This window comes from Oncorhynchus tshawytscha, linkage group LG02, assembly GCF_018296145.1.
Source record: "Oncorhynchus tshawytscha isolate Ot180627B linkage group LG02, Otsh_v2.0, whole genome shotgun sequence".
NCBI lineage: Eukaryota > Metazoa > Chordata > Actinopteri > Salmoniformes > Salmonidae > Oncorhynchus > Oncorhynchus tshawytscha.
The window spans coordinates 49,259,060-49,403,238 of NC_056430.1; the positions used below are offsets into that span (position 1 = coordinate 49,259,060).

General features: G+C 41.6%; 2 protein-coding genes across 3 annotated transcripts in view; both read left to right on the forward strand.

Moving 5' to 3' along the window:
* Positions 1-50,313: 50,313 nt before the first annotated feature.
* On the forward strand, positions 50,314-119,097 carry LOC112214229. Of its 2 annotated transcripts, XR_006079231.1 has the most exons (25): positions 50,314-50,621; positions 77,420-77,617; positions 78,402-80,010; positions 81,093-81,305; positions 81,452-81,575; positions 86,353-86,446; positions 86,984-87,070; positions 87,609-87,725; positions 87,903-88,001; positions 88,090-88,238; positions 88,741-88,879; positions 89,106-89,228; positions 90,106-90,303; positions 90,720-91,771; positions 94,169-94,418; positions 95,066-95,155; positions 97,386-97,610; positions 101,104-101,274; positions 101,846-102,023; positions 103,234-103,350; positions 103,531-103,803; positions 106,303-106,556; positions 106,946-106,996; positions 107,210-107,589; positions 118,947-119,097. XR_006079231.1 is itself a non-coding variant. In XM_024372830.2 (24 exons), the coding sequence occupies exons 1-23, from the start codon at positions 50,619-50,621 to the stop codon at positions 106,982-106,984; spliced, it is 5,802 nt and encodes a 1,933-aa protein (XP_024228598.1). In that variant the 5' UTR covers positions 50,314-50,618; the 3' UTR covers positions 106,985-106,996; positions 107,210-107,744. The 2 variants fall into 2 exon arrangements, 1 of the variants encoding a protein (XP_024228598.1); XM_024372830.2 differs by lacking the exon at positions 118,947-119,097 and having other exon boundaries at positions 107,210-107,744.
* Positions 119,098-128,748: 9,651 nt separating this feature from the next.
* The window catches only part of LOC112214220 (protein-glutamine gamma-glutamyltransferase 2), an 18,623-nt gene continuing 3,192 nt past the window's right edge, over positions 128,749-144,179 (forward strand). Inside the window, exons 1-9 of the mRNA XM_024372817.2 lie at positions 128,749-128,959; positions 135,193-135,372; positions 136,541-136,759; positions 137,803-137,921; positions 140,133-140,261; positions 140,423-140,600; positions 140,814-140,949; positions 143,103-143,206; positions 143,481-143,720. Coding sequence (XP_024228585.1) covers positions 128,950-128,959; positions 135,193-135,372; positions 136,541-136,759; positions 137,803-137,921; positions 140,133-140,261; positions 140,423-140,600; positions 140,814-140,949; positions 143,103-143,206; positions 143,481-143,720 — 1,315 coding nt within the window. The 5' untranslated portion in view covers positions 128,749-128,949. The remainder of the gene's footprint in view (positions 128,960-135,192; positions 135,373-136,540; positions 136,760-137,802; positions 137,922-140,132; positions 140,262-140,422; positions 140,601-140,813; positions 140,950-143,102; positions 143,207-143,480; positions 143,721-144,179) is intronic.

Sequence of the window (144,179 nt, forward strand, 5' to 3'; positions counted from 1 at the left end):
TGACTAAATACTTTTTTTGCCCCACTGTATATACACTCTTAGAAATAAAGGGTTCCAAAATGGTTCTTCGGCTGTCCCCATAGGAGAACCCTTTTTGGTTCAAGGTAGGACTATTTTGGGTTTCATGTAAAAACCTCTGTAGAAAGGGTTTTTACATGGAACCCAAAAGGGTTCTACTGTCGTGGAAATTCTACTCATGGGACACTGGAAGTCAATCTTAAATGAATCATTGTTTATTAACAGTTAACTGGAGAGTTTCTAACAAACTTGATGCAACATAGTACATGTCTGTCAGGAGCTCTACCGGGGAAGTCCCGTTAGTTCTTTTATATACTGCAGAAAGTCATATTTGCATGGTTTAACTTATTCATCATTGATAATTAATTCATCAGAAATGTTTGCTTCATTCATGTGACTGACCAGCTAATCCTATGGGGACAGATGTAGAACCGTTTTAGGTTCTAGATGGCACCTTTTTTCTAAGAGTGTAGAGACTGTTTAGTGCCAAAAATAAGGGGTTAAATACAGCTAGCTAGCATAGTTGGTAGGCCTAACAAAAACACCAGCTAACATTTTCTAGCAAGTCTAGGCTAGCTGGCAAACGCTAATTAGCTAACTAACTGCCTATGCTAAATCGTCCAGCAGAATTTCATGTATCCAAAAAGCTAAACAAATAATTGCAATGAAAATCTACTTTCTCTCTCCTATGTTGACATCTTTGTTTCTTTCGAGGCAATCTCTCATGTCTGGATTTTGCATACCCACCTTTTTCTTGACTCCGTTCTTTGCACACTGTCACATGACGTAAGTGTCAACACATGTGGGCACACTCAATGTCGTCATTATTTGAAGCGCGTTGCGCAGATGGGCTGATCTTGACATGATGCCTCCTGGGATAAATAAATAGTTTTATCAATGCATCCAAAAGTGAGAATGTTTCTCATAAGTAATACCTTTACATGATGGAATAATAGTTTGTCTTATGACCATTTAAGTGCATTTCTAAACCATTATTCAACCAAGCTTAATAGGCTTACATTTTGGCAAGCACGAATGATGATCTCACAATTTCAACCACAACCATTTATTAATGTGTCTAATATCTAAATGTTTAATTGCCAGTTAAAGTAATTGACCCATTGTCAAATGCACAGTTTAACATTTTTACAATTTAAAGTATTTTTTGATGTGAAATTTTGAACCTGTTTTTGCTACAGGTTGTACAGGCTGAAATGTGGTGCGTTGGGATGCTATCGGAGTCTTTAACATTTGTAACAAGCATAGTAACAAGCATTTGTTACCCCTCTGTAATTACAGACTGCAATTACTACCAGTTATACCGTATGTTGTTATTACGGTGTAACTATGAATTATTACACTTACAATACTTAGTGTTATAAGGAAACCTCAAAATGAGGTGTTACCTTATTGGTAATTATTTGAATGTACTACAATGTTGAGGGAGCTAGCACATGCATTTCGCTACACCTTTTATACCTGCTGTTAGTGGTGTATGTGACAAATACTTTTGTTCTTTTTTCGTTTTTTTCTTTCTTTTTTTTCTTTTAAGGGGTGGATCAGCTTAATATTGCGGAAAGATTGTTGCTTCCATCAGTGTAATTGTCTGCATCATTTCCAATCCCCCATTAATATGTTTTTGTAAATATAAATATTCATAAACATACACATATGCATACATATACACATATATACATACCTATGTAGACATACATACTTTTTTTTAGAATATACCTTTATTATTCCCCGCAAACCCTACCACCCTTCCCCCAATTGGAGTAAACTAATAAACAATAACACTTAGGTTATCTTGATATTAGTCCCACTCTTCATCTCCATTCAACCCTCCCATCTATCTCTCAACACCATCCATTTTGTGACAAATACATTTGATTTGTGTGTGTGTTCACATTAGTTTTTATTTCTATTCATTTTGGGATTTTTATTTGATATTCTGTTTAGTTTGTTGGATTTCAGATTTGATTTATTCGTTTTTATTTACTTTCAGTTTGATAAAAACATTTCTATTTCATTTGAATATTATTTAGTTTTAGTTTTAGTGTTAGGGATAGAAAGTAGCCTATGCTTAGGAGGTTAGGAGCCATTTATGTGTTGTAGGATTATAGTTTGTGTTTTTTTGGGATGTTACTTCATGCCACTGGGGGGGCAGTAATAAGGTGATGGACAAAGGTTAGGTTACGTTTAAATTATAAATCAATCTTGGGTCGTGTTCCAGAGCTCAGACGTTGCTGAAGCCTGACAGGACTACAAATGGGCTACGAATGGCCTACACGGTGGGAGTTATACAGTATGTGTGTGAGTCAGGAAGGGGGGCAACAAAATACTGTATTTAATGTAGAACCTATTACATTTTTAACACATAAGATAAGCATTTTAACCCTTCACAAGCCCATAATGCACACTGTTTGATTGTTGCCATCGATTGGGCAATGATGAAGACCCTAGCTTCTGAGGTGGTGGCCGGTAGGTGGTTATCATCAGTCAAGTGATAATGTGCATACTCCACATGAAACAATATCTAAGACTATCTAGAGGGGATGCAAACCGTGCACGTGTGGGTAAAATATGGAGAGCACTGGTTTTACCGACCGTGTTAAGCTACTTAGCATTTTTGCTATGGATGCTATTGCAATCACTCAGTGACTACAGCTACAAGAATAATAACAAAGAATTAAAGCCGCAAAAAGCATTTCTGGGTTTCAAGCTGTGGGTCCACTGTGCCGCCTTCAGGACACATCACCCTAGGATGAGCTACTTCTGTAGTCCTTACCACTCTTGGCAAATCAGAACTCAATGTCAACCAAGTCATGCAAAATGCTTTTAATTTATTTTCGACAAGTTTCAATGATATTGACCACTTTAGATGTCTGCTTACTTACAAGTCTACCTAAAACAACGTGGCTGCCACGAACCAATAAATAAGCTTGCGTTAACATTTTGTCTTGTCCAACACCGCCACCATGCGGCCAAACTCAACCATACTCTACAGGTTAGCTAGATTCACCACCCTGAGCGTGTGTGCCAAACTTCATCACTCTGAGTCAAACAGATAAAGAGACATAAACATGTGCCCGTTTTTGTGCCACCGCGTGATCGTGCTTATATATGTTGAGTCTGACAGTGTTCGGAACATGTGTACACATTTTAGTCACTATACAAAGATCCTTGTCTGATATGTATGCATTTATGTGAGAGACCACGCCCACATGAATGTTCATTGGTCAATAGTGGCCATGTTGTTGTTTTTTTTACCAGCGCTGATATACTGTAACAAGGATTGGACATGTGAAAGTAAGCCCAGTGCTTTCCACCATCCACCATGTTGCTTTCACCCATCCCATCTTCTCAAAACAGTGTGAATGAAGCAAACAAAGAAAGGAAGGAGACAAGGACAGGATTAAGAAAGTCCGTTTACACCTGACACATCACCTACTGTTACATAATACTGTGCGTCTATATGGTGTCATTAGAATAGTATGTAAAAACAGTGACATTTTACCATAACTATACAGTATGCAGGGGTGAAAGTAGATTTCATTTCTTACTGGTACGGGACACCCAAGTGAGCACAATAAAAAAATGTAATATTACAAAAAATGACACGGTAGCCTACTCTGCTGACACTGACAAACAGATCAATAAAAACAATGTTGTCTGATCCATATATTCGGCCTACGAAAAGGGGTGTCACAAACACAATATGATGTCCATTTATTAACCTGGAAGAGGAAACTATTGTCCAAAAACAAACAAAAGTGGCACTGACCCAATGATAAAGACAGTGAACATGCACACTCACCGGGTGACATTAGCCTTTTGATAACTAAAAGACAGAATGAAGTCTTTTCATTGTCATCTCTTTACAGCAATAGCCATTTGCTTTCAGACAGTTTTTCCACAATCGTATTTTTGAATATTGGGATATAACGATCTGGGTGTCTCTAGTTTTCACTGACAGTCACAACTCAACAGTCATCTATTTGGTATTTGCAGCATGCACTGTGCATATTGTGGGCCCACCTATTGCAATTTGGATTTCAGATTTCTTTATATAAATACAGTTCATTTGGAAAGTATTCAGTCCCCTTGACTTTTCAACAATTTCATTACGTTACAGACTTATTCTTGTGACAGGTAGCCTAGTGGTTAGAGCGTTGGACTAGTAACCAGAAGGTTGCAAGATCAAATCCTCGAGCCGACAAGGTAAAAATCTGTCTTTCTGCCCCTGAACAAGGCAGTTAACCCATTGTTCCTAGGCTGTCATTGAAAATAAGAATTTGTTCTTAACTGACTTGACTAGTTAAATAAAAGGTAAAATAAACATTCTAAAATGTATTAAAGTCAAACATTTCCTCATCAATAGCCCATAAACAGGTTTATAGAAATGTTTGCAAAATGGATTAAAAATGAAAACATTATTTAAATAAGTATTCAGACCCTTTACTATGAGTCTCAAAATTGAGCTTATCTGCACCCTGTTTCCATTGATCATCTGTGAGATGTTTCTACAATTTGATTGGAGTTCACCTGTGGTAAATTCAATTGATTGGTATGACAGTTGACAGTGCATGTCAGAGCAAAAACCAAGCCATGAGGTCGAAGGAATTTTCCATAGAGCTCCAAGACAGGATTGTGTCGAAACACATATCTGGGAAAGGGTACCAAAACATTTACGCAGCATTGAAGGTCCCCAAGAGAACAGTGGCCTCCATCATTCTTAAAAATAAGAAGCTTGGAACGAACAAGACTGTCCCTGGAGCTGGCCACTCGGCCGAACAGAGATATTGGCGGAGAATTGCCTCAAGGAGGTGACCAAGTGGACACTCGGACCGAGCTTCAGAGCTCCTCTCTAGAGATGAGAGAACCTTCCAGAAGGATAACCATCTCTGCAGCACTCCACCAATCAGGCCTTTATGGTAGAGTGGCCAGATGGAAGCCACTACTGAATGAAACCAGGATTGAACTCTTTGACCTGAATGCCAAGTGTCACATCTGGAGGAAACCTGGCACCATCCCTACGGTGAAGCATGGTGGTGACAGCATCATGCTGTGGGGATGTTTTTCAACGTCAGGGACTGAGTGACTAGTCAGGATCAATGGAAAGATGAATGGAGCAAAGTACAGAGAGATCCTTGATGAACACCCACTCCAGAGTGATCAGGACCTCAGACTGGGGTAACGTGTTATATTCTCCTACATTACTTTCACATTTCCACAAACTTCAAAGTGTTTCCTTTCAAATGGTTTCAAGAATATGCATATCCTTGCTTCAGGTCCTGAGCTACAGGCAGTTAGATTTAGATCTGTCATTTTAGGCTAAATTGAAAAAAAGGGTCCGATCCTTAATAAGAGGTTAACTCACCTGCGCATTCATTTTCATTGTTCTTTCTTTCTTGTTCCTTTTCCTTACAATCCATTATGTACAATTGCACTAAATATTATTGGAATCATGCAAGATTTTAAATCCCAGCAGTCTTTAAAATGAGCAAAAGTTTTCCAAAAGGTGGATTTTAAATATATATTTATTGGAATATAATAATGAAATGGAATATAATTAATAACATTAAATAACATTGGAATATAACATTTAATAACAATAAATCATAATTTAACTATGTAATTCAGTGTAACATTGATGTTGCATCTCTTGTGCTCTGATATTGCACAATTCTAATTTGTAAATAGGTCCAAAATGAAGTTATCCCCAGTCAGATTGGAGCACAACTCATGAGCCCACCTTCTGCAGTGCGCACACCTAATCCAGTCCCCACCTGTGACTGAAAACAGCTCCTCACAGAAAAGACACTCCGCATCCCCTTCTTTGGTGGCTGATGTGGCTTGATGTGTTGCAACAACCTTATTTGAGACAACTTTTTATAGAAGAACCTGCTTCGTTTTCTTACTCGCGCTCTTTTCTTCTTGTTGATGTTTTTGTCAAACCTTTATCTCCAGCAACCTTTTTTTTAAGGTGAGGCTGTTAGTACAGCCACAGACTCCGCCTTCCTCTTCCTAGGCCTCAACTCCTGGAGCCTCAGCCTGGGGGAAAACTCCAATAGAACTACTGAGGCTGTTGGTTGTTGGTTTAAGAAAAAACAAACAACAAGAACACATGAGTATTGGTACAATAAACACTTCTAATTACTATGTTCAAGTACACTAACGTTCAAAAGTTTGGGGTCACATAGAAATGTCCTTGTCCTTGAAAGAAAAGCACATTTTTTGTCCATTAAAATAACATCAAATTGATCAGAAATACAGTGCAGACTTTGTTAATTTCTATTGTAGCTGAATTTAAAAAATATATAATATCTACATAGTCGTGCAGAGGCCCATTATCAGAACAGCGCAAACAGCTGCCAGTTGAGGACTTGTGAGGCATCTGTTTCTCAAACTAGACACTCTAATTTACTTCTCCTCTTGCTCAGTTGTGCACCAGGGCCACCCACTACTCTTTCTATTCTGGTTAGAGCCAGTTTGCACTGTTCTGTGAAGGGAGTAGTACGCAGCCTTGTACGAGATCTTCAGTTTCCTGGCAATTTCTCGCATGGAATAGCCTTGATTTCTCAGAGCAAGAATAGACTGATGAGTTTCAAAAGAAAGACATTTTGAGCCTGTAATCGAACCCGCAAATGCTGATGCTCCAGATTACTCAACTAGTCTAAAGAAGGCCAGATTTATTTCTTATTTAATCAGGACAACAGTTTTCAGCTGTGCTAACATAATTGAAAAATAGTTTTAAAATGATAAAAAGTTGGAACACAGGAGTAATGGTTGCTGATGGGCATCAATACGCCTATGTAGATATTCCATTTAAAAAATCAGCAGTTTCCAGCTACAATAGTCATTTACAGCATTAGCAATGTCTACACTGTATTTCTGATCAATTTGATGTTATTTTACAAAAAAATAGCTTTTCCTTCAAAAACAAGGACATTTCTAAGTGACCCCAAACTTTTGAACGGTAGTGTATATATTCCCTAAAATGAATGCTGAATTTTATTTCTTACCAACATTTTGAGCAAGGGTAGGCTGCAGGTGGAGATTGTGGCAGAGGTAGATGTGATGGAGGTAGAGGTGGCGGCAGTAGAGCTGGGGGCCGTATCGGTGGAGGTGGTGGCGGCGGTGGTATAGCACTGTGGTTGAATGGATTCTTTGCATTGAAAATGACCGACAAAAACAATACATCAGTGTTAATACAACACTTTCTACCATGTACAGTACATGCTGCTTCTGCTACTTTTCGTTAATTTAGATTACTTACCAGTAATGGGCTCAGGCTCCACCAGTAATTGGCTCTCTTCTCCTTCAGACTTCTTCGTCTTTGGACTTTATATGGAGGTTGGCATTCAACTTTAAGGTGCATTAACACCATCAACTGCACTGGAGTGTGGACCTCACCCACGTATATGCTCCTAATAACCAATGAGGAGATGGGAGAGATGGGACTTGCAGCGCATAAAGTGTCACAAATCGATCCAATTTCTATTTTAGCGCCTGGCTACGCAGAGGCTTGTTAACGTGCGCGAGCAGTGTGGGTGCAATGATTGAATAAGATGTACAGTACCAGTCAGAAATTACTCATACATCTGCTCATTCCAGAGCTTTTCTTTATTTAATTATTTTCTACAATACCTCAAAACTATTAAATAATATATATGGAATCACGTAGTAACCAAAAAAGTGATAAACAAATCAAAATATATTTTATATTTGAGATTCTTCAAAGTAGCCACCCTTTGCCTTAATGACAGCTTTGCACACTCTTGGCATTCTCTCAACTAGCTTTATGAGGTAGTCGCCTGTAATGCATTTCGATTAACAGGTATGCCTTGTTAAAAGTTAATTTGTGGAATTTCTTTCCTTCTTAATGTGTGTGAGCCAATCAGTTGTGTTGTGACCAGTTAGTCCATCATTACTTTAAGACATAAAGGTCAGTCAATTGGAGTGCGAGGGAGAGGTTTGTATGCGTCTCTTTGTGTGGATTAAAGGTGGTCTAGTTTTTTCCTCTGGTTGCACATGCTGGTAGAAATTAGGTAAAACGGAGTTTGCCTGCATTAACGTCCCCGTCCATTAGGAGCGCCACATCTGGATAAGCATTTTCATGTTTGCTTATGGCCTTATGCAGCTCATTGAGTGTGGTCTTAGTGCCAGCATCGGTTTGTGGTGTTAAATAGAAGGCTCCGAATAATATAGATGAAAAGTCTCTTGGTAGATAGTGTGATCTACAGCTTATCATGAGGTACTCTACCTCAGGTGAGCAATACCTCAAGAGTTCTTTAATATTGGACATCGCGCACCTGCTGTTACTGACAAATAGACACACCCCCACCCCTCGTCTTACTAGACGTAGCTGCTTTGTCCTGGCGATTCACGGAAAACCCAGTCAGCTCTATATTATCGGTGTCGTCGTTCGTCGTAATGTCCCATTGTTAAGATAAACTGGATGATCTACGATCGAGACTATTATCCATTGATTGCTCTTTGGCCAATAGAACGGATGGTAAAGGTAGTTTACCCACTCACAAAGCACCCTGACCTCCACCCCCCGTATTTCCATCCTTTCTTCACGTAAATAACAGGATTTGGGCCTGGTCTCAGGGAAGCAGTATATCCTTCGCATCGGACTCATTAAAGAAAGAATCTTCATCCAGTTCGAGGTGAGTAATCGCTTTTCTGATCTCCAGAAACTCTTTTCGGTCATAAAAGACAGTAGCAGCAACATCATGTACAAAATAAGTTACAAACAATGTGAAAAAACAAACAAAATAGCACAGCTGGTTAGGATCCCGTGAAAAGGCAGCCATCACCTCCGGCGCCATGTTAAATCAATTGAGTTCTATTTTGCAACTAGGGTACTGTCAAAAACGTTTGCCTCAATGTGTTTTATGATGTATGACATGCACAATGATGTGCCCAATCTGTGATTTAGTGCATTATTATTGGGTAATCACAATAAGACTCCTCAATAACCTATTTCCAGCCATAGGTAAAAGTGGGGTAAACAAAAACAAAAAAAGATTTAAACATTTCCTACAATTCTACAGTGTTTATTTACAGGGGGGATCCATATTTATGAACAGAACACAACCATTTTTCTTTGGTTCTGACACAAATTATATTGAACTCGAGTCCTCAAATGAAAAAAATATGTATTTTTGGAACACAATGCCAGCAAACAATTTGTGCATTTATCTAGACCTATATACCAACAGTGTGCAACAATGCCTAATTTGTCATAACCATCCTAATGGCTAATTTGCCCCATATATATTCAGTCAATAAAAAAGTGCCATTTAAGATTGATTTATTGAAACCATAATATCAACTATATTGTGGAATACAATTTTCAAAAAGGCAGTAACCTCAGTAGTGGAGCTTGCTTGTAGGATCCTATGGCTGTGCAATGGCATAGCCTTACATTTCAAATGTTTACATTTGAGTCATTTAGCAGACATAGCTAGGTGAGACAATAACACATCACATTCTTATCATGTACATTTTCTCTCAACAAAGTATTTATCAGCAAAGTCAGTGCTAGTTGGTAAAGACAAGTCATTTTTTTTGGGGGGGGGTTGTAAGGTTTCAGACATTTTCGAAATGTAGGCAGGAACTCCTATCCTGACGTTAGAGGGAAGCTTGTTCCACCTCTGGGGTGCCAGGACAGAGAAGAGCTTTGACTGGGTTGGGCGGGTTGAGCGGGAGCTGCAGTCCCGTGGGGTTGGGAGGGCCAAGAGACGAGAGGTTGCAGAATGGAGTGCCTTGTTTTGTTAAATTAGCAGACAAGACACTCACAAAATAACACATATTTCTAAGCACATTCCACCAAATAATTGTTCAGTATTTGAAAAAAAATGTGATCTCTGGTTAAAGATCTAGTTTTGATGTTCATCGAAACTCATGCCAATCCCGTCATCTGACATGGACTTTTTTTTGTTTGAAGAGCTGTCTCAGCAGCATACACATTTGATGAAACGAGGATAGAAATTGATTATTTGGTCAATATTACTTACCAAGCAAAGCAGAGCTCTTTTATCGAGGTACAAACTTCCTGTTCTTTTTCATTTTACACATACTGTAGGCACATGCAGCTTGGCTACATTGTAATGCCCCGTTCACATAGTGACGTATTTCATTACACTGGTTGTCATCTTCATGGAGTCTTGCCCCGCTACTGAATGGACAAGTGTTTGTTACGCAAAATGGAGGAGAGCCTGTCTCTCATCAGAGAAGGCATTTATTTTAGGAGATTGCAAAATATGACCATTCGAGACAGGATAAATAAATTGTTTCAGGTGATAAGACAGGTTTTTGTTAAGTTAACTTTTCCTCAACTTGTTTCTCTAATGTTATTGCAAGTCAAGCTAGATTACACTGCAGCTAGCTAGCTAAAAGCTAGGTGAGGTTGAAGACACCATTGTAGCCTGCGAACTCCACTTAACAATTATCATCAAAAACAAACGTCGTTACCATCACTATCAACTTCAACAGGAGGCAAAAGTTATATTATATAATTGGCTTAACAGGCAATGTGTATTATTTAACATTACTATTAAAATAGTAATGGGTATAAGAATGGGTAATTGTTTACAAGTTGCTAGCTATCCCATGAAGCCATCACCAAATACCACATATTTGTTATCTTCTTCTGTTTTGTTAACTTCCTGTTCTTTGACAGACTGGCTGGACCGAAGAAGATACAACATTTCACAAAATGTTAAAGTATGCGGTATCTGTCTCGGAACCTTCAACAGCAAGGGGGCATTGTATTTTCACTCCGTTGTGAACGTCTCCATTGAAATGCATGACATCTGGCTCAACATAATTGGAGTGCTTAAAGGCTCTGCATGTTCAACCTGAAATCTGTAGTGGGCCGTATAGATTTACTGCAGAAGTCAGGGCATTTATACTTGTTGCACTTCGCTGTGCAGAGCAGAGCTGTTGTGAAGGAAGTTGTCAAGGAAGGGAGTTTGGGTTTATACTGGACCACACGTCCCCATCTACCATCAACCAATCATGTCCTCCGCATTGTTACAAAATTTGGGATGCGCACGGCGATGCAGTACGGAGCTCAATTTGGCCTCTGCATGCCTCCAGAGGCTCTGCAAGCTTAAACTGTTTTAAAAAAAATGTGAATGAGGCACTCGCATATGCATATGGTGCTCATCCAGGATTGTTTATTTTGTTACTGTATGAAAACATTTTAACAACGTGATTTAACTGATTAATGTTGTGAAACTAGATGGCAAAAACGCAGAATGGTGTTAAATGGCTGTAAACCGATTGGAGAGAAAAAGTAATTAACAGATTTAATCATGTAAATAGATTTATTTTGCAGATGCCTTTTTGATTTTAAACGCCAGTAGTGTAACTGGTAGTGATGGTATGTTTGATATCGGAATTCCGAGGCATGCGTCAAAATCGCAGTTAACTTGGAAGCAGTGTGCCGATGCTTGTATCACTTCATCAGAAGCGTGATCAATAACGTCCGAAGCTTTGTTTTGTCGATCAACCACCTGATTGGTTTGGTATTGGTTTGGTGGAAGACAAAAAGGCTACCCTGTGCACGTGCTATTCTTTTGACCAGCAGGTGCTACTAGTGTACAACGTGTTGATCAAAGCCTCAAGTAATTAACCTATTTTCGACACAATTGGCTGGAAATGCTCAATGCTTCAGGAAGCTTAGTTTCCCCATCACTGTCAACTAGTGCTTTCTAACTGCACTGAACCAAAACAGTGGCGGGAAGGGAAGGAAAGCCTTCCAGTGGGCAAAACTATTCATGTTGATGCCATGGGGGGGAGGGGATGTAAATAAGTTTATTATATAATATGTCAAATGGACATATCTATTTTAAGACAGACTTGCTCAAAACATGACTAATCATTGAAAATGACAAATTACTCAATGGGTCATGATACTTTTCTGGTAAAAAGCTGGGTGTGCAAAAGTATACGTTTGCACTCCTATTTCAAAAGCGGGGATGCGGCTGCTCCCTTTGCTCCATTGCTCATGTGCTTATGCGTGGTAATATATCTCTAGGAGCTGATCCGTCGTCAGTATTGTGTAATAATTATAATGTTACGGTAAGATTTGAACGGAGAAAGCTGATCTGAGAGCAGCGCTGGTTTTCTTTTGAACCTATCAATATCAACACGTGGTCTAATAACGCACTTAGAGAAAGTTCTCTCTACATGCTTGTTTGGGATACACAAAAGTTGGCTCATAACATCGCAACTGGGATACGAGACCCAGGTCTTTAGCCATAAAGGTGGATGTTGATGTTTTTGACATTGTTCATTATTCTGTTTCTTCGTCCTGTCCATAATGTTGTTTGGAAATGTCTGTCATGGAATCAATCTTACATGATTAAGAAAAAAAAGAGCAGAGAGGACAAAGTAGGACGTAAAAATATGCTTGAGTGGAGACCCACTTCCATTTCTCAGGGGAAATACCATATCCTACCTTCTTTCATTGTATAGTGTCTAGTTAAACTTAGCTTAGTGTGTACAGGTAGCCTAGCTCAGAGTGGCTTAGCATAGTGATTAGCAGGATTAGCATAGAAACTTGTTACGTGTTACTGTAGCTATGAAGCAAACTGGCCTCGGCCCAGCTGAGGCACTGACTGCGGTGAGGGGTTGCCATGTGTGGTTTGGCCCCTCTCTGAACGTCTGCCAGTAATGAACGCTTTAAACAACAGGGATTAGGACATGTTTAACTAGCCTACATCTCAGCATGATCAACACAACAGGGGATCTGTGACCACCACATGTGTGGCTAAGATGTGGAGACATTCTAAATAGGAGTAGGGTTATGTTGCCCCTAGATGCTGATCCAGTGTCAGTTTAGCATTTTCCCCACTAATTGTTAGGGTTAGGATTGGGGAAGGGGAAGCTGATTCTAGAACTGTATGTAGAGGAAATGTACCCAGGGGCGTCTACATAAAGTAGAGAACATATACTGAACACAAATTTAAAGGCAACATGTAAAGTGTTGGTCCCATGATTCATGAGCTGAAATACACATTTGCATTTTATTGATGTCAATTTGAATGCACAGGGATACCGTGATGAGATCCATTGATCCACCGCCATCACCTTATGTTTCAGTATGAAAATGCATTACCCATGTCGCCAATTGATAATGTTTGGGATGCTCTGGATCAATGTGTACGACAGCGTGTTTCAGTTCCCGCCAATATCCAGCAACTTTGCACAGTCATTGAAAAGGAATGGGACAACATTCCACAGGTCACAATCAACAGCCTGATCAACCCTATGCTAAGGAGATGTGCATGAGGCAAATACACAGCATGAGACAAATGGTGGTCACACCAGATACTGACTGGTTTTCTGATCCATGCCCAAACCTTTTTTTAAGGTATCTGCGACCAACATATGTATATCTGTATTCACAGTAATGAAAATCCATTGATTAGGGCTGAATGGCGCCGGACAAAATGGCTGCCGTTTTACGGGCACCTAACCAATAGTGCTATTTTGTGTGTTTTTTCGCGTTGTTTGTAACTTATTTTGTACATAATGTTTCTGCCACCGTCTCTTATGTTCGAAAAAGGCTTCTGGACATCAGAACAGTGATTGCTAACCTCGAACTGAAGAGTTTTTCTTTAACGAGACGGACGTGAAGGATTTACTTGAGATATATGACCAGGCCCAAATCCCCACCATTTGCATGAAGAGAAGACGCCGATACAGGGGACGCAGGTCGGGGTGCCTTGTGATAATTTGTCGGCGATCCACCCTATTGGCCAACGGGCAATCATTGGAGATTAAACTGGATGGGCACCGTTCAAGAATATCCTACCAATGGGATATTAAAACTGTGATATCTTATGTTTCACCAAGTCGTGGTTGAACGACATGGATAATATACAGTTGGCTGGTTTTTCTGTGCATTGGTAAGACAGAACAACTGCCTTCGGTAAGACAAGAGGTTGACGGTCTGTATCTATTTGTCAATAATAGCTGGTGCACAAAATCAAATATTAAGAGGTTTGTGGTGGCAGTCTGTGTCTATTTGTCAATAATAGCTGGTGCATAATGTCTCTTATCTCACCACCACTAATGAGATGGGAGTTCTTGATGCATGTCGCGTCGGAGCTTCTCGAAGTCAACAGTGCCCACCTCATCTCTGTTGTCACATCCAACCTGAGTCAATATTTGGTTTTAATGCAGACTAGAGCGCTGCTGAATACAGCTTCACACAAATATGAGCTGCTGAAGGGTACCATGAGTTTTAATGCTCTAATGGAGACGGCAGGGTATTCCCTTTGAGTCAGGAACCAAAACTCCTCCTCTTGACCTGTGAATGCGTTCACTGCAGCATTTGGTCACATGACATCTCAAAATGCCACACTTGAATCATTCCTACTCAAGCGCAGCGTTCAAGTGGGGCCTTTCCACACAATCTAAAGGCACTCTGGTTGGATTTAATCTTTTAGATTTCAGTAACTTTTATTTCGATTTTTTAGGCTAACCACATTACAACGATTTTGAGATACAAAGACAATATCTATATACAGTACCAGTCAAAAGTTTGGACACACTTACTCATTCAAGGGTTTTTCTTTATTTTTACTATTTTCTACATTGTAGAATAATAGTGAAGATGTCAAAACCATGAAATAACATACATGGAATCATGTAGTAACCAAAAAAGCACTTGATGGTTTTTCCCGACTTCACTTGAAGAAACGTTCACATTTTCCAGATTGACTGACCTTTATGTGTTAAAGTAAAGATGGACTGTCGTTTCTCTTTGCTTATTTGAGCTTGTCTTATACCAAATAGGGCTAAATTCTGTATACCACCCCTACCTCATCACAACAAAACCGATTGACTCAAACACATTTAATTGAAATGCATTCCAGGTGACTACCTCATGAAGCTGGTTGAGAGAATGCCAAGAGTGAGTAAAGCTGTCATCAAGGCAAAGGGTGGCTACTTTGAAGAATCTCAAATATAAAATATATTTTGATTTGTTTAACACTTTTTTGGTTACTACATGATTCCATATGTGACCCGATTCAGGAAACTGGGCGTATGTCGCAAGTCAAGATATTTTTTTAATCAAAATGTGTGTTTTGTTTTGGCAGAAATGCCTTCTCAAACATGTGAACTTTCATGTGCCTTCATATCAAACTAGTATGTCATCTGTAAATAAGAAAACAAATGTTAAATTATGAGCCTAGTTGGTTTAGCCACAGAGAAAGTCAGTAACCTTCCCGCTAGACATGATTGGCCGAGATAATAAGTGGGCTGGAAATGCCGAGAGATGAGTTTGGATTGGGCTGCGGTGTTGCATCTTGTGTCAATAAATTTAGCTGCTCGTAATGCCTAGATAATGCTTTCTCATGCATTTTTTAAAAGTTATAATATTAGCCATGGAGAACTGCAAATATGTTGCTACTGCTCTCAATAACATTGCTTCCCTGAATTTATCAGGCGCTATCGACAAAGGTCAGTGGGAAAAAGTTGTGATGGACTACTTTCTGGATGGCGAATGCTGACTCTCTCGAAATCAGTTCAACACAACGCAACGGGCCAAACAAGCTGTGAAAACTAAACTGAAACAACACAGGATGTCTTATAAAAGGGGTTGCAGTCTGCCGTGAAGCTTTCATCCATGTATACAGTTAAGAATCTGGCTACAGATTCAGATATTATACATTTCTAATTTTGTCAGAAAGTTGTTTTCATTACAAGCTAAAGCTTTCTTGTAGCTAGCCAGCTAGAGTTCGATGGCTGGCTTGCTAACTAACATTAAACCTAACGTTATTTGGTTAACTTTAGCTTGGTATGACAATCAGTTTGTTTTGCTAGTAACGTTACTCTATGGATTGGGATTATAGTTCATTTTTTAGCTAGCTAATGTTAACGTGACATGTCTAAACAAAAGATCCCAAGTTAAAGCTTGCTGTTCGCTAGCTAGCGTTAGCTGAGGTTAGGTGGCTGGCCTGCTCATTAGTGATGTTTTCTCAGAATGCCATTTCGCATTGCTTGTTACAGCCTAATGTTATCTAGCTAACTAGCTAACTTTTTGACAAGATCAGGGAGTTTTGCGACAAAGAGGCTATGGACATCACATGCCCTGCACCAAAGTCAAGGGCAGGACAGAAACAGACTCTCCAAATATAGATCCCTTGTTTATGCGTGGTTTGGACAGACCAGTCATCAGCACTATCTGCAGTGCCTCTATTCACCTGACTCTCTCCTAACACGCACGCCATACGTTGCTGCCATTATATTTTTTGTTTATCCCGCTGCTCAGCCACTTTACCCCTGATTGTATGCATATACCTCCCTTGTCTATCACTGATATCGTTATTGATATTGTTCTTGTACATACTGTATATTTTATTTATGTTGTTACTATCTATTTCTGAAATTGCTACTATGCAAGTAACCATTTGGCTGTGCCGTTTACACCTTCTGTAGTGACCATCCACTTATCCACTTAACTCACCCCGGTTTCAACTCAGGTCTTAACTTATGTATGGAATACTATGTGATAATTGCATGTATAACAGTGTATAAAGTATGCTAATGTACTGGTGTGAAGGCATTTGGGCAGTGGTGTAAAGTTTTTAAGTAAAAATACTTTAAAGTACTACTTACGTAGGTTTTTGTGGTATCTGTTCATTACTATTGATATTTTTGGCAACATTCACTACATTCGTAAAGAAAATAATGTACTTTTTACATTTTCCTTGACACCCAAAAGTACTCGTTACATTTTGACAGGAAAATGGTCCAATTCACACACTTATCAAGAGAACATCCCTGGTCATCTACTGCCTCTGATCTGGTAGACTCACTAAACACAAATGCTTTGTTTGTAAATTATGTCTGAGGTTTTGAGTGTGCCCCTGGCTCTCCGTCCAAAAAAAAAAAGACACAAAAAAAAGACAATTGTGCCATCTGGTTTGCTTAATATAAGGAGTTTGAAATGATTTCTATTTTTACTTTTGATACTTAACTACATTGTGCCCCTGGCTATACGTCAATAAATAAATAATACATAAAAAAAGACAATTGTGTCTGGTTTATGATAAGGAATTTGAAATAATTTATACTTTTACTCAAGTAAGACAATTTAGTACTTTTTCCACCACTGGATGTGGCTGGGGGTTAAAGCAGTTCTTTCACATGACCCATCAATTTAGACAACTGTGTCTGGGTAAGTGACATCTAACATTTATTCAATATTTTTATCTGGACACTTTGTTTCCCTGGAATTTTTCCTTATTGTAGACTACTACCACTTAGGCTTAACCTTTCCTGTGCTGTTTAGCACATGACCTCACATGAGAATCCTTAAAGAGATGGGTGGGGCTGGGTTAAGAGGGCGTGAACAATGCTGAATGGGTGTAGACAAAGAGGAGTTCTCCAGTAGGTACCAAAACATTCAAATGCCCTTTTCTCAAAAGTGAGTTTACAAGTGTATCAACGTTCAAAGCAGAAATACTTTCCCATTGTTCCTCAAAAATGCGGTGTATGATATTCCATTTTGTAGTTCTGAGTCTCTACTTTTATCCAATGTAAAAATAAAAAATAAATCAGATTTTGCTACATAAGACCGAATCCAGGTGGTGAGTCACATATGTGTTATTTCATAGTTTTCACTATTATTGTACAATGTATAAAATAGTAAAAATAAAGAAAAACCCTTGAATTTGTAGGCGTGTCCAAACTTTTGACTGGTACTGTATATATATTTTCATTGTTAAGACTATGTCCTCAAAACTAACATTTTCATCTAATAGCTCTGTCTATGAATTTGAGATTGGTTACATTTCTCCAACCCCATCAATGCGTCAGCTGTTTACCAAAACAGTTACTGTTTTGTTGTTTGAACTGCATATTGCCCCTTTAATATTTGTCCTGAATGTGTATTGGGCTACACATTCTTGAGACTTAAGAATTGATGTAGGACTTATGATCCCTAACCTCATACAGAGAACTTAGAAAGCAAAGGCTGCTGTGTAAACAGTGTTTGAGTTGTTCCATTAAAAAAAAATCAAATACAGTCACTTTATGTCAATGTAAATGTTACAGAGTGATCTATATTGCCATCTACTGTTGGTTTAGGGATGTATTCCCATCTACTGTTGGCTTAGGGAATTGCGTTTTCATGGGACTGCATTTTCTCAAAAGAGGCTCACTGGTAGAAATAAGGTAGGAAAAGCATTTGACAATGTGAACTACATTTGACAATGTGAACTACATTTGACAATGTGAACTACATTTGACAATGTGAACTACATTTGACAATGTGAACTACATTTGACAATGTGAACTACATTTGACAATGCGAACTACATTTGACAATGTGAACTACATTTGACAATGCGAACTACATTTGACAATGCGAACTACATTTGACAATGCGACTAATTGATTTTCGATGCATCTACGCTCTTATTGGGGCAGACAATTAATATGTTATTGTACCCATTGGTCAAAATGTGCATTTTCGATTGGACACCCGACACATTGTCAAAACATCATCCTCCTCCCTCAATAGCTTCATGAATAGACTAGGGGTCCGCCTAAGGAACTAAACTACCCAGTAGCCTCCTCCATGTAGCATAGTGTAACACACAACATACCAAAACATGTTGTTTTCTGAGCAGTTTATCATGTTCAATTTGTAATTAGTATGCTTTGTTTAATTGATTGAACAATCTGTTTTGTACATATACAGTCAGGTCCATAATTGTTTGGCAGCCTTGATAAAGATGAGCAAAAAAATATAAAAATACATAATACAAATACTGATCTATACTGTAAACTACTTTTTGGGGGATATTATTTTCTGCTCATACAATTGTTCTGAGACAGAGATTTTGTTTAATAACAAGTGTTTTTTTTAAAGAAATCTCAAAAGGATCAGGGCATCATGAACATTGCCCAGGACATCTTTGCCAAAAACCTGGTTTCCTCTGCCAGGAGGCTGAAACTTAGTCACAAGTGGATTTTCCAGCAAGACAATAACCTCAAGCACACAGTAGAATCCACTAGGAAATGGTTTATTAACCACAAAATAAATGTTTTGCAATGGCCATTTCAGTCTCCGGACTTGAACCGAATTGAAAAACTGTGGATTAAATGAAAAAGGGCAGTCCATAAGCGCAGATAAAGGATATCAAGGATCTGGAAAGATTCTGTATGAAATGGTCTACAGTAAGAGCCATTGCAATGTGTTCTCCAATCTCGTAAAACATTTTAGAGATGGACTCAGTCCCGTTATCCTCGCAAGGTGAGGTATTGAAAGGTATTTAAAAGATGGGTGCCAATAATTTTAAACCCTATCTTTTCTTGTTGTTCTAGGCCTAGGTTCTATAACAGTAGTCATTGCAGTCAAATACGTTCCTTTAACTCAGGACTTTTTGTTAAAAAAAAGACTGTTCTGAACAGAGTGCACATTCGGAGGTTCAGGAAAATGTTGGCCTTTTTATAAACGCATTTCATGCAAAACTACATTATTTTAGACTGGAGACAGAGCAAAATCTTTTTTTTAAGAGTGTAGACATTACCAGAATGACAGGTTACTGTGACAGTGACAAACTGAGATCAATAAGAACAACCTCGTCTTGAATGCACCAATAGCCTAGGCCTATAAAAAGAGGGGAGACAGACAGATTGTACAATATGACATCCGTCTTGTCTGGTTGAGGACGTTATAGTCCTAAAAAAATATTTCCAGAGGCATCTCACCCAATGGTAAAGACGTTGAAGGCTGGGATTCTGGGAATATGTGCACTCACCTGGGATGGATGTGCTCCGCTGGTCGCTCAATATTAGAAGTTAAGAAATGATTTATGTAGCCTAACTACAGACAGATTAGATTCTTCTCTTTTGAGCAGTAACCATTTGATTTCCAAACTGTGTTTTTCCGTGATTGTATTTTGAAATATGAGGTCAATTTTGGCTACTGTTCACTGAAAGCTCAACTCCACAATCAGCTGTTAGATATAACGCAGGCTGCCCAATTTGCAGGCTGTAGCCTATGCGCTGCACTTGTGATTAAAAACAATTCACAGGTATTTTAAATCCTCTTTGACAAAATTATCCTGCCTGGTGTAGTATTTTGAATAATTGTATTTATTTATGTACAAACAGGTTTATATATATATATATAATTGTGTCAATTTTACATTTACCAGGGGGTGCTGCAGCACATTCAGCACCCTTACATGTACTTACAGAGGTTATATAGGCATCTCGCTAGCGGGACAACTTCCGGTGAAACTGGAGGGCACGCAATTTTAATAAATAATCATACAAATTATGGATATTAAACATTTAGGTACATACAAGTGTCTTATATTGGTTGAAAGCTTCAATTCTTGTTAATCTGCGGTTGATCTGTTCTATGTACACTATCTCTATGCATTCCGTTCTTAAGTTTTATTTTTTCATCTTTTACTTTCGGTTTTGTACATCAGCTCCAAACAGCTGAAAATACAATATTTTAGTTATGGAAAAGATACAGTGCCTTGCGAAAGTATTCAGCCCCCTTGAACTTTGCGACCTTTTGCCACATTTCAGGCTTCAAACATAAAGATATAAAACTAGCAAACTCTCTCCAGAAGTTCAGTGAGGATCTCTGAATGATCCAATGTTGACCTAAATGACTAATGATGATAAATACAATCCACCTGTGTGTAATCAAGTCTCCGTATAAATGCACCTGCACTGTGATAGTCTCAGAGGTCCGTTAAAAGCGCAGAGAGCATCATGAAGAACAAGGAACACACCAGGCAGGTCCGAGATACTGTTGTGAAGAAGTTTAAAGCCGGATTTGGATACAAAAAGATTTCCCAAGCTTTAAACATCCCAAGGAGCACTGTGCAAGCGATAATATTGAAATGGAAGGAGTATCAGACCACTGCAAATCTACCAAGACCTGGCCGTCCCTCTAAACTTTCAGCTCATACAAGGAGAAGACTGATCAGAGATGCAGCCAAGAGGCCCATGATCACTCTGGATGAACTGCAGAGATCTACAGCTGAGGTGGGAGACTCTGTCCATAGGACAACAATCAGTCGTATATTGCACAAATCTGGCCTTTATGGAAGAGTGGCAAGAAGAAAGCCATTTCTTAAAGATATCCATAAAAAGTGTCGTTTAAAGTTTGCCACAAGCCACCTGGGAGACACACCAAACATGTGGAAGAAGGTGCTCTGGTGAGATGAAACCAAAATTGAACTTTTTGGCAACAATGCAAAACTTTATGTTTGGCGTAAAAGCAACACAGCTCATCACCCTGAACACACCATCCCCACTGTCAAACATGGTGGTGGCAGCATCATGGTTTGGGCCTGCTTTTCTTCAGCAAGGACAGGGAAGATGGTTAAAATTGATGGGAAGATGGATGGAGCCAAATACAGGACCATTCTGGAAGAAAACCTGATGGAGTCTGCAAAAGACCTGAGACTGGGACGGAGATTTGTCTTCCAACAAGACAATGATCCAAAACATAAAGCAAAATCTACAATGGAATGGTTCAAAAATAAACATATCCAGGTGTTAGAATGGCCAAGTCAAAGTCCAGACCTGAATCCAATCGAGAATCTGTGGAAAGAACTGAAAACTGCTGTTCACAAATGCTCTCCATCCAACCTCACTGAGCTCGAGCTGTTTTGCAAGGAGGAATGGGAAGAAAATTTTTTTCAGTCTCTCGATGTGCAAAACTGATAGAGACATACCCCAAGTGACTTACAGCTGTAATCGCAGCAAAAGGTGGCGCTACAAAGTATTCACTTAAGGGGGCTGAATAATTTTGCACGCCCAATTTTTCAGTTTTTGATTTGTTCAAAAAGTTTGAAATATCCAATAAATGTTGTTCCACTTCAAGATTGTGTCCCACTTGTTGTTGATTCTTCACAAAAAAATACAGTTTTATATCTTTATGTTTGAAGCCTGAAATGTGGCAAAAGGTCGCAAAGTTCAAGGGGGCCGAATACTTTCGCAAGGCACTGTATTTCACAGTGGTTTAGATGGTACAATGATTCTCTACAGAATGACTGCTTGTTTTGTCACATAAACAGAACTATTAGAATTTTAGCAACCAGGAAATGGCGGAGCAATTTCTGCATATTGCACCTTTAATTATGAGTTTTAGGTCACACTTTATTTGGATAGTCCAGATTTTCTTTTGATAAGCAACTGCTTGCTAAGGTTACTGTTAGGGTTAGGTTTAGAATAAGGGTTAGAGTAAGGATTAAGGTTAGGGCTAAGGTAAGGGTTTAGGGTTAGAATAAGGGTTACGGTTAAAGTTAGTAGATTACTTAGTTGAAATGTTACTGATAGCCTATAAAGAATCTACAGATAGACTATCGTAATAAAGTGTTACTGAGTTTTATCACTACCTGCAATGACTCAAGATCCCGCCCCTGTTGTTCTCTCGCTCTCTGAGCTGCACCTGTTACACACACAACGTATGTCGCTGCAGCTGTGCATACTGCCTCAAAACCAAAAAGGCATACGCAGTGTGTGGAAACCATTCTCATCATTTGGCATTTCGAACGCTTAAACTTTCAAGAGAGGAAAAACCAAGTGACAAGGTAAATAACTATATTCACTTTGTGTATCCTATTATTTTGTACAGAAAAGCTCAGTCTACATAAAAAGTTTACAGGACATTGAAGTTTAGGTAACTAATACTTTGGGAGGTTATAGTTATTAGGCCTATATCACATCTTTACCACAAAAATGTGTGTTTTCTTGTCCAAGAGCTTTAGCTACAGAACCTTTTACTGTTGGGCATTGTTTGGCTCTGAATTGGTATGTGAAACAAAGTGAGAGAAAGTGTTTTTAAATATATTTCGTGTTTATAAATATGAACAAGTCCACACACACACACACACACACACACACACACACACACACACACACACACACACACACACACACACACACACACACACACACACAACACACACACACACAAACTCTGGAAATACTCAGCCTCAGGCACAGTCTGTCTTTAATAGTCACAGTCTTTTGTATTTTTTCTTGTTAATATTTGATAAAGGGTGTCACCACTGAGGTTTTCTTTGGTGTTAAAATATTTATCAATTAATTTACTCTGCTTGAGTACAAGGAATTTCAACGTTATAGTCGGTGGGAGTGTTAGGCAATGTGGAGGTGAGGCTCAAGCGTCAAATATTGACAGTGCTTTCCTTTTTTCATGTTCTCCACCATTTTGTGATTTTGAAAAGTTGTTTCTTTCGTAAGACACATGGACTTTGAGTCAAATGGGTTATGTGGTGCAATAAATGTCACTAGTGTGAGTTTAGTGGTGGAGGGATCACAGAAAATAGGATCCTTTTGTATGTGTGGTAGTGATCAGAGATGTGGCATGTCAAAGTGGACTTACTTCGTGCAATGTGTACAGGGTGGGAACAATACTAATGACAGTGCCTACAATGGACTTGAATAGAGCTAAATTATCTGGGAGCGATTTATCCTGATGTGGGCCCATTGTTTTTTAATGCTGAATTCACGAGTACCACTTACTGAGCTTATTGCAATTGACCTTGTAATGAATTGTTAAACCAACTCTTAATTCAAATGACTATACTGAAAATGGTAATGTACTGGCTTTCTAGAATCACCACAATGTAATGAAAGCCAAAGCCCAAAGGGCGAGGTGCTAGTAATATATTATGGATATTTAATATTATTTTGTTCATATCCCTAAGCCTCCTGTCATTCATGAGGTGAACTTTAATAAAAGGATACATTCAATACCCCTCTTTTGCTGTACAATAGCCGCACTGATCATTTATTTTCTGAATAGGGGGCCTTTCTCAAATGGTTGGGAGTCGTTCAATGCCAGGTCAATTTCAGCTTTGTGTTAAACAGAGAGCCAGCATGAACCGCTCATTATTTCTATTCATCTTTCAGATAACAGCGCAGTTAGGCCTGTACCGTATATGACATTTCAACATGTCATTTGGCCTATGAACACTAGTTCCTATGAACACCAGTGCCTATGAACACCAGTGCCTATGAACACTAGTTCCTATGAACACCAGTGCCTATGAACACCAGTGCCTATGAACACCAGTGCCTATGAACACCAGTGCCTATGAACACCAGTGCCTATGAACACCAGTTCCTATGAACACCAGTTCCTATGAACACCAGTTCCTATGAAAACCAGTTCATGGCTCAATGCTGGGCCTGTGAGCAAACGCCATTATATAGAGTCAATATCTTTGTGACACTCAGACTTGACTTCAGTTGTATATCAATATTGTGTTTGTGAGATTTGAGCTGTCTCATAGAAACACCCTTACATATGAGTGGTTAGTCAGAGGATGGGCAAGGCTGGGCATATGTACCTAAATAAATACCAAAGTGACTCAGCCAAACGTCATTCCCCAAATGAGATAAGAGATCTGACTGCATCACCGGATAGACCTTGAATAAATTGCTTACTAACTTAACAGAATTGGCCAAAACAACCATCCACAATGTCAATTCGGGGAGAAAAAAAAATCTTTCAGATATATCAAGTAGGCAACAATCAGCCTTCTTTCTCTGCAACAAGTCCCGCTGAGACTGAGGCTGTCCTAATATGGACACCGGACTCTCCATTTGACAATGTCTGTCCCAAACTCATTTCCCCCTTGATGGCTTTGGAGGGTTCGAGGGTTCCTTGGACGGAAAGCCTTTAAGCTCAGCATAAACACAGGCAGACAGGTGTGTCAGTAGAGCCTTTAAAGACACGCATGCACAGGCCCTTGTGCTTTTTAACAGGAGACAACAGTAGATAGTGTCGTCATTTTGTAGACTAATGGTAAACACACACACACAGACAAGTGCAGGCCTGGGTACAGTTTTCTGATACATAAATCAGAATAAAGTAGGTGCATCATGGCTTCAAAGTATGGCAGTTATACAGTACCAGTCAAAAGTTTGGACATACTTACTCATTCAAGGGGTTTTCTTTATTTTTGCTATTTTCTACATTGTAGAAAAATAGTGAAGACATCATAACTATTAAATAACACACATGGAAAAATGTAGTAACCAGAAAAGTGTTAAACAAATCCAAATATATTTTAGATTTTAGATTCTTCAAAGTAGCCCCCTTTGCCTTGATGACAGCTTTGTGCACTCTTGGCATTCTCTCAACCAGCTTCACCTGTAATACTTTTCCAACAGTCTTGAAGAAGTTCCCACATATGCTGAGCACTTTTTGGCTGCTTTTCCTTCACTCATCCCAAACCATCTCAATTTGGTTGAGGTTGGGTGATTGTGGAAGCCAGGTCATCTGTTGCAGCACTCCATCACTCTCCTTCTTGGTCAAATAGCCCTTACACAGCCTGGAGGTGTGTTGAGTCATTGTCCTGTTAAAAACAAATTATTTTCCCACTAAGCACAAACCAGATGGGATGGCATGTCGCTGTAGAATGCTGTGGTAGCTATGCTGGTTAAGTGTGCCTTGAATTCTAAATAGATCACTGACGGTGTCACCAGCAAAACACCCCCACACCATCACACCTCCCTCTCCATGCTTCATAGAGATCATCCATTCACCTTCTCTGCGTCTCATAAAGGCACGGTCGTTGGAACCAAAAATCTCAAATTTGGACAGGCACTGATTTCCATCGGTCTAATGTCCATTGTTCGTGTTTCTTGTTCCAAGCAAGTGTCTTCTTCTTATTGGCGTCCTTTAGTAGTGTTTTTTGTTGTTGCAGCTATTCAACCATGAAGGGCGGATTCACACAGTCTCCTTTGAACAGTTGATGTTGAGATGTGTCTGTTACTTGAACTCTGTGAACCACAATTTCTGAGGATGTTAACTTAATGCCCGATATGGAAGCACCTTAATAAACGTATTCTCTGTGGCAGAGGTAACTCTGGGTCTTCCTTTCCTGTGGCAGTTCTCATGAGAGTCCGTTTCATTGTAGCGATGGATGGTTTTTGCTACTGCACTAGAATAAACTTTCTCTTTGGTTATTTGAGTTGTTCTTGCCATAACTTCTTAGGGCTAGGTGTCCAACTTCTGGTGAAACTGGAGGGAGCGCAATTAAAATAAATTATCATAAATATTATGGATGTTAAACATTTATGGACATATAAGTGTCTTTTATCGGCTGAAAGCTTAAATTATTGTTAATCTAACTGCACTGTCCAATTTACAGTAGCTATTACAGCGTAAACATGCCATGCGATTGTTTGAGGACGGTGCCCACATCTAAATATTTTACACCGGCACAGGTTTCATACATTAACATATAACGATTAAATATTTACTTACTTTTTGAAAATCTTCCTCTGATTTGTCATCCAAAGGGTCCCAGCTATAACATGTAGTGTAATTTTGTTAGATAATATCCTTCTTTATATCCCAAAAATTATGTTTAATTAGCGCCATAGATTTGAGTAATCCACTCGTTCAACTTGCAGAGAAAGGAATCCGAAAATCTACCCCTAAACTTTGTTCCAACAAGTCAAATTTCTATTTACTCCTCAGATACCTTAAAATGTAATAAAACTATCATATTTATTTCGGAAAGACGTATGCTCAATAGGAAACTAATTTTAGCAGGTGCGTAATGTCTTGGTGTGCGCAACCACGAATTTCCAAGACTGTGTCCCTCTACTAAAACTGATATTTGTATTTGAAGTTACAAACCTGAAACCTTGAACATAGACTGCTGACACCCTGTGAAAGCCATAGGAATTGCATCCAGGGAGCTCATTTTCAATATGACTTTTCTCTTGCATTTCTAAGAGGATGGTCTCACAAAAAAAATACATTTATTGTTGGCTTTTCTTTGGATTTTCTCCTACCATATCTATTAACTAAAAGACAGCCACAGTGAAGACTGTTTTATCACAATCTACCCTGCTTCTCTCTGCAGCTGTCTTGAACTTGTTTTAGAACACACCCTGTCAGGTGTGTGTGTGTGTGTGTGTGTGTGTGTGTGTGTGTGTGTGTGTGTGTGTGTGTGTGTGTGTGTGTGTGTGTGTGTGTGTGGGTGCGTGTGTGTGTGTGGGTGCGTGTGCGTGTGCGTGTGTGTGTGTGTGTGTGTGTGTGTGTGTGTGTGTGTGTGTGTGTGTGCGCGTGCGCGGGTGCGTGTGTGCGCGTGCGCGTGCAAGCGTGTCAAGTGTGTGTAAACATTACTCCTGCAGGTTCTTTGTTACCAGAGTCCCTCTGTGGTCTCCACAGCTGCAGACGGATCGGCTCCAAACACACACACATGCAGACAGTCACACACAGGTGAGGGATGGTGGCTCCTTTACTCAGACCAAACCCATGTTAGGCAACCTTTGTGACCTTCTAGAAGGCTTTAGTGCAGTTCAGTTGTGTTCAGTTCAATTCAATACAGTCATTCTCAATGTAGCTATTCAGAACTTTTTACTTCACAATTTGAACGGCCCTATTGAACAATAATATGGGACCCTGCTTTGCAAGACAGGCTACATCATTGGAGGCTGCAGCACAACTATGATTAGGATCATTAATGGGCATTTCTAATTACCTTCACGTACTAATTTTATTTACTTTTTTTTTTATTCAACCTTTATTTACTCCTTCTAACTCAAAATTACAAAGATAAATTGATAAATTGACGAAGTTTAATTAAACGCTAAATTGATTACATTTAGTGAATGTGTCTACAATTGTCTAAACGCATTTCCTTGAATGACACTTCTTGTCATCGTTAATTACCCTGTCTTCTTTAACATTGTACACACACAATTCTGTAATAAATTTAAGCATACGGATTGCCATTCGTAAAGAGACATATTTACGGTAATAAAATAACATGCCGTTTAGCAGGCCCTTTAATACAAAGTGCCGTACAGTACAGGACAGCGAGTGCAAAACGTTTTATGTTGTCCCGATGAGAATCACACTCCCAACCCTAGCAGTCCTCGCACCATGCTTTTACCATGCTCTCACCATCTCAGCCACGCAGAACCCGGTCCATTTCTAAAGGAATACAGGAATACAATATGCATTGAGTGGGTGTCAAAACCTTTACACAGTGGATATAATATGCTACCTAGTGTTACAGTGGTATGAGTCTTCAAGAGTAGTGCTTTGCGTGTGCTGGTGTATGGCAGTAGGGGGGTATGGGTGTGCCTTGTATGTTTATACAATGTTTGTTCAGTATGTCAGTATGTGCGTGTCTGAGTTTACCCATGCCAGGCTGATCTGTGTGTGTGTCTGTTTGGGGTGTGTAGTTGTGTGATTACAATATATCATTTATGTTGTCGCAGGATGTGTGTGTGTGTGTACAACGTTTCTTTACTGAATTTGTATTTCCGTGTCTGCAGGCTACCTGGCAGTATGAGGTTGTCCGGTGTTTAGTTTAGTTTAGTGTGTGTGTGTGTGTGTGTGTGTGTCTGTGTGTGCGTGCGTGCCTGCGTGCGTGCGTATTCAGTGTGCATCTGGCAGTGGGTGTGTTCAATGTTTAGTTTGGATGTGTCAGGCTGACTGGGCTCCCTATCTTCTGGACACAAACAATTGTGTTATTGATGTCTGAGGCACCCAACATGGTGGCCAGTAAATCTTGTTCATGTGTGTTGCGTCTGGACTGGACTGTTGCTACACTGAGGCTCTGGGTGCAGCCAAAACATCTGCTGCATGCATCCCAAACCACAAACCACAGAGACAGGGGGGTTGAGAGGTTGTAGAGCGAGAGTGGGTGCCAGAATAGAGGGAGAGGTATGGTGGGTGGGGTGAAAGAGTGAGAGTAAAGTTGAGAGAGAGTTGTTTCTTGGGCCAGTAAAGCCTTTTGTATTGAAATTGAGAGTGGCCAATGTGGGTGTGACAGAAATATTAAGATAAGGACATGGAGTGAGACTGTTGAACAGAGGGGGAAAAGAAAGACGCATGCAGAACAGAGAGGGCGGGAGAGACTTGAGAAAATAGAGAGATACAGAGTGATTTTCACACCCTTTACATCTCTCGGTCAGGGATTAGCAGCTCCTCTCTGTTTTTAGAGGTGATAAATCACCAGGAGATTAGCAACTCCTTCCCATACTGCGCTCCCTTCCTCAACAGCTGGCCTGTCAGGCCCTGTACACAGCCCACAACATACTACAATGGGGAGAAGGGACGTGGAGGAAGAGGGGAATAGAGGTGGAAAAGATGGAGATAGTGGGAAAAAGAGGGAGTGAGAGAGGCAAGGGCAGAGAGAGAGTCAGCCTGATACACCAACCACTAGGTACACTGGGAAAAAGAGAGAGAGAGAGAGAGGCCCTGTCCAGACAACCCCTAGTATGGAGTGATTTCAGTGCCAACATAAATTGTTTTTGAAATCTATCATTTAAAATTTGTATTTGGATAATGAATTTGAATTTTATATTTTTGAATTTGTAATGCACAAATTGAATCCATAAATGAACTTGTATTTCACATTTTGAAACTGAATTGAATGAATATTGCATTCAGTTGAACAATTTAATTTCAATTGAATTGACTATTCCAATTCAAAATGTATATATTCAGGTTCAATATGGTAGATATTTGCATTCATTGCATGTGTGTCAAGTTTACAAAACCTCATTTCAAGTTAATCAAAGTTTCATACATTCAACCATTCAGATGCGTCCGTATTCAGTTCTCTAAATTCAGTTCTCTAAATTCAGTTCTCTAAATTCAGTTCTCTAAATTCAGTTCTCTAAATTCAGTTCTCTAAATTCAGTTCTCTAAATTCAGATTCAAAACCAGAAGCAACATCCGTGTACTTTCCCAGCCAGGAAAGGTACAGTAGAGCAGAACAAAGTCAATCAAACTCTCTCTGTGGTAAACAGAAACCTCTGGCAGTTTCTGAAGCCAATGTGGCATGGTACATTTATTTTCGACCTATGAATTTGGCCCCCCAAGTTTTCAGAGCAAATTATTATTATTATTTGTTATTTTTGGACATTAAAGAGTATTAAAAACACCAGGAAATCAACTCGAAGTCACCTAAATTGTTTAATTCTGTTCCCAAGTATTCTCACGCATAATAGATCATATACAAATGTAAGCAAGGTTTGAAATTATTATGTTTTTGTCAAATATTATATCTGTTTGGGCTTCTTGGGTTCAATTTGCAGTCTATAAATGATTTGTAATTATGTTCTAATATTATTTTTAATCGGCCCGTGGCTGAATATAGTTGATGATCCCTGCCCTAGGCAATTGTGCACAATTATCCAGGCAGCCAGACATACTAAGTGTGGGGGATGGTGAGAGAAAGAGCGAAAGGGTGGATAGCGGAAGAGCGACAGCGGTGACAAATGTCTGATTTGCAGATGTCTAGAATACTGTTAGTGACTCAGAAGAATTTGTATAGGGGTGTTATTGTCTTTGATTTCCCCAGTACACAAAAACTCAATTTACTCATAAATCAATGTAATAAGATGATATATAAATGAACAAGTATGCAGTTTTCATTTCAGTCACGCCTGTTTTTGGATGTTCTGTATCCACAAATGTTATTATTATTGTGACATTATCCTTAATTTTGTGTTTGTACGTGCACGTGTGTGTGTGTGTGTGTGTGCATTTGTGTGTGTGAGTGTGTGTTTATCTGTGCGGGGGCATGTGTGCGCGTGTGAGATTGACAATGAAGCTACAGTATTCTTCTATTAGCAATAAGATAAACAGTCTCAGCACATCTTCAGAGTGCTTGTATTTGGCCCGTCTGGGAGTAATGCTAACAACATTTGTTGGGTGTGAGAAGGCTGAGAGAAGCACGGAGGCTGCTCCCCTTTAAACCCTTCACACCTGCTGCCCTCTACATGAACTGAAAACATGACCGTCTCTCACTAAGGTCTGTGTTTGGGCCCTGACTTTCCCATGGCCTAACAGCAGAGACATTGTGAAATGTTTTCACATGCTGCTTTCCCAAACACCATTGTGTTCCCAGCTTTGCTTATTCAGCCCCAGTGCAGCTAGCAAGCATGTGCCTTCTTAGCTAGCAAGCTGAGGTCCTCTTAGCTAGCTTCTTGGGTGTTCTGTTCCGAGTTTGCCTCAGCTCAGTGACTGCACTGACTGTCCAAAGATGTTCATGTCATTGTGTAAGGCCGGTTAATCCGTTTTTTTTACAAGACCACGTTTTCCAAAAACTGTTAAACATCTACTCTGAATTAAGGTTCACAGATCCCCGCAGAACGAATGTGGTGTCAGCTATGATATAACATCATGAGTTGAAAAAAATCTATTTTAGTTATTAAGCTATAGTAAGTGAAGTGGATTAACACCCGATAACAGAGTGATGTTAAACATAATGACATCATGGGTTCATGATGCATAATTCTGAAAGTAATCATCTTCATGGTGATGTATCCTGAATAGGTACACAAATGTAGAAAAATGTAATATCCTCCTTTGCATGTTCGGGAATGATTCTACACACTGGCTATTATTCTAATGAGCTCCGATCCCAAACAAGACCACATTTGGTTCGTCCGGACCAGACCAAATCTGTGCCAACTATAGACATCTATGTTTCACAAGTTTGGACATCACAGTACAGCACAGTAGAGCACAGTTCAGTACAGAAGGGTATAGTTCAGTACAGTGCAGTAAATTATACTGCGGTCTACTCTAGTGTGCTCTACTGTACTGTACTAACTTATACTTTTATTTACTGTGCTGTGCTCTACTGTACTCTACTGTGCGGTCCAAAGTTGTGAAACGGACGTCTATGATTGTTTCAGATTTGGACTGACCAAATTTCTACTACTTTTCAACATCCATGGACATCCGGTGTCGGTCGGTGCTCAGTGAGTGAGATGACTGGTGTTACAGTAAATGGAAAGAGAGGGGGCTCATGGGTAGTTGTCAGTAAGAGCCGAGAGAGGTGACCTTAACTGGAGAGGGAGAGGAGAGAGAGTGAGAGAGAGTGGGTCCAGACGGTTTTCACACTCTTGCTTTGATCACCAGATGACAGAAAGACAAAGAAAACAGTTATGAGCTAAACATAACAGTATGCCAGCAGCGGGTGACCCAACTGTGGTTTGTGACTACTATGAATTCCCAAGAATTTGTTCTTAACTGACTTGCCTAGTTAAATAAAGGTTAAATGAAAAAAAAAAAATTGTTATCAGGAAAAAACGAATTTGTAGGTCTACCTTCACTTGTTACTTCTGTGTACTTTCATTATCCTTCCTCTCCTAATGAGGGACAGAAATGTGAACATTTCTTAAAGACGTGGGGTTTTGGTAAACAGAATGACAAGACACTCGGCCATATTTTCTTAAACTTGAATGTTGATATTAGTTGTCAGGGGTCTTAACTTCAACATGATAGTGTTTTGTATTGCTAATATATTTGAAGACTTTTTCTGCTAGATGTTTTCTAAGAACCCTTTTCCATCTGTTTGACCAGAAATCAAAGCTTTTGCTTATTCCAAATGTTTTGGATGGAAAAAGTATGGGGGAAAAAATATAGACTCTTTGCTTTCATTTGACAGAAAATGTTATATTCTTCTTTGAACTTCACGTTACTGCTCATGGGGCATTTTGTTTTTTTACATGGAAATACGTATATCTATCTCAGGTTGTTCTTTTCACATCAATGTTAAAGTGTCAAAGGAGTTTAGGCTAAGGAAATATGACCCATTGATTCAACTCGGCATGTGGCATTGATTTTATAAGGCTGCGCTCATTTGGAGTTGTACGGCCCGTCCGCATTTAGGAAAACACACTAGTACGGCGGGTTATAGGGGCATGACATGCAGGTGCACAAACACAGGCACAGTTTCACACTAAGAACTATGTGTGGGTGTGTGTAGCGTGTGTGTGTGTTAGAGGGTGTGTGTGTCTCGTCACAGGCAAACTTTGTTCCTTGAGGTGTTTTATCTGTTTCTTAAAACTACGTTTATTGCTTGCCAAAGTTACCTGAGGTGGAAGAGAATTCCATGTCATCGTTGCTCGATACAGTACTGTGTATGTCCCGGCCTCTGTTCTGGACTTTGGGACTGTAAAGAGACCCCTGATTGCATGTCATGTGGGGTATGTATGGGTTTTTGAACAGAGAATTTGGTATGTTCAGCATGTCAATACTTCTTACAAAGACCAGCAGTCAATCTGTCCTCCCCTCTGAACTAGGAGAGACTGACATTCATGATATTGACATTGGCCCTCTGTGTACATTCAAGGGCCAGACATGCTGCTCTGTTCTGGACAAGCTACAGCTTTTCTAGGTAATTTCTTTGCAGCACCTAACCATACAACTGGGCAATAGTCAAGATCCGACAAAACAAGAGCTTGCAGCAAAACGTGTTTGTGAGAGTCTCAAATTTTCATAGAAGGGTCATATAGGTTAAATGACCTGTTAAGGTTTTCTTCCGTCGAAGGAGTGGAGGACCAAAATGCAGCGTGGTTATTTCGATACATCTTTAATAAAGATGATAACGAACAATACAAAACGTGAAAAAACCAAACCAGCCCTATCTTGTGCAAACAAACACAGAGACAGGAACAATCACCCACCAAACACTCAAAGAATATGGCTGCCTAAATATGGTTCCCAATCAGAGACAACGATAAACACCTGCCTCTGATTGAGAACCACTCTAGGCAACCATAGACTTACCTAGACAACTATACTACACCACAATCCCATAACCTACAAAAACCCCAAGACAAAACACACCACATAAATAACCCATGTCACACCCTGGCCTGACCAAAATAATAAAGAAAACACAAAAAACTAAGACCAGGGCATGACGTGACCATATCGATGAAGACGCCCTGATGTTGCATGTTTTGTCTACAAGGCCATGACTATGGTTATGGACAATGTCGAGAAGAATGCGGAAATTATTGTGCCTATTACAAATGTTCACTATTTCAGTGACGGCTGTGCTGGACAGTACAAGAATTGTAAATAATAATAATAATAATAATAATGAATTTGTGCCACAATAAGAGTGATTTTGGAGTGAAGTACCTCTGGTCTTTCTATGCCACAATCCGTGGAAAATCACCATACGATTGGATAGGAGGAACAATAAAATGTCTTACAGCAAGAGCAATCAAATTATTACTGCAAGACAAGTGTGTGCATTTTGCACAGAGGAAATCAAGGTATATTTCATAGAACAGGACACGGAAACTTTGTGCATAGAACTCAGTGAAAGACATGAGAACACAAGAACACTGCCAGGAACCACAGCTTCCATCACTTTGTTCCACTCTCCAAAAGCCTCATAGGTGCAAAGAGTTTCCAGTGACACAGATTATGCCATTAAGTTTGACTTGGTCCTTCGAAAACCCATAGATGAGTAGAGTGGTGAATGTGCGAGGGCTTTCAAGTTATTCAAGCAAGGTCATTTTCTTGGCCAAATAGTTATGTACCAAAAACAAGCATCATCTGCACCTTTAAGGCACCAGCCACTGCAACTGGTCATCAATATAATTTGAGATGTAGCGACATCACTGCACCAGAAGAAAGAAAGTGAAATAATTTAATGAAAAATGAGTAGTCTTCAATGCCGTTTTCATCAGATTTTATTTTAGATGTATTCATACAAATAAATTGTTCTAACTAACTCTTAAATCTACGTATATAAATAATTATAATCTGAAGGTTAAATTTTAAAATGACACTGGGGGGAGGAATTCAAACTTAACCTAATGGCAGGAACAGCACCATCTAGTGGTCAGAATCTGATAACATCAGGTTGTATGATGGGCCATAAACGACTTCAATGAGTCATTTCTCTGAACAGGAGAAAGAAAAAATCAGATTTACAGGGAATACATTTACAAAGGATGAAGAAGCAATACTCCAAGCCACAGCCCATACCACTTGTCAGACATAGAGAACTGATACTGGGTTGTTGGGATGGAATTGGTGTGGGGTGTGGGAGATCTGTGGGTGGTTTTGGGGCCATTTCTTTGTATTCCTTGTGTCTAACACATTGTTAGAAAAGTTTGGTCCAAATCAGATGTTAGGTACGATACTTATTCAATGTTATGTGAATTCTATCAAATAAAATGGCCAATTTGGCGCAATAAATTAGCTTAATTTCTCAGAGATCAAATAACATTTCAACAATTGTAGCAGGAATACTTATCTTATCTGTTTCTAACTACAGAAATGATTTCAGAACAATCTGAGAGGATGTGTGTTATGGCTTGCTGAAATGAATTGGAATGACTCAAAACTTCACCTTTACAAAATTATCATCCTTTTCTTTTATTTATTAGGGAATTTTATGCATGAATATAATGGCAAACAGTTTGTTGCCATCTAGTGCCTAAGTTTGCCAACTTTTCCAATGAAATAGTCATTAAAATAATTGGCAATGTCAAAAGATGGAGTTGAATTATTCTTTCTGCCCATAATTGAATTTAAAGTAATCCAAAGCTTTTTCCCATCATACTTTCTATAATTATCTTTCTATAGATATCTTTCATTATCTTTCATAATACAATATCTTATTTTTGTTCAGTTTAGTCACATCATTTCTCAATTTACACAGTAAATTGGCACATGTCTGCCAATCAGATGAGCTGACCGACTTATCTGCCACTTTTGCTTCATTTCTCATCAATCCAGGGGGCCTTAGCAGATTTTAACAGTCAGTTTAGGTACATGCTCATTGATAACTGGAAGAGAAACAATTTCATAAATGCGTCAAGTGCTGTGTTTGGATGCTCCTCATTACACACAGCAGGACAACAAATCTTCAACATAGGAATCATTACAAAACCTTTTGTATGATCTCTTATACACTACTGTAGGCCTAGCGTTTTCGAACCATGGCTTTTATGGATGTAGCCACTCAATTAATGGTCACTAAATCCAATGGGTGTGGATACAGCTTCTGAACAAAGTCCAGCACCATTAGCAAATATATGATCAATACACTTGAATTATGTCGTTCCTGTACTGTTTGTTAACACTCTGGTAGGTTGATTAATAACTTGAGCCAGTTTACAGGCACTGGTTACAATAAGAAGCTTCCTCTTGAGTTGACAGCTTGATGAAAACTACTCTATATTCAGGTCACGCAGAAAATAGACCTCTTGACATCACACACATTATCAAGCATTTGACACATATTACCCGGATACTGACTGCTAGCACTTGGTGGCCTACATCAGCACTGATACCCATGCCCATACAAAACTCCTCAGGGACCAAAAATAGATGGAATAGCGTGTCTCTCAAAACCTACCCCTGCATTAACCTACTTTAACACACACAGCCTATATAAAATACCCAAAATCTATGTCTCTCTTCCCATCTTTAGGAACTAGTTTTCTAGACTGCGGAAAGTTTGTAATGTATCTAGTCTTCTTCAGCCAGAGCATGCATGGTGCATTAATCTCTGTGTCAGATCCACCAAACTCACGCAGATTTCAGACAATGCTGCAAATTGGAATGGTTGGCTCTACTGTTTTCTGAAAGATCATCTTAGAAAAATAGAGAAAAACCAAGAATTCCACCAAACGTGGTTTTGGTGTTTCTAATTACACGAATAAAGTATAATAATCATGTATTATCCTCAGCATATATAAACTGTTGTGGAATTAAATATGGGTGTGACATGATACTGTACTCTATGTTGACAATGGATGTCAGGGATTACTTACTGAGGCCTCACGTATGCAAACAAATTTAGCTAGCATTGTTCAGTCAAATGTACGTTTCTGGACCTGTTAGCATGGTCTTAGATAGCAAGGTCCTTTTTTATTACTTAAAAATAAAATATATCTATTTTCACGTAACCTTTATTCAACTAGGCAAAGAACAACTTCTTATTTACAATACCAGCCTACTCTGGACGACACTGGGCCAATTGTCTGCCGCCCTATGGGACTCTCAATCAGGGCTGGATGTGATACAGCCTGGAATTGAACCAGGTACTATAGTGACACCTCTTGCCTGAGAGATGCAGTGCCTTAGACCACTGGACCACTCCAGAGACCATTATGATGGAAAATAATGTTATGTATGATGTGTAAGTATAACGTGATCCATCTCTGCCATGGCAGACCTGAGATTCGATCTAGCATCCCAAACAACTCACTCGGAAGCACTGTCCATGTCATTGACCCATAAAATCCAAGGCATTTATTGGTCCATGATGACAACTTAAAGTCTCGGGAAAGACATGTCTCTGTGCAATGCTAACTTAGCCACACGCCATATTGCACGTGACATTGCTAAACAATGCATTATTTTATACTTCCTGTCAAATAATGACTTTCATATATATTGGCATTGGTGGTATTTCTAAATGATGCATTCTTCTATACTTCCTTTCATATACATTGGCCCATAATATCTCTGCGACATTGTAATAGTAAGGGATAAACCGGAGTTTAAACCAGAAAAAATGATGTCTCATTATAGAAAGTGAAGACCTTACTGTGAAATACTTACTTACAAGCCCTTAACCAACAGTGCAGTTCAAGAAGAGTTAAGCAAATAAACTAAAGTTTAAAAAAATACAAAATAATAAAAAGTAACACAATTCGAGGCTATAAACAGGGGGTACCGGTACCGAGTCAGTGTGCGGGGGTACATATTAGAGGTCATTTGTACATGTAGGTAGGGGTGAAGTGACTATGCATAGATAATAAACAGCGAGTAGCAGCATAGTACATAATAATAGTCCGGTGGCCATTGTAATAGTCCGGTGGCCATTGTAATAGTCCGGTGGCGATTTGATTAATTGTCTCATGGCTTAGGGGTAGAAGCTGTTAAGGAGCGTTTTGGTCCTAGACTTGGAGCTCTAGCACCGCTTGCCGTGCGGTAGCAGAGACAACAGTCTATGACTTGGGTGACTGGAGTCTCTGACAATTTTATGGTCTTTCCTCTGACACCGGATGAGCGATGGCCGAACGGCATAGGCAAGATGCAGTAGATGGTATAGAGTACAGTAGATACATATGAGATGAGTAATGTAGGGTATGTAAACATATAAAGTGGCATTGTTTAAAGTGACTAGTGATACATTTATTACATCCATTTTTTTTTTATTATTAAAGTGGCTAGAGATTTGAGTCAGTATGTTGGCAGCAGACACTCAATGTTAGTGATGGCTGTTTAACAGTCTGATGGCCTTGAGATAAAAGCTGTTTTTCAGTCTCTCGGTCCCAGCTTTGATGCATCTGTACTGGCCTTGCCTTCTGGATAGTAGCGGGGTGAACAGGGAGTTGCTGTCATGACCATCATATAAATAATTGGACCAAGACGCAGCGGCGTGAGTAGAGTTCCACATTTTAATGACAGTGAAAATTCCAAAACAACAAAGATATAACGATCGTGAACTACATAGCGCACACAGGCACTCATACAAAACAATATCCCACATAGCAGGTGGGAAAAAGGACACACTAAGTATGATCCCCCAATGAGAGGCAACGATATTCAGCTGCCTCTAATTGGGAACCACACACGCACACCAACATAGAAATGTAATACCTAGAAAAAACCCTAGTCACGCCCTGACCTAAAACACCATAGAGAACCCAGAGGGCTCTCCATGGTCAGGGCGTGACAGTGGCTCTGGTGGTTGTTGTCCTTGATGATGTTTTTGGCCTTCCTGTGACATCGGGTGGTGTAGGTTCTGGATGGCAGGAAGCTTGGCCCCAGTTATGTACTGGGCTGTGCGCACTACCCTCTGTAGCGCCTTACGGTCAGATTTGTGAAACATGATAGATTTATGGAATTACAAGTACAGACAGAGTATATTTGGGAAACTTTAACTTCATGGTATATCACTCAAGTCTGGTTTTTAGATAGTTGACAGCAGGGGTGCCATGCATGGCAAATATCTGAGGGGGCACAAAGTACGTGAGGATGGCTTGGGGGAGGGTCAGCTTTTTCCTTCAATCTAGAGTCATAATCATTATGCTTAATTTCATGTAAAAAAAAACGTGTTTATTGTTCTCCATATCTAAGCATACCTCTTGAGCTGTCTGTATCCCCTTCACTGTTTATTTTTTAATTTTTTAAAGAAAGTAAATATGCTTCCTTACTAAAATCTGGGTAAAAGATTGAAAGGAATGTGAGTCTTATTCAGTACATTTAGTAATTGCTTGCTTTTCTAAACTCTACCAGTCTTGCCAGTCTTGCTACTCTAACTTGATTGATACTCTGAAATGGCTTCTTGGTAGCGAGGTTGGAAGATTGGAAAACTATCTTGGCTAGATAAAGCCAATGTCATAACATTGCTAGGTGGCTAGTAGTATTACAGAGAAACAACAAATTCAACAAAAATATATTATTATTCATATTTCAAATACAGGACAAATCTGAGGGGGCACGTGCCCCTGTGCCCCTTATGGGCATGACACTTCTGGTTGACAGTCTACTATACCAGACTGAACAATGAAGTTATCAGGAATCAAGGTAAGACCCAGATGCAGACCATGCTGAAGTAACAATGTTTATTACAGCAACAGGGGCAAAGGTACAGGACTGCAGGTGGGTTCAGGTCAGGCAGAGGTCGGTAATCCAGAGGTGGGGCAAAGGTACAGGAAGGCAGGCAGGCTCAGGTCAGGCAGAGGTCGGTAATCCAGAGGTGGGGCAAAGGTACAGGAAGGCAGGCAGGCTCAGGGGCAGGCAGAGTGGTCAGGCGGGCGGGTACAGGGTCAGGTCAGGCAAGCGTCAAAAACCAGGACGACGATAAAAGAGAGACTGGGGAAAAGCAGGAGCTGAATACAAAAACGCTGGTTGACTTCACAAACAAGACGAACTGGCAACAGACAAACAGAGAACAGAGGTATAAATACACAGGGATAATGGGGAAGATGGGCGACACCTGGAGGGGGTGGAGACAATCACAAAGACAGGTGAAACAGATCAGGGTGTGACAGAAGTACAGGCACGCAAATGTAGGCATGCACACATAGGCACAGACACACACACACAGACACACACACGCAGGCAGGCAGGCGCACATACATAAATGCAGAATTCCAGGCTGTTTTACTCAACCCTCAGGAATGCACTCCTTAGTGTTTCCCAATATGACCTTTATAACCTATAAGAAACACAGCGAATGACACACTAGCAGTCCAAACAAGTCTCTTAATCCCTGTAAGACCCTCTTAAAAGAGGTATGCCCCATGTGAATACCTCACACAGAATCACATCTGGAGTGAGGACAGATAGTAGACGACGGTCTGCTCTACTGCCTGCTGTCTGTTAAGAGAGAGAATGTAAGTTGGTTTTCATTATGCACCAAACGGAAGATAACGGACTGAAACAGGATGGGACTACCAATAAGAAGCGCTAAATTTCATTGTCCGTTGCAAACCTTTTGCGGTAGAGTGCCCTAATGAATACGACCTAGAAGGTCTACATCACCACTATGACACCCCAGGCCAAGAAGGATATGTTGTCATAGTCTATATAGCTGCAGATCTCCAGACAGAGATAACAAGACACTCTGTCTGGAAAAAGTGAACTGAGAAGGGGAAAACAGATAGCATCAGAGGAAGAGGCAAAGCGACAGGGATAAATGGGCCCAAAATCTTTCTTCTCCATCAGGTGGCGTTTTTACTTTTTTGTATGGAGGTCAATGGGTGTCGAATTTGGTGAATAAAAAAGGTAATGGCTTATTTGCTACATGTGCCTTATTTGATTGAATACAAGTTCCGTAATGATTAGGTTGTTACAAGTGTGCTGATATAGGTAGGACATGTGACGTCCTGACAACTTTGAGAGAAAAAAAAACACTTTCAATCAGAGTTGTGCCTGGTCGTCACTTGTTACCACAGCTACAAAATCATAAACCCTGCCTGTTTCTACGTCTCCTCTTATAAGAGCGGCTGCCTTTAAAAAGCAACACATCCATTTGAAAATGGCCTATGTGACATCGATATGAGTCAGAAACAGTTATTCTAGTATCAAAAGGATACTTTTTGTCATAAAGTCCATGCTTCAGAACGGGTAAATTAAGGTTGGGTTTTGATTTGACAATGTTTATTTGCCTACTAACATGGGGTGAACAGCTGCGGTGATTGATCTCTATCCGATAGCATAGACCCCGTGACAGACCTGGCCAGCAGTTCCGACTTTGTTTACATACAGTAAGCCAACTTGTCGCACATTTTTTTACTTGAGAAATACTGGACCAAACACCTTAGTTAGATGTCAAATTGCGCAACTAAAACAACCTCTGCAAAAACGTAAATTAATTACAGATTTCTTAAGTTTATCTTATATTCATTCGGGAGATTTTGAGGAAGTGCCTCATGGGAGACAAACATCATTAACCAAATGTGGAATCGGTCAGGAAACACACCTCCAAAACTCAAATCCCGTTTTTTCAGTGGCTCTTTAAAATGTGCTTTTAAACCTAACCCTAACCACAATGCTAACCTTATGCCTAACCCTGACCTTAAATTATGACCAAAAATAATTTTTACGCTATAGCCAATTTTGACGTTGTGGCTTTGGTAACTAGAGTGCCTGTTGTTCGCACGCGTACACTGAGTGTACAAAACATGAAGAACACCTGGTTAATATTAAGTTGCACCCTGCCTTTTGCACTAAGAACAGCCTCAATTTGTCAGGTCATGGGCTCTACAAGGTGTCAAGATTCCACAGGGATGCTGGCCCATGTTGACTCCAATGCATCCCACAGTTGTGTCAAATTGGCTTTATGCCCTTTTGGTGGTGGACCATTATTGATACACACGGGAAACTGTTGAGTGTAAAAAGCCCAGCAGCATTGCAGTTCTTAACCCAAACTGGTGCGCCTGGCACCAACTACCATACCCTGTTCAAAGGCAGTTCAATATTTTGTCTTGCCCATTCACCCTCTGAAAGGCACACAAATAATTAACATCCAATCACATTAACTGTTACTCTCTCGCGGGAAACCTCGCGCAGACACTTAGAAACGAAACATGCCCGTTTGAATAAGCCATAGGAGTTTGTTGAGCGAGAATTAAGATGACTTTCAAGTATTAAGACATGTACCCCTGTATATGATACCTGTAACGTGCAATGAGTGAAGAGGTGTGGAGTCAGGCGCAGAGAGCAAAAGGATGTGGGAAAAAACACGCTTTAATGTCCAGGAAAAATAACATGAACAAAAGTAGGAAAACAAATGAACAGAAATATTAACGGACAGCGCGAAACCCAAAATGCAAACAAAATACACTCTAACACAAAACAGACGAACAAGCCCGCACGAAACAGAAACGGGCTGAACAAACTTAAATAACCCCACCCTAACAACCAAACAAGAAACAGGTGATACCAATTAGATATAACCAAACGAACACAGAACAAAGGATCGGTGATAGCTAGTAGACCGGTGACGACGACCGCCGAGCGCCACCCGAACAAGAAGGGGAGTCACCTTCGGTAATATTCGTGACAATACCATTAATAAGAAGCAACAGATACCATTAATAAGAAGGAGCTAGAAGCGTCTTATATGGTGAGCTACCGAGTGGCTAGGACAGGCAAGCCCCGTACTATTGTGGAGGACTTCCTTATTCCTGCCGCCGTGGATATGGCTGGGACAATGCTGAAGGAAAAGACGCCCAAAGAATAGACAGACAATATCTTCATCAAACAACACTGTTTCACGACGCATCAGTGACATGGCAGGAGATGTTTTGAAACAATTACTGCTTCACATACAAGCCAGTGAATTCTATGCATTACAGCTGGATGAGTCAACAGTCATGGCGGGCCTGGCACAGCTCCTGGTATGTGTCCGTTAAATTCATGAGGGGTCTATTAAGGAAGACATCCTCTTCTGCAAACCACTGGAAACCAGGACAACAGGAGCGGGTATTTTTAAAGTACTGGACAGCTTTGTGACATCAAATGGACTTTGGTGGTCAAGATGTGTTGGTATCTGTACTGATGGTGCAAAAGCCATGACAGGGAGACATAATGGAGTGGTAACGCACGTGCAAGCAGTTGCTCCCGACACCAGTTGGGTACACTGCTGCATCCACTGAGAGGCTCTTGCTGCCAAGGGAATACCTGACAGATTGGAAGATGTTTTGGACACTATAGTGAAAATGGTTAACTTTGTTAAAGCAAGGCCCCTGAACTCTCGTGTATTTTCTGCATTATGCAATGATATGGGCAGCGACCATGGAACGCTTTTACAACATACAGAAGTGCGCTGGTTATCAAGGGGCAGAGCATTGACATGTTTTTTAAAAATTGAGAGACAAGCTTAAAGTTTTCTTTACTGGCCATCGTTTTCACTTGTCTGACCGCTTGCATGATGAGTCTCTCACACGAATGGCCTATCTGGGTGATGTTTTTTCTCACCTGAATGATCTGAATGTAGGATTACAGGGACTCTCCTAACTATATTCAATGTGTGGGACAAAATTGAGGCTATGATTAAGAAGTTGGAGCTCTTCTCTGTCTGCCTCAACAAGGGCAACACATGGGTCTTTCCATCATTGAATTATTATTTGTGTGCAAATGAACTCAAGCTTATATAGTGAAGCACCTGTGTGAGCTGAGAACCAATTACCCATGTGAGAGTGGATTCTCGGCCCTCACTAGCATGAAAACAAAATATAGGCACAGACTGTGTTTGGAAAATTATTTAAGACAGAGACTCTCTCCAATTCAACCCAACATTGCAGAGTTATGTACATCCTTTCAAGCACACCCTTCTCATTAACCTGTGGTGAGTAATTCACAATTTTTTAAGAACAAATAAGGTTTTATATGTAAGATGGCTAAATAAAGGGCAACATTATTGATTAGTATATAATCATTTGTGCCCTGGTCCTATAAGAGTTCTTTGTCACTTCCCACGAGCCGGGTTGTGACAAAAACTCACACTCATTCTTATGTTTAATAAATGTATCGTGTGTGTGGCAGGCTAACAATGATGAGCTGACCCTGGTGCTAGAGGGGGTACGGAGCTGGAGGTTGAATGTTATAAGGGTTACGGGACTATAAAAGGTTTGGGAACCACTAAGAATGAGTGATTTGAAGTGGATTTAACAAGTGACATCAACAATGATCATAGATTTCACCTGAATTCCCCAGTCTATATCAAGGAAAAAGCAGGTGTCCTTAACGTTTCGTGCACTCAGTGTATCTGATAATGTGACTTGACTATTCCCTGATGTCTATCCTGTCATCTCACCTAAAGTTTTACACACACACACACACACACACACACACACACACACACACACACACACACACACACACACACACACACACACACACACACACACACACACACACACACACACACACACCCTGAATTGCAATTGCAGGGTATGGAAGGGAGCAAGGGAGGGGGTTGTTTGTTTAAAGTAAATCACGGCAGGAAAGGGATGGAATGGGGGAGTGAAGGGTGTTTGTGTGTGCTCACCTAGCTGTGTGTGCACGTCTGTGTGCGTGCCCATCTGCGTGTCATCATCTGTATCTGGCTACCAGTATCGCGGCATGCGCTTGTCTTTCTCTGTGTCTACATACATTACATCTGATTCAGTGCTTGTGTTCATGTGTCTTCATGTGTGTTGATGTCTTGTATATTTCCATGTGTGTCTGTGTGTGAAATGACTGGCCCAGCTCTGCCTCATCCCTCGCCGGCATGACCGTGGGGGGATTTGAGATGAATGTCAGCTGGTGTGGCCTCTTTGATCCTACACAGCCTGACCAGACAAGCATCTTTCATATTGGGCGACAGCACCAGGAGGGATCGCCTCTTAGCCGATGAGTGAAACCAAAACAAGACACAGACAACTTTTCTACATGTGCACATTGACCAGAGGCTTATTGAGGCACATTCAATGGGTTAGGAAGTGCAGTGTTGAGGAATGTTTCTGTACAGAAGTAGAATGAATGGAATGGAAAATGGTTCACTGCCAGAGGTTCTGAATCTTTATGGTGAATGTGTACTGTGTCTTGAGCATTCCATGATGGATTTTCAATATGCCCCCTGGTCCTTTTACTCATGCAGAAAGCTGACAGAAAAAGAGAGAGGAGGAAAACGGAGAGAGAGAGAGAGAGAGAGAGAGAGAGAGAGAGTGTGTGAACTTCAGATGTTTTAGAACCAGAGAGAAAACCTTTTACCTTTTAAAAAAAGGGGAAGGGAAGAAAAAGAAGAGTGGGTGTCAGAGTACAGTACCTGCTGGTTCTCTCTCTGGCGTCCTAATCCCTTCTGCCAAAACATCTGTTCTTTTAAAGGCCCTCTCTCCCCGAGTGACACACATCTGTACACACATCTGTGGAAATGCTCTTGCACTTCTCGGAACCAAAGATAGATAGATAGATAGATAGATAGATAGATAGATAGATAGATAGATAGATAGATAGATAGATAGATAGATAGATAGATAGATAGATAGATAGATAGATAGATAGATAGATAGATAGATAGAGAGAGAGAGAGAGAGAGAGAGACTGCATATTTCTACATTCCACATATAAAGTAGTTTTACCTATACTGATAAAAATGTAAATGCAACATGCAACAATTTCTAAAATTTAACTGAGTTACAGTTCATATAAGGAAATCAGTCAATTGAAATAAATTAATTAGGCCCTAATCTATGGATTTCACATGACTGGGAATACAAATATGCATCTGTTGGTATACCTTTAAAAAACATAGGGGCGTGGATCAGAAAACCAGTAAGTATCTAGTATGACCACCATTTGCCCCATGCAGTGCAACATCTCTTTCGAACAGAGTTGATCAGACTGTTGATTGTGGCCTGTGGAATGTTGTCCCACTCCTCTTCAATGGCTGTGTGAAGTTGCTGGATATTAGCGGGAACTACAACATGCTGTCATGCACGTTGATCCAGAGCATTCCAAACATGCTCAATCAATGACATTTCTGGTGAGTATGCAGACCATAGAAAAACTGGGTCATTTTCAGCTTGCAGGAATTGATGAATGGGGACTCTGTTCACAACATTGACATCAGCAAACTGCTCGCCATCACAACTTCAAACACGTGGTGTGTGGTTGTGAGGCCGGTTGGATGTACTGACAAATTCTCTAAAACTATGTTGGAAGCTGCTTATGGTAAAGGAATTAATATTGAATTATCTGGAAACAGCTTTGGTGGACATTACTGCAGTTAGCATGCCAATTGCACGCTAACTCAAAACATTTTAGAGGTGCTTTTTATTGTCCCCAGCACATAATCATTATGCTGTTTAATTAGCTTCTTGATATGCCACATCTTTCAGGTGGATGGATTATCTTGGCAAAGGAGAAATGCTCAATATCAGGGATGTAAACAAATGTGCGCACAACATTTTTGAGAAATAAGCTTTTTCTGAATATGGAACATTTCTGGGATCTTTTATTTCAGCTCATGAAACATTGGACCAACAATTTACATGTTGTGTTTATATTTTTGTTCAGTATACACTACCGTTCAAAAGTCTGGGGTCACCGAGAAAAGCATTTTTTTTGTCCATTAAATAACATTAATTGATCAAAAATACAGTGTAGACATTGTTAATGTTGTAAAAGACTATTGTAGCTGTAAACGGCAGATTTTTTTATGGAATATCTACATAGGGGTACAGAGGCCCATTATCAGCAACCATCACTCCTGTGTTCCAATGGCACGTTGTGTTAGCTAATCCAAGTTATTCATTTTAAAAGGATAATTGATCATTAGAAAACCCTTTTGCAATTATGTCAGCACAGCTGAAAACTGTTGTCCTGATTGAAGAAGCAATAAAACTGTCCTTCTTTAGACTAGTTGAGTATATGGAGCATTGGCATTGGCGGGTTCAATTACAGGCTCAAAATGGCCAGGAACAAAGACCTTTCTTCTGAAACTCATCAGTCTATTCTTGTTATGAGAAATGAAGGTAATTCCATGTGAGAAATAGCCAAGAAACTGAAAATCTCGTACAAAATCGTGCACTACTCCCTTCACAGAACAGCACAAAACGGTACTAACCAGAATATAAAGAGGAGTGGGAGGCCCCTGTTGACAACTGAGCAAGAGGACAAGTACATTAGAGTGTCTACTTTGAGAAACAGACGCCTCACAAGTCCTCAACTGGCAGCTTCATTAAATAGTACCCGCAAAACACCAATGAAGAGGCGACTCTGGGATGCTGTTGCAAAGAGTTTCAAAGAAAAAGCCATATCTCAGACTGGCCAATAATAATAAATATTAAGATGGGTAAAAGAACACAGACAACGGACAGAGGAACTATGCCTGGAAGGCCAGCATCCTGGAGTCGCCTCTTCACTGTTGATGTTGAGACTGGTGTTTTGTGGGTACTATTTAATGAAGCTGTCAGTTTAATGAAGCTAACGAAGTTGCTCAGTTGTGCACCAGTTTGCGCTGTAGTACACAGCGTTGTATGAGATCTTCAGTTTCTTGGCAATGTCTCGCATGGAATAGTCTTCATGTCTCAGAACAAGAACAGACTGATGAGTTTCAGAAAAAAGGTCTTTGTTTCTGGCCATTTTGAGCCTGTAATCGAACCCACAAATGCCAATGCTCCAGATACTCAGCTAGTTTACTAAAGAAGGACCGTTTTATTGCTTCTTAATCAGCACAACAGATTTCAGCTGTGCTAACATAATTGCAAAAGAGTTTTCTAATGATCAATTAGCATTTTAAAATGAATAACTTAGATTAGCTAACACAACGTGCCATTGGAACACAGGAGTGATGGTTGCTGATAATGGGCCTCTGTACCCCTATGTAGATATTCCATAAAAAATCTGCCGTTTCCAGCTACAATAGTCATTACAACAATAACAATGTTTTTCTTTCAAAAACAAGGACATTTCTAAGTGACCCCAAACTTTTGAACAGTAGTGTACATTCTTTTGATATGTTTTTAATAAACATCTATGCATTTTTCTCTCTCGCTCTTCGTGACAATGTTTGCAGCATATAGTTGGGTCTTAAAGCCATATTGAACCACATCGAGAAAGTGAACAGCTGAAATGCTCTCCATTCCACCAACTTAATCTGCATTCTTCCTGTGCGTTTGACTGAGAGAAATAAACACTTTTCTCAGTTTTGTCTCCCGTTCTAAATGAAAATGTTTAAGGAATGCTGTTTACCGGCTCTCAAAACCACCGACTTGAGGGAGAGAGAGCAGCCATATTCAATTTCACCTTATTCTAAGTCCTTCACTTTAATTCCTTGTAGCTTTTGGCTGCTAGAAATAAACACAATTATCTTTCTCTCAATGTCTCCCGCTACGAAATTGTTCAAACAACCCTGCCACGCACACACTAGCTCTTGGGTTTCATTCACCATAACCCTGCATTCCATCAGTCTGCTGTGGAAGCAGCTAGCTACAGCTAGCCTAGCGCTCTGCTAATGTCCTGCTGGTGCAACGGGTCCTGTTCATTAGGAACCAAGTGGAATAAAATGGACTGAAACAAGGAGGGACTAGATGGATCTGGTCTAATAAGTTAAAAAATCAACATTCATTGTCAATGTCTGTTGCAAAAACATGATCCTGCATGAAGTGTTGAAACGCTGGAAACCATTCCAAAAAGTCACCCTACAGTATTCCCTATACAGTGCATTCTTAAAATATTCAGACCCCTTGACCTTTTCCACATTTTCTTACGTTGCAGCCTTATTCTAAAATGTATTAAATGAAACATCAATCTACACACATTACCCCATAGTGACGAAGCGAAAACAGGTTTTAAGTATTTTTTTAACCTTATTTACATAAGTATTTAGACCCTTTGCTATGAGATTCAAAATCCTGTTTCCATTGATTACCCTTGAGCTGTTTCTACAACTTGATTTGATTCCACCTGTGGTTAATTCAATTGATTGGACATGATATGGAAAGGCACACGGTTGACAGTGCATGTCAGAGCAAAAACCAAGCCATACGGTTGAAGGAATTGTCTGTACAGCTCCGAGACATGATTGTGTCGAGGCACAGATCTGGGGAAAGGTACCAAAAAATGTCTGCAGCATTAAAGGTCCCCAAGAACACAGTAGCCTCCATCATTCTTAAATGGAAGACATTTGGAACCACCAAGAATCTCCCTAGAGTTGGCCACCCGGCCAAACTGAGCAATTGGGGCACCATCCCTACTGTGAAGCATGGTGGTGGCAGCATCATGCTGTGAAGCATGGTGGTGGCAGCATCATGCTGTGGGGATTTGTTCAGTGCCAGGGACTTGGAGACTAGTCAGGATTGAGGGAAAGATGGACGGAACAAAGTACAGAGAGATCCTTGGTTGAAACCTGTTCCAGAGCGATCAGGACCTCAGACAACACAGGAGTGGCTTCGGGACAAGTCTCTGAATGTCCTTGAGTGGCCCAGCCAGAGCCCAGACTTGAACCCGATCAAACATCTCTGGAGAGACCTGAAAATAGTTGCGCAGCAATGCTCCCCATCCAACTTGACAGAGCTTGAGTGGATCTGCAGAGAAGAATGGGAGAACCTCCCCAAATACTGGTGTGCTAAGCTTGTAGCGTCATACCCAAGAAGCCTCGAGGATGTAATCGCTGCCTACGATGAAAATGGTCTGAAAATGGTCTGAATACTTATGTAAATGTGATATTTAATTTTTTTATTTTTTTATTTACAAACATTTCTAAAAACCTGTTTTGCTTTGTCATTAACATGTATTGTGTGTAGATTGATGAGGGGGAAAAAACTATGTAATAAATTTTAGAATAAGGCTGTAACGTAACAAAATGTGGAAAAAGTCAAGTCTGAATACTTTCCCGAATGGACTTTATAATGCACTACTTTTGTCCAGAACCCTATGGGCCCTGGTCAAAAGTAGTGCACTATGTAGGGAATAGGGTGCCATTTGGGGTGCATAAATAGCCTGCAGCAGCCACTGGATGTCTTTGGTGAGGAGAGTAAAGAGAAGAGACTCTAAAGGGGACTAAGCTATGAAGCTATACCCTACCCAAGCCCTAATGATTCAAATAGAGAGAAGGGGTCCACTAGAAGGAGGGGTTGGATTTTTTTGTTCTCTCTGATGCTGGTTGTGTGGGATAGAGTGTGTCTTGTAATTGTGTTGTGTCTGTGTGTGCCGACATTTGAATACTGATTTCATTTTTAGATCTTAATACAGTATTCAAATGAATGTGTGTGGTGTCCCAGACACTCATTTAAATAATGTATTGAGATCCAAATTTAAATAAAGTTTTCAAGTGTGTATGTGTGTATGTGTGAGCTTGTATGAATCCCACACTGGTCTGAAGCTGCTGCTGCCTCTGGGGGAAAAAACCTGAAAAGCCTAGAGGGGATTTTCCTTCTGAAAGGCAAAGCTTTTCTCCTCCCCCTTCTCCAGCAGTCTTTCCCTCTCTCACGCTCCCACTTGCTCCAAAAACACAGTGCTGCCAGAGAAGCTCAAGACTGGAGCCAGCGAAGCAACAGGAAGCAAGACACTTCATCGCTTGGAGCTCAACTCACTCAAACTTGCGGAAAGTCACTAAGGGATGGGAACTTTCCTACTTACTCGCAGACCACTAACTGTCATGTGGACCTACCTTCATCAATGGCATTATCTTGGTGATTAAGAAACATGAGAAGAAGACCGCTCTCACTAGAGTCAATTATCTGGACGGAATTATCAGGACAAAATGTGAAGAAACATTCTGCAGGATAGAAGAGATACTGTCGGAAAGATGGTAACTAAATGATACTTTTTCTATTGAGTTGTCATGTGCTTTTGTCTCCGTTGTCTCATGTTACCTCTTCCAGGTCTGTGAGTTGCGGTGCTCCACTGACCTACTGAGTGAATAACTTACGGGTTTGTCTTTCTCAGTGGATTCTCCCGTAATGCATAAATGGAGAGTATCTTGTATGGATTTTGTATTCAAAGCACACTGTCTGCAAACTTTGAGACACAGAGTACATTGCGGATTTGATAGATGAATAGCAAAGCAAGTTACCTATTGACTTTAAAAAAAAAGAATTTAAATCATTGTAGCTTGCAGTTCTACTGTAGCAAGTACTGCATTTTGATATAGCCTTGATAATGTTGATTAAACACATTTATTTCAGATTAAAGTTAACAGTCACTACAAGTATTGACCATTTTGCTCTCCTAAAAAAAGTGACACATATTCAATAAATTCAATATATTGTCCCTAAAGCATTTATGTTGTTAGGGACACAGCGAACTGAACACAGCATCTCAAGCCCCTCAAGTGTCCCTCCACTCGAGAGAAAAGAAGCTGCAGCAAAGAGTCTTCGTTTTGTTTGCAATGGCAATATGTCACTTTTTGGGCAACCCGAATTCAAAAAGAAATCTATGTCATTCTCATTGAAAGTATGTCTAAGAGGCGGTAGATCTGTTCTATGTGCGCTATTTCTATGCTCCCCGTTCTAAAGTTTAGTTTTTGAGTCTTTTACTTTCGGTTTTGGTACACCAGCTTCAAACATCTAAAAATACAATATTTTTGGGGGTATGATAAAGATATTTTCACAGCGGTTTAGATTTTGCAATGATTCTCTACACTATACTTGCTTATTTTGCCACATAAACTGAAATTAAGCAAACTTTTATGGAGCAATTTCTGCATAGTACATCTTTAATCATCGGTGATGTGTCAATAATCATCTACAAGTTAATAGCAGGCTGCATTTCACACACCAAGTAGGATAGTGGGAAGACAGGCAGCACTTAATAAAATATGGCCCTAGCTAGCAAAAAGACAGTGCTAGACAACAACAGAAAAAGACACAAATCAAACTAATCACTCCTGGAGATATCAGTTGTCCTCTAGCTATAGAATGAAGCACTCTTCCCTGTGTCTGATCACACTGCTCACACTGCTCTGATCTGGGGAAGGGTACAAAAAAATGTCTGCAGCATTGAAGGTCTCCAAGAACACAGTAGCCTCCATAATTCTTAAGTGGAAAAAATCTGGAACCACCAAGACCCTTCCTAGAGCTGGCCCCTGTCCAAATTGAGCAATCGGAGGAGAAGGGACTCGGTCAGGGAGGTGAACAAAAACCCGATGATCACTCTGACAGAGCTGAAGCGTTCCTCTGTGAAGATGGGAAAACCTTCCAGAAGGACAACCATATCTACGGTACTCCACCAATCAGGCCTTTATGGTGGCCAGACGGAAGCCAAGTCTCAGTAAAAGGCAGACGACAGCCCGCTTGGAGTTTGCCAAAATGCACCTAAAGACTCTTAGACCGTTAGAAACAAGATTCTATGGTCTGATGAATCCAAGATTGAACTCGTCGGCCTGAATGCCAAGCGTCACATCTGGAGGAAACCTGGCACCATCCCTACGGTGAAGCATGGTGGTGGCAGCATCATGCTGTGGGGATATTTTTCCGCGGCAGGGACTGGAAGTAGTCAGGATCAAGGGAAAGATGAATGGAGCAAAGTACAGAGAGATCCTTGATGAACACCTGCTCCAGAACACTCAGGACCTCAGACTGGGGTTAAGGTTCACCTTCCAACAGGACAATGACCATAAGCACACAGCCAAGACAACGCAGGAGTGGCTTAGGGGCAAATCTCTGAATGTCCTTGAGTGGCCCAGCCAGAGCCCGGACTTGAACCCGATCAAAAATGGAGAGACCTGAAAATAGTTGTGCAGCAACGCTCCCCATCCAACTTGACAGCGCTTGAGAGGATCTGCAGAGAAGAATGGGAGAAACTCCCCAAATACTGTTGTGTCAAGCTTGTAGCGTCATACCCAAGAAGACTCAAGGCTGTAATTGCTGACAAAGATGCTTCAACAAAGTACTGAGTAAAGGGTATGAATACTTATGTAAATGTATTATTTAAGTTTTTATTCTTAAGACATTTGCAAAAAAATTATAAAACCCTATTTTTTCTCCGTCATTATGGGGTAATGTGCGTAGATTGATTAGGGGGGGGGCGGACAAATTAGGGGAAAAAAACAATTTAATGTAATGTAACAAAATGTGGAAAAAAGTCAAGGGGTCTGAATACTTTCCGAATGCACTGTATAAAACAGGTTACCAACGTAATTAGAATAGTACAAATCAATGTTTTGTCATACCCTTGGTATACGGTCTGATATACCACGGATTTCAGACAATCAGCATTCAGGGCTCGAACCACCCAGTTTATATTTAATGGGTTCTAACTTAAAATTCTTTATTAGTTTACAATTGTGAAATGTATGCTCCCTGCATATAAAAACCACAAAGACTGGGATCGTAATTTCTATGACTCACATGGTGGATGAACATATTGCCTGTAGCCTACTGTACATGGTATATTTTTGTATGGAAAATGGCTGTGAGGACTTTTTCTACAATATTCAAAACATATTGACACAATTGCAATCTTTAATTTGATGAAACACTGAATTTGGTCTTACTGCCATTAGCCGATAGAAATGAATTGAAGAACAGATTCATACATGGAAAAACATCTTTCCATAGAGTGGTCAAACCATTCAGACACCACAGCCGTTTTTATGAGAAGACCGACTTTCGGGATGTCTCATGGTCTGACAAACACAGGTGTAGCTAGACCACCTTCCACCACAGAGGCGGATGTGGCCGATTGAAACGCAGCCCACGCATGGGATTTTTTTATTATGCCAATTCGATTTTCCCTTGGGCACGGACATCGACTCTAGGGGGATAATAGGCTATATTTGGGTATTATGACATGTATTAAATAGCCGTTTAATATAATTAAACAATGTCACTGTTACTTTATTCTTTAGACTTTATTTATTTATTTTTATTTATTTTACCTTTATTTAACCAGGTAGGCAAGTTGAGAACAAGTTCTCATTTACAATTGCGACCTGGCCAAGATAAAGCAAAGCAGTTCGACAGATACAACGACACAGACTTACACATGGAGTAAAACAAACATACAGTCAATAATACAGTATAAACAAGTCTATATACAATGTGAGCAAATGAGGTGAGAAGGGAGGTAAAGGCAAAAAAGGCCATGGTGGCAAAGTAAATACAATATAGCAAGTAAAACACTGGAATGGTAGTTTTGCAATGGAAGAATGTGCAAAGTAGAAATAAAAATAATGGGGTGCAAAGGAGCAAAATAAATAAATTAATTAAAATTAAATACAGTTGGGAAAGAGGTAGTTGTTTGGGCTAAATTATAGGTGGGCTATGTACAGGTGCAGTAATCTGTGAGCTGCTCTGACAGTTGGTGCTTAAAGCTAGTGAGGGAGATAAGTGTTTCCAGTTTCAGAGATTTTTGTAGTTCGTTCCAGTCATTGGCAGCAGAGAACTGGAAGGAGAGGCGGCCAAAGAAAGAATTGGTTTTGGGGGTGACTAGAGAGATATACCTGCTGGAGCGTGTGCTACAGGTGGGAGATGCTATGGTGACCAGCGAGCTGAGATAAGGGGGACTTTACCTAGCAGGGTCTTGTAGATGACATGGAGCCAGTGGGTTTGGCGACGAGTATGAAGCGAGGGCCAGCCAACGAGAGCGTACAGGTCGCAATGGTGGGTAGTATATGGGGCTTTGGTGACAAAACGGATTGCACTGTGATAGACTGCCTCCAATTTGTTGAGTAGGGTATTGGAGGCTATTTTGTAAATGACATCGCCAAAGTTGAGGATTGGTAGGATGGTCAGTTTTACAAGGGTATGTTTGGCAGCATGAGTGAAGGATGCTTTGTTGCGAAATAGGAAGCCAATTCTAGATTTAACTTTGGATTGGAGATGTTTGATATGGGTCTGGAAGGAGAGTTTACAGTCTAACCAGACACCTAAGTATTTGTAGTTGTCCACGTATTCTAAGTCAGAGCCGTCCAGAGTAGTGATGTTGGACAGGCGGGTAGGTGCAGGTAGCGATCGGTTGAAGAGCATGCATTTAGTTTTACTTGTATTTAAGAGCAATTGGAGGCCATGGAAGGAGAGTTGTATGGCATTGAAGCTTGCATGGAGGGTTGTTAACACAGTGTCCAAAGAAGGGCCGGAAGTATACAGAATGTTGTCGTCTGCGTAGAGGTGGATCAGAGACTCACCAGCAGCAAGAGCGACCTCATTGATGTATACAGAGAAGAGAGTCGGTCCAAGAATTGAACCCTGTGGCACCCCCATAGAGACTGCCAGAGGTCCGGACAGCAGACCCTCCGATTTGACACACTGAACTCTATCAGAGAAGTTGTTGGTGAACCAGGCGAGGCAATCATTTGAGAAACCAAGGCTGTCGAGTCTGCCGATGAGGATGTGGTGATTGACAGAGTCGAAAGCCTTGGCCAGATCAATGAATACGGCTGCACAGTAATGTTTCTTATCGATGGCGGTTAAGATATCGTTTAGGACCTTGAGCGTGGCTGAGGTGCACCCATGACCAGCTCTGAAACCAGATTGCATAGCAGAGAAGGTATGGTGAGATTCGAAATGGTCGGTAATCTGTTTGTTGACTTGGCTTTCGAAGACCTTAGAAAGGCACGGTAGGATAGATATAGGTCTGTAGCAGTTTGGGTCAAGAGTGTCCCCCCTTTGAAGAGGGGATGACCGCAGCTGCTTTCCAATCTTTGGGAATCTCAGACGACACGAAAGAGAGGTTGAACAGGCTAGTAATAGGGGTGGCAACAATTTCGGCAGATAATTTTAGAAAGAAAGGGTCCAGATTGTCTAGCCCGGCTGATTTGTAGGGGTCCAGATTTTGCAGCTCTTTCAGAACATCAGCTGAATGGATTTGGGAGAAGGAGAAATGGGGAAGGCTTGGGCGAGTTGCTGTTGGGGGTGCAGTGCTGTTGACCGGGGTAGGAGTAGCCAGGTGGAAAGCATGGCCAGCCGTAGAAAAATGCTTATTGAAATTCTCAATTATGGTGGATTTATCAGTGGTGACAGTGTTTCCTATCTTCAGTGCAGTGGGCAGCTGGGAGGAGGTGTTCTTATTCTCCATGGACTTTACAGTGTTCCAGAACGTTTTTGAGTTAGTGTTGCAGGAAGCAAATTTCTGCTTGAAAAAGCTAGCCTTGGCTTTTTAACTGCCTGTGTATAATGGTTTCTAGCTTCCCTGAACAGCTGCATATCACGGGGCTGTTCGATGCTAATGCAGAATGCCATAGGATGTTTTTGTGTTGGTTAAGGGCAGTCAGGTCTGGGGAGAACCAAGGGCTATATCGGTTCCTGGTTCTAAATTTCTTGAATGGGGCATGTTTATTTAAGATGGTTAGGAAGGCATTTAAAAAAAATATCCAGGCATCCTCTACTGACGGGATGAGATCAATATCCTTCCAGGATACCCCGGCCAGGTCGATTAGAAAGGCCTGCTCGCAGAAGTGTTTCAGGGAGCGTTTTACAGTGATGAGTGGAGGTCGTTTGACCACTGACCCATTACAGATGCAGGCAATGAGGCAGTGATCGCTGAGATCTTGGTTGAAGACAGCAGAGGTGTATTTAGAGGGAAGTTGGTTAGGATGATATCTATGAGGGTGCCCGTGTTTAAGGCTTTGGGGAGGTACCTGGTAGGTTCATTGATAATTTGTGTGAGATTGAGGGCATCAAGTTTAGATTGTAGGATGGCTGGGGTGTTAAGCATGTTCCAGTTTAGGTCGCCTAGCAGCACGAACTCTGAAGATAGATGGGGGGCAATCAGTTCACATATGGTGTCCAGAGCACAGCTGGGGGCAGAGGGTGGTCTATAGCAGGCGGCAACGGTGAGAGACTTGTTTTTAGAGAGGTGGATTTTTAAAAGTAGAAGTTCAAATTGTTTGGGTACAGACCTGGATAGTAGGACAGAACTCTGCAGGCTATCTTTGCAGTAGATTGCAAACACCGCCCCCTTTGGCAGTTCTATCTTGTCTGAAAATGTTGTAGTTTGGAATTAAAATTTCTGAATTTTTGGTGGTCTTCCTAAACTAGGATTCAGACACAGCTAGAACATCCGGGTTGGCAGAGTGTGCTAAAGCAGTGAATAGAACAAACTTAGGGAGGAGGCTTCTAATGTTAACATGCATGCAACCAAGGCTATTACGGTTACAGAAGTCATCAAAAGAGAGCGCCTGGGGAATAGGAGTGGAGCTAGGCACTGCAGGGCCTGGATTCACCTCTACATCGCCAGAGGAACATAGGAGGAGTAGAATAAAGGTACGGCTAAAAGCTATGAGAATTGGTTGTCTAGAACGTCTGGAACATAGAGTAAAAGGAGGTTTCTGGGGGCGGTAAAATAGCATCAAGGTATAATGTACAGACAAAGGTATGAATTGTATCAATTGCAAACATTATTGTTTCTAAAGTGTCATTTTGAGAATATTTTTTTTTTACGTCTCAAAATAAGACGCCACACTTTTAAGACAATTGGGTTCCTAAAGAGATATCAACCTGGATATAGACAAAAGATAATCTCTATTTTTGTAGCTTTCTTTATGCAGACTATCAACAGTAGCCAGCATATTGCTAGTATGGTCACTAATGAAGGTTAACTTTTGTAAATCACTTTCTCTTTAATGAATAATCTCAATGAGAAGATTGGTGGGCACTTATTTTTGCTCGGGGCAGCTTTTGTGTGCTGTGTGAACGTAGCTATCAACTTCTGTACTGCTCAAGAAGTTGTGGTGTTTGAATGAACTGCCAAACGTATTGCTGAAATACGAATGGCACAACGTTTCTGCATGTAGTCTTCACTGGTTTTCAAAGGCAGACTGCGACAGAGCAGGTAAATGTTTTAATGGTATGCAAAAATATGTGAAGAAGTTACTGGCACGGTCGGTGCTGCTGCTTTGAAACTGGGGCAAATGCTGTCTCGCCACACGTTTTCCGACGGCTCTGCGTAGTATGCCATTTTCGGGGACCACTTTTGGCTTGTGAACACTACTTTCAGAACTACTGGCTAAAAAAGTATACAAAAGTACTGGAGGATCTCTTAAAAACTCTAAATTCTGTTACCAAATCTGTAACAGAATTTCTAAAAATCTGTAACGGAATTACTGCAATTAGTAATTCATAGTCACAAACCACAGTTGGGTCACCTGCTTACAGTCCTCCCTTCCACTGGCATACTGGTATTAGGAAGATCAAACGTGGTATGACAGCAAGATAATGAAACATAAATTCAAAGAAGAAGAACATCTATCTCATCGTTGCAGTTACATCATAGGGGTCATTCATATTGGCACAGAAGACGTTAAACAGTTTTTTTACTTTATTTTTGAAATTGGCTAGAGAGGACGTCGTTTTTATGGGCAGAGGCAACTCATTTCACTCTGAGGCTCCAGTATACAGGAAAGTACCTTTCCCAGCATTACTCCTGAACCTGTATAAGCACACATTAACAACACCTGATCTGGTGCTGTGATTGTGTGCATCCCTAACACAGGTAAAGTAATCAGATAGATATCTTGACGCATAACCTAGATACTAGATAGATATAGATACTCCTGTAAACCAAACCCAGTCTAATCTGGGACACCCTAGCCTCAACAGGCAACCAGTTGAGTTCCTGAAAGCAGCTCCTGCCTATGTGAGTATGTGGACTCACCTTCAATACTACCCTGATCAGCTTATTCTTGGCTATCTGGAGCATTCTAGACAAAAATGTAGTCCTGGCATTAACCTTCCCTAGCACTTTAGTGGCCATGCTCACACCTCCCAAGCTTCCATTATGGATGCATCCCAGGTAAATAACAGAGGTTTTAGTAGTCAGCACCTCACCCCCTAACTCCACTGTGATATCAGAGGACCTACTCAATTTAAGTCTGAATCCAAAAATAATTGCCTCAGTTTTACCTCAGTGCAGAGATAGCTTATTATCTCCAAGCCATTTACTAATGTTAGTAAGCTCTGTGCTCAGTATGCTCTCCAACATAGTTTTACTTTTGTGAGACACCAGAAGTGTGGAGTCATCCGCATAAAGGAAAAGATGACAAGAACAGCATCTTTCATATCGTTAATTTACAGTAAAAACAGTAGAAGCCCAAGCACGCTCCCCTGCGGAACGCCACAACTCATTGGTTTTGCCTGAGACAGTGAACCATTAACCTCTACTACTTGCACCCTACCTAATAAATATAACTTCACCCAGCCTAGAGGGATATTGCTTAACCCCAGCGCCTTCAGTTTGGAGATTAGGGGACAGTGCTTAACTGTATCAAAGGCCTTTTGTAGGTCAAGTAGTACCATTCCATTGACATATTCATAAATGCTTGTATAGATTCTAGAATCTCATGATTAAACCAAGGGCAAGACAGTCTAGACAACCCTCCCTTTCTCTCACCCTCCCCCCCTCTCTCTCTCCCTGCCTCTCTCTCCAGTTAATGTCACCTCTCCCGGCTCTTACTGACACTTACACATGAGCCACCTCTCTTTCCATTTACTGAAACCAGCATCCTTACCCACTGAGCAGCAACACCGGACATCCGTGGACGTTAAAAAGTAGTTGAAATTTGGTCAATCCACCCTCGCTTTGATTTCAAAGTCCACAGACATCGTTTTTTGGTACGGTCCAGACTGGCTTAAATTTCAACGTCCACAGACATCGTTTTTTGGTACGGTCCAGACTGGCTTAAATTTCAACGTCCACAGACTTTGATTTTTGGTGTGGTCCAGACCATCCTTGATTTGGCACAAGCATAGACATCCATGATTGGTTTAGATTTAGTCCAGTCTATGTTTCACAACTTTGGACAGCACAGTTCCATACAGTAGAGCACAGTAGAGTACATAAGAATGCAGTACAATCCTTTAGAATATAGATCAGTACTGTACAGTAGAACACGCTAGTATAATGTACTGTACTGAACTATACTCTACTTTCCTCTACTCTACTCTGCTGTGCTGTACTGTACTCTACTAATCTCTATTGTGCTGTACTTTATTGTCCAAACTTGTGAAACATGGACGTCTATGGTTGGTTCAGCTTTGTTAGGGTCCGGACCAACCAAATATGATATTTTGGGGGGGCGGTGTGTGTAGAATAATAAGCACATATTCAAAAGATATTCATAGCTGACACTGGTCACATAAACACATTTTTTTAACAGATTTTTTAAAATTAAAATGTCCGTTTAAATTGAACGGTTTGTTAAACTTTGAAATTAAGGGTTTTTGTTTGACATCTCAGCAAAATGCCATTACTGTGGAATTGCCCGTAACATACATTTAGGAACTCTTTCTTCTGCATGTGCATTAAGTTCTCTTTAGATGACAACACAACATTTGATTTTCTGAACCAACCCTATTGGAGATACAGTATGTGATAACTACTTTAACCAGGAAGGATGTTCCACAATATCATGGCACACTACCACAACAGGACACTCATACAGTACATACTAGTAGACTGTTATTGTAAATAAGTATTTGTTCTTAACTGACTTGCCTAGTTAAATAAAGGTTAAATCAAATAAAATAAATGTTTTAAATACTGTATATTCCATTATGAATGTAGTCAATGTAAGTTTCCAAGATTCTCTACATAATGGCAAATGTGGCAATGATCCATATTTACAAATGCCACATTTCAGTACAGTAACACATGATAGGCTACATACAGTAGATCACATAATAGATGTACAGAAACAGACACACTGTGTGTGTGTGTGTGTTTCTGGATGCTGATTGGTCAGCAGACATTTGAAGTGGTCATGGCATGTAAACAGCCACGCCTGAGCCATCTAAGCCTACAACTCCCTCCCTATTCATTTGACAAATCATCGCATCTCAACAATGAGGCTGTTTGTGTTCACTTTGGCAGCCAAGAGTTCAGACTACTTCACTTCAGACCACAGGATGTATTCTGTGTTGGCAGGGCTATGTGAAAAAATTTCTAGCTGTGAAATCCTTCCCCCGTCCTGGTTTCCTCAAATCCTCTCAAAGCACACTTAAGGAGGTCTGAGGGAGGAAGGGAGCTTGGATCCTCTCTCCCAATGAGCTTTTAGAGGAGTTGAGGAAACAAGTACGGAGGAAGCAAGGACTTGACGGCTAGTTTTCAGATTCAGTCGAATAATCCCATCTAAGCAGCTACAGATAAAAGTGTACAAGATGGGCATTTAGTGTGTTATTGTAAAATTTGACTTTGAGTTTTCTTTCTGTTTAGCCCGTTCAGATAACTGACATAGGGTAGGGAAGAGTACTGGTGTTAATGTAGTGGATGGCTAAGTAAGTGAGCATCACTTCTGCCTTCCTGAAAACTGAAGAACCGTTGCCCCGGACCCAGAAATACCCTGGCCGGGGTTGAAATCTCGATAGACCATGTTATATTCCAGATGTATATACTGTATTCTACTGTATTTTGGTCAATGCCACTGCGACATTGCTCGTCCTAATATTTACAGTATATATATTTCTTCATTCCATTCTTTTACTTTTAGATTTGTGTGTATGGATTAGATCCTAATGCACTGTTGGAGTTAGGAACACAAGCATTTAGCTACACCCGTAATAACATCGGCTAAATATGTGTATGTGACCAATACCATTTGATTTGATTAACACTCCACCACTGGTGCAGTGTATCAAGGGAAAGGGGGATACCTAGTCAGTTGTACAACTGAATGCATTCAACTGAAATGTGTCTTCTGCATTTAACCCATCCCCTCTGAATCGGGATTACTGTCTCTAGTTCAATGTGGGTCAGGCCAGAGGAAGTCTAGACCGTTGTGATCTAGATTTACTGGCATCTATTCAGAGAAAGTATTAGTATGTGGCCAAAACTTTTCTAAGAGTGAGTTTCTCGTGTGAAGTCCTTCCAGGGACCAAGTGAGAGTTTAACGAAGTGATTTCCTGCCTAGACTGAGCATCAAAGGTGTTATAGCAGTCTGTCTTTTCAGGAAGAGAATGATTGTAGGTCATTGTTGTCTTCTAAGCATACTGTGGTTTTTGCAATGGTGGGTCTTCTCCTTACTTTAGGTTAAAGTGATAGCTCATCCAAATTAGAATTTGACCTCAATTTATGAAAATGTAAGAAGTCATAAACAGAAAAAAAAATCCATGCAACTTAGTAGTATACTTTATAGGGCCAGGACGATACCAGTATTGCGATAGTCGTTAGTATCATGGTAAGGAAACAAAACACGAAGCTGATTGAACTAGAGTTAAACTAAACTGATTAGAGTAAACTAAACTGATTAAATCCAGAGTCACATGTATTTATTTCCCAAGCTACAGCAGACAATATTTTACATCTAGGTTTTTGAAGGACTCTGGTCTGCTTCGTGTTTACATTTTTTTGCCATAGAAAAAACATTGTGATACAACTATTGTCCCGTGCCGAATACTTTCAGAGATGATCAAATCAAATGCATTTTTATTTGTCACATGCGCCGAATATAATCGGTGAAGACCTTACCGTGAAATGCTTACGTACAAGCTCTTAACCATCAATGCAGATCAAGAAGTAGAGTTAAGAAAATATTTACTAAATAAGCAAACGTGATTTTTTAAATAAAAAGTAACACTATAAAATAACAAGACTATATATATATATATATATATATTTCACTTTTATTTAACCAGGTAGGCCAATTGAGAACAAGTTCTCATTTACAACTGTGACCTGGCCAAGATAAAGCAAAGCAGTGCAACAAAAACAACAACACAGAGTTACACATAAACAAACGTACAGTCAATAACACAATATAAAAATCTATGTACAGTGTGTGCAAATGTAGAAGAGTAGGGAGGTAAAGGCAATAAATAGGCCATAGAGGCGAAATAATTACAATTTAACACTGGAGGGATAGATGTGCAGACGATGGTGTGCAGTAGAGATACTGGGGTGCAAAAGTGCAAGAAGATCAATAACAATATGGGGATGAGGTAGTTGGGTGTGCTATTACAGATTGGCTGTGTAGAGGTATAGTGATCGGTAAGCTGCTCTGGCAGCTGATGCTTAAAGTTAGAGAGGGAGATATACATATAAGACTCTAGCTTCAGTGATTTTTGCAATTAGTTCCAGTCATTGGCAGCAGAGAACTGGAAGGAAAGGCAGCCAAAGGAAGTGTTGGCTTTGGGGATGACCAGTGAAATATACCTGCTGGGGTGTGTGCTATGGGTGGGTGTTGCTATGGTGACCAATGAGCTGAGATAAGGTAGGGCTTTACCTAGCAAAGATATACACAGGGTACCGATACAGAGTCAATGTGCGGGGGGGTACAGGTTAGTCGAGGTAATTTGTACATGTAGGTCGGAGTAAAGTGACTATGCATAGTTAATAAACAAGGAGTAGCGGCAGTTTAAAAAAAGGGGGTGGGGTGAATGCAAATATTCCAGGTAGTCATTTGATTATATCTTGGGGATCTGGGGACCCATGCCAAATATTTTCAGTCTCCCGAGGGGGAAAAGGTGTTTTCGTGCCCTCTTCACGACTGTCTTGGTGTGTTTGGACCATGAAAGTTTGTTGGTGATGTGGACACCAAGGAACTCTGAACCTGCTCCACTACATCAGTCATAAGTTAGCATGGTGTTATGGATCCCTATGTTTCTTGTGCTCCATGTCTTGGAGCAACTCCATAGCTCGTCCACTGTTAGGAACTGTTGCTCTAGGAACTTTTTGGCCTCAGAGAGAACTTGGCATGAGCAGAGAGTGAGAAAACTGTCAGTGCCATTCAAATAAAATAAAATAACATGTATTTATAAAGCCCTTTTTACATCAGCAGATGTCACAAAGTACTTAGACATTCGCTCACCCAAACACACACACACACACTACACCCCAGTGTCTTCACAACAACATTTACACACGGTAAATCATTCACTGTGATATCTGGAGTGCCTAGGGTAAATGGGATGCCTTTTGGGCTAAGACCACCCCTATTGGAGCTGCGTCCACTGCATTGGCCTACTGAACCTGGTGAACGGTACTCAGGGAGCCAATACCTACAACTCCCCAAAAACAAACAAGTACTTTTACTGATGTTTTTCCCGAAAAGCAAGCTCTGGGAATACTCGGAAGATGGGGAAATTTAATTGTTTTGTCATGCTAAGTGGGTCATCAGAGTTCAGCTGTAAGAAAAGTGCCAGAAAAAAATAGTTAAACATCTTAAAAGCTGCCAGCTGTTGCTCTCACACTAGGGACTTTTTCTTTGGGCCAAATTGCCCCATTTGAGGGTGAGGGTTGATTGTTTGCATGCCAAACCTGTGGTGAGCCCAGTGCAAATCCTGCCCCACTTCCTGGCAACCCTGCGTCCCATTTGACCCAGTTCCACAGGTGTGCATCTATGTCGGGCATTGGTGATGGTGTTGAGATGTAAGGAGCTCACTTGGAAAGTTTTTTTATCCTTCCTTTCTTCCCTGCAAACATAAAACAGACATGATTGAATAGATGAAAGCCAGGTTGAACGTTATATTACTTGCACCTACTGTACCATAGCATGACACTAAATTCAAGGACAGGAGAAAGGAAGGATGCCATTTCCACTATTCAGGATTCTGCATTTAAATCATAACCACTGCTGCTTTTGGCCAAAATATAACAGGGAATGCTCACCCAGAGGTGGCGCTCCAAGTGGCCGGTGACTTTAATGCAGGAAATCAAATCTGTTTTACATCATTTCTACCAGCATATCACCTGTGCAACTGGAGGCAAAAAATCTCTACATACATTTATTCCACAAACAGAGACACATAATACAAAGCTCCCCCTCACACTCAATTTGGCAAATCTGACCATAACTATACCCTCCTGATTCCTACTTACAAGCAGAAACTCTAACAGGAAGTACCAGTGATGCACTCAATACAGAAGTGGTCCGATGAAGCAGATGCTAGCTACAGGACTGTTTTGCTGGCACAGACTGGAATAAGTTCCTGAATTCAGTGACCATACGTATATATCCCAACCAGAAGACATGGATTACAGGCAACATCCACACTGATGATTATAAAAAATTGTGCTACACCCTCCGACGAACCATTAAACATGTAAAGCATAAAAAAACAGGACCAAGATCGAATCCTACTACACCGGCTCTGACGCTCATAGGATTGCAAACTATCATGGATCACGAGAAACTATCACGAGAAACCCAACCGCGAGCAGTCCAGTGACGTGAGCCTACCAGATGAGCTAAATACCTTCTATCTTCACTTCGAGGCTAGCAATACTGAACCATGCATGAGAGCTCCAGCTGTTCCGAACGACTGCGTGATCACAGATGGCTCACTTCAACACCATCCTCCCAGACACCCTGGACCCACTCTAATTTGCTTACTGCCCCAACAGAGCCACAGATGATGCCATCTTTATTGCACTCCACACTGCCCTTTCCCATTTGGAAAAAAGGAACACCTACGTGAGAATGCTTTTCATTGACTACAACTCACCGTACAAGACTATAATGCACTCCAAACTCATCACTAAGCTAAGGAACCTGTGCTGAGGAATATTTATGTCTGTAATAAAGCCCTTCTGTAGGGAAAAACTAATGTGTGGGCCTGGCTCCCAAATCTGTGCCCCTTCCCAGTCATGTGAAATCCATAGATTAGGGCCTAATTATCATTTTTTTGTTTTTATTTTTTTTTAAATTTAACTAGGCAAGTCAGTTAAGAACAAATTCTTATTTACAATGGCCTACCCCGGCCAAACTCGGATGACGCTGGGCCAATTGTGCGCCACCCCATGGGACTCCCAATCACGGCTGGATGTGATACAGCCTAATTGACTGATTTACTTATTTGAACTGTAACTCAGTAAAATTGTTGACATTTTGTTCAGTTGTTAACCAGTAGCTACCCGGACTATCGGCATTGAACTTTTTGTTACTGCTGGTACTGTTCATTATCTATCCTGTTGCGAAGTCACTTTATCCATACCTATATGTAAATATCTACCTCAATTACCTCGTACCCCTGCACATCAACTCGGTACTGGTACCCCATGTACAGTTGAAGTTGGAAGTTTACATACACCTTAGCCAAATACATTTAAACTCAGTTTTTCACAATTCCTGACATTTAATCCTAGTAAACATTCCCTGTCTTAGGTCAGTTAGGATCACCACTTTATTTTAAGAATGTGAAATGTCAGAATAATAGTAGAGAGAATGATTTATTTCAGCTTTCATTTCTTTCATCTCATTCCCAGTGGGTCAGAAGTTTACATACACTCAATTAGTATTTGGTAGCATTGCCTTTAAATTGTTTAACTTGGGTCAAACGTTTTGGGTAGCCTTCCACAAGCTTCCCACAATAAGTTGGGTGAATTTTGGCCCATTCCTCCTGACAGAGATGGTGTAACTGAATCAGGTAACTGTAGGCCTCCTTGCTTAAACACACTTTTTCAGTTCTGCCCACAAATGTTCTACAGTATGAGGTCAGGGCTTTGTGATGGCCACTCCAATACCTTGACTTTGTTGTCCTTAAGCCATTTTTCCACAAGTTTGGAAGTATGCTTGGGTCATTGTCCTTTTGGAAGACCCATTTGTGACCAGGCTTTAACTTCCTGACTGATGTCTTGAGATGTTGCTTCAATATATCCACATAGTTTTCTTCCTCATGATGTCATATATTTTGTGAAGTACACCAGTCCCTCCTGCAGCAAAGCACTCCCACAACATGATGCAGCCACCCCCGTGCTTCACAGTTGGGATGGTGTTCTTCAGCTTGCAAGCCTCCCCCTTTTCATCCACAGGTACACCTTCAATTGACTCAAATGATCTCAATTAGCTTATCAGAAGCTTCCAAAGCCATGACATAATTTTCTGGAATTTTCCAAGCTGTTTAAAAGCACAGTCAACTTAGTGTATGTACATTTCTGACCCACTGGAATTATGATACAGTGAGTTGTAAGTGAAATAATCTGTCTGTAAACAATTGTTGGAAAAAAATTCCTTGTGTCATGCACAAAGTAGATGTCCTAACCGACTTGCCAAAACTATAGTTTGTTAACAAAAACATTTGTGGAGTGGTTGAAAAATGAGTTTAACTTCTTAGTGATCCCTTTGCGCGCCAATCCCGTTAACGGGATTGATTTGACAACACCCAGTGAAATAGCAGCACGCCAAATTCAAAAACAGAAATACTCATAATAATAATTCATAAATCATACAAGTGTTATACATGGGTTTAAAGATGGACTTCTTGTTAATCCAGCCACAGTGTCAGATTTCAAAAAGGCTTTACGGTGAAAGCAAACCATGCTATTATCTGAGGACAGCACCCCATCAAACATACACATGAAAATCATAATTCAACCCACCAGGCACAACACAAAAGTCCGAAATAACATATAATTCATGCCTTACCTTTGAAGATCTACTTCTGTTGGCACTACAATATGTCCATTAAACTTCACAAATGGTCCTTTTGTTCGATAAATTCTGTCATTATATATCCAAAAAGTCCATTTATTTGACACGTATGATTCAGAAAATACACCGGTTCCAACTCGCGCAACATGACTAAACGTTATCTAATTAGTTACCTGTAAACTTGATCCAAACATTTCAAACAACTTTCCTAATCCAACTTTAGGTATTTTTAAACTTAAGTAATCAATAAAATTTAAGATGGAATAAACTGTGTTCAATACCCGAGGAAGTAAGCATAGTAAGTAAGCAGAGAGCAGAATTTTTCTCTCTCTGCTAGTAATTAAGCATTTCACTGTTAGTCACCACTGCTGTTTACGAAGCATGTAATAAATAAAATATGATTTGATTAAATTGTCATACAAAGCAATCATCATGGTTTATGGTGCCATTTAATTACTCTAAGCCCATGGTCCTCATAGCCATGGCACAATACTCGCATATTTTCTGCATGACTAATATTTACAGTACAGTAAAGGCCTATATATATTTTTTCAACTGTAACTCAAGATTCAAATAATTTGTTTTTGAGTTGGAATCCCAGCACACCCACAGGGACCTTTTTAATGCTGGCCCTTCCGAGGACAAGGACAAACAAAACATCAGACACCCAATACACTGTTTATGTGGCCTCTTAATTTCCCTAACACAGCCTGAGAGTCTTACAGGCCTGGTAAAACTAGTATTATATAGGCCCTGCCAAATCCAATTGTAGGCACCACACAGGACTTCGCAAAAGCAAGATAGATAGATAGATGAATGGGTGGAAACATGCAGGTGGTCTTGTCTTGTTGGGGGACTTTTTTATTAGGTCGGTTAAACATTAAAGGATTTCAAATGGCTTGGTTCAATTGTGTGCCCCTTTGCCAAAGCCCTGAGCCGAGGTTTACAAGAGGGTCTCAGACAAAGACATTACTGTCCCACCAACCAACAGGAGTAACCCTCTCCTGAAGAAAGGAGGAGGGGATGAGATGCTGAAAACAGGGAAAGGGGTTGTTGCACGTCGGAAGCTGGAAATACAGGCCTTCTTATACCTTAAGGCAGTTTTAAAAATATTAGTTTTTTATAAATGTACTGCACATTAATCATACATGTCTTCACTAAAACAAGTATATAGAGCCCATTTATGTTGTGCGGTGGTTGTAAGTAGCTCTACTTGCTGACACATGATGCGTGAGGTATACGGTACAAGTTACACTATTAATCAATCAATCAATCAACCAATCAATCAAATGTATTTATAAAGCCCTTTTTACATGAGCAGTTGTCACAATGTGCTTATACAGAAACACAGCCTAAAACAAAGCAACAAAAAATGTATCCTCACCTCCCCCTACACAAAAGTATGGGGTTATTGTGGGCAGTAGGGTTCGCATTCTGGTTTCCAATTTTAGGTGATTTGCTATTGTTACCGAGTTGCTCATACCATCACATTCCATTTAATCACAACTAATTTGATTTTAGAGTGCAGGTAGCATAGCAGTTAAGAGCGTTAGGCCAGTAACCGACAGGTCGCTGGTTTGAATCCCTGAGGCACCTAGGTAACAACAAAAAAAATCGGTCAATGTACCCTTCAGCAAGGCACTTAACCCTAATTGCTCATGTATGTCGCTCTGGATAAGAGTGTCTGCTAAATGACGAAAATGTAAAGCTGCTCAAAGCCTGGTCCAAAGCTGGTCTAATTCAATGCTTAGCGGGTGGTCGGAGGCCAAATAGGCTGCTATCAGAGCCCCATCAGGGAGATGGCTCCTTTATGCAAATACCTGACCCATCTGCCAACAAACACAACGTGATTTCCCTGGGAAGTGTATGTAAATGGCCCCGGCCTCTTTATCATGTGGCGCTGGCAGTTTGTCAAAGTTGACAGGATACAAAATAACTCATAACACCACCTTATCCTCACTCCACTTGGCTTAGGGGCAGTCTGAACTAGGTCCAGCTGCGGAGCTACACTATCTATACACAAAAGTATGTGGACACCCGTTCAAATAGGCGGATTCTGCTAATTTCAGCCACACCCGTTGCTACCAGGTGTATACAATTGAGCACACTGCCATTAAATCTCCATAGACAAACAATGGCAGTAGAATGATCTTACTGAAGAGTTCAGTGACTTTCAACGTGGCATGCCACCTTTCCAACAAGTCAGTACATCAAATGTCTTCCCTACCAGAGCTGCCCCAGGTCAACTGTAAGTGCTGTTATTGTGAAGTGGAAACGTCTAGGAGCAACAACAGCATAATGCGCAGTGGTAGGCCACACAAGCTCACAGAACAGGACCGCCGAGTACTGAAGCGCATAAAAATCGTCTGTCCTCGGTTGTAACACTCACTACGGAGTTCCAAACTGCCTCTGGAAGCAATTTCAGCACAATAATTGTTCGTCGTGAGCTTCATGAAATGGGTTTCCATGGTCGAGCAGCTGCACACAAGCCTAAGATTACCATGCGCAATGCCAAGCGTCGGCTGGAGTGGTGTGAAGCTCGCTGCCATTGGACTCTGAAGCAGTGGAAACGGAATCTCTGGAGTGATGAATCACGCTTCACCATCTGGCAGTCCAATGGACCAATCTGGGATTGGCGGATGCCAGGAGAACACTACTTGCCCAGATACATAGTGCCAACTAGGTTCCCGAGTGGCGCAGCGGTCTAAGGCACCGCATCTCAGTGCTAGAGGCATCACTACAGACCCTGGTTTGATTCCAGGCTGTATCACAAAGTCCCATAGGGCGGCGCACAATTGGCCCAGCATCGTCCGGGTTAGAGTTTGGCTGGGGTAGACCGTCATTGCAAATAAAAATTTGTTCTTAATTGACTCACCTAGTTAAATAAAGGTACAAATAAATAAATATGTAAAGTTTGGTGGAGGAATAATGGTCTGGGGCTATTTTCCATGGTTCGGGCCAGGCCCCTTAGTTCCAGTGAAGGGACATCTTAACGCTACAGCATACAATGACATTCTAGACGATTTTGTGCTTCCAACTTTGTGGCAACAGTTTTGGTAGGCCGTTTCCTGTTTCAGCATGACAATGCCCCCATTCACAAAACGAGGGCCATACAAAAATGGTTTGTCGATTGGTGTAGAAGAACTTGAGTGACCTGCACAAAGCCCTGACCTCAACCCCATTGAACACCTTTGGGATGAATTGGAACTCCGCCAGCGAGCCAGGCCTAATCGCCCTACATCAGTGCCCTACATCAGTGCCCTACATCAGTGTCCTACCTCACTAATGCTCATGTGGCTGAATGGAATCAAGTCCCCTCAGCAATGTTCCAACATCAAGTGGAAAGCCTTCCCAGAAGAGTGGAGGCTGTTATAGCAGGAAAGGGGCGACCAACTCCATATTAATGCCCATAATTTTGGAATGAGATGTTCAACATACTTTTGGTCATTTAGTGTATGTTTACTGTATCTCAAGTGGGTCCCACTCACCAGAATATATCACCAGCCAAGCCACCCATGAGGTGGAGTGAGTGAAGGTTGGAGCCGAAATGTCCAATGAGTTTAGCCTGTCTGGATTCAAATTGACCTTGTCAGTTTTTTTGTGTGTTTGCCATTTTAGCTAGGTGCCCTTGCACCCATGCGCACAGTGACGTATAGCACCACCCATCGGGGCGAAATGGCGTGAAAAGGGTGTGTTTTATGAGCACCAACGTGACGTTCATAGTAGCATATCAAATTGGGTGTCAAATGAAAGCTAACCTTTCAACCATTGACGTTCTTAAAACATCTGGCACAAGTAAAGGCTTTGATTTCTGGATAAACAGATGAACAAAGGGTCTTAGAAAAAGTCTTAAAAGATAATAGAAATATACTGAACAAAAATATAAACGCAAGATGTGAAGTGTTGATCCCATGTTTCACGAGCGTGCAATTGGCATGCTGACTGCAGGTATGTCCACCAGGGCTTTTGGCAGTGCGTCCAACCAGCTTCACGCCCGCAGACCACGTGTATGGCGTGGTAGGGGCGAGTGGTTTGCTGATGTCAACGTTGTGTCAACGGAACGTTCCATGGTGGCGGTGGGGTTATGGTATGGGCAGGCATAAACTACGGACAAGAAACACAATTGCATTTTATCGATGGCAATTTGAACACACAGAGATACCATGACGAGATCCCGAGGCCCACAGTCGTACCATTCATCATGACCAACAGATGCAGATCTCTATTCCCAGTCATGTGAAATCCATTGATTAGAACCTAATGATTTTTTCCCAATTGACGGATTTCTTTATATGAACTGTGACTCAGTAAAATCTTTGAAATTGTTGCATGTTGCGTTAATATTGTTGTTCAGTGCAGTGTGAAAAAGAGAAAAACACAGAATGGTATGCCCCTGCCCCTGTTTCGATAAAAAGCTGAGGGATGGGTCTGGATAAATGTTACCACTCTCACATTCATAGACAACGCTATGGATGCAAGGACAGATCATCCATCATATCACAGTGATTGTTTTAACATGTTTTGAGGCTGTGTGCTGTTTGTTTACATATACTTTGTTTATAAACATTGGGCACAACAGGTTAGGGCAATTGAATGCAATGTTTTACAAATGTTCGCAAAGGATTTTTAAAACATTACTTCGTGGGGACCCAGGGTTTACGTTTTAAACTTCAACCACTCAGTTGTCCACCATAAAACAAGCAAAAAGTTGCTTTTACACCATGATTTGACTCTCAAATGTTTATTTTGTAAAACATTTGTTGAAGGAGTAGTTTCACCATATTAACATGAGAGATCAGTTTACGAAGTAGGTTTGACCTTGAGCATGAATCACTAATCGCATGGAATAAATAATGATCTTCAGCAAGGCACGGCAACATTATAACTAGGGCTTTAGAATGGGGAAAACTTGGATTAATGTTGGGGTGAAGTGGGCTTAAATCTTGCTGTAAGTCACAGAGGGTGCATGGATGGACATGTCGAAATGCACATTAGCAAGTCTTTATTCATAGAAGAAATATATTGACTATTCCATGTGGTCTATATTAAACGGCACTTCATTGAATATAACAGGCTTTTAAAACGTAAAATTGGTGCACACTTTCTACATATAAATGTCAAAGGGACGCAAAGGGCACTCATTTCATGGAACGACCCGTTGGACTTTTGATTTTGCGTGTAACATCCTTTTCAACCTTTTCCCATAATTGCTTCCGTGTGTTTTGTTTCCACTATTCTCCACAGCTGGTCGAAAGTAGCAGAAACCGGGGCATAACCACAGATGTGGCCTTGTTTTTAGTTCTTATTGCCATGACTATCTGAAACAGACATGTGTAGCCAAACAGACATGTGTAGCCTAGCATATACGTTGCAAACACTGCCGTCATGCATGACTTAAGGGCACAATGGTGTCCTTTTATACAGCCTTCTTTCGACAGGGACCTCCGATGGAGACCGTACATTTCTTCTTTCTCTCGCTCGTACTTGTCCGCTTGAATCTGATCAGAACCTCACCCTTCCCCAGCTTGAAGTATACCAACTCAAATGAGGTGTATCTTGGAAGCACATGAAACACTCACAGAGGACAGAGCTCGAAGCGTATCCAGAGCATGGCAAAGGCTTTCTGATGAGTTTATTTCACTACTCAAACAGAAACCTTGATCTTTCCAAATGTCTGTTTTTTATTTCCCTCTCGAACTAAGAATGAAGATGTAGACTGAAATGTTTACGTTTCAGCGGAATGTTTTGGTTTTGGGGACATTGTTCCTACTTTATTCAAATCACTTTTGTATGATGTGGATGTCTATGCCGAACATGAAGACACAACTAAAGGCTACAAAGCCCCCCAAATTAAACCTGTACTGTTTACTGCGCAGCAGTGGAGGCTGGTGACTTGTAAAAATGAGGAGGATGGTAGACTCTAACTTTAAATAATATTTATCTCAAAACTGTGACTCCTAAAATTTTTGGGGCAAACTCCGTCAGATTTGTCTAAAATCTGGAATTAATCAGGAATGAGCAGGGGCAGCTATACCATAGTAACTCCTTCTTAGTGCAACAATACCACTCATGGTCTGTAAATTTCTCTACTTTTGATAGATTTAAACAAACAATATTGAAATCACCATGGTCACAATCATAAACGGTCAACTCCATCTCCCTGATAGATTAATAAAGGATGTTCATTTGGGTTCAAATAGGTTTCTTTTAAATAGGCTTTAGAGTCATAAAGCAACTCAGGGAAAAACTAAATTGCTACTTTGTAGCTCCGTAAAACATCAACTCCGTCAGATTTTTGTCTAACGTCAACTCCGTCAGGGTGCTGAAAGATCTGATAGAATGATTATTTATGTATATATTTATTACTATTATGAATAATTTTCTCAATTTTACAAATGTTAGTATTGAACTTTTCTTTTTAGAGACAAAAATATGTCTGTTTTGAGTATTTGTTGTCAACTCCATCATTGATGGCTAACCCTCATAAGATCGATTTACTTGTAAATAATCAAAAATATATTTTATTTTAATCACTGTTCTGCAACATTATATATCCTTAAACTATTGAGGTATTTTCTGTGCTAGTCAAAGGGATAATCTTTGCTTTATAAATGTTGTTTTATGTTCTGAATCTAGAAAAACGCCAAAATGCTAACGGAATTAGCCCTGGAGCATAATATAACGCTATAAAATAAAATAAAAACAAAGGTTTGGATATTGTTATTATATATTTGAATAATCCCATGTTAGAATCAAACAATCAAGGCCTTTACACTTGTTAGACAATAGATTTAAGAATTTAATCCCTTTTATTATGTCTGACGGATTGGACATGAATCCATTTAGTTGCGTTTTATGGAAAAACGATACTTTGGTCTATCAAAATACAGTTTATACTTCAAATGTTGTTATTATTAAGAAAAAATATTTGTGGAAAAAGTTGAGATTGTCCCATCTTTCAAGATCTTTTCAAGTTACTGGTCGACTATGGTATTTATCCAAACATGAGAGGGCTACTTACGCAGTGATTGAATGACGTATGAGACATGAGTTGAGGTGTTCAGAGGCTTGACTTCAGCGCAGGACAGTGGTTGGGGTGTTCAGAGGCTTGGCTTCAGTGCTGGACAGGCTCATCACGGATGGATGGCGTTTGAGAAGAGCTCAACTCTTCCACTGAGGGCGGACAGGATTTGACTGGGAAGACAAAAAAAACAATGACACAACACAGTTAGACAAAATAGCTAAGAATGAGTTAGTCCAAGCAAGAAGTCAAATTAACTTGGTGTAATAATGTGATTGTGTTTGTGTATGTGTATGTGATTGACTCTACATGCACCATGTAGAGCCAGTGGATGAGAGGGCACATGTGACATGGCTTTAGTTCATGTCAGGAGAGAATTGACACTGGGAGTAGAGCGGTCAAATACAAATAGCAGATGCATTGAGTTACACATGTAGGAGGGCAGAGGACCAGGGGCTTCAGTTCTTCAGATGGCCTTGGGTAGGCCAGGAGGGCAGAGGACCAGGGGCTTCAGTTCTTCAGAGGGCCTTGGGTAGGCCAGGAGGGCAGAGGACCAGGGGCTTCAGTTCTTCAGAGGGCCTTGGGTAGGCCAGGGGGCAGAGGACCAGGGGCTTCAGTTCTTCAGAGGGCCTTGGGTAGGCCAGGAGGGCAGGGTAGGCCAGGAGGGCAGAGGACCAGGGGCTTCAGTTCTTCAGAGGGCCTTGGGTAGGCCAGGAGGGCAGAGGACCAGGGGCTTCAGTTCTTCAGAGGGCCTTGGGTAGGCCAGGAGGGCAGAGGACCAGGGGCTTCAGTTCTTCAGAGGGCCTTGGGTAGGCCAGGAGGGCAGAGGACCAGGGGCTTCAGTTCTTCAGAGGGCCTTGGGTAGGCCAGGAGGGCAGAGGACCAGGGGCTTCAGTTCTTCAGAGGGCCTTGGGTAGGCTAGGAGGGCAGAGGACCTGGGGCTTGAATCTCCCCATCACCATAAAACACTTGCAGCTCTGTTTTCAGACATGAAAAAAAATGTCAAAAGGTCTGCGATAGGCTTGTCAAAGCGTCATCTGGGAACTCTCTCTTGAATTAATCTAATACTACCATCTAACAACTCCAGGAATCGTGTGGTGTCCAAGCTTTTGTACCTCTGTGCTATCTGAGACTTGATGTTATCGTGAATTGAGTCATGCAGTACATTGTAGGTGTACCTGCCGATGCTTTTCCTCTGTTCATGAACTCTGGAACCTCTGTCATGCTTGCTGCCTTCTCATATATGTCGTTGAAAAAATATTTCATCAAAAGTGAAAATACAAATATCTTCCAGCTTTGCCTTGATCTCATCTGCACATGACACAGTATCATCATCCATGGTAGGGTGCTCTATAATAGGGGGACGGTGTCCTTCCATTGCTCACAATTATTTGCAACAGGGTTGACATTTCTAGAAGTGAAACTCCAATGCGTTTGTGCATTTTTCATCAAGCATGCACATCCAGCCTGTTCAAGCAACATCACCCTCCAAGTGTCACAAGGAAAACCTTCTCTTTGAGAATGCATAGCAATGCACAAAGGTGGCCATTTAAGTCGGGAGCCATTACAGAAGCACCATCATAGATTTGGGCAACAGGTTTCTCCCATGAACTTAAACTCTGACATCTCAGATTTCACTAAATCAAACACAGACTGCACATCTCGCCCACTTGACACATCAAAGTAGCCCCCCAAAAAATCCTGTTCCTGAATAAAGACCCGATCGTCCACATACCTGATGATAACTGACCACTGCTAGTGACTGCTGATGCCTGTGGTTTCTCCATTTGCCGTGTGAGAAAAGGCACTGCGGCAACCTCTTTTTATCTCCCTTTTAATGGATGATGTGATGGAAGCAATCAAATCATTCTGAATTGACTTTGACATCCCAGAGAAGACAGTAGAAAGGTCTATATGCTCAGTAATTAAAGCATCATCATTTGCAACTGTGCAAGCTCCTTGTAGTTGCCCTGGTTAGCGGAACGTTCCCTCTCATCGTGCCCCCTAAAAGACAACTCTTGCATGCCCAAAAATGCAGTAGCGTCGATAAGACAACACCCGTTTCTTACCTTTTCGTTGTGTTGCACAGATGGAATACACAGACCTTTGTCCATTAAATGATCAATGCAGCTTTTTTCCCGGAGCTTGAATCTGATGTGGGCATCTATTTCTGTGTACTCCAGAGAATGAAAAGGGTTCTTCAACAACAACAATTCACTGTACTATTCACTATCTCAATCTCAATCTGTCCAACTCACCACACTTCTAAATCACACATGCGTAGTATTAGGTTCCTTCTCTGATCCTTTGATTGGATGGACAAGTTAGTTCCTACTGCAAAAGCTTTGATTGGTTGGAGGACATCCTCCGGAAGTTGTGATAATTGAGGGGGTGAGGAGCACGAGCATCCTAGGTTTTGTATTGAAGTCAATGTAGCCAGAGGAGGACAGAAAATAGCTGTCCTCCGGCTACACCATGGTGCTGGCCTAGAGTGTGTTGTTGAGACTACTGTAGACCTTCATTGCAAAACAATGTGTTTTAATCAGGTATTTGGTGACATGAATATATTTAGTATAGTTTTATCTAAAGAGGATACATTTGTATATTTTTGGGGGAAAAAAAAATATAAAATCGGTCCTCCCTTTCCTCCTCTGAGGAACCTCCACTACCGTACAGTACTTCAAAGTTCAACATTTGTTGGTTGCAGATGCTAAAGTGATTTGCTTAGAGTCATTCCAAAGGGCCCAGTATAGGGGTAAAGGCCAAGATAAATAGCTGTCCTGTGGCTTGACATTTACTGTGTGTTGATATTTTTGAACGTTCTGCGGTTATGTCTACTTTCTTCAAACAAAGTGGTGCTGTCAACACCAGTGGAAGTGAAAATTGACACTGACCTCTGAAGCTACTCTCTCACACACACACACACACACACACACACACACACACACACACACACACACACACACACACACACACACACACACACACACACACACACACACACACACACACACACACACACACACACACACACACACACACACACACACACACACACACACACACACACACACTCATATTTGGGGATTTGCACTCTGGCAAACATACTTGCATTCCAATTTCTGCAATGAAAAAAAGGGTCAGGGTACAATGACATTATCATTCACTCTTTGTTCTCTTATCTTATATGAAAGTGAAATGAAATAAAAAGGGACTTGTGTGAACATGTTTGTTGATGTGGGAGGTGACTTGAAACAAAAAACATCTCCTCTGCCCCGTCCCTCAGAACCCAGAATCCCTGGACTCGTCCATCCAGAGTGCCCTGTCGGCTCTGTTCCCACCCTTTGAGGTCACAGCGCCCACCGTCCTCAGTCAGCTGTTTCGGACCATCGAGGAGCGTTTCCACGGTGACGCACTGCACTGCTTGCTGGACTTCCTCATCCCGTCCAAACACCTCTTGGAGAGTGTGCAGCAGGCGGCGTGTGTGAGTACACAGAAGCACTCACGCATGCGCACACACACATGCACACACAGAATAGAGGGAGCAACTTGAGTTCAGTAACAGTAAAACCGCAGGGGTTCACATTGTGGTTCTAACTGTATTGAAAAAAAAAGACATCAACAAAAGGTTTACTTGTCTGTCGCGGGATATATCCAAGCTGTTGTTTATGCTTTATGAATTTTCTGTGGATCCTAGCCAGACATGCAACTGAGCTGACGTCGCTCAGCAAAGGATCACATTTGATTGTTTCTCCTCAAAGTGTTTAATAGAAAAGAGAAAACACAGTCTAGGATTCCATTTGTCTTTGTTTGAGGCTGAAGAAAAGTTGGGGTTCGGCCAGAATCTGGGGTTCAGTTTTTCATAACCACAGCTCAGCAGTGCACATATGAAGATGAATTTTAGTTATTCATCCTTCCCTCATTGCATTCCAGTCTGTAAAATGCAATTTAAAGTAGAAGTAAGCCTGATTTGTTTTGGATTATAGTCTTCTCATGTCACATAATACATAGCTGAAGAACACCCCTAGTTGGAACCACAGGAATTTAAATGTTGGATCATTTAGTATTTTTTCATCTAGTCCAGCATTAACCCACCTGATTAAACTCATCAAGGGAGTTGATGATTGGTTGAGATCATTTGAGCTGGTGCTGGGCTGGAACAAAAAAGTGCCATCCTTCTGCAGTACTGACGATGAGAAACTCTGACATAAGGGATCATAAATCCATGCAACTCACCCCATCTCCAATCCCTCCCTCCCTCTCCCCAGGCTGCATACTCGGATGTGCTGTTCCGTTGTGAGGGCTGGCCCCTGTGCCTCCGTGACAGGACCGTGATCCAGCTGGCCCCCCTCAACCCTCTCCTGCTGCGCCCTGGAGACTTCTACCTGCAGGTGGAGCCCTTTGGCGAACAGGCAGCCCGCATTGTCCTCAAGAGTCTCCTGGAGGAGGGCTGCCACGAGGTGGAGGAGACCCCCATCCCCGACACCACTTACCCCTATATCTTTACCCTTGATTGGCTGAGGGAGGTGAACGAAGGCCGCCATGGCACCCCGCTCTCCCACTGCCTGCTTTCCACCGACCAGGGAGTGATGAAGGTGCCCTGGGCGCAAGTGGCAATCCCCGAGTTTCTGGTCAAGCACAAGACCATGACTACATCAAGTGTTATCCGGGACGGTCCGTTTGAGTCACGAAAGTTGCAGATTCCATCCTCTTCCGATTCTACCGCTTCCGCCCTTTCTCTGGAGACCATGATCCTTCCTGCCAGGGACGGGATATCTGTGTCCTTGCGACTCATGGACGGTACCTCGAAACTAATCAAGGGTGACCATGAAAAATCTGTCTCCAAACCGCATGCCAAACCACTAGTCAAGCCTGTGGGCTGGGTGTCGCCCAACACCTGGGACACCAGCTGGAACTACTGCGAGATTGAAGGTGACTATGTGGATTTAGTGGAGTTCTCCAAGGAGAAAGAGTCTCCTGCGGGATGCAGTAGGACTCCCAAACCTTCTAATCCTCCCCCTTTGCTCAAACCGGTCAGGCCCCCTCCTCCTATACCACTTGGGAGCAGCACCCCTTGTGGGTGCACCCCCAGGTTTTCGGAGGAGCCTTGCACACCATGCAGCCAGAGGAGGCTAGGGCAGGAGCCTAGTGGGCATGAACTAAAGTGCAGGTACAGGGACTCTTACCTAGCAGCACTGCGCAACCCAGTTCCCTTTGAGAGGGGGAGCGTAGGACTGCTAGCTGCTCTGGAGGAGTCTGGCCCCTGTGAAGGGGAGGAGATGGGCTTGAGGGGTCACGCCAGAGGTCTGGGTCAGGATCACTGGGAGTGCTGTAACCACTATAAGGAGCCTATTGTAAGTCACGAGCCACACCAACATGGGCACTTTGCTAAGGAATCCCCAAACCTAAATCACATACCACACAAATCTAACAAACCTTCCTTAACTCACAAACCAGGAAAACATACTAAAGAACCTCAAGTCATTCATAAACTCTGCCAAGTGGAACCTCATAACCAGGAACTTCAAATAAACCACAAAGCCCATCAAACAGGACCTGACTCAATGCTAATGTTACCTCCAGTGGGCCATCACCAGGGCGTGGTTGATGCCTTTGACTGTGACTTCAACTCCAAGCCAGTTTGGAACCCGGAGGCAGTGAAAACCATTGGTAAACACAAGGCCAAGCCCAGGGCACTCTCCACTGTGTCCGAGACTGCCAGAGGAAGTCCTCTGGTCCACAAACTGAACAACAGGAGCCACAGTGACATCTGTCCAGAGATGACCCCCGTTTGTGTCCAGGAGGTGCAGTGTAAGAAAATCAATGCCTTCGGCCTGGTGTCCCCCAAGCTGGAGAGGCGGCAGTCTGCAAAGAATGGTAAGAGGGACTACTGTTCCCTTTACACACTTTTGTGCTGACCTGAACCATACAGTGATGTCTTTGGTATTGCGACAACATTGCAACATAGACTAGTATTGTTGTACCCCATCCAGCTTACTGTCTTGCTTCATAAATAGTGCACGTTTCAAAGGGACACTGAAACCATCTCTGTGTACACCAATTAATTTAAACTCAACCTCGGCCCCCTTTTGCTGAAGGGAGTGTGCTGTGTCGAAGGGGGCCCTTAGGCCAGTGGCTATTAGCTATGGTAGTAAACAAGACATTAATTTTATGGAGAGAGAGTGGTGGTGAGGGAGGAGAAGGCACTGTTCCCGTTCCCTACACCCTCACACGAGGACTCATAAGGGCACTCAGAGGTCTAGCAGGGGGGCTAGGGAAGAAAGAGAGGGGACTGTCCCCATTCCCTATTAAACCCTTCCTCCCTACACCCTCACAAGGGCCCTCCGAGGACTCAAGACTAATGGACTGGTGAGGGAGAGGGAGCACAGACGAGCCTTTGTTGGCTCTAGAAGAAGCCAATTAGGATGCTCGAAATCAAAGCCATGCTTAACAGCCTGGCAGTGTTTGGTTACAGGGAGAGAGCATGTGCAATGTTTAAAGGCTTTACATAGTGCAACTGTGGCACGTAAGGTTAAGATTTGTATGAAAGACAGCCATTGAGATCTATGTCCCCCAAATAAATGCTCCCAATGCTAAAAAGGTCAAATCTTGACCAGGAAGACTTTACAATAGAGCGTTGTTCTTCAATCCTGGTTAGTGCGACATCCATTAATGCGTCACTGATGTCTCCTTCTGTGTTTATAGTATTGTTCAAGACTGTGTGCAGGCTTTTGTTTTATCCCAGCACTAAAATACAGTATGTGATGATTAGTTGTTTGGTTGGATGTGATGTGTTGGGGTTAGGCTAGAACAGAAGTCTAAGCACAGTCTTGAGCTACACGGATTAAGTTGAAATGATAAACACAGACGTAATCAGATACCTATTAGAGAAGATGCAATAAATGACGTGAACACATTCACTTTCTGGTTGGACAAATGTACCTGTCGTTTTTTTTTAGTTCAAGATCCCTCGCCTGGCAAAGTTGAAACGCAGGCTACTGCACCCTCCATCGGACCTGACACCAAACTCCAGAGTCCAAAGACCAAGCCCTCAGCGCCCCCAATCCTTCCCCCCTCCCCCATACACAGAGCTCCTCCATATCCTCCCTCCCAAGACTCCATCTTCAGAAGTATCAGTGGCCTACTTCACCTGGGCTTCGTCAGTCTACCAGGTATTGTGTTTGTTCTGCATGACATCCAGTGTTACCCAGTGTTGTCCAATAGGAAACACAAATGTAGCTACGTTGTTCCCTTATAGTCCACACTTTTCTTTATCTAACCTCTCCATGACACCCTCTACTGTCTCCTCCACCCCCAGGTAGCAGAGACAGGGTGGGCAGGGCCGTGCTGGAGGTCCATGGGAACAGGCAGGCCTGGATGTCTCCTCTGCTGTCTGCCCAGGAGGTGTGTAAAGTGCTACTTTACCTCCACTCCATCCCCAGGTAATACCAATCGATCCCTAAACATCTTTGGTGGTAGTTCAAGGGAGTTTATTGTCTGTGATTTTGTATAGGGTGTAGGTGATCAACTGGTTTGGGCCCAGTTTCCCAAAAGCAATGTTTCTGAAGTTGACTATCAATACAAAGTTGCCAATGTCTTTGCAACTGTTTCAAACAAGCAAAGGATTTTTTTTTAAATGAATGAAAACTGAAATGACTGCATGAGTTCTGTTTTGCAAATTGTAGGCTGCACTATCTGTTATTTTTGACTCAATACACACTGATCAAAAATATAAACACAACATTCAACAATTTCAAAGATTTTACTGAGTTACAGTTCACTATTCCCCGGACGCCGAAGACGTGGAAGTCGATTAAGGCACCCCTTCACACCTCCTTGATTCAGAAGCGTTGGGTTAAATGCGGAAGACACATTTCAGTTGAATGCATTCAGTTTCCATATAAGGAAATCAGTCTTCTGAAATAAATGAATTATGCCCAACTCTATGGATTTCACATGACGGGGAACACAGATATGCATCTGTTGGTCACAGATACCTTCAATAAAAAAAGGTAGGGGCGTGGAAATGAAAACCAGTCAGTATCTGGTGTGACCACCATTTGCCTCATGCAGCGTGACATCTCCTTCGCATAGAGTTGATCAGGCTGTTGATTGTGGCCGGTGGAATGTTGTCCCACTTGCTTCCCACACCCTGTCGTACACATTGATCCAGAGCATCCCAAACATGCTCAGTAGGTTACATGTCTATTGAGTATTCAGGCAGATGAATGGCACAACAATGGGCCTCAGGATCTCGTCACGGTTTCTCTGCGCATTCAAATTGCCATTGATAAAGGGCAATTGTGTTCACTGTCCGTAGCTTATGCCTGCCCATACCATAATTCCACCATCACCATGGGGCGCTCTGTCACAACGTTGACATCAGCAAACCAATCGCCCCTACAACGCCGTACATGCTGTCTGTCATCTGCCTGGTACAGTTGAAATCGGGATTCATCTGATGAAGAGCACACTTCTCCAGTGTGCCAGTGTCCATCGAAGACGGTGGAGAATGGTCTTGAAATTAACATTAAGTTCTCTGGCAACAGCTCTGGCGGACATTCCTGCAGTCGGCATGCCAATTGCACGCTGCCTCAAAACTTGAGACATCTGTGGCATTGTGTTTTGTGACAAAACTGCACATTTTAGAGTTGCCATTTATTGTACCCAGCACAAGGTGCACCTGTGTAATGATCATGCTGTTTAATATTTTTTTAAATATTATCTTGGCAAAGGAGAAATGCTCAATAACAAGGACCTAAATAAGCTTTTTGTGCGTATGGATAATTCTGGGATCTTTTATTTCAGCTCATGAAACATGGGACCAACATTTTACATGCGTTCACATTTTGTTTCAGTATATGTCATAATGTGTAACAACATGTCTGCAATGATGTGCCAAATCTGTGATTTAATGCATTATTATTGGTTTAGCATTAGAATAAGCTTCCACAATAGTTGCAGCGATATAAGCCTGGGCGATAATATCTCTCTAGGAGCTGATCCGTCGTCGGTATTGTGTAATAATTCTAATGTTAACTGAGCTAAACGACTACCGCCCCGTAGCACTCACATCCGTCATCATGAAGTGCTTTGAGAGACTAGTCAAGGACCATATCACCTCCACCCTACCTGACACCCTTGACCCACTCCAATTTGCTTACCGCCCAAATAGGTCCACAGACGATGCAATCTCAACCACACTGCACACTGCCCTAACCCATCTGGACAAGAGGAATACCTATGTGAGAATGCTGTTCATCGACTACAGCTCGGCATTCAACACCATAGTACCCTCCAAGCTCGTCATCAAGCTCGAGACCCTGGGTCTCGACCCCGCCCTGTGCAACTGGGTACTGGACTTCCTGACGGGCCGCCCCCAGGTGGTGAGGGTAGGCAACAACATCTCCTCCCCGCTGATCCTCAACACTGGGGCCCCACAAGGGTGCGTTCTGAGCCCTCTCCTGTACTCCCTGTTCACCCACGACTGCGTGGCCATGCACGCCTCCAACTCAATCATCAAGTTTGCGGACGACACAACAGTGGTAGGCTTGATTACCAACAACGACGAGACGGCCTACAGGGAGGAGGTGAGGGCCCTCGGAGTGTGGTGTCAGGAAAATAACCTCACACTCAACGTCAACAAAACTAAGGAGATGATTGTGGACTTCAGGAAACAGCAGAGGGAACACCCCCATCCACATCGATGGAACAGTAGTGGAGAGGGTAGCAAGTTTTAAGTTCCTCGGCATACACATCACAGACAAACTGAATTGGTCCACTCACACAGACAGCATCGTGAGGAAGGCGCAGCAGCGCCTCTTCAACCTCAGGAGGCTGAAGAAATTCGGCTTGTCACCAAAAGCACTCACAAACTTCTACAGATGCACAATTGAGAGCATCCTGGCGGGCTGTATCACCGCCTGGTATGGCAACTGCACCGCCCTCAACCGTAAGGCTCTCCAGAGGGTAGTGAGGTCTGCACAACGCATCACCGGGGGCAAACTACCTGCCCTCCAGGACACCTACACCACCCGATGCTACAGGAAGGCCATAAAGATCATCAAGGACATCAACCACCCGAGCCACTGCCTGTTCACCCCGCTGCCATCCAGAAGGCGAGGTCAGTACAGGTGCATCAAAGCTGGGACCGAGAGACTGAAAAACAGCTTCTATCTCAAGGCCATCAGACTGTTAAACAGCCACCACTAACATTGAGTGGCTACTGCCAACACACTGTCAATGACACTGACTCTACTCCAGCCACTTTAATCATGGGAATTGATGGGAAATGATGTAAATATATCACTAGCCACTTTAAACAATGCTACCTTATATAATGTTACTTACCCTACATTGTTCATCTCATATGCATACGTTGATACTGTACTCTATATCATCGACTGCATCCTTATGTAATACATGTATCACTAGCCACTTTAACTATGCCACTTGGTTTACATACTTATCTCATATGTATATACTGTACTCGATATCATCTACTGTATCTTGCCTATGCTGCTCTGTACCATCACTCATTCATATATCCTTATGTACATATTCTTTATCCCCTTACACTGTGTATGACAGTAGTTTTTTTTGGAATTGTTAGTTAGATTACTTGCTCGTTATTACTGCATTGTCGGAACTAGAAGCACAAGCATTTCGCTACACTCGCATTAACATCTGCTAACCATGTGTATGTGACAAATAAAATTTGATTTGATTTGATTTGATTTGATGTTAAGGTAAGATTTGATTGGAGAAAGTTGATCCGAGATCAGCAAATGCTGTTGTTTTGATGATATCAGTATCAACAACACATTTAGCCAAACGTTCTTTCATTGTGGTGTTATGGGAAACACGTTACATATTCGGACATTGTAGGGATGATGCATCGTTAAGACTCTCATAAGCCTAAATTCCATCGCTATCGGGAAACCGGGCCCTGTTCTGTCCACTCTTACCTTACTATAATTGTGATTCGTGCATTTGTTTTGTGTGTCCTTGTAATACGTATTGTGAACACACTATGAAATGGAAGTAAATATTCTACATGGCTTGGAAGACATTTAGGTAACCCTCTCATCACTTTTTAATGCATGCTGTCAAAACATTTGACATGGATTTGTGGCTATATCTTTTCACCACAGGAGGGCAGTGAAATACCACCAATCTTATTTCTCATGCAACCCTACTATGCCCTTTTCGAATACATTGATAATGTATCCTTCCTTCCACCCTTCCTTGAACTTATCAGCCAAACTGACATGGTTTGTTGTGAAATTGTTCAATCATATCAGTGATTACTCCAATGGTAGAAGGAAGGACTGAAGGAAGGAGGGAAAGGAGGGAGGAAGGAAGGAAGGAAGGAAGGGAGGGAAAGGAGGGAGGAAGGAAGGAAGGAAAGAAGGAGGGAAAGGAGGGAGGAAGGAAGGAAGGAAAGAAGGAGGGAAAGGAGGGAGGAAGGAAGGAAGGAAGGAAGGAAGGAAGGAAGGAAGGAAGGAAGGAAGGAAGGAAGGAAGGAAGGAAGGAAGGAAGGAAGGAAGGAAGGAAGGAAAGATGCAGTTGTAAAGTATTTGAACAGGGCCATAGTCTCCCACTTCTTAAACTGATGAAGAAACAAAGACATGTCATCCACTGTGTTCTCAGTTAACCCTATAGCTTTACCCCCAGCTGACACTGGTCTCACAGCCAAAGGTGTTTAAAAGCCAAACGTCCTCATAATACACATTTTACAATCTAATCTCTTTACACAGCTTCAATGGACACACATTGAATTTCAAGGTGACTCGTTAAAACAGATTGGCCCTTTAACGTCGTTCCCAGAATGTTCCTCATTTAACCTTTTAAGAGGCATCCCGTCCTGACAAACCACAATAACAACACTATTGCCCGCAGGCCATAGGCTGACTGCCAACTATCTAGTATGCATGTCTTCTAAAGAACAGACAGACCCAACTGGTAACCTAAGATGGAGCAATTACAGTGAGGCATGTGTGTGTGTGTGTGTGTGTGTGTGTGTGTGGGGGGGGGGGACTGTGTGTGCACGTAGTGCATGTGCGTGCATGAGATGGACAGACACAGTCCGTGGGAGAGGAGAGATGAAACCACTAAAACCCTGCAAATAACACTTCGATCTGATGAGTGAGAATTCCAGGACAGTGTGAACAACTTTTAAATGTGCCACAACACGCTTCCCTGTTTTTTCTTTTCTAGAAAAGAGGTCCGGGACCTGGGAATGACAGTGGTGATCAATGCCAGGAAGATGCACCCTCCCTCCCTCTTCTACAAAGCCCTAATGATGGTTCAGGTTAGGAAAATATGAGTCATCACATCTGAAGTCAACTATAAGTTAACTATTAAACCGTAATCCACCCATTTAGATTTGGAGATAGAGAGCGGATTGTGGTGTATCTTGCATTCTCAAGCACTTAGGTAAAAAAGACTATCAACAAAGTCAACATGGCATAGATGACAACAACAGGTCATACAACAGAGCCATACAACACAAGCTATTGCTCTGAGTAAAGTAAAGCATCGTTGCTGCAGTTAATGATAGTTTGGGGATTGCTGTGTCCTGGGAAGTCCACAAGGAGATTTTGGTTGCTGCACGTGACTGACTTCACCAAATGTATCCTATATGAATTCATAGGAATTTCTGTCCACTGCACAGTAGTCAATTATGTCATTGATAATGATCTATCGTTTTCTATCATAGATATTTACCGACCATTTAAACACATATTGGGGACACATACACATGTGAATCCCGAGAGTGAAGTACACATTATGATGACCTTGCATGATGCCTTTGTCCGACATGTTTCCTTATTGGTCGGCCCCAAAGGAACAAGCCCTGAATGCAGTCCATAGTGTGCTGATACTGGTGGATAAAGACACAAGCCCTCGCCCTGAAAGACACCCTGGGCTACAGGTCAGAAAGCACATACGTACCAGTCAAAAGTTTGGACACAACTACTCATTCCAAGGTTTTTCTTTATTTTTACTATTTTCTACATTGTAGAATAATAGTGAAGACATCAAATATTTGAAATTGCACATATGGCATCATGTAGTAATGAAAAAACTGTTAAACAAATCAAAATATATTTTATATTTGAGATTCCTCAAAGTAGCCACCCTTTGCCTTGATGACAGCTTTGCACACTCTTGGCATTCTGTCAACCAGGTTCACGAGGTAGTCACCTGGAATGCATTTCAATTAACAGGTGTGCCTTGTTAAATTTAATTTGTGGAATTTATTTCCTTCTTAATGAGTTTCAGCCAATCAGTTGTGTTGTGACAAGGTAGGGTTGGTATACAGAATATAGCCCTAAAAATCTGTCGTTCTGCCTCTGAACAAGGCAGTTAATCCACTGTTCCTAGGCCGTCGTTCAAAATAAGAATTTGTTCTTAACTGACTTGCCTAGTTAAATAAAGGGAAAATAATAAAAATGCCTCCTGTCAATCAGATGGAAGTGGTGACCTCTCTGAAGGCCCTGCACAAGATGGTGGAGGGACAACAGCTGACCTCTGACCTAGGCGGGAACTTTCCCTACAGCCACACTGATTGGCTGCAGTTTCACCAGGTACAGTATAATATTTATAAATGGCTTTAGTGGGCAAGAAATCGGTTTGGAAGTGAACTTGTTCGCACTCGTGTAGCTGTTGTCTTTGCTATTCTGAAGCATCAATCAACAAAATCTATTGTATCGGCGTTGTTTTGGGATGAGTCTGGATCCTAAAATCTTTTTCCTTTGTTTCAGAAACTGGTTTCCTTTGTGTCGGACTTGCAAGGGGCAGCCCATTTACTACATAGAGCAATCAAGAAAATTGATGGTAATCCAAAAACGGACACCGCCCAGGTAGCTCATTACAATTATGAATTAAAAGTCTATAGCATTATTTTTTCTGGGCTGATTTTTTTTAAACGTTGCGTTGTTTTTGGTTCAGGATGTTCAGCTATCCATTCAAGATCAGAAGACCTCAATGAAAGAGGTTCTGCAGGATGCCCGATTGGTCCCTTTACAGAGAGAAGGTGGGGCCATTCTGACCAGAATGAGGAGGGAGGAGTTTCGATTTACCAAGTCCGACGACTACAGGTACTGTTATTTATCTAATTCATAAATGGTTGTGATTAACTGTGTGTAGCACCCTTAGAGATGGAAAGAGGGCACACCTATCTTTGATCGCTTCTATGTCCCACCTACCCAGTCGACTACTTGCCCTCCGTTGCATTGCCCATTCTAAAATAGGCTTCTTGGCAAGTGAGCCCTCTATCCATCTCTATGGTAGCAACCATCTATGTCAGGGGTACTCAATTCTTACCCCTACGAGGTCCGGAGCCTGCTGGTTTCCTGTTGTACCTAATAATTAATTGCACACACCTGGTGTCACAGGTCTAAATCAGTCCCTGATTAGAGGGGAACAATTTTTAAAAAATGCAGTGGAACTGGCCCCCGAGGTCCGGAGTCGAGTTTGAGGGATCTAGGTAATACAAAGGCAGCCTTTTTCTGCCAGAACACCACTGACCACACATAATCTATCAAGTTGGAGAGGTAAGGACTGGAGTGAATGTTTGACAACGTCCAACTCTCATTACAGGGATGCCTTGGACTCTGTGACGGTCCTATATAACCAGGTGGAGGAGAATGTTCACACCCTGGTGATGAAGTCCAATGAATCACTACAGTATCTGGACTTCCTGCTCAAACTCAGGGAGGCGGAGTCAAATCTTAACACGGTAGGTCGGTAGGTCAGGAGGTTCTAAACTTACAGAACATTCAGCTAGAAGTACTGTATATTGTGTAGTACATACTTTCGTCCTTGTCACTAAGGAACTGTGCCTGCTTGCTCTTGCTGAATCAAGCACACCTAACATTATTGAAAGAAAACTAATACTCTTTTCACCCCGGTCTGTTCGTATGCCTTATGATGTATAATTGCATATCTGAATTTGTACCTTGTAGGCCAAGGCATGGTTTGATACAGAAGGAGAGCAATGGCTGAAGTTCTCCAACTCCACTGAGGACACACTGGAGAGTGTGAACCAAGCCCTTCAGCGCTTTGACACCGTCCTCACTCAGGCCAAGGTACAGTTGGGTTGGGGGTTAGACTATAACATAAATAATACAAATACTGAGCTATATTGTATGTATATATTGTATTATTTTATAATACAATTGCTCAGATTAAGAGATTTTGTTCAACAAGTAATATTATTTTTCCCAACAAAATGGGGTGATTGGCACCCCTGTTTTCAATGTCTTTCAATACCTCACATTGTGAGGATAATGGCACAGAGCCTTTTTCTAAATGGTTTTATAATATTGGAGAACACATTAGGGATATTAGACCCTTCTTCCATACAAAAGCCTTCCCGATCCTTGATATCTTTGATCTGCACTTTTCAATTCAAACCACAGGTTTTCAATGGGTTTCAAGTCCGGAGACATGCAAAATGTTGATTTTTGTGTTAAATTAACAATTTCTTTGGTGATTTTTATGTGTGGTTGGGGTTGCTGGAAGTTCCACTTGCAGCCAAGTTTCAGCCTCCTGACAGAGGCAACCAGGTTCTTGGCTAAAATGTCCTGGTACTGGGTAAAGTTCATGATGTCGTTGACCTTAACAAGGCCCAAGGACCAATGGAAGCAAAAGAGCCCAATTACATAAAAAATCTGGTATGAGATTCTTTCCTGTTTATGCATCCTTATTTCGACACCAAACCCATCACTGGTGTGTGTAGCCATAGAGCTCTATTTTCATGTCATTTGACCATAGCACTGATTACAATCCTAGTGCCAATGCCGTTTAGCAAACTCCAGGCATTTACATTTGTAGGATGACATGAAAAGAGTTATTTTGCCATGCACACCAGTGGTGGGTTTAGCGTTGAAATAAGGGTGCATGGGCAGAAAATAACCCTACTGTGGTGGTGGAAATGTTGACATATTTTGTTGTTCATCATAGGAGAAGAAACAGGAGACCTTGACCCTGGTGATGGAGGTGGAGAAGATTCTGGGTTCCACCAACTCCAACCCCGAGACAGAGGTTTTTAGGACTGTGATGAACACGTTCAAATCTAATATGGCCGACTTTATGTTGCGCGCTGAGCAACGGCGTACCGAGCTTGACAACACGGTGCATGTCTACCGCTTCTGTGAAGAGGTTAGTTGAGGAAGTTGAGGAAGACCCTGGTCCTGTCAAAATACTTACCTTCTTAATTCTATTTAAATTCCTCCCAATTGCCAGAAATGTATCTGACTTTTATGGAGGAATGTCAACTAATTCGAATTGATATGAAATTGACCTTAACTCTGCTTCATTTCTCCAACCATACTTTGACCACCACTACCATGTTTTCTGTTATATCACGTATGAACTGAGGAACTGAAGGAAGGATTGATACATTTTTACAATATACGGACAGGCCACCCCTTTAACCCCTAGCCACAACAGTCATCAATATTCCCATCAATCTTTTCAGAACCCTGACACCCCATCCACGATACACACAAATAAAAACACTTCTAACTTCTCCAACACTTCTGAAATAACACTGATCTCTGTACTGTTTCCTCTAGGCTGCTGCCCTCGCCAAGGAATGCAAGCAATATCTTGAGCAACTAGAGACAGGGTGCTATCCTGCCAAAGCCTGTCTAAGCATGCTTAAGACATACGAGGAGAGATTGGGTAACTGCTTCTCGTCCCGACACTTCCAGAAGATCAAAGCCTGCAGCGTGAAGAGCTCCAGGGGGATTAATTTGTGGAATGCGACCTGGGTCCAGTGCCAGGAAGTCAGCCAGTGGCTGGGGGAGAGGCTGCAGCAGGGGAATGCAGCCAACAAATACCAGCAGCAGCTCACAGCTGGCAGAGCGCAAGTGAAAGACAGGGTGTTGGAGACTTGGAAGGAGAGGGAGAAAGAGGAGGAAGACAAGGAGGAGGTGGTTGTGGACCCTTGCTCCCTAACCCAAGCCTCAAACTCCCCTCCAGGGGTGGCCGATATGGCCAATAACTCAGGGAGGGCCTCCGTGGAACAGATGGAGAGCAGAGACAGCCGTGCTAGGCACAGCGCTAACATTGCGTGCTTTAACCTCCCTTTCAAAGATGACTTGAAAAGGAGCAAAGGAGCCAAAGAACCATCCCAGTTGGCCAAATCCCCCAGCATAGAGGGGAAACTGACACCAGCGGTGCCCCAAGATGGAGATGGTGGACCAGGAAGGCACCACAGCGAGACGGACCTCAAAACGGGGGATCTGGTTGCTGGGTGTGAGGCGTTTCCATGGAAACATGGCACTTTGGGGGGATCCCTGAGTGAGGGTTCCTGTATCAGCTCTCCCCTGTCCTCAAAGTATGGCTCCTCCCCCTTGTCGGCAAGACACTCCCATAGTCAGCCCTCAGTAGTGGCCCTGCAGTCCCCCCAAAACCCTTATGATATCTCCCATAATGGAAGCTTCTGCTCTTGCAACTCCTGCTGTAGGACAAATGGGGAAAGAGACGATGACAGAGAAGATGGTGACCCGATAGAGTTGTCTTCAGTGTCCTTCCTCGACCCCTGTGACCCGACTGGTGACAGGACCCAGAATGTCTCGTCATTGGCCGACACACAAGCTGAAGATAATGGCAACAATGTTCTGTGAGTGATGCACCTCCCCCTTCTCAACAGCTATGAGAAAAGCAATCCCAGAATAACATGCAAATGTTTCCCCAGAAATTCCAATAAAACCAACATGCCAACAGTCACCCAAGGGTTATTAACAATCTGCAATTCAGACAAACAAAATGGCATTGTTATTGAAATGGATCTGGGAAACAAGTATTGATATCATGCTTACTGGCAGTTTAAATAAGCAACTGAGTGACAAATGACATTTACAGCATGCAGTATTAATAGAAGGGCAGCATAGAGATGGTTTTTCTTTGGGTCTTTGTTAGATTTCAGATGAAGATTATTTGCCTGAAACCTTGACAATAACTACACTAAGTATACCAGTCACACTTTATTAGGATATACCTACATTAAAAAATGCTATAGTGTAAACAATATAGTATTCACTGTAGTTTTTTTGCGGGCTAAAGTCTCCAAAGACACTACAGTGAACACTAGTATGTACTGTATTATACTGTAATTTACAGTAAACTATAATATACAGTGCATTCGGAAAGTATTCAGACCCCTTGACTTTTTCCACACTATGTTAGATTACAGACTTATTCTAAAAAAATCCCTTATCAATTTACACACAATACCCCATAATGACAAAGCCAAAACAGGTTTTTCAAAAATGTTCAAAAATGTATTAAAAATAAAAAACGTATATTACATTTACATAAGTATTCAGACCCTTTACTCAGTACTTTGAAGCAACTTTTTGCAGCAATTACAGCCTCTAGTCATCTTGTGTATGACGCTACAAGCTTGGCACCTGTATTTGAGAAGTTTCTCCCATTCTTCTCTGCAGATCCTCTCAAGCTCTTACAGGTTGGATGGGGAGCATCGCTGCACAGCTATTTTCAGGTCTCTCCAGAGATGTTCTGGCTGGGCCACTCAAGGACATTCAGAGACTTGTCCCGAAGCCACTCCTGCGTTGCCTTGGTTGTGTACTTAGGATCGTTGTCTTGTTGGAAGGTGAACCTTCGCCCCAGTCTGAGGTCCTGATTGCTCTGGAGCAGGTTTTCATCAAGGATCTCTCTGTACTTTGCTCCAGTCATCTTTCCCTCGATTCTGACTTGTCTCCCAGTCCCTGACACTGAAATACATTCCCACAGCATGATGCTGCTACCACCATGCTTCACTGTAGGGATGGTGCCAGATTTACTCCAGATGTGACGCATGGCATTCAGGCCAAAGAGTTCAATCTTGTTTTTTTGGCTTACGCCAAGCGGACTGTCATGTGCCGTTATCTGAGGAGTGGTTCAGTTTGGCCAATCTACCATAAAGGCCTGATTGGTAGAGTGCTGCAGAAATTGTTGTCCTTCTGGAATGTTCTCCCATCTCCACAGAGGAACTCTGGAGCTCTGTCAGAGTGACCATCAGGTTCTTGGTCACCTCCCTGACCAACGCCCTTCTTCCCCAATTGCTCAGTTTGGCCGGGCGGCCAATTCTAGAAAGAGTCTTGGTGGTTACAAACTTCTTCCATTTAAGAATGGAGGCAACTGTGTTCTTGGGGATCTTCAATGCTGCAGAAATGTTTTGGTACCCTAGATGTGTGTCTCAACACAATCCTGTCTTGGAGTTTTACGGACCATTCCTTCGACCTCATGTCTTGTTCTTTGCTCTGACATGCACTGTTAACTGTGGGACCTTCTATAGACATGTGTGGGCATTTCCAAATCCAATCAATTGAATTTATCACAGGTGAACTCCAATGAAGTTGTAGAAACATCTCAAGGATGATCAATGGAAAGAGGATGCACCTGAGCTCAATTTCAGGTCTCGTAGCAAAGGGTCTGAATAGTTACATAAATAAGGTATTTTTTTATTTTAATTTTATAAATTAGCAAAAATGTCTAAAACCTGTTTTCATTTTGTCATTATGGGGAATTGTGTGTAGATTGATGAGATTACATTTTAGAATAAGGCTGTAATGTAACAGAATGTGGAAAAAGGGGTCTGAAGTAGTAAAAGAAAATTGTAGTATTTACTGTAATAAATGTAGTGTTTTTGCTGATTGAGGTATAATGTAGTATTACTGTAGTGTTTTTGCAGGCGTTACTGTAGTATTTAATGTAGTGTTTCTGTTTTATTATCTTTGGCTGAGAAGTGGAAGCGTTCTCCTTGAGAAAACCTACTGGTGAAAAACTAAGAGCACATTTTCCATAACCTGTAGGTAGGCAGGACTGAACGGAAAGCTTATTTTCTTTTCCATAGCCTGTAGGTAGGCAGGACTGAACGGAAAGCTTCTTTTCTTTTCTATAACCTGTAGGGAACACCATATATGGTCTATTTTTGGCATGTATGTTTCTTAATGTTGTGAATGCTTTGTATAAATCTTTAAAAAAAATCCCTATTCCATGTTTCTTGTGTGGACAGGAAGTTGCAGAGGATCATGGAGGAGCTCTTGTTGACTGAGAGGGAGTATGTACGATCTCTAGGTTATGTCCGAGAGCACTACTTTCCCGTGCTGGAGAGGCCTGACGTGCCTCAGGACCTAAGGGGCCAGAGGGGGAGCATTTTCGGCAACCTGGAGAAGCTCCATGACTTCCATCGACACCACTTCCTAAAAGAGCTGGAGGGCTGCCTCCGAGAGCCCTTCAGGGTGGGACGCAGCTTCCTACGACATGTGGGTTCCCATAGTTACGTGCCTTAACCGTTTGATAACTAACCTTAACCTTAAAGGGATATTTCACTCAAACAATCTTTCATTATTTTGTTCAAAAGTCCACTGTTATTACATCAATTGTTTTATAGTTTAAGATCAAAAACTGTGATGATGATGATGATGATAGGTTTAAGTGAAGGACGGCACCCTTTCCAGGGTAGTGTCCCCATCACTTCACAGGGAAGTTAAAAGGAAAGTAACACTGGTATTACAGTATCTTGTAATCCAACTGCTCTTATACAAACAATCAACAACAACTTATTGGGGTGAGAGACGTTTCAGACTTTTTTTGTATCTTATCTGTGATCTGCAGTCCCCAACAAGTGATGTGGACCACATGCCACAAGTCAGTTCAACTAAAATCTTGTTGAATCAACAAGCAGGCAGTGTCTACCACTGTCTAAAATATTCCAGATGTGCACACTGGAGATTAAACAGAGTTCCTGGGAATTTCCTAAGATGTTTTATCCCATTTCCTGTTTTCCCAACAATATGAAACATAGGGATATTTTCTGCTGTATTTCATTGGAAATTGAAAATGAGGCAGAAAGACCCATTTTCATTCAATGTTTCAACGTTGTTGCTTGGATTGTTTTTCCTCTATCCAGAGAGAGTGCTTTGGTCTGTACGCCCTCTACAGCAAGAACAAACCCAAGTCAGACAGCTTACTCATCAACCACGGCCATGACTTCTTCAAGGTGAGGACATCAACCATCCCTCACAGTACACTAATATGAGATCAATTCATTTGTTGTGGAAGTGGAACACTGGAACAACCGGTTTTGCGAAGAATTATGAGGCCTTTAATAGTATATTTTAACACTAACTTCCCAATACTCCTGCATTTTCATAATCTTTTCCTATTGTACGACATTCCTACTAAGACGCTATTGAAGGAATAACTTGCATGGGTAAAGGCCTAACAAATCAATGCTAAAGTAGGGCCCTGATGTATTGTATCTACCCTAAATCTATTGTAACCTATAAAGTGCATTCGGAAAGTTTCAGACCCCTTGACTTTTTTCATATTTTGTTACGTTACCGCCTTTACTTAAAAATGTATTAAATAAATGTCCTCATCAATCTACACACAATACCCCACAATGACAAATTGAAAACAGGTTTTTAGATTAAGAAAAAATTGTATTAGAAACAGAAATACTTTGTTTACATAAGTATTCAGACCCTTTTCTATGAGACTCAAAATTGAGCTCAGGTGCGTCCTGTTTCCATTGATCATCCTTGAGATGTTTCTACAACTTCATTGGAGTCCACCTGTGGTAAATTCAATTGATCGGACATGATTTGGAAAGGCACACACCTGTCTATATAAGGTCCCACAGTTGACAGTGCATGTCAGAGCAAAAACCAAGCCATGAGGTCGAAGGAATTGTCCGTAGAGCTCTGAAACAGGATTGTGTCGAGGCACAGATCTGGGGAAGGGTATCTAAACATTCCTGAAGTATTGAAGGTCCCCAAGAACACAGTGACCTCCATCATTCTTTAATGGAAGAAGTTTGTAACCACCAAGACCCTTCCTAGAGCTGGGTGCCTGGCCAGACTGAGCAATTGGGGGAGAAGGACCTTGGTCAGGGAGGTGACCATGAACCCTATGGTCAATCTGACAGAGCTCCAAAGTTTCTCTCATCTCCACAGAGGACTTTACAGAAGGATAACCATCTCTGCAGCACTCCACCAATCAGGCTTTTATGGTAGAGTGTCCAGACGGAAGCCACTCCACAGTAAAAGGCACATGACAGCTGTGGTGGAATATTCTAATCAAGTGAGAGAGACTTTGTCATTTCTTCAGACAATCATCTTTATTCAATATGGATTAATTACTGCAATAATGAGACTGGTCCATCCAACAGTCTCGACTTGGGCCGAGTAACCTAACTGAAAATGAACAAACAGATATAATATAGGACCTAAAAATATTTAGTCAGGGCTGGTTCAACCCCTCCCATAAGCCACCTTGGTCCATCTCCTGGTTATCCGCACGGGATGTTGTTTTACTCCCAACCCGGCTTAGTTTCCCAGATTCGAAGAAGATCTGAGATTGTTGAGAGATTGTTCTAAACTCATCCAGGCTATCTCTCTCTGGTCTCACACACCAACATCTTGTCTATTGATTGCCAGCTTGTGTTTTTATCACCAAGTCATTGTCAGCTCAAGCTTTCTCTAGTAAAACCCATTTCCTTGACCCTCCATCACATCTGGAGGAAACCTGGCACTATCCCTATGGTGAAGCCTGGTGGTGGCAGCATCATGCTGTGGGGATGTTTTCCAGCGGCAGGGACTGGGAGACAAGTCAGGATCGAGGGGAAAGATGAACGGAGCAAAGTACAGAGAGATCCTTGATGAAAACCTGCTCCAGAGCGCTCAGGACCTTAGACTCAGGCGAAGGTTCACCTTCCAACAGGACAACGACCCTAAGCACATACCCAAGACAATGCAAGAGTGCCTTTGGGGACAAATCTCTGAATGTCCTTGAGTGGCCCAGCCAGAACCCGGACTTGAACCCTATCAAACATCTCTGGAGAGACCTAAAAATAACTGTGCAGCAAATTCCCCATCCAACCTGACAGAGCTTGAGAGGATCTGCAGAGAACAATGTGATAAACTGCCCAAATACAGGTGTGCCAAGCTTGTACCATCATACCCAAGAAGACTCAAGGCTGTAATCACTGCCAAAGGTGCTTCAACAAAGTACTGGGTAAAGGGTCTGAATACTTATATAAATGTGATATTTCATTTTTTTCTAAAAACCTGTTTTATCTTTGTCAGTATGGTTATTGGGTGTAGATTGATGAGGGGAAAAAAATATTTGATCAATTTTCGAATGAGGCTGTAACGTAACAAAATGTGTAAAAAGTCAAAGGGTCTGAATACTTTACAAATGCACTGTATATCTTCCCAACACTTTAGCAAAAACAGATAGAGCTGGGCGACAAGATGGACCTGTCATCATATCTGCTGAAGCCGGTGCAGCGGATCAGCAAGTACAGCCTGCTGCTGCAGGATATGGTGAGGGATTGTGGGCCCCACCGGGGCCGCGAGGAGGCCGAAGTCAGGCGTGCCCTTGAAGTCATCCAGTTCCAGTTGCGCCATGGCAACAACCTGCTGGCCATGGACGACATACAGGACTGTGACGTGAGTGTTAGGGGGTGAAGCCAATCAATCACATGTATTCATGAATCCCTTTTTTAGTGGGGGTTATCGTGTGCTTTTACAGTAACCTGTGCTAGACCCTAGACCCTAAAGAGCAAGCAGAGGCAGAAACTCCATCTTTATTCCATATATACTACCGGTCCAAATTTTAGTACACCTACTAATACCAGGGTTTTTCTTTCTTTTTACTATTTTCTACACTGTAGAATAATAGTGAAGACATCAAAGCTCTGAAATAACACATATGGAATCATGTAGTAACCAGAAAAGTGTTAAACATTTCAAAATATATTTTGTATTTGTCACGGGTTCTCCCAGTACTGCTGCTCATTCCGTTCAGGTCTACATCACCGGCCTTCCAGGCGTCACTGAACTCGATCATTACCACCAACCCCGGACTGTCTTGTCTCATTACGCACACCTGGTTCCCATTCCCACTGATAAGCATGTGTATATATGTGCCCTCTGTTCCCCATTGCTCTTGTTGATTATTGTTCCATGTCCGTTGGTCTTGTGAGTACCTGTGGTCTGTTGTATAGGCTTGCGTGTTACCGTGTTAGTGTGCACTTGTTATTACGGGTTTTGTCCTGTGTATTTATTACAGGTTTATACCTAGCTCTTTGTTTGGATTACAGCCCTTACGTATTATATATATTATAATATAATATAATATATATACACACGTGTTTGGTTTGAGCTTCGTCCCCGTCATGTTCATGATGTACTCTATTTTGAGTAAAGGATTAAAAAAAACTATTTCCTGCTGCTGTCTCATACAACGTGACAATATTTGAGATTCTTCAAAAAGCCACCTTTGCCTTGATGACAGCTTTGCACACTCTTGGCATTCTCTCAACCAGCTTCACCTGGAATGCTTTTCCAACAATATTGAAGAGTTCCCATATATGCTGAGCACTTGCTGTCCTCTTTTCCTTCACTCTGCGGTCCGACTCATCCCAAACCATCTCACTTTGGTTGAGGTCGGGGGATTGTGGAGGCCAGGTCATCTGATGCAGAACTCCATCACTCTCCTTCTTCGTAAAATAGCCCTCACACAGCCTGAAGGTGTTTTGGGTCATTGTCCTGTTGAAAAACAAATGATAGTCCCACTAAGCGCAAACCAGATGGGATGGCATAGTGCTGCAGAATGCTGTGGTAGCCATGCTGGTTAAGTGTGCCTTTAATTCTAAATAAATCACAGACCGTGTCACCAGCAAAGCACCCCCACACTATAACAATTCCTCCTCCATGCTTTACGGTGGGAAATACACATGCAGAGATCAACCGTTCACCCACACCGCATCTCACAAAGATTTGGAGGTTGGAACCAAAATCTCCAATTTGGACACCAGACCAAAGAACAAATTTCCACCGGTCTGATGTCTGTTGCTCATGTTTCTTGGCCCAAGCAAGTCTCTTCTTATTATTGGTGTCCTTTAGTAGTGGTTTCTTTGCAGAAATTTGCCCATGAAGGCCTGATTCACACAGTCTCTGAACAGTTGATGTTAAGATGTGTCTGTTACTTGAACTCTGAAGCATTTATTTTGCCTGCAATTTCTGAGGGTGGTAACTCTAATGAACTTATCCTCAGCAGAGGTAACTCTGGGTCTTCCTTTCCTGTGGCAGTCCTCATGAGAGCCAATTTCATCATAGCGCTTGATGGTTTTTGGGACTGCTCTTGAAGAAATATCTTGAAATATTCCATATTGACTGACCTTCATGTCTTAAAGTAATGATGGACTGTCGTTTCTCATTTGAGCTGTTCTTGCAATAATATGGACTTGGTATTTTACCAAATACGCCTATATTCTGTATACCCCCCCACCCCCCTCCAATCTTGTCACAACACAACCAACTGATTGGCTCAAACGCATTAAGAAGGAAAGAAATTCCACAAACTAACTTTTAACAAGGCACATCTGTTAATTTAAATTCATTCCAGGTGACTACCTCATGAAGCTGGTTGAGAGAATGCAAAGCTGTTATCAAGGCAAAGGGTGGCTACTTTGAAGAAAAATATATTTGGATTTGTTTAACAGTTTTTTTGGTTACTACATGATTCCATATGTGTTATTTCATAGTTTTGATGTCTTCACTATTATTCTACACTGTAGAAAATAGTAAATATAAAGAAAAACCCTTGAATGAGTCGGTGTTCTAAAACTTTTGACCGGTAGTATATGTCCCTATCTAAACATTACGTTCTTACACATCCTCTTATTTCTGGGTGTACCGTAGTAGACATGTGGGGTTGGGTGGGGGATGAGGTCATCTGAGAGTAGAGGAGAGGACTGGGCAAGACAGGACAGGACTAGACTGGATTGTTGGTTTTTCACTGTTGTAGTGTTGCATCGGACATACTACTTCCGAGGCAACTTTATCCTTGGAACAACTGTGTGGGATGCTAGTTGTCTGTCTCACATCAGTTCCAGTATGTAAGAACATAAACTGTAGAATAGATAGGGAAGAATAGGAAATTACGATGGATTGGGGTACGGGGGAGTGGACAGGAGTAATAGGTGGTCCGATATTGTTAGTTTAAAAAACCCAAGTGCTCAAAGCCGTTTTCATTGTGGCCCAGGGAACTCACTTCATCCACGACCAATGTTCTAGCACCTATCCTGGTTTTATTGTGACAAGACATACAAAAGCAACATTTTTATCCAATATCTCATCTCAATATCTCAACTGAGACTGCTCTTCTCTGTGTCAGAGGCCTCTCCGAAAGCACTTGAAACCCTGGTCATCGTCAGCCATTTGCTAATCTGACCTGGGGCCTTGTATCCTCAGCCAGGAGAGTCATGACAGATGATATCAGAGAGTGTGCAGAGCCTGAGACGCCCAGCCCTGAGAGGGTGGAGAGGAGGATCTGATGGTTCGCGGTGGATTGAGCTTGGCGGATGAGAACAGAGGAGAGAGACAGTCAGCTTTGGCAGTGCGGAGAGCCTCTCTGACACAGAGAAGAGCAGTCTCAGTTGAGTGACCTGCCTCAAAGCCTGACTGGTTAGGGCCAAGAAGATCGTTCTGAGAGAGATAACGAGTTTGTGAGGTAGTTTGGTTGCATTCATTTTTTTGTAAGATAACAAGCTTGTTTAAACCTTTCACTCCTTTTAGACCTGTATACTGCCCATGCAGTTGACCGCACCTGTTATCTCTGAACTTCAACGCACCACTTGGCTCTGGTCTACTGTGCATTGGCAACTGACCTTACGGTCATACAGTATAGTGCAGGGATCATCAACCTTTTTTCAGGTGAAACTCACTTTGGCATAATGATTTACCCACCCGACCCAGATAACCATCTACCACATTTGTGAGGTTGTTCGGGAACCTAAAAAATATGCTAGTTTGTTCCTATCAGGGGGTGAATACAGTATAATGTCAAATATCAAGGTACTAAAAATGGTTTATCTTACCTTAGAAATATCCTGGCAGAATATAGCCTACCCTCAATGTCATCTTTCTTTGCCTCTAGGTCAACCTGAAGGAGCAGGGACAGCTGATTCGTCAGGACGAGTTCCTGGTGTCGTTCAGGAAGAAGAAATGTTTCCGCCACATCTTCCTCTTCCAGGACCTCGTCCTCTTCAGCAAGACCAAGTGGACTGATGTGGGCAATGACACTTATGTCTACAAACAGTCATTTAAGGTGTGCAGACAGTCAATATACAACACAGCACAATATACCCCAATATGAATCTTTTGCTGAAGCCACTTCCATTGGCTTTCATTGAAACACATGTTTAAGTTATAAAAAGGCCTTGTGTGACACGAAAGAGCATTATATGGAATGTCCCATTACCTACACTCCTAACATTTAACTTCCTCTATTGCTTAGCAGAACTGTATATGATACATGAACACATACCCCTACTTTAAAATGGAGAAGGGAACCGTGCACTGCAGATGACCTCGTCTGTCTAGGGCAGGGGTTTCATACTCATTCCATGGAGGGCCTAGTGTCCGCGAGTTTTGGGTTTTTCCTTTCAATTAAGACCTAGACAACCAGGTGAGGGGAGTTCTTTACTAATTAGTGACCTTAATTCATCAATCAAGTACAGACACTCGCCCTCCGTGGAATGAGTTTGACACGTGGTCTAGGGAGATTTATTTCTAAGCAGAAATTAAGACGAAGTTGTACACAGTAATATCCGTAAAGTGTAGGCCTTTATAGTCTTCATAACGTTGTATTTAAGTAAAAGCCATGTCTATTTTGACAGACCTCTGATATTGGGATGACCCATAACTCGGGGGACAGCGGGCTGTGCTTTGAGATCTGGTTCCGAAGGAGGAAGTCCCAGGACACGTACACGCTGCAGGCCGGGAACAGTGAGGTGAAGGATGCCTGGACCAAAGACCTTGAGCGCATCCTCTGGGAGCAGGCTGTACACAATAGAGGTCAGAGGTCACCCAGCCAATCAGGTCTCTCAGAATTACCAGAAAGAGTCCTCAGGTGATCTGGTCTGTGACGGAAAACATTACTAAACGTCAATTGGGAATTGAGGAGCAAGGATTTGAAAGCTACAGATGTAGGATCTTAATTGGATCAGAGAATTTTCCTGTACCGAAGAAATGTAGATTCATATAAATGCACTGAAATAAATAGAACAACACACGGTTATATGAACAGTATTCCCCTTTTCATGTAGCCTAATTTTGGCCAGCTAATAGCCTTACCACTGATCAAGCAACATTATGGACTAAATGATAAAATCCTGTTTCTGCAGAATGATTTTGCTGCTACAATACTGGTCACAATAAGATCCTACACCTGTAGTAACATTTTCAGAACTGACATACATTTATGTGCCAGAAGTGAAGTATGTAGGAGTAGTAAAGATGTTGGATCTTAATTTGACCTGTATTGTCACTGCAAAATGATCCTGCAGCAACAAGATTTGAACGTTTAGTCCATAATGTTGCTTGATTGTTGGTTAGGCTATTAACTGGTCAAAATTAGTTTACATGAAAAGTCCAATAGGTGTGTTAATGCATGTTTTCAGTGAATATATGTACATCTTGAAGCTCAATCATGTGGTGCAGGAACATTTTAACCAACAATAGAGTGATCAAATTAAGATCCAACACCTGTAGGTTTTATTGGTTTCTCGCAGTCATGTAGTATGCCATTCTCTTTCCCGCATTCCCCCTGATGTGAATGGAATTGATGGGTGAGTGCAACATGATGTACACCAATCCAACACTTTCAACTGTGATCATTTGGTCAGGTGGTCATGAAGGAATAGAGGCAATAAAAATGTCAGGCTTCTGGCATGCAGCTCGCCTTGCCAGTACAATTAACCTGGATTTTAAGTAGAAGCAGTGAGGGTCATGACGGGAAGCTCTACACATCTTGGAATGAGACTAGTACACAGCCATAGTATTTCTTGGGTCAATGTTTGAGTTTTGTTGTTGTGTTCCTACCCTTATATGTCAATTAAATCCTTTTCATTCCCTTGTCACCATATGTAAGGCCAAAATTGGATCCTTCCACTTCCCTCTGTCCATGGTAACATGTTGTGCCTTGCTCCAATACAAATGTATCTCTGCCAGTTCATTTCTCAAAATAGGTCAATGTTTAAATGGTATTTTGTTTGCTATATTCTAGAGATTCGTATGCAGGAGAGGGTGTTCATGGGTATCGGGAACAAGCCCTTCATGGACATCCAGCCTAGCGATGCGGCCATCAACGACAGGGCAGTCAATTGTGCTCTGATGGGAAGAGGTACACACCCATAATAGAATATTTCAATTAGACTATAATTGGAATGGTTCTTCTTAGTAATAAATTAACACCATCATAAATATGTTTTTCCGAGGTCCTGGTTGATCCTCCTTCGGAATTTCTATTTTTGTCTCATTCATGCCCCGTCTTATACAATTTGATTTCATCTGGCCCTCCCAGAATCCAAGGCGTTGGCCTCCTCGGGGATGTCTAGCTCGCAGGGCGGGTGTCCTGTGCTGCGGCCTAACTCCATTGGCTCGGGGAGCTGTTCGTCGTCTTCCGGCAGCCACTCCTCTTCGTCCTCTGGGAGAGGGTCCCTGTCGTCCGCCGTGGAGGGGTACCTGTGTGGCCCGAAGCGGAGGGGGGCAGGGGGTCACGGGGGGTACTCCCCACCCCCTGGGGTCCAGGAGGAGGATGACATGGACCAGGAGAGAGAAAGTCAGAATCTACTGAGTGAGTGGATATAATGAGAAGGGTAGCTCATTTGGGGAATATACATTAAAACATGCTAATTTGGGGAGAAGTTTGCATTTGGTTTTGACAGTAGCCAGTTAAACAAATCCAAAGCATGAATTGCTGTCTCCTTGTCCAAATACTGTTTACAGGGTCAGACTCTCTTCCTATGATTCCTATTTGTTGTAAGACACAGCTACTGTTGAGAGAGGCTAGGTGGTTCTCAGAAATGTTTGTGCTATTAGTGACCCAGCCACCAAAAATGGTGGGGATTTTTCTGTGACCCCAAAAATGAAGAGAGAGTGATCTATTTCTAGAGAGGACCTAATCTCATACCACAGCCCAAAATTAAGCAGCCATGATCAAATCAAATTTTACTGGTCACATACACGTGTTTTGCAGATGTTATTGTGGGTGTAGCGAAATGCTTGTGTTTCTAGCTCCAACAGTACAGTAATATCTAACAGGTAATATCTAACCATTTCACAACAATACACACAAATCTAAGAAAAGGAATGGAATCAAGAATATATAAATATATGGACGAGCAATGTTCTGCATAGACTAAGATACAGTATATACATACTGTATGAGATGGATAATGCAAAATATGTAAACATTATTAAAGTGACTAGTGTTCCATTGTTAAAGTGGCCAGTTATTTCAAGTCTATGTACAGTATATAGGGCAGCAGCCTCTAATGTGTTAGTGGTGGCTATTTAACAGTCTAATTGCCTTGAGAGAAGCAATTTTTCAGTCTCTCGGTCCCAGCTTTGATGCACCTGTACTGACCTCGCCGTCTGGATGATAGCGGGGTGAACAGGCAGTGGCTCGTGTGGTTGATGTCCTTGATGATCTTTTTGGCCTTCCTGTGAAATCAGGTGCTGTAGGTGTCCTGAAGGGCAGTTAGTTTGCCCCCTTTGATGCGTTGGGCAGACAGCACCACCCTCTGGAGAGTCCTGCGGTTATGGGAGGTGCAGTTGCCGTACCAGGCGGTGACACAGCCCGACAGGATGCTCTCAATTGTGCATCTATAAAAGTTTGAGGGTTTTTGGTGCCAAGTCAAATTTCTGCAGCATCCTATGGTTCAAGAGGTGGTGTTGTGCCTTCTTCACTACACTGTCTGTGTGGGTGGACCATTACAAAACTCCCTAGAAAGGCAGGAACCTAGGTGGCCAGTCCTCTTCTGGCTGTGCCGGTGGAGATTATAAGAGTACATGACGAGATCATTCTTCAAGATGTTCAAGCTGGGGCGGCAGCCTAGTGGTTAGAGCATTGGACTAGTAACCGAAAGGTTGCAAGTTCGAATTCCCGAGCTGACAAAGTACAAATCTGTCGGTCAAATAATAGTCACAGTGGTTATACATGGTGCAACAGTTCACCACCTCAGGAGTAAAGTAGGTGAGAGCGAGAGCCCCCCCCTCAACGGGCCTGGGACCAGGCTCTTCAGCTGGGGTAAGCCCCTGCATTAATCTGGCCCTGTAAATCCAGTAACATGGTGACCATGTTTAATTCAATCCACAAAAGAAAATGAGCCAGGCTATTTTGCACCCTTCCAAATGTTAGCTATAAAGGCAGAAAAACAATCTACTGTCTCCAGTCATGTAAATGGTATGAAATGTGTTTATGAAAGGACACTTTTTTTTTTTTCATGCAAAGAAAGGAAAGAAACGTATCTGTTATAGCCTAGCCTAGGCCCACTCCACTACTCGCTGCGGTCTTTTCTGCAAATAGGGATTGAGTTATGTTATTATCTTAAATTATGACCTTCCAATTTACTCATCACATTAGCAATAGTAGCCTATCTTACATAAGTCTGCAAACGCAACGAAGAAAGGAATGCTTTATTATAAAGGGGAATTTTTATGGTGAATATGTGCTTTCCCAAACTTGAGTCTCACTGCCAGGCAGATAACTAATTGCATGTGGGAATGCTTTATTGATATGACAGAGGATCTATTTCATCTCATTTATGATTGAACTAAAGACAATGTATAAAGGATCAGTCATTTAAAAGCCCTGAGCCCATATTTACTAAGCGTCTAGTAATGTAGGAGTGCTGATCTCGGATTAGTTTGGACCTTTTGGGTCACAATGAATAAGAGGTGGGACCTGATCCTAAATCAACAGTCCTCTGAGCACTCCTTTCTCTGAGCACTCCTTTCTCTGAGCACTCCTTTCTCTGAGCACTCCTTTCTCTGAGCACTCCTTTCTCTGAGCACTCCTTTCTCTGAGCACTCCTTTCTCTGAGCACTCCTTTCTCTGAGCACTCCTTTCTCTGAGCACTCCTTTCTCCGAGCACTCCTTTCTCCGAGCACTCCTTTCTCCGAGCTCTCCTTTCTCCGAGCTCTCCTTTCTCCGAGCTCTCCTTTCTCCGAGCTCTCCTTTCTCCGAGCACTCCTTTCTCCGAGCACTCCTTTCTCCGAGCACTCCTTTCTCCGAGCACTCTTTTCAGGTTAGAATGTGGACAAGTCTTACGGGTTCCCCTTCCTATTCCAGTGAACAGCTCCGAGTCTTCAGGAGAGAGCGTGAGCGGCTTCAGCAGCTCCAGCCACAGCTGTCACTCCGCAATTGGTAGAGAGGCGGAGGACGCCTCCTCCGTGTGCGCCTCCGTCGTCGGCCTGAAGGAGGTGCTAACCCGCAGACCCGAAGCCAACCTCCACAAGGCCAAGAGTCCCACCCGGTCCACAGAGAGAAACACCACGCCCTTGCTCCCACACAGACCACCAGCCATGACTAAGGATCCACCTAAGGTGTGGGTTGAGCCTAACCATGAGTTGTACAACTTCGGAAGGATTATAATACTATTAGGGTGAATTCTAAATCAACCTAGTCATGCATTGGGGTGTTGTAGAGCCCGTGGTATAGTGGAAACACGGCTGGCGCTATCGCAGGTATGCCTCCCAACCGACGACAAGGCCCAGCCTTACCGCCTGCGTCTCCCTTCTTAACCTCCTGCATCACCATCTACTTCTGCACTGTTTGAATAAAGCATAAAAATTACAAAAAATATCAATAGTTTAAAAAAATAAGTCATACACTGATGTCAATGGGAGCCTAAGTGAAAATTCACCTCTTTGTGATCTGGTAAGCTATACAACAGGAAGTGATGTTTTATTGTTTTTATTTTTTTCCACCACAGGTTCAAAATGTGGCCATTGGAAAGTCAACTGAGGTTTGAGCTCTGACTTTGGTAAGTTTGTCTGTAATAATGAGGGTACGATTCACCATCTATAGTTTGCCTGTATTCATGTCTGGGGAGTTTAAAAAAAATATATTTCCACATGTTTGTTTTGTATGTAACTGTATTTACTGTATGTAAGGTATTTTACACATGGATGTTTCAGGTTTTCAGTCATTTTCCCTAGGTTATTCAAATACAATCCTATATTGTCTCTCCTCACAGAATTGGACCTATCGACAACAGGAGGACACCATGAACTGTGTCACTGTATAAAGGGGACTATTATATGACAGTTACTGTACTCTACTTTTCTATTATTTTTTTATCTGACCACTAAAATGTACTGTATTTCACATATGTTCTTATATTGTTTTGCAATTTAAACATCTGCGTCTGAATTGTGTTTGGTGTGTAAGACAAGTACATTCAACATGTAATTAACTTTAGTGTTATCTCAGATTCAACAGTTTATAGTGAATTGCAAAATGTCACAAAGAAATTGTTGCACGTGATGCAAACATCATACCTGTCCTTGAGCGGTGCTCTGATCTGGAGCGGCAGGTGTTAATGTCATGCCATGCTAGAGCATGTTTTCTGTGCAGGTAACATTTTCATAAATACAGTGGTGAATCAATCAATAAATCAACTTCAACTGTCTTTTTATGAATACTGAAAAAAAATATGAACGCAATATGTGAAGTGTTGGTCCCATGTTTCGTCAGCTGAAGTAAAAAGATCACAGAGATTTCCAAACACACAACAAGTTTATTTCTCTCATATTTTGTGCACAAATGTGTTTACATCCCTGTTAGTGAGCATTTTTCATTTTCCAAGATAATCCATCCACCTGACAGGTGTGTGTGATATCAAGAAGCTGATTAAACAGAAGTATCATTACACAGGTGCACCTTATGCGGGGGACAATAAAATGCCACTCTAAAATGTGCTGTTTTGTCACACACCACAATGCCACCGATGTCTCAAGTTTTGAGGGAGCGTCCAATTGGCATGCTGACTGCAGGAAAGTCCACCAGAGCCGATGCCAGAGAATTTCCCTACCATAAGCCGCCTCCAAAATCATTTTAGAGTATTTGGCAGGAGGTCCAACTGGCATCACAACCGCAGACCACGTGTAACCACTTACAGCCCAGGACCTCCACATCCAGCTCCTTCACCTGGGGTATCGTCTGAGGCCAATCACCCGGACAGCTGAGGAGTATTTCTGTGTGTAATAAAGCCCTTTTGTGGGGAAAAACCCATTCTGATTGGCTGGGCCAGCTCCCCAGTGGATTGGGCCTGGCTCCCATGTGGATGGGCTTATGCCCTCCCAGGCACACCCAAGGCTAGGCCCTTGCTCAGTCATGTGAAATCCATAGATTAGGGCCGAATCAATTTATTTTTATTGACTGATTTCTTTATATGAACTGTAACTCGTTGAAAATGTTGCATGTTGCGTTTATATTTTTGTTCAGTATAGATATGTTTATTTATTTTTAAACTTTGCTCTTATTACATGAAATATGCAGTTCTGGCATGACATTGCATTTACACCTGCCATGCTTTAGACCAGACCACCCTAGGTATGGTGCGTCACGTGCAATAACAATATTACAATAGCCCAAACATGCAAACTAGTTTAAGCTATTTGATCGACAAACATTGTTGTATCAAATGTGCAAGACCAAACATCTTTTAACAGCAGAACCATAAATTGGTTCCATGCCTTCCATTCAGTAGGAGAGCCATGACAAGATCTGTCCATGATTTTTAAATCTCATGTTGAATAGGGCTTCTCAACTCAATTAAATTAACGTTAACTGGTGCTTGCTTGTAATGTGTTTTATTGGATTTTATTAGTACAGGTATAAGCACAGTACAGTATTGGACTGTTATGACAATATGGCTAGTCTCGTAACAAGTTCATAACGGTGTCCGAGACTAATGAACATTTCTCACTTTGATTCCTCAACATTAACATCTTTTTACTCTTATTTCCATCTTGTTAGCTCAATTTTATGCATTAAATTATGAAACTGGTCAAAATATTTACCCTTTGTGCGTTTGTATTTTTCTTTACTTTGATAAAATAAAACAAATCAATTTCCGTTTGGAATTAAATAAAATTTGTGATATGGTGCCCAACATTTTAAAGGAATTATCCATCAAATAGGTAGTTTATGAAGAAAAATTTGATGTCATAGAAATTACAGTGCCTTTGGAAAGTATTCATACCCCTTGACTTTTTCCACATTTTGTTACGTTACAGCCTTATTCTAAAATTGATTCAATTGTTATTTTCCCCTCGTCAATCAACACAAAATACCCCATAATGACAAAGCAAAAATACGTTTTTAGCATTTTTTGCAAATGTATAAACAAATATAAACGGAAAGATTTAATTTACATAAGTACTCAGACCCTTTACCCAGTACTTTGTTGAAGCATCTTTGTTGAAGCACCTTTGCCACTCTTGCGTTGTCTTGGTTGTGTGCTTAGGGTCGTTGTCCTGTTGGAAGATGAACCTTCACCCCAGTCTGAGGTCCTGAGTGCTCTGGAGAAGGTTTTCATCAAGGATCTCTCTGTACTTTGCTCAGTTCATCTTTCCCTCGATCCTGACTAGTCTCCCAGTCCATACTGCTGAAAAACATCCCCACAGCATGATACTGCCACCACCATGCTTCACCGTTGGAATGGTGCCAGGTTTCGTTCAGATGTGACTCTTGGCTTTCAGGACAAAGAGTTCAATCTTGGTTTCAACAGACCAGAGAATCTGGTTTCTCATGGTCTGAGAGTCTTTTGGGGCCTTTTGGCAAACTTCAAGTGGGCTGTCATGTGCCTTTTACTGAGGAGTGACTTCTGTCTGACCACTACAATAAAGTCCTGATTGGTGGAGTGTTGCATAGATGGTTGTCCTCATGGAAGGTTCTCCCATCTCCACAGAGGAACTCTGGAACTCTGTCAAAGTGACCATCGAGTTCTTGGTCACCTCCCTGACCAAGGCCCTTCTCCCCTGATTGCGCCATTTGGCCAGGCGGCCAGGTCTAGGAAGGTTCCAAACCTGTTGGTTCCAAACTACTTCCATTTAAGAATCATGGAGGCCACTGTGTTTTTGGGGACCTTTAATGCTGCAGACATGTTTTGATACCCTTGCCCAGATCTGTGCCTCGACACAACCCTGTCTCGGGAGCTCTACGTAGAATTCCTTCAACCTCATGGTTTGGTTTTTGCTCTGACATGCACTGTCAACTGTGGGACCTTAAATAGACAGGCGTGTGCCTTTCCAAATCATGTCCAATCAATTGAATTTACCACAGGTTGACACCAATCAAGTTGTAGAAACATCTCAAGGATGATCAATGGAAACAGGATGTACCTGAGCTCAAAGCAAAGGGTCTGAATACTTATGTAAATAAGGTATTTCTGATTTTATCTGTAATAAATTTGCAAACATTTCTAAAAACCTTTTTTTTGCTTTTTTGTTACGGGGTATTGTGTATAGATTGATGAGGACATTTGTTTACTTAATCCGTTGTAGAATAAGGCTGTAACATAACAAAATGTGGAAAAAGTCAAGGGGTCTGAATACTTTCCGAATGCACTGTACATAACATTCTATTGGTTGCAATAACTTTGTACAATCATTTAAACTGAAAAACTGCGTTTTGAATCTGGTGTTGTTTTGTATATCAGTTCATCAACCTGAAAATAGCTGTGCAGCGATGCTCCCCGTCCAACCTGACAGCTCTTGAGAGGATCTGCAGAAACTCCCCAAATACAGGCAGTATGGTGTATTGTGTGTAGATAAGGGAAAAAAACAATTTAATACATTTTTAGAATAAAGCTATAACGTAACAAAATGTCAAGGGGTCTGAATACTTTCCAAATGCACTGTATATGGGGGATACAACCATCCCAGCTTTGCAGATTTTACTACGAAGAGACAGAATCGATAGATCATTTGTTTTGGTCGCCATTCAGGAATGGCTGAAGAATTGCAACATTTACCTGGAACTGACTCTGCAAATGGCACTGCTGGGTGACTTGAAAAGCCATAGTCAATCGATCAATAATATACTAATACTCAGTAAAAATGTTCATCTTTAATTTACAATCTGTAGAACTATGAGAATATAAAGGTTCAGAACTTTTGTGAAACATTGCAGCACAGTAGAAAACAATATATGGAAATTCGAATTCAAAACTGGATGGTTTTCAGAGATAGATGGGAGGGGTTTAGGGTAGCTGAATGTTGGGAATATAAACAAATAAAAAATAACTCACGTAAAATATACTGTGTCTGTACAATGTATATAGTATTTTTAACAGTGGCGGTTGGTGCTGTTTAAGATAAGGGAGGATGCACATTTTTTTTTTATGAGCATGGCCTTATTTCTATTACAGCATATTGGATGACTGTCAATCATTTTCCATGTACCATTGATAGGTGTAGGCGTCTACATGATACAAACAATTTCCCTTTACCCATTTCATGAGGTTGCTACAACCTGGCCTATATGAATGAAAGTTTACATTGTAGGTGCACAGGTTGAGAGAAATGTAAGTAATCAAGGTGAAAGAAAGTAGCACATGCCTGCATCTAGCTGATCTAGGTTGTAATCATTAGTCCAACAGTTGCAAACAAATTCAAGTATGTTTATCTCAGTTTCTTTCAATTTGCCTCTGTTTAATATATTTCAATAGAATCGGTAGAATGAATACACCACTGACAACACTATCCCAACTCAGGATAAGACCCAGATATAGACAGTTTGAATAACAGACGTGTATTTTACGGGGCAGACCAACGACAGGTCAAGGGTAAGCAGAGGACGGTAGTCCAGGGCAGAGCGAAAGGCAGGGTCAGGGCAGGCAGAGGTCAGTAATCCAGGGCAGTGTCAAAAGGTACAGAGTGGCAGGGTAAGGGGGCAGAATGATAAAAACTGGGATAACTAGAAAACAGGGCTCAAGAAAACAGGAGTATGAAAAACACGCTGGTAGGCTTGACGAGACAAGATGAACTGGCAACAGACAAACATAAAACACAGGTATAAATGCACAGGAGATAATGGGGAAGATGGGTGACACCTGGAGGGGGGTGGAGACAAGCACAAGGACAGGTGAAACAATTGTGACACACAATTGACAGTTGTGACACACACGAACAGTTCACTTTCAAAGCAGCCACAGACAAACAACATGATCACTTTGATTAGTCTAGCTATAATTCCTTCTCACATCTACGCACTCCTTGTTCTTCCCTGTCATTGACCGACTGGTGAATGAAATGACCAGACACTTTCCCGCAGAAGAAGGTGCGGTTCTCATGGGAACGTCAGCCCTCAACCCCAAGCAAATCAAATGTATTTGTCACATACACATGGTTAGCAGATGTTAAATGCGAGTGTAGCGAAATGCTTGTGCTTCTAGTGCCGACAATGCAGTAATAACCAACGAGTACTCTAACCTAACAATTCCAAAACGACTACCTTATACACAAAAGTGTAAAGGAATAAAGAATATGTACATAAAGATACATGAATTAGTGATGGTACAGAACGGCATAGGCAAGATGCAGTAGATGGTATCGAGTACAGTATATACATATGAGATGAGTAATGTAGGGTATGTAAACAAAGTGGCATAGTTTGAAGTGACTAGTGATACATGTATTACATAAAGATGCAGTAGATGATATAGAGTACAGTATATACATATATATATCATTGTCACATTGATTCAAAAAGAAAGCCTTGTGCCCATGGCACAGCACTATGGAATCAGAGGACAATCTGCTGACCGAAGTGCAACAAGTTCTTGGAAAGAAAAACATAACACAGTGAAACAGTTAGCAGCACACTGGACTTCCTGTCCATGCTTAAAACTTCTTAGGGCTGGGTGTCCCGTCAGCAGGACACCTGTTGAAAACATCCGGTGAAATTGGAGGGTGCGCAATTCAAATAAATAATCGTAATATTAAACATTTACGAACATACAAGTATCTTAAATCAGTTAAAAGCTTAAATTATTGTTAATCTAACTGCATTGGCCGATTTTCAATAGGCTTTACAGCAAAAGCATACCATGCAATTATTTGAGGACGGGGCCCCACATCAACATATTTTTCAACCAGCACAGGGTTCATAAAATCACAAGTAGCGATTTAAAAAATCACTTACATTTAAAAATGTTCCTCTTTTTGCAATCCCAAGGGTCCCAGCTACAGCATACATGGTCGTTTTGTTAGATAAAATCGCTCTTTATATCCCAAAAAGTCAGTTTAGTTGGCGCCATCGATTTCAGTAATCCACTTTCAACCTGCAGACAAAGGAATCCAAAAAGCTACCGCTAAACTTTGTTAAAACAAGTCAAACTATGTTTCTATTTAACCCTCAGGTACCCTAACATGTAAGCAAACTACAATATTTCATGCGGAAAGAAGTATGTTCAATAGAAAAGTCAAATTAGCAAGTGCGCGTCCTCGTCCTCGCACACCCACAGACTGATTTCCAACTGTGACTCCTGGTACCAAAACTCAAAATTCTCATAAATAAGCCTGAAACCCTGAATAAAGACTGTTGACATCTAGTGGAAGCCATAGGAATTGCAATCTGGGAGCTGGAATTGCATAGGACCCATAGCTTTCCATTAAAAAATGTAAAAATTCTTTGGATTTTCAGCTACCATATCAATTGTGTTATATTCTCATGCATTATTTTAAAATGTCTACAAACTTCAAAGTGTTTTCTATCAAATGATACCAATTATATGCATGTTCTGGCTTCTGAGCCTGAGTACCAGCAAGTTTACTTTGGGCATGTCAATCAGATGGAAATTCTGAAAAAAGGACCCTAGCCCAAAGACTCCTTCGTGGGCATCTATAAACTTTTTCGCATATCTGTCACACTGCCAGTAACCTCTGCGTCATGTGAGCACAGTTTTTCCTGCATGCGGCATGTTAAAACCTACCTGAGAAACAGCCTGCCTGTCCATACACATGATCATTGATGCCCCACAGGGTGAGATCTTGCATGGAGCCCCAGACCGAGGGTGATTGACCGTCAACTTGAACTTCTTCCATTTTCTGATAATTGCGCCAACAGTTGTTGCCTTCTCACCAATCTGCTTGCCTCTTGTCCGGTAGCCCCTCCCAGCCTTGTGCAGGTCTACAATTTTATCCCTGATGTCCTTACACCCTCTCTGGTCTTGGCCATTGTGGAGAGGTTGGAGTCTGTTTGATTGAGTGTGTGGACAGGTGTCTTGTATACAGGTAACGAGTTCAAACAGGTGCAGTTAATACAGGTAATGAGTGGAGAACAGGAGGACTTCTTAAAGAAAAACGAACAGGTCTGTGAGAGCCGGAATTCTTACTGGTTGGTAGGTGATCAAATACTTATGTCATGCAATAAAATGCAAATTAATTACTTAAAAATCATACAATTTGATTTTCTGGATTTTTGTTTTAGATTCCGTCTCTCACAGTTGAAGTGTACCTATGATAAAAAGTACAGACCTCTACATGCTTTGTAAGTAGGAGAACCTGCAAAATTGGTAGTGTATCAAATACTTGTTCTCCCCACTGTATGTCTTTTTTTTTCTTGGTCCATTACTGTACACTCTCTAAATAAACAATATCAGTGATGAGATAAGAAAGTGTCAAATTAATTTATATGCTGATGACACTGTCATGTAATGTATCGCTTCAACGGCTGACCAAGAATTATCACTATTGGAGACAGATTTTACGATATGACAAGGGTCTTTTATACAGCTGAAACTTGTTTTAAATGCAAAGAAAACACATTTTATGATTTTTAATCAGGTTCAAAAAGTTGGATGAAAATACACTTGCATTTATGAGCTTAGATGGTTCTCGAATTAATCAGGCCTCTGCATATAAATACTTAGGGATATGGTTGGATGGTAAACTGTCTTTTAAAATACATATTGATGAACTTTGTAAACGGCTAAAAATCCAGCTAGGCTTCCTCTATAGAAACAGGACAAATAGAAGACAAATTGAAGACAAATTGTGCAAGCTACTTTTATGTCTGTTATAGATTATGGCGATATTATTTACATGCATGCTACGGCATCAACACTTCGCTGGATGCTACTTATCATTACGCACTTAGGTTTATTATGGGTGCTAGCTACAGAACTCACCACTGTGTTTTATATCAAAATGTGGGTTGGACGTCGGAGTCCGTGAGACGAGAACAACATGCTCTCGTGTTTGTCTATAAAGCACTTCTTAATAAACTACCTTCTTATTTATCATCACTCATCAATATTAGAATTATAATTCCTAAAACCAGGTCTGAAGCATGGATTATACTTGAGGCCCCTGCGATCTCCACAGATTTGGGTCTGGCTGCCTTTTCCTGTTACGCTCCTTGCTTATGGAATAGCCTGCAGACTAAACTTAAACTTGAGACTCTTGTCCCCCTTGCCCATTTTAAACATTTATTGGAGGATTTTTATTTTTGTATTGCTTGTAACTGTTTCGGGTAAATAAAGTTATTGTGCTCTTAGGGGAATAACCTGTGTGTAAATGTAACAATCTGCTGCCATATTTTGTTGTGTTATCTGTGATTGTTTTGTTTGTCTTGTGTAGTTTCTTAATCATTGTACCTAAACTGTATGTCAAATCAAATCAAATCAAATTTTATTTGTCACATACACATGGTTAGCAGATGTTAATGCGAGTGTAGCGAAATGCTTGTGCTTCTAGTTCCGACAATGCAGTAATAACGAACAAGTAATCTAACTAACAATTCCAAAAAAACTACTGTCTTATACACAGTGTAAGGGGATAAAGAATATGTACATAAGGATATATGAATGAGTGATGGTACAGAGCAGCATAGGCAAGATACAGTAGATGATATCGAGTACAGTATATACATATGAGATAAGTATGTAAACCAAGTGGCATAGTTAAAGTGGCTAGTGATACATGTATTACATAAGGATGCAGTCGATGATATAGAGTACAGTATCAACGTATGCATATGAGATGAATAATGTAGGGTAAGTAACATTATATAAGGTAGCATTGTTTAAAGTGGCTAGTGATATATTTACATCATTTCCCATCAATTCCCATGATTAAAGTGGCTGGAGTAGAGTCAGTGTCATTGACAGTGTGTTGGCAGTAGCCACTCAATGTTAGTGGTGGCTGTTTAACAGTCTGATGGCCTTGAGATAGAAGCTGTTTTTCAGTCTCTCGGTCCCAGCTTTGATGCACCTGTACTGACCTCGCCTTCTGGATGACAGCGGGGTGAACAGGCAGTGGCTCGGGTGGTTGATGTCCTTGATGATCTTTATGGCCTTCCTGTAGCATCGGGTGGTGTAGGTGTTGCGTTGTGCAGACCTCACTACCCTCTGGAGAGCCTTACGGTTGAGGGCGGTGCAGTTGCCATACCAGGCGGTGATACAGCCCGCCAGGATGCTCTCGATTGTGCATCTGTAGAAGTTTGTGAGTGCTTTTGCTGACAAGCCGAATTTCTTCAGCCTCCTGAGGTTGAAGAGGCGCTGCTGCGCCTTCCTCACGATGCTGTCTGTGTGAGTGGACCAATTCAGTTTATCTGTGATGTGTATGCCGAGGAACTTAAAACTTGCTACCCTCTCCACTACTGTTCCATCGATGTGGATGGGGGTGTTCCCTCTGCTGTTTCCTGAAGTCCACAATCATCTCCTTAGTTTTGTTGACGTTGAGTGTGAGGTTATTTTCCTGACACCACACTCCGAGGGCCCTCACCTCCTCCCTGTAGGCCGTCTCGTCGTTGTTGGTAATCAAGCCTACCACTGTTGTGTCGTCCGCAAACTTGACGATTGAGTTGGAGGCGTGCGTGGCCACGCAGTCGTGGGTGAACAGGGAGTACAGGAGAGGGCTCAGAACGCACCCTTGTGGGGCCCCAGTGTTGAGGATCAGCGGGGAGGAGATGTTGTTGCCTACCCTCACCACCTGGGGGCGGCCCGTCAGGAAGTCCAGTACCCAGTTGCACAGGGCGGGGTCGAGACCCAGGGTCTCGAGCTTGATGACGAGCTTGGAGGGTACTATGGTGTTGAATGCCGAGCTGTAGTCGATGAACAGCATTCTCACATAGGTATTCCTCTTGTCCAGATGGGTTAGGGCAGTGTGCAGTGTGGTTGAGATTGCATCGTCTGTGGACCTATTTGGGCGGTAAGCAAATTGGAGTGGGTCAAGGGTGTCAGGTAGGGTGGAGGTGATATGGTCCTTGACTAGTCTCTCAAAGCACTTCATGATGACGGATGTGAGTGCTACGGGGCGGTAGTCGTTTAGCTCAGTTACCTTAGCTTTCTTGGGAACAGGAACAATGGTGGCCCTCTTGAAGCATGTGGGAACAGCAGACTGGTATAGGGATTGATTGAATATGTCCGTAAACACACCGGCCAGATGGTCTGCGCATGCTCTGAGGGCGCGGCTGGGGATGCCGTCTGGGCCTGCAGCCTTGCGAGGGTTAACACGTTTAAATGTCTTACTCACTTCGGCTGCAGTGAAGGAGAGACCGCATGTTTCCGTTGCAGGCCGTGTCAGTGGCACTGTGTTGTCCTCAAAGCGGGCAAAAAGTTATTTAGTCTGCCTGGGAGCAAGACATCCTGGTCCGTGACTGGGCTGGGTTTCTTCCTGTAGTCCGTGAGTGACTGTAGACCCTGCCACATGCCTCTTGTGTCTGAGCCGTTGAATTGAGATTCTACTTTGTCTCTGTACTGGCGCTTAGCTTGTTTGATAGCCTTGCGGAGGGAATAGCTGCACTGTTTGTATTCAGTCATGTTACCAGACACCTTGCCCTGATTAAAAGCAGTGGTTCGTGCCTTCAGTTTCACACGAATGCTGCCATCAATCCACGGTTTCTGGTTAGGGAATGTTTTAATCGTTGCTATGGGAACGACATCTTCAACGCACGTTCTAATGAACTCGCACACCGTATCAGCGTATTCGTCAATGTTGTTGTCTGACGCAATACGAAACATCTCCCAGTATGTGTAAACATGTATACGCAGGGCCCTGATGTAAAAGAGACCTTGGTCTCAGTCTGTGTTCCTTGTTGAAATAAAGTTACACACATATATATATATATTATCCCTGTCACTACAGGAGGCCTTTTGCCTTTTGGTCATCATTGTAAATAAGAATTTGTTCTTAACTGACTTGCCTAGTCAAATAAAGGTTCAATAATAAATAAATAAACAAATAAAATAAATTAATAAATAAACAAATGCAAATGCAGCTACTTTGCTGTTATTCTGGCTCCACTTTTTGACACAAGTTAGCCATAGTTGGTTTGCAAGCAAGCAAAGGATAAGAACGTTGCCAGCCAGTATGCCAATGGAACATTTAGAATGAACACCTCGGTTGTGTCCATAGATACAAAACAGAAATACTTAAAGACTGGTGTTTGGAGGATATGTTGGCACGGTTTGCCTAACAACACCCGTGCCAATATATCCTTCAAACAACAGCTTCTCGGGCATTATCACGTAATTAATACTCATACAATGTTTCCATTAACCCTCAAATTACCAACACATTTTATATACATTTATTAACAACGTGGGTCATTTTGACCCCAAGAAGAAATTATTGGATAAAGCAAGAATCACAGCAAAATATCTAATTATTTCTTATCAAAACATCAACCGGTCAGTCACTCCTACATTTTATTCATTAAAGTATGTCCACACATACATGAAAATGACTTCCCTATTCCCTATTGTCACACAAATTAATGTTGTAAATTATGCAACTATAGGTGGTCTCAGTGGAGTGTGTGTGTGTGTGTTTCCGTGCGAGCGCACCCTTTCCATGCTTGTGAGCACGCGTATGCGGGGGTTCTAGGGAAGCGCCGTCACTCCCCAACCATTATGCTGTCGCCTTCAGCAATGTTTGGTGCGCTGCTAAACAAATAACACATGATCTCAGTAAACTGTGCAGGTAACATTTTCATAAATACAGTGGTGAATCAATCAATAAATCAACTTCAACTGTCTTTTTATGAATAGAAAAAATATGAACGCAATATGTGAAGTGTTGGTCCCATGTTTCGTCAGCTGAAGTAAAAAGATCACAGAGATTTCCAAACACACAACAAGTTTATTTCTCTCATATTTTGTGCACAAATGTGTTTACATCCCTGTTAGTGAGCATTGTTCATTTTCCAAGATAATCCATCCACCTGACAGGTGTGTGTGATATCAAGAAGCTGATTAAACAGAAGTATCATTACACAGGTGCACCTTATGCGGGGGACAATAAAATGCCATTCTAAAATGTGCTGTTTTGTCACACACCACAATGCCACCGATGTCTCAAGTTTTGAGGGAGCGTCCAATTGGCATGCTGACTGCAGGAAAGTCCACCAGAGCTGATGCCAGAGAATTTCCCTACCATAAGCCGCCTCCAAAATCATTTTAGAGTATTTGGCAGGAGGTCCAACTGGCATCACAACCGCAGACCACGTGTAACCACTTACAGCCCAGGACCTCCACATCCAGCTCCTTCACCTGGGGTATCGTCTGAGGCCAATCACCCGGACAGCTGAGGAGTATTTCTGTGTGTAATAAAGCCCTTTTGTGGGGAAAAACCCATTCTGATTGGCTGGGCCAGCTCCCCAGTGGATTGGGGATGGCTCCCATGTGGATGGGCTTATGCCCTCCCAGGCACACCCAAGGCACCCTTGCTCAGTCATGTGAAATCCATAGATTAGGGCAAATCAATTTATTTTAATTGACTGACTTTATATGAACCCAGTACCCCAGGTCATCTTAGGTTTCATTACATACAGCCGAGAAGAACTACTGAATATAAGATCAGCGTCAACTCACCATCAGTACGACCAAGAATATGTTTTTCGCGATGCGGATCCTGTGTTCTGCCTTACAACCAGTGCAACGGAGTGGATTACATGCAGCGACCCAAAAAAAACGACTCAGAAAAAGAGGGAAACGAGGCGGTCTTCTGGTCAGACTCCGGAGACGGGCACACCGTGCACCACTCCCTAGCATTCTTCTTGCCAATGTCCAGTCTCTTGACAACAAGGTTGATGAAATCCGAGCAAGGGTAGCATTCCAGAGGGACATCAGAGACTGTAACGTTCTCTGCTTCACGGAAACATGGCTAACTGGAGAGACGCTATCCGAAGCGGTGCAGCCAGCGGGTTTCTCCACGCATCGCGCCGACAGAAACAAACATATTTCTGGTAAGAAGAGGGGCGGGGGCGTATGCCTTATGACTAACGTGACATGGTGTGATGAAAGAAACATACAGGAACTCAAATCCTTCTGTTCACCTGATTTAGAATTCCTCACAATCAAATGTAGACCGCATTATCTACCAAGAGAATTCTCTTCGATTATAATCACAGCCGTATATATCCCCCCCCAAGCAGACACATCGATGGATCTGAACGAACTTTATTTAACTCTCTGCAAACTGGAAACGATTTATCCGGAGGCTGAATTCATTGTAGCTGGGGATTTTAACAAGGCTAATCTGAAAACAAGACTCCCTAAATTTTATCAGCATATCGATTGCGCAACCAGGGGTGGAAAGACCCTGGATCATTGTTACTCTAACTTCCGCAACGCATATAAGGCCCTGCCCCACCCCCTTTCGGAAAAGCTGACCACGACTCCATTTTGTTGATCCCTGCCTACAGACAGAAACTAAAACAAGAAGCTCCCACGCTGAGGTCTGTCCAACGCTGGTCTGACCAAGCTGACTCCACACTCCAAGACTGCTTCCATCACGTGGACTGGGAGATGTTTCGTATTGCGTCAGACAACAACATTGACGAATACGCTGATTCGGTGTGCGAGTTCATTAGAACGTGCGTTGAAGATGTCGTTCCCATAGCAACGATTAAAACATTCCCTAACCAGAAACCGTGGATTGATGGCAGCATTCGTGTGAAACTGAAGGCGCGAACCACTGCTTTTAATCAGGGCAAGGTGTCTGGTAACATGACTGAATACAAACAGTGCAGCTATTCCCTCCGCAAGGCTATCAAACAAGCTAAGCGCCAGTACAGAGACAAAGTAGAATCTCAATTCAACGGCTCAGACACAAGAGGCATGTGGCAGGGTCTACAGTCAATCACGGACTACAGGAAGAAACCCAGCCCAGTCACGGACCAGGATGTCTTGCTCCCAGGCAGACTAAATAACTTTTTGCCCGCTTTGAGGACAATACAGTGCCACTGACACGGCCTGCAACGAAAACATGCGGTCTCTCCTTCACTGCAGCCGAAGTGAGTAAGACATTTAAACGTGTTAACCCTCGCAAGGCTGCAGGCCCAGACGGCATCCCCAGCCGCGCCCTCAGAGCATGCGCAGACCAGCTGGCTGGTGTGTTTACGGACATATTCAATCAATCCCTATACCAGTCTGCTGTTCCCACATGCTTCAGGAGGGCCACCATTGTTCCTGTTCCCAAGAAAGCTAAGGTAACTGAGCTAAACGACTACCGCCCGTAGCACTCACATCCGTCATCATGAAGTGCTTTGAGAGACTAGTCAAGGACCATATCACCTCCACACTACCTGACACCCTAGACCCACTCCAATTTGCTTACCGCCCAAATAGGTCCACAGACGATGCAATCTTAACCACACTGCACACTGCCCTAACCCATCTGGACAAGAGGAATACCTATGTGAGAATGCTGTTCATCGACTACAGCTCGGCATTCAACACCATAGTACCCTCCAAGCTCGTCATCAAGCTCGAGACCCTGGGTCTCGACCCCGCCCTGTGCAACTGGGTACTGGACTTCCTGACGGGCCGCCCCCAGGTGGTGAGGGTAGGCAACAACATCTCCTCCCCGCTGATCCTCAACACTGGGGCCCCACAAGGGTGCGTTCTGAGCCCTCTCCTGTACTCCCTGTTCACCCACGACTGCGTGGCCACGCACGCCTCCAACTCAATCATCAAGTTTGCGGACGACACAACAGTGGTAGGCTTGATTACCAACAACGACGAGACTGCCTACAGGGAGGAGGTGAGGGCCCTCGGAGTGTGGTGTCAGGAAAATAACCTCACACTCAACGTCAACAAAACTAAGGAGATGATTGTGGACTTCAGGAAACAGCAGAGGGAACACCCCCCCATCCACATCGATGGAACAGTAGTGGATCGGTTAGCAAGTTTTAAGTTCCTCGGCATACACATCACAGACAAACTGAATTGGTCCACTCACACAGACAGCATCGTGAGGAAGGCGCAGCAGCGCCTCTTCAACCTCAGGAGGCTGAAGAAATTCGGCTTGTCACCAAAAGCACTCACAAACTTCTACAGATGCACAATCGAGAGCATCCTGGCGGGCTGTATCACCGCCTGGTATGGCAACTGCACCGCCCTCAACCGTAAGACTCTCCAGAGGGTAGTGAGGTCTGCACAACGCATCACCGGGGGCAAACTACCTGCCCTCCAGGACACCTACACCACCCGATGCTACAGGAAGGCCATAAAGATCATCAAGGACATCAACCACCCGAGCCACTGCCTGTTCACCCCGCTGTCATCCAGAAGGCGAGGTCAGTACAGGTGCATCAAAGCTGGGACCGAGAGACTGAAAAACAGCTTCTATCTCAAGGCCATCAGACTGTTAAACAGCCACCACTAACATTGAGTGGCTACTGCCAACACACTGTCAATGACACTGACTCTACTCCAGCCACTTTAATAATGGGAATTGATGGGAAATGATGTAAATATATCACGAGCCACTTTAAACAATGCTACCTTATATAATGTTACTTACCCTACATTATTCATCTCATATGCATACGTAGATACTGTACTCTATATCATCGACTGCATCCTTATGTAATACATGTATCACTAGCCACTTTAACTATGCCACTTTGTTTACATACTCATCTCATATGTATATACTGTACTCGATATCATCTACTGTATCTTGCCTATGCTGCTCTGTACCATCACTCATTCATATATCCTTATGTACATATTCTTTATCCCCTTACACTGTGTATAAGACAGTATTTTTTGGGAATTGTTAGTTAGATTACTTGTTCGTTATTACTGCATTGTCGGAACTAGAAGCACAAGCATTTCGCTACACTCGCATTAACATCTGCTAACCATGTGTATGTGACAAATAAAATTTGATTTGATTTGATTTGAACTCGTTGAAAATGTTGCATGTTGCGTTTATATTTTTGTTCAGTATAGATATGTTTATTTATTTTTTTACTTTTGCTCTTATTACATGAAATATGCAGTTCTGGCATGACATTACATTTACACCTGCCATGCTTTAGACCAGACCACCATAGGTATGGTGCGTCACGTGCAATAACAATATTACAATAGCCCAAACTTGCAAACTAGTTTAAGCTATTTCATCAGCAGAACCATAAATTGGTTCCATGCCTTCCATTCAGTAGGAGAGCCATGACAAGATCTGTCCATGATTTTTAAATCTCATGTTGAATAGGGCTTCTCAACTCAATTAAATTAACTGGTGCTTGCTTGTAATGTGTTTTATTGGATTTTATTAGTACAGGTATAAGCACAGTATTGGACTGTTATGACAATATGGCTAGTCTCGTAACAAGTTCATAACGGTGTCCGAGACTAATGAACATTTCTCACTTTGATTCCTCAACATTAACATCTTTTTACTCTTATTTCCATCTTGTTAGCTCAATTTTATGTATTAAATTATGAAACTGGTCAAAATATTTAGCCTTTGTGCGTTTGTATTTTTCTTTACTTTGATAAAATAAAAAATATTTTATTTAATTCCAAACGGAAATTGATTTGTGATATGGTGCCCAACATTTTAAAGGAATTATCCATCAAATAGGTAGTTTATGAAGAAAAATTTGATGTCATAGAAATTACAGTGCCTTTGGAAAGTATTCATACCCCTTGACTTTTTCCACATTTTGTTACGTTACAGCCTTATTCTAAAATTGATTCAATTGTTATTTCCCCTCGTCAATCAACACACAATACCCCATAATGACAAAGCAAAAATACGTTTTTAGCATTTTTTGCAAATGTATAAACAAATATAAATGGAAAGATTTAATTTACATAAGTACTCAGACCCTTTACCCAGTACTTTGTTGAAGCATCTTTGTTAAGGACCTTTGCCACTCTTGCGTTGTCTTGGTTGTGTGCTTAGGGTCGTTGTCCTGTTGGAAGATAAACCTTCACCCCAGTCTGAGGTCCTGAGTGCTCTGGAGAAGGTTTTCATCAAGGATCTCTCTGTACTTTGCTCAGTTCATCTTTCCCTCGATCCTGACTAGTCTCCCAGTTCATACTGCTGAAAAACATCCCCACAGCATGATACTGCCACCACCATGCTTCACCGTAGGAATGGTGCCAGGTTTCGTTCAGATGTGACTCTTGGCTTTCAGGACAAAGAGTTCAATCTTGGTTTCAACAGACCAGAGAATCTAGTTTCTCATGGTCTGAGAGTCTTTTGGGGCCTTTTGGCAAACTTCAAGTGGGCTGTCATGTGCCTTTTACTGAGGAGTGACTTCTGTCTGACCACTACAATAAAGTCCTGATTGGTGGAGTGTTGCAGAGATGGTTGTCCTCATGGAAGGTTCTCCCATCTCCACAGAGGAACTCTGGAACTCTGTCATAGTGACCATCGAGTTCTTGGTCACCTCCCTGACCAAGGCCCTTCTCCCCTGATTGCGCCATTTGGCCAGGCGGCCAGGTCTAGGAAGGTTCCAAACCACTTCCATTTAAGAATCATGGAGGCCACTGTGTTTTTGGGGACCTTTAATGCTGCAGACATGTTTAGGTACCCTTGCCCAGATCTGTGCCTCGACACAATCCTGTCTCGGTAGCTCTACGTAGAATTCCTTCAACCTCATGGTTTGGTTTTTGCTCTGACATGCACTGTCAACTGTGGGACCTTATATAGACAGGTGTGTGCTTTGCCAAATCATGTCCAATCAATTGAATTTACCACAGGTTGACACCAATCAAGTTGTAGAAACATCTCAAGGATGATCAATGGAAACAGGATGTACCTGAGCTCAAAGCAAAGGGTCTGAATACTTATGTAAATCTGTAATAAATTTGCAAACATTTCTAAAAACCTTTTTTTTTGCTTTTTTGTTACGAGGTATTGTGTATAGATTTATGAGGACATTTGTTTACTTAATCCGTTGTAGAATAAGGCTGTAACATAACAAAATGTGGAAAAAGTCAAGGGGTCTGAATACTTTCCGAATGCACTGTACATAACATTCTATTGGTTGCAATAACTTTGTACAATCATTTAAACTGAAAAACTGTGTTTTGAATCTGGTGTTGTTTTTTATATCAGTTCATCAACCTGAAAATAGCTGTGCAGCGATGCTCCCCGTCCAACCTGACAGCTCTTGAGAGGATCTGCAGAAACTCCCCAAATACAGGCAGTATGGTGTATTGTGTGTAGATAAGGGAAAAAAACAATTTAATACATTTTTAGAATAAAGCTATAACGTAACAAAATGTCAAGGGGTCTGAATACTTTCCAAATGCACTGTATATGGGGGATACAACCATCCCAGCTTTGCAGATTTTACTACGAAGAGACAGAATCGATAGATCATTTGTTTTGGTCGCCATTCAGGAATGGCTGAAGAATTGCAACATTTACCTGGAACTGACTCTGCAAATGGCACTGCTGGGTGACTTGAAAAGCCATAGTCAATCGATCAATAATATACTAATACTCAGTAAAAATGTTCATCTTTAATTTACAATCTGTAGAACTATGAGAATATAAAGGTTCAGAACTTTTGTGAAACATTGCAGCACAGTAGAAAACAATATATGGAAATTCGAATTCAAAACTGGATGGTTTTCAGAGATAGATGGGAGGGGTTTAGGGTAGCTGAATGTTGGGAATATAAACAAATAAAAAATAACTCATGTAAAATATACTATGTCTGTACAATGTATATAGTATTTTTAACAGTGGCGGTTGGTGCTGTTTAAGATTAGGGGAGGACATGGCCTTATTTCTATTACAGCATATTGGATGACTGTCAATCATTTTCCATGTACCATTGATAGGTGTAGGCGTCTACATGATACAAACAATTTCCCTTTACCCATTTCATGAGGTTGCTACAACCTGGCCTATATGAATGAAAGTTTACATTGTAGGTGCACAGGTCGAGAGAAATGTAAGTAATCAAGGTGAAAGAAAGTAGCACATGCCTGCATCTAGCTGATCTAGGTTGTAATCATTAGTCCAACAGTTGCAAACAAATTCAAGTATGTTTATCTCAGTTTCTTTCAATTTGCCTCTGTTTAATATATTTCAATAGAATCGGTAGAATGAATACACCACTGACAACACTATCCCAACTCAGGATAAGACCCAGATATAGACAGTTTGAATAACAGACGTGTATTTTACGGGGCAGACCAACGACAGGTCAAGGGTAAGCAGAGGACGGTAGTCCAGGGCAGAGCGGCAGGCAGGGTCAGGGCAGGCAGAGGTCAGTAATCCAGGGCAGTGTCAAAAGGTACAGAATGGCAGGGTAAGGGGGCAGAATGATAAAAACTGGGATAACTAGAAAACAGGGCTCAAGAAAACAGGAGTATGAAAAACACGCTGGTAGGCTTGACGAGACAAGATGAACTGGCAACAGACAAACATAAAACACAGGTATAAATGCACAGGAGATAATGAGGAAGATGGGCGACACCTGGAGGGGGGTGGAGACAAGCACAAGCGAAACAATTGTGACACACAATTGACAGTTGTGACACACACGAACAGTTCACTTTCAAAGCAGCCACAGACAAACAACATGATCACTTTGATTAGTCTAGCTATAATTCCTTCTCACATCTACGCACTCATTGTTCTTCCCTATCATTGACCGACTGGTGAATGAAATGACCAGACACTTTTCCACAGAAGCAGGTGCGGTTCTCATGGGAACGTCAGCCCTCAACCCCAAGCAAATCAAATGTATTTGTCACATACACATGGTTAGCAGATGTTAATGCGAGTGTAGCGAAATGCTTGTGCTTCTAGTTCCGACAATGCAGTAATAACCAACGTGTACTTTAACCTAACAATTCCAAAACGACTACCTTATACACAAGTGTAAAGGAATAAAGAATATGTACATAAAGATATATGAATGAGTGATGGTACAGAACGGCATAGGCAAGATGCAGTAGATGGTATCGAGTACAGTATATGAGATGATTAATGTAGGGTATGTAAACAAAGTGGCATAGTTTAAAGTGACTAGTGATACATGTATTACATAAAGATGCAGTAGATGATAGAGTACAGTATATACATATATATCATTGTCACATTGATTCAAAAAGAAAGCCTTGTGCCCATGGCACAGCACTATGGAATCAGAGCACAATCTGCTGACCGAAGTGCAACAAGTTCTTGGAAAGAAAAACATAACAGGGTGAAACAGTTAGCAGCACACTGGACTTCCTGTCCATGCTTAAAACTTCTTAGGGCTAGGTGTCCCGTCAGCAGGACACCTGTTGAAAACATCCGGTGAAATTGGAGGGTGCGCAATTCAAATAAATAATCGTAATATTAAACATTTACGAACATACAAGTATCTTATATCAGTTAAAAGCTTAAATTGTTAATCTAACTGCATTGGCCGATTTTCAATAGGCTTTACAGCAAAAGCATACCATGCAATGCAATTATTTGAGGACGGCACCCCACATCAACATATTTTTCAACCAGCACAGGGTTCATAAAATCACAAGTACTTCTTCCATTTTCTGATAATTGCGCCAACAGTTGTTGCCTTCTCACCAAGCTGCTTGCCTATTGTCCGGTAGCCCATCCCAGCCTTGTGCAGGTCTACAATTTTATCCCTGATGTCCTTTCACCCTCTCTGGTCTTGGCCATTGTGGAGAGGTTGGAGTCTGTTTGATTGAGTGTGTGGACAGGTGTCTTGTATACAGGTAACGAGTTCAAACAGGTGCAGTTAATACAGGTAATGAGTGGAGAACAGGAGGCCTTCTTAAAGAAAAACTAACAGGTCTGTGAGAGCCGGAATTCTTACTGGTTGGTAGGTGATCAAATACTTATGTCATTCAATAAAATGCGAATTAATTACTTAAAAATCATACAATGTGATTTTCTGGATTTTTGTTTTAGATTCCGTCTCTCACAGCCAGTATGCCAATGGAACATTTAGAATGAACACCTCGGTTGTGTCCATAGATACAAAACAGAAATACTTAAAGACTGGTGTTTGGAGGATATGTTGGCACGGTTTGCCTAACAACACCCGTGCCAATATATCCTTCAAACACCAGCTTCTCGGGCATTATCACGTAATTAATACTCATACAATGTTTCCATTAACCCTCAAATTACCAACACATTTTATATACATTGATTAACAACGTGGGTCATTTTGACCCCAAGAATAAATTATTGGATAAAGCAAGATCACAGCAAAATATCAAATGATTTCTTATCAAAACATCAACGGTCAGTCACTCCTACATTTTATTCATTAAAGTATGTCCACACATACATGAAAATGACTTCCCTATTCCCTATTGTCACACAAATTAATGTTGTAAATTATGCAACTATAAGTGGTCTCAGTGGAGTGTGTGTCCCGTGTGTGTGTGTGTGTGTTTACGTGCGAGCGCACCCTTTCCATGCATGTGAGCGCCCGTATTCGGGGGTTCTAGGGAAGCGCCGTCACTCCCCAACCATTATGCTGTCGCCTTCAGCAATGTTTGGTGCACTGCTATATGGCAAGAGTAGCCTACAGTTCCAAGGAATTTCGGTGACGCGCATGACCACTTCAAATAAGACCTTCGTTTAGTCTGAATAGCGCCGCACAGTGTAATAGACACAGTTATTGAGAATAACCTACATCCAATATCCCCTGCCAGCCAGCATACCCCAGACTCTTGTCCGGCTGTAGATCAACGCGAACATGGCTCAAGGTAAGATTTTAATAACTAGACTATTTATAATATTATATTGAAAATGTTGTATATCAGCGAATCTTCTTCTGTAGTGCTTGCATCACCCAATTGATTGCTTATTTGAACGTAACTTTGAACTTGATAGCGACTATGAATTACATGTTTCTGTTTCAGTATGCTAAAACAACAAATACATTTTTTGCAATATCAACAAAAATGTAGACTACACAGTGGCAGACTTTCTTTGTTTCTGACTCATTCTCTACCTGTACATGACCGTCTGATCATTTATCACTCCAGTGTTAATCTGCAAAATTGTAATTATTTGCCTACCTCCTCATGCCTTTTGCACACAATTGTATATAGACTCTCTTTTTTTTCTACTGTGTTATTGACTTGTTAATTGTTTACTCCATGTGTAACTCTGTGTTGTCTGTTCACACTGCTATGCTTTATCTTGGCCAGGTCGCAGTTGCAAATGAGAACTTGTTCTCAACTAGCCTACCTGGTTAAATAAAGGTGAAATAAAAAAAATTTAAAAAAATTCTCAAGTAACATATCCTACTTAAAGTAGCGCATGTTATTGTTATTGTTATGTTATTGCTTCCAAAAATAAATTACTCCATGCAGGGCTGAGCCACAACTTGGTTCCTAAATATTTGAAGAATTTAGAGCATTTCCATATTGCCTTATAAGGCTATTGGAGAATAATTGCTTTGTTTGGAAAAAACGCTAAAAACTGAAGAGGCAAAGTGAAATCTGACCCACCATAGACGAATTATGACAGCAAATAGTTTTGCTGGTTGTCATTTGATGACCTAGGATATGCTATAATGGTGTGAAAGTCCAGCAACAAATATTTTCCTATGGCCAATGCTTAAACCATAACTACCAACTTAACATGGTGCATACACAGTAGACAGAGCTATGAGAAGATGTTTTGTGAGTTTGGGTGGGGTACATTTTTTCTCTAATAATGCATTTGCTAGTGGCAAACAGGATTTACAAACATGTGGATTCTTTTTAGTAGGGTCCAGAAAAATGTGGCCATTTCATGCAATTGTAAGTCATTTAGGCTGACATGACATTATAATAATATTTTTTTCTACTACCCAAATGACCTAAATGAGTGTCTCTGACACTGTCAGACAGATCAATAGAAACGACCTTGTCTTGACCTGGCCCAGGGTCAATAAAAAGAAGGGAGATACAGACTGCACAATATTAAGAGGACATATATATATATATATATATATCGGCTACAATAGGCTACTAAATCAACTTTCCAGTGGCACTGACTTACACAATGATGAAGATAGCATGGATATTCATAGCCTAGGCTTCTCACCCTACCGGTGATGGTCTCAAGATAGGCTTGAGCTACTTTGAAAAACAGCGGTGTTCGTCTGAGTTGTTGAGAAAAAAAAATGTTGCGTCTAGTGTACTGACAGATTAGTCTTCTCTGTTTAGCAGCAGGCGTTTGCTTTCCAAACGTATTGCCCACAATTATATTTTGAAATTTGTGAAAAGCCTATTAGCTATTTACTGACAGTGTGAAGAGAAATAGAATCCATAAAAATGGAACCCATAGAATGACCGTGCTCATTCAAGTCCGGACTGGCAGCCATTTTGAGCGTACCTATGAGTTTACCAGTCAAATTGCCAGGATGTGTGCTGCCCAAATTCAGTCAGTGTTTAGACAGGAGTAATTATATCATTATGGCAAAATGATTTCAATTCATCAGGGGATGCTGCAGCACCTTCAGCACCCCTACTTCCCGTCGCTATGCATATAGATCATCATTTGATTATTATAAATATAAAACCAACATTTCATTTTTCTGAATTACCATTTCTGATGACACTTATGATGTCTCTCGCACCTTGTCAGTTTTGTTTTCGTATAGCAAACATCTGAAGAATGTTACACCCTTGTGTTTCAGGGGGAGTTAATTGTTGCTAAGGGACATTTGAGCTTTTATTAATAGCAAATGACAGCAGCTGTAAATGCAACCAGTAACTGTCCCACACTACATTTTGTCCTTGGAATGACTTTGACCCATGCCTATGTAACAGTATAACTTTAGACTGTCCCCTTGCCCATACCCAGGCACGAACCAGGGACCCTCTGCACACATCAACAACAGTCACCCACGAAGCATCGTTACCCATCGCTCCACAAATGCCGCAGCCCTTGCAGAGCAAGGGGAACCACTACTTCAAGGTCTCAGAGCAAGTGACGTCACCGATTGAACCGCTATTTAGCGCGCACCACCGCTAACTAAGCTAGCCGTTTCACATCCGTTACACCTAAGCCTAATATATTGACATATACACTGAGTGTACAAAACATTAAGAACACATGCTCTTTCAATGACTTCGACTGACCAGGTGACTCCAGGTGAAATCTATGATCCCTTATTGTTAAAGCCACTTATTGTTAAAGCCACTTCAATCAGTATAGATGAAATGGAGGACATAGGTTGAAGGAGAATTGTTAAGCCTTGAGACAATTAAGACATGGATTGAGTATATTATGTGCCATTTGAACAGGGTATGGTAGTAGGTCCCAGGCCCAAGAGTTTGAGTGTGTCAAGAACTGCAACCCAGTGCATTTGGAAAGTTTTCAGTCCCCTTGACTCTTCACACATTTTGTTACATTACAGCCTCATTCTAAAATTGATTAAATATTGTTTTTCTGTCATCAATCTACACACAATACCCCATAATGACAAAGCAGAAGCAGTTTTTCAGATTTAAAAAAAAGGAAATATCACATTTACAAAAGTATTCAGACCCTTTACAAAGTTGTTGAAGCAACTTTGACAATGTCTACAGCCTCAAATCTTCTTGGGTATGATGCTACAAGCTTGGCACACCTGTATTTTAGGAGTTTCTCCCATTCTTCTCTGCAGATCCTCTTAAGCTCTGTCAGGTTGGATGGGGAGCGTCGCTGCACAGCTATTTTCAGGTGTCTCCAGAGATGTTTGATTGTGTTAAAGTCAGGGCTCTGGCTGGGCCAGTCAATGACATTCAGAGACTTGTCCCGAAGCCACTCATTTGTTGTCTTGGCTGTGTGCTTAGGGTCGTTGTCCTGTTGGAAGGTGAATCTTCGCCCCAGTCTGTGTTCCAGAGGGCTCTGGAGCAGGTTTTCATCAAGGATCTCTCTGCACTTTGTTCCGTTTATCTTTGCCTCGTTCCTGACTAGTCGCCCAGTCCCTGCCACTGAACAACACCCCCACATCATGATGCTTCCTTCACCATGCTTCACTGTAGGGATGTTGGCAGGTTTCTTCCAGACGTGCCGCTTGGCATTCAGGCCAAAGAGTTCAATCTTTGTTTCTTCAGACCCGAGAATCTTATTTCTCCCCCGATTGCTTTTCGGCCAGGCGGCCAAGAGTTGGTGGTTCCAAAATTCTTCCAGATTGATAGAGTTCACTGCGTTCTTGGGGATCAAGGGTGATCAATGGAAACAGGATGCACCTGAGCTCAATTTCGAGTCTCATTGCAAAGGGTCTGAATATTTATGTGAGTAAAGTATTTCTGTTTTTATTGCCATGATAGTACAAGGAAACATTGTTAAATGCCTCTAAGCTTAAGCTTCATGCTGCATACTACAGCATTCGCTCATCTTTTGGGGCCATGCGGGGCAGTTTGGTTCAATGTGCTTTATGTAAACAGCTAGGGAACGGGGAATAAGTGTCACCTGTTTACAATGTGTCTCTCTCTACACATGCACAAAGTGCTCGATTGACTCCCAGGAGTGCCCAGGAGTGTTGACTCCCAGGAGTGCACAGTGCTGCCGGTATGAAGGGAAAAACTAAATACCACATTTCCAACAGAGAGTGGGCTGGCATTTGTGACACAGTGTTGTGCTTTTACAACTGTCAGAGGAGAGAGAGAGAGAGAGACCTGCTTCGTTCATGACTAGGCTGGGTAAGTTGCTTGTAATAGCTGAGAGAATGGAATTCATTTTTCCTGGGATTTACTGTACCCACCTCTGTAAAAATGTTTCTGACTAGGATCCTTCATAGCCCTGGCCTTATTGGATTTATGCTGGCCCAGTAGTTTTGCTAGGCCTGTAGCATGGGCCTTGACGTGGGGGTGGTCAAGGTTAGTCGACTGGAAGCAAAACAAGGGAGGGTAAGCCAAGAGTGATGGCATGATGGAGATGGCGACCTCATAGTAGTACTGTTGCTTCACTCAATGGGGTTATGTGACAACCCAAATGGGAAGACACATTCCCTACACTCATAGCCTGTACTAATCTTTGTCAATTCATTATTTTAACAGACTGTAATAGAGTGATATAATTGATTTATAATTAAACAGTGGAATAATCCAAAACAACAATAACTTCACCATACCTACAGAAACCCTTTCAATTCAGATGGCACATTATCTTTCATACCACAATGCTAGAGTGGCTAAGAAAAATGTATTTTATTTGACACCAATGATGTAATGCGATTATGACACGCAGCAATAAACTGCAGTTTCCCATCACATTGATTTAGCCTTTGCCTGTGTTGTCAAAAAACAACATTTTGGTTCACCACCTCTCATCTGCTATTAATCTCCGTAATGCTCCCCAGATTATGACATTGATAGATCCATTTTATAGGCCTGTTGCCTCTATGTGTCACGTTCTGTCCTTAGTTCCTTTGTTTTGTCTTTTGTTTTAGTATGGTCAGGGCGTGAGTTGGGTGGGTTGTCTATGCTAGTTTGTCTATGATTTTCTATTTCTGTGTTTGGCCTGATATGGTTCTCAATCAGAGGCAGCTGTCAATCGTTGTCCCTGATTGAGAACCATATTTAGGTAGCCTGTTTTCCATTGTGTTCTGTGGGTGGTTATTTTCTGTTTAGTGTTGTGTTGCACCTTACAGGACTGTTCGTTGGTTGTTTATTGTTTTGTTTTCAGTGTTCATTAAAATATTTAAAATATGGACACTTACCACGCTGCACCTTGGTCCTCCTCTCTATCTCTAGACGACAAGCGTTACACTATGTATGCAAAAGCACAAGCTCCGATATGCTTTATGGCTGAGTAAAATAGGGTTACTATGTTTCCCTTTAGGATGAGCTAATAATGCCCCAGAGTTGGACTGACGACTGAAGTTTGTCTCCTTTAAGTCCCACTTTCCCAGTATGAAAAAGTATGAAAATATACGCACTCACTACTGTAAGTCGCTCAGGAGAAGAGCGACTGCTAAATGACTAAAATATAAACGTAAACAACAAGGTGTGAAACATGCTGTCGGCAAAATGTAGACGATATACTATACAGATGGTCTTAAGCTCCATAAATGTTAGCCCCCTGTCATTCTTCAAGAAGTAGCATCCTGGCCAGGGTGTACAAGCACTCTAAGGAAAGCAACCTTAAAGAAGATATCTCTGATTGTGTAACATGGTCCATTTAACTTCATCTTCTTAGCTGTTTGTGTGAAAAAGAGGCGTTATGTTGTCCTGTAGGCAATTAGGATGCGACCCAATATAGTGTGTTTAGCTTAACACTTGAAATGTTAAACAGGGGTCAGTGTTAAAACACCAAGCTATAATGCACCATGTAAATAAAAACAAACATACAGAAACACTTGTCAGTCAGTGTTTAAATGGGCGTAACCTTTGGCACTGCACGTTCATTTTCCATCAAGTTTTTTCAATGCCCAAGATTGTTTAACAACACACTGTCTTGTCTTGAGGAAGCAGGGGGACTGTAGTTCTTCCTACTGTATAAACAGGACATCAGAAGGTGGGATTTTAGTCACAACTGAGGCCGCGGGATAAGGACGAGCACAATATTTGCTTGCGCACTTCGCCTAGCATGCAATGACACATTTTTTTAACGTTGTCTCATTTTCTCTCTTGTGTAAAACGTACCTTTAAAAAATCAATAAAAGTGTTGAGATGGGGGAGCCAGGAGAAATTAGAAGAGCCAAGTTGGCTGAAGATATAGAAAGTCTAGATAGACCCTACTGTCCTAAAAGCAAGGGGAGGGTTGGCCCACAACTGAGGCGCCAAGATAGCCATTCAATAAATGTTATTCGTATAGCGCTTTTTACAAACACATTTGTCAGAAAGTCTTAAACCATACTATAATGAAGGTGGGCCAACAGTATACCCTCAAAAGAACAAACAGAGGAACTTTCGAGCAGAATTCTGTTCCCTTGTAACTGGCTGGGTAGATGTTAAGAGGTCAATCCTGAGGTCATTCCACTCACAGTCCTCTCTCTTTCTCATCCATCTCCCAGCACTGGAAATTGCCAGATGGGACCTGGAATGTGAGTTCAACAACACAGACCACCGTACGGAGCTCAACGGGGTGGAGCAGCTGATCGTTAGAAGGGGCCAGCCGTTCACCATCAACCTGCACCTCCGCTCGGGGGGATACAAGCCTGGCGGCAGTGCACTCAACCTCACCGTGGAGACAGGTAACTGTGTTTTCACTGGGTTGTTAGCTGACATCAATTCAGTGTGAAAGGCGCTAGCTCAATGTTGTTTAAAAATCATAGGTTAAAACAATACCAAAATAGAGCATAGTCTGTTGTTATGGTGCTACACACTAAGGAGCAGCGCATGCATGAGGTATTTTCAAATGAGCAGATTTAGACTTGATCCCCCCTCAACTTTGTTTCCACGTCATTTAAAAAATATTGGATCAACACAGAAAACCAACTTTTAACCTAAATCCAATGTCATGGTGACAGGTTTTGTTGATTTTACTTTGAAATCACATTAATTGACAATTCATCCAAATGTAAATAAAAAACGTTCGTTGAACTGACATCTGTGCCCAGTGGGGAGACGTTGCTGCCATGCCTAATAGACTGTTTGAATTTAATCAAATAAAAATTTAAGCAGATATTCACTGTAGCTATTTAAATGTCCTTACATATTTTGGAACTAAGTTTCTGTTTAGATTTTGAACAGGGAATTGAGAACATTTTTTAACTGGGTCTTGTCTGCCAGGAAATGTCAAAGGTACTATGGAAATGCATAATTGTGTGTTTCTATTGACACTGGGACCTTGTTTACTTTCTACAATGGCAATTGTGATCTAGAAGACAATAGGGATGAAGAAAATATGATGGTGAAGTCTAATGTTGTTTTAAGTAAAGGGAAACTGTTTTAGCCTGGTCCAATTGTCAGTGATACCAGTATTGAGCAGAATAGTTAGTTGCCTCCTCTACCATTATTTACCCTCAGGGTTGGTTGGGTATGTTACTTTCGAAATATAATCTGTTACAATTGCTAGTTAATTGTCCCAACTTTTCATCAGTAATGTAACTTTTGGATTACCCAAACTCAGTAATCTGATTAGTTTCCATTACTTTTGGATTTACTTTCCTCTTTAGAGGCATTAGAAGACAAAAAGGATCCATGAAACGAATTTGGTGTGTCATCATAGTGGTCTCTGACTTGTGGCCAGACTCGCTCAGATGGAACAAACTTAAACTTGCACCTATTTTCAATGCTGAATTGAATGTCATTGAGAAAACAGAAAGGTGTCAATGTATTCTTTTTCACAAACATCAGTTCTGTGTTTCAACGGTTCCTATTCCATCCCTATCCCTTTCTCTCCTCCATGTCTTCTTCCAGGTCCCCAGCCCAGTGATCAGTATGGCACACGGGCCTCTTTTGGTCTGATTGACCAAATCGACACCTCCCGTTGGAGTGCCGCAGTCACCAGTCCCCCCGGGTACATGGTGTCCCTGTCCATCTGTTCCCCCCCGGACGCGCCTATCGGACGCTGGCGCTTGACCCTGGGTCAGGGGGGCTTGGTGGAGTTTGTGCTGCTATATAACCCTTGGTGCACAGGTGGGTAAACAGTCCTTGAGTCATGCTCTCTGCGAGTGTATCCATTCAGTGTAGTGGGGCCTATATACAGTGCAGCGAGGGAATGCCTTTAGATGTCTCTATTACATAGACAGAGAACATGATCAATGGAGAGATTCGGGCTTATAGCAGTGGAAGGATCACAACGTGTGGAGAACAGGATGGATGGGTGGTAGTTTGGGAGAGGATATAATGATCATGAATGGGATGAATGGGGATGGATTTTTTTGCCCTACTATGTGCTATATCTACAATGCATGTTTCACTTAGAAATTGTGTCCCAATTGGCAACAAAGTAAATAAACAGCAGGTAGTCTCATTAATTAGAGACAATTCTACCATGCATGTTTGAGCCAGCAGCATACCATTCTGCATCCCACTGCTGGCGGTGTTCTACATTCTCAATCTGGCCCTCATTCCATCATGGCCACCTAATCATCCCCAGCTTCCAATTGGCTCATACTTTCTTCCCTGTAACTATTTCCCAGGTCGTTGCTGTAAATGAAAATGTGTTCTCAGTCAAGTTACCTGGTTAAATAAATATTGCAAAAAATGGCATTTTAAAAGGTACACTCAGCAAATGGCGTTGCCACGAGCAGCAGCGCAGATATTGAGATGAGAGAGAATCAAGACTTCGCTCTGACACAGTATCTGCACATGTGCATGGTTAGTTTTATGCAGTTCACAGCCTGGTAACCAGCGCACCAAAACAGAGGAGAAGTTGAGCTTCGCACTGTAATGCTCTTAGTTGTTGCGGAAATTGACCCACTATTCTGTTTATTTCTTCATCTACATCTACTGTGCCATAGACTACTTCCTTATTCAAAGAGCATCTTGCATATCCATTCTCTGCAGCTTTAAAATGTTTATCTACCTTCAATAAACCCTGTGCATGTTGAAATAGTGTTTTCTTACTGCAAAGCACATAATGAGGCATCCTTCATTCCATTTACTATTTTGGGAGCTTGTCTTTTCCATGGAGGACGATACCTCATTACAGTATTATTTGTGTCTCTTGGCAACAGGTGATGTGGTGTACATGGACAGTGAGGAGAAACTGACGGAGTACGTCTTGGCTCAAGATGGTATCATTTACCGAGGCAGCTGGAAATACCTCATCCCTACACCTTGGAACTTTGGCCAGGTACCAACACCAACACAAGTGCTATCAGCTCCACTTTGGCCCAAGCTTACCCCCAATAAGGAAAAATAGTCCGTTATCAAAATATGTGCTCTTAACATTCAAAATAGAGATAGTGTTGCCTATTTACGTATCAGTGGCCTGACAAGTTTAATAAAGTAAAAAGGTAAAATAGAGTTCAGAGGAACTTGTGATGGGTGGGACATCCTGTCAACTGCTGACTGGAGAAATCAATTTCAGGCTAATCGATTTCCAAATTTATACACTTCCATTGGTTCAATCAGTGTATGATTGACAGATCATGATAATCCCACTGTGAGATATCGAGACCTAGATTCCGTTGTTGATACAGCTCTGTTTTTAATGGGTGTGTGTCATAGTTGCATACTTCTTTTGCAGGTAACTGGCATGCAGCATCACTAAGCATTTGTGCCTGTTATTTTCAGGAGGGAATCAAAGTCAAGAAGCAAGACTTCTAATCCTTTGATCATTATTTGACCTTTTGCTCACTCTTGCATGTTTACTTCCATTTAGAAAATATATACAGTAGTAGTCGAAAGTTTGGACACGCCTCCTCAATCAAGGTTTTTTTTTTTTTTATTTTTACTATTTTCTACATTGTAGAATAATAGGGATGACATCAAACTATAAAATAACACATATGGAATCATGTAGTAACCAAAAAAGTGTTAAGCAAAGTATCCACCCTTTGCCTAGATGACACCTTTGCAAACTCTTGGCATGCTCTCAACCAGCTTCATGAGGTAGTCACCTGGAATGGATTTCCTGTACTCTGTTGTATCGGTTTGCATGTTACCGTGTTAGTGTGCACTTGTTTTTACGGGTCTCGTACCTTGTATTTATTAGAGGTTTACACCTCGCTTTTTGTTTGGGTTTTGTAATGGTTATCATCTGGAGATAGAGAGGACCAAAGCGCAGCGTGGTTAGTGTTCATCTTTTTAATGGAAAACTGAACACTTCAAAAACACAAAATGACAACGGAAAACAGTTCTATCTGGTGCAGACACACAAAGACTGAAAATAACCACCCACAAACCCCAACAGAAAACAGGCTACCTAAATATGATTCCCAATCAGAGACAATGACTAACACCTGCCTCTGATTGAGAACCATATCAGGCCAAACAAGAAACCCAACCTAGAAACACAAAACATAGAATACCCACACAACTCACGTCCTGACCTACTAAAACAAAGAAATAACACAAGAACTAGGATCAGAACGTGACAGGTTTACAGCCCTATATTATATATATATATATATATATATATATATATATATATATATATATATATACAGTTGAAGTCGGGAGTTTATGTATGTAAACTCAGTTTTTCATAATTCCTGACATTTAATCCTAGTAAAAATTCCCTGTTTTAGGTCCGTTCACCCCTTTATTTTAAGAATGTGAAATGTCAGATTAATAGTAGAGAGAATGATTTATTTCAGCTTTTATTAATTTCATCACATTCCCAGTGGGTCAGAAGTTTACATACACTCCATTAGTATTTGGTAGTATTGCCTTTAAATTGTTTAACTTGGGTCAAATGTTTCGGGTAGCCTTCCACAAGCTTCCCACAATAAGTTGGGTCAATTTTGGCCCATTCCTCCTGACAGAGGTGGTGTAACTGAGTCAGGTTTGTAGGCCTCCTTGCTCACACACACTTTTTCATGTTCTATGGGATTGAGGTCAGGGCTTTGTGATGGCCACTCCAATACCTTGACTTTGTTGTCCTTAAGCCATTTTGCCACAACTTTGGAAGTATGCTTGGGGTCATTGTCCATTTGGAAGACCCATTTGCGACCAAGCTTTAACTTCCTGACTGATGTCTTGAGATGTCGCTTCAATATATTCGCATGTACAGATGTAGGACCTTAAATTGGACCTACAGTACAGGTATGTTGTCATAGCAAAATAATCCTGCAGAAACATAATTTGAACATTTGGTTCATAACGTTGTTTGATTGGTAGTTAGGATATTAGCTGACCAAAAGTAGGCTACATGAAAAGTGCAATACTGTTAACATAACTAACTGTGTGTCAGTATGAATTTTCAGTCATTTTTTGTAAATCACAAAAATAATCTGCATTTCCTGTGGTGTAGGAAAATTTGAGCAACAAAAGAGTGATCAAATTAAGATGCTACATCTGTAGTCAATATTTCCTTGTTTGTTTTGTCTGTGTTGTGTAGTTTGAGGATGGGATCCTGGAAGCTTGTCTGAGAATCCTGGAAATGAACCCCAAGTGCCTGCGTAACCCTGGGAAAGACGCTTCAGGGAGGAAGAACCCAATCTATGTGTCCAGAGTTCTCAGTGCCATGGTGAGATCACATCAAATGGGTTTCCCATCCTGTCATGCACTACATTACACACTACAGTGCATACAGCAGTTCAACATAGATGGCAAATGGCACCGCTCAAAATAACAAAGCAAATTTCACGTGAAATGAAGAGCCTGACCATTGTTGTCCATGTCCCTCAGGTGAACTGTAATGATGACAAAGGGGTCTTGCTGGGCAGGTGGACCAACGACTATGACGGTGGGGTGAGCCCCCTGTCATGGAAGGGCAGTGTGGAGATCCTGCGGAACTGGGACACAAATGCCTGTCAACCTGTGCGCTTTGGCCAATGCTGGGTGTTTGCAGCAGTGGCCTGCTCAGGTTAGACATGAACGCATAGAAACGCTAACAGCATGTTGACATACTGTATTGTCATGTAGGATAAAAATGTTTTGTTTTGTACAATTCACGTTAAGTAGCACATTCTATGAATTACTTATGTACAATGTGTTTATAATGCCATATGTTAAATCTGTAGTACTATAGTTCATGAGTAGTACTGGCTAACTGTACATTATTTCTCTGCCCTATCAGTTTCACGAGCCCTGGGCATCCCTTGTCGAGTGGTCACCAACTATAATTCAGCCCATGACACCAACAGTAACCTGGTGATAGAGCGCTATGTGGATGAGAACGGACAACTTGTTCAGAAGTCGAGAGACATGATATGGTGAGAACTCAGGACTATCAAATTGATGAGTGACTGAATTTCCACTAAAAACAAATTCAACACAGAGCTAGAGGATGTTGTACAGTATATAGTTGGAAAATACAGTTTTTCACTGTAAAAAATGAATAAATAAAAACACAGTCAAAAGTATGGCAGCACAGGGTGCCAAACATTAACTGAAAAGAGACATCAAAAGATGTCAAAATCTTAATATACAGACATTTACATTAAGAGTCAGAGTGACAAAAACGGTAACAGATATTAACTGCTTTGGCAGGCTAAAATGACAGGAAGAAAAACAGTAATTTCTGATTAAGATATGTGTTTTAAGATGTAAATGAACTGAAACGTATTGTAGAAATACATTCTAAATAGTATATTTTGGGGGTAAATGATTGTATATTTACAGTTTTCAACGGTTATGCTATATGGGGCGGCACCGTAGCCTAGTGGTTAGAGCATTGGACTAGTAACCGAAAGGTTGCAAGATCAATTCCCAAGGTACCAATCTGTCGTTCTGCCCCTGAACAAGGCAGTTAACCCACTGTTCCTAGGCTGTCATTGAAAATAGGAATTTGTTCTTAACTGACTTGCCTAGTAAAATAAAGGTAAAATAAAAATACAAAATCAAAATACAGTCATTTCTGATTTTAAGATGAAAATCATCTTGCCGATTATGTAGAATAGATTAAATTTACTCATGCCTTTTAGCCAACAATCTGGAAATAGTCAAAGCATTCCGGAGGATATATGAGCAAATGTCCTGCTCTTTTGCCAGACAGCAATCTGGAAAGGTCTATTATCCTACAAACGGGACATTAAAACTATAATATCTTATGTTTCACTGAGTCGTGGCTGATCGAAACCACGGATAATATAGAGCTGGCTGGGTTTTTTGTCCATCGGCAGGACAGAACAGCTATGTCTGGTAAGAAGTGGGCTGGGGGTGTGTGTCTATTTGTCAATAACAGCTGGTGCGCGATGTCAACACCATAGTGCCCACTAAACTAAGGACCCTGGGACTAAACACCTCCCTCTGCAACTGGATCCTGGGGCCCCTTACGTTTTCCCCTCCTGTACTGCCTGTTCACCCACGACCCCAACACCATCATTAAGTTTACTGACAACACAACAGTGGTAGACCTGATCACCGGTGAGACAGCCTAACAACAATGTGACATCTGGAAAATGAGGGCCAAATAGGCCCCCATTAACATTGACGGGGCTGAAGTGGAGCTGGTCAAGAGTTTCCTGGTGTCCACATCAGGTTCCTTGGTGTACACAACAGCAACAAACTATCATGGTCCAAACACACCAAGAAATGTTCTACAGCTGCACCATCGAGAGCTTGGTATGCTTGGTAAGCCTGGTATGGCAACTGCTCGGCATCCGACCGTAAGGCGCGACAGAGGGTAGTGGGTACAGCCCTGTACATCACTGGGGCCAAGCTTCCTGCCATCCAGGATCTCTATACTAGGCAGTGTCAGAGGAAGGCCCCAAAAATTGTCAAAGACTTTTCTCTCTGCTACCGCATGGAAAGCGGTACCGGAGAGCCATGTCTAGGTCCAAAAGGCTCATTAACAGCTTCTACCCCTAAGCCATAAGAGTGCTGAACAATTAATCAAATGGCCACCCGGACTATTTACATTGACACCCCCCAACCCTTTGTTTTTACACTGCTGCTACTCGCTGTTTCTTATCTATGCATAGTCACTTTACCTCTACCTACATGTACAAATTACCTCAACTAACCTGTACCTCTGCACATATAGCCTCGTTATTGTTATTTTATTGTTACTTTTTATTTAAAAAATGTACTCTATTTAGTAAATATTTTCTTAACTCTATTTCTTGAACTGCACTGTTGGTTTGTAAGTAAGCATTTCACGGTAAGGTACATGTTGTATTCGGCGCATGTGACAAATACAATTTGATTTGGCTGTTGTGTCCTTGTAGGAACTATAAAAAAAGAAAGAAAAATATACACATCCAACTTATCAGTTGCAGGACAGAAGCAAAAAGGAGCATATCAAAGCGGAAAGGAATGTCCGCAACTCTGGTGTGCTCCAACTTGGATCGAAAGGTTGTCTTTTTTTGTCCGTCTGATTAATTCACAATGGAAACATACCAGAGTTGGTATTTTTTCTTTGTAGGAACTACCACTGCTGGGTTGAGAACTGGATGACCAGACCTGACCTTAAACCAGGTTATGATGGCTGGCAGGCCATGGACCCCACACCACAGGAGAAGAGTGAAGGTAAGGCATTGAGAATAACACCAACTATAATAACCCCAACAAATACAGAATAGCCCATAAAAGGACCTGACCCCAATTCAAATGTGTATTGATTCCCCTGATACCATTAAAGTTACGTATTGGGATTTGGTGTAGAAACGGCTAAAGCGCTAATCGACATATTTTACTAGTAGACATAAAGATATGCCTTAAGATAAGACTTAAACACGTGTAATTTTCAGTTCTCTCGCAGATTATATGACTTTTCCACTCACTCACTATCCCTTTCTTTCAGGAGTTTACTGCTGCGGCCCTATCCCACTGAAAGCCATCAAGGAGGGCGAGCTCACCTATAAATATGATGCCCCATTTGTGTTTGCGGAGGTCAACGCTGACGTGCACACCTTTATGAAGCGCAAAGACGGCAGCACAGAGAAAATCATTAGCTCTGTCCAAGTGGGCCTGAAGATCAGCACGAAGAGTGTGGGCAGTGATAGGAGAGAGGACATCACACACCTGTACAAGTACCCTGAGGGTAGGGAGCTTCGCTACAACAGACAATAAGGACCCGCAATACTTGATAAGCATTTGCAGCGTGGCAATAGGGCCAGGCATGGCTGGCATCCTATTATGTAGGGTGACCAACAGTCAGACAAGTGCTGACCTGAGTTGCATTCAACAAGGGAAATTGTTTGCGAACGTTAGCTAACGTTCGCTCACATATTCCATTTGTCTTGTGTTAGCTGTGAACGTTAGCTAACGTTAGCTCACATATTCCATTTGTCTTGTGTTAGCTGTGAACGTTAGCTCACATATTCCATTTGTCTTGTGTTAGCTGTGAACGTTCGCTAACATTAGTGAACGGTCTGAGAAGGACGTGAGCGGCGAATATAACCGTCTGTTTCGGTCTAAACTGCTACTACAAATAATCAAGTGACCATGTAGGCTTTCTATTACGTGTAGTAGGAATAGCAAAGCCATTTGCTGTTTGAAT

Excerpts from the sequence above, each read along its gene's own strand:
- LOC112214229 (XM_024372830.2), top strand. Across the intron at positions 89,229-90,105 it reads CCGTCCTCACTCAGGCCAAG|GAGAAGAAACAGGAGACCTT; the intron begins GTACAGTTGGGT and ends TGTTCATCATAG. Across the intron at positions 101,275-101,845 it reads TCTACAAACAGTCATTTAAG|ACCTCTGATATTGGGATGAC; the intron begins GTGTGCAGACAG and ends CTATTTTGACAG.